General features: G+C 38.7%; 3 protein-coding genes across 3 annotated transcripts; 2 read left to right on the top strand and 1 right to left on the bottom strand.

The window, feature by feature from the left end:
* Positions 1–1,234: 1,234 nt before the first annotated feature.
* On the top strand, positions 1,235–29,644 carry NOL11 (nucleolar protein 11). Its single transcript, XM_070934750.1, has 18 exons — positions 1,235–1,369; positions 3,885–3,998; positions 4,924–4,980; positions 6,640–6,785; positions 7,060–7,117; positions 8,484–8,625; positions 9,276–9,473; positions 10,187–10,263; positions 14,120–14,243; positions 15,525–15,622; positions 20,413–20,478; positions 20,942–21,126; positions 21,608–21,733; positions 23,447–23,674; positions 25,083–25,161; positions 25,668–25,760; positions 26,677–26,784; positions 29,497–29,644. Exons 1-18 carry the CDS (start codon positions 1,235–1,237, stop codon positions 29,608–29,610), a joined length of 2,148 nt encoding a protein of 715 aa, XP_070790851.1. The 3' UTR covers positions 29,611–29,644.
* Positions 29,645–36,262: 6,618 nt separating this feature from the next.
* BPTF (bromodomain PHD finger transcription factor) lies at positions 36,263–117,823 on the top strand. The gene is made up of 32 exons (XM_070937735.1): positions 36,263–37,153; positions 47,040–47,862; positions 56,548–56,771; positions 61,856–62,056; positions 62,371–62,556; positions 63,706–63,879; positions 64,000–64,175; positions 64,919–65,274; positions 65,745–65,876; positions 65,988–66,117; positions 71,035–71,170; positions 72,457–72,708; positions 73,434–75,756; positions 77,344–77,468; positions 80,251–80,379; positions 80,484–80,634; positions 81,918–82,041; positions 85,447–85,699; positions 87,987–88,148; positions 90,456–90,607; positions 91,147–91,270; positions 91,973–92,193; positions 92,851–93,073; positions 94,805–95,694; positions 97,348–97,430; positions 100,275–100,500; positions 103,877–104,217; positions 109,156–109,329; positions 110,040–110,232; positions 110,814–110,898; positions 113,475–113,661; positions 115,760–117,823. The coding sequence occupies exons 1-32, from the start codon at positions 36,466–36,468 to the stop codon at positions 115,794–115,796; spliced, it is 9,681 nt and encodes a 3,226-aa protein (XP_070793836.1). The 5' UTR covers positions 36,263–36,465; the 3' UTR covers positions 115,797–117,823.
* A 4,779-nt stretch (positions 117,824–122,602) lies between these two features.
* On the bottom strand, positions 122,603–132,897 carry CUNH17orf58 (chromosome unknown C17orf58 homolog). Its single transcript, XM_070934751.1, has 6 exons — positions 132,813–132,897; positions 130,077–130,217; positions 127,250–127,888; positions 125,016–125,096; positions 123,983–124,174; positions 122,603–122,793 (listed from the first exon to the last, which is right to left on the bottom strand). The coding sequence occupies exons 1-6, from the start codon at positions 132,895–132,897 to the stop codon at positions 122,603–122,605; spliced, it is 1,329 nt and encodes a 442-aa protein (XP_070790852.1).
* Positions 132,898–144,179: the final 11,282 nt, after the last annotated feature.

Consider the following 144,179-nt stretch of genomic DNA (forward strand, 5'->3'; position numbering starts at 1 on the left):
TGTATTTTAATATGCGTTTAATATGTATTTTAACATGTTTCTTATTTGGATTGAGATTGTATATCTTAATTGTTGTGAGCCACCCTGAGTTCTATGGAGATAGGGCGGCATATAAATCTAATTAAAATAAATAAAATAAAATAAATAAATTACCTTTTGCGACCTTCTAACAAGCAAATCAATGGGGAAGCTAGATTCACTTAACCGTGTTACTAACTTAACTGCAGTGATTCACTGAACATCTGTGGCAAGAAAAGTCGTAGAATGGGGCAAAAGTCACAAACTGTCTTGTCTAGCAACAGAAATTGTGGTCATAATTCAGAGGTCTTCAAACTTGGCAGCTTTAAGACTTGTGGACTTCAACTTCCAGAATTCTCCAGCCAGCATAGTTTATGCTATGCTGGCTCCAGCATAGGTGGCTGGAGAATTCTAGGAGTTGAAGTCCACAAGTCTTAAAGCTGCCAAGTTTGAAGACCTCTGTCGTAATTCAAGGGCTACCTGTATGCCTATCTAGTGTTTTTTGTCCTAAAGGCTGTAATGAAGGTTCTGTCTGTTAATACAACGCAGCTCAAATCTTATTAAATTGATTCACACTGGCATCATGACTGTCAGTGTTTATTTATTTTATCTACGTTGTACATAGCATCATAGCAAAAAAAAAAAAAGTTAGCAATAAGAATACATAAAATACTGAAAACACACAATAGCTACCATACACTACAGTAAACCAGGATCACAAATTTCCATCGCCAGCTTCAGACAATGAGTAGATTCTTTAAAGACTGCACCACACACACATTGGGTTTGCACACCACACAACGATCAGTGGCTAGTTTACTGTTGCGTAAAACCAACCTGTATGTCTAGTTTACGGTTCAGTTTTTCGGGGAAAACCGGGTTATAGGAATAGGCAGGTCAATACATCTTTCTCCGAAAGAAATAAAGCAATCCCAGGCACTAACCTTCATCCAACGTTAAAGCTCCCTAGACCTATCTGGCCCATGTCATACTCTAACGCTTGCGTCGCGTTCGCTTTCCAACAGGGAGCGCTGCAGGTTTTCCTGAACCGCAGAAGGCACAACCGCGCTTGCGTACCGCTGGGAGTACGGCGCATTGGAGAGGAGGGGGGGGGAGAGAGAGAGAGGGCAGGGGGGGGGGGAGAATCGTAACGCAGGCGCATTGCGGTCTTCCCTCTCGCGATGCTTGACCTCCAAGTTCTCGCGCGCTTTGCAAGATGGCGGCTTTCCGAGAATGGTTCACGTTGTGCAGCTTGCCCGGGACTCTCCCTCAGGCGCCGCTGGGACTGGAGCCGCCGGACGAGGACCGGGTGCTGGTCACGGATCGAGGTCGGACGGTGACGCTGTATAAGGTAAAGGCAAGACCACTGGAGCTAGGCGAGAGGGCCGATGCCCGCGGTCCTGGGGCTCTGCGGCGAGGTAAGGACGGGGTCGCACAAGGGCTGCTGAAAAGGGCGAGCGGGGCGCGAAAATCCACAGGCTGCAGCAGCAGCAGCAGCAGCAACAGAGAGAGAGGATTTTCGGTGTCTCTTTGCGGCCCGGATGCGGCGTCTGCGCCCCTTTTAACGCGGCTAAGGGAGCCCGGGTTCTTAGTGCGCAGCCTCGTGCTTGGGAAGCAGAGTCCCAGTGATGTGACGACCCTGGCAGGGGCGATGCGGGTTTGGTGTCCATGGAACCGAATCTGTGGCGACCCTTTGAAATCTGTACTTATCACCTCACCACGTAGAGGGTATTTCTCCTCTCTGCTTTGAAGATTTCTCCGGGTGCCTCTTTAACCCACGTGAAATGACAACTTGCAGCCACTTCTGTTGGACTGGGGGATTCTGGGCACCGAAGTCCTGGCCTTGTGGAAGGCGCAGGTTGGGGGGGTCTATGACAATTCGCCACGGCCAACTCACCATGGCTAACTCGCCACAGTCAACTTGCCATGGGCAACTCGCTGCAAGACAACTGGCCATGGCCATCTTGCCTCAGGACAACTCGGTGCGGGACAAGAGTTCCACTAATATCAAAGAAATGGTGGAATAGAATCATTAAAGAAAGGATGCAAAAGGAAGGACAGAATGAAATGTGAATGAGAAACATTAAAATAATTTTTAATATATAAATATAATGTAAATATTTATATTTATAATATAAATTTTATATATTATTTATATATTAAAATAATTTTAATATATAAATATAATGTAAATATTTATATAATATAAATATTATTTTAATATATAATATATATTATAAATTATAAATATAATATATATTATTTTTAATATATAAATTTATATAAAATTATTTTAAATCATTAAATAGAATTGTTAAATTGTCCCACAGCCAGTTGTCCCACGGGCGAGTTGGCTGTGGTGAGTTGACCATGGCGAGTTGGCCATGGTGAATTGCCTGTGGCAAGTTGTCCCATTCCCACTACAGGTAGTCCTCAATTTACAACAGTTCATTTAGTGGCCATTCAAAGTTACCACAGCACTGACAAAAGTGACTTATGACCATTGCAGCATCCCCGTAGTCACGTGATTTACATTTGGATGCTTCATAACTGGTTCATATTTATGACGGTTGCCATGTCATGTGATCCTCTTTTGCGATCTTCTGACAAGCAAAGTCAATGCGAAAGCCAGATTCACTTCACAACCGTGTTACTGATTTAACAACGGCAGTGATTCACTTAACAAGGAAAAGGAAAGTTGTAAAATGGGGCAAAACTCACTTAACAAGTTTCTCACTTAGCAACATAAATCTGGGCTCAATTGTGATCGTAAGTTGAGAACTACTTGTATCCTGCATACAGGCACACACATGCATACCATTTATTCTAATTTTTAAAAGTTTTAAAGGACATTTTAGCATTGTTTTTGACTAATATTATAAGGCTTTGCAGCTTCAAATGATCAAAATTTGGACACTTGGCACCTGGCAATGTATTTATGATGGTTGCAGTGTCCCAGGGTGATCATCATTTGCGACTTCCTGACAAGCAAAGTCAACGGGGAAGCCAGATTTGCTTAACAACTGGTTTACTAATTTAACAACTGCCATGATTCACTTAACAGTTGTGATGAGAAAAATTGTAAAATGGGGCAAAATTCACTTAATTGTCTTTCTTAGAAATTGAAATTTGGGGCTCAATTGTGGTTGTAAATTGAGGAGTACCTGTATGGCCTTTGCTTTCTTTAATCTTTAATCTGCTTCTTGAAACATTGTTTTCTTCAATTAGACCAGAGATTCATGCAATGGGCCCTTTTTAAGAGTAGTGTCCCTTGTCAGAAAAATGTACTGAAATATATAAAATAAAATACACAGGCAAAGACTGTAATGTAAAGAAAACCACTTATCAAATATAATTCAAATAATTTTAGATAGTGGGATTTACCGAGGTTCATATTTTGGGACTTACATTGCCTATATTCATGCAAACTAAAGTTGTCAATGTATGCGACTGGACATGTACTAACCAAACAGTCTAGCCTGGATACTAGAAGTCTCCAAGATACCTGCAAATTGATATCCTTAAAGAGATACAGCTCTTAAATAGATTAACAATTAAATTGTATAAGGAATTAAAAAGTAAAATGAAAGTTAGTATTATGTATCTGAATTGAATAATTTTGAAATACCAATTTTGAACACAGTTGGGTCCAGATATTATGTAAAATAATATATCTTATGATTTAAAAATTAATCCATATTTCATGTTTATTAAATGTTTCAAAGAATGCTTAAAGGATTTTTTTTTTTCCTAGTGGCATCAAATCATGTATTTGAACTCAGAATCGTGATATTTTATTCTGATTTCCTTAATTACTGATTAATTACTGAGCAGCCCATTTTATTTGGAACTTTCTTTTTTCCAAGGTATCTGATCAAAAACCACTGGGTTCCTGGTCAGTCAAACAAGGGCAAACAATTTCATGTCCAGCCATATGGAACAGTCAAACAGAAGAATTCATTCTTGTTCATGATGACAAGGTATGATATCTAATCCATATGATTACGGGCGTGTACCAATTTTCTCAGTGTTTTATTGAACCTTATTAGAAATTAATGCTAGGTTTTAGTTAAAGTTTGTTTCCATTTTCTCTTTCTAGGGAAGGAGGAAAGGGAACTGCCTATGTAAATAAATATGTTGTGACATTGCATACTGTAGGAATGCTAAATGTGTTGTCTATGTTTCCATTAAGTTGATCTTTTATTCCTTAGTAAAGTGAAGTTGAAATCCTAGATAAGAAACAAAACGTTAATAGGAATAAGTTCTCTTGCCAGGAAGTCAGTACAAGAAGGAAAAGCAAAACTGCATCCTTATCTCTTTGCCTGTCTTTCATGCATCTAATTGATGTATGTATTGGATGCTGCTCCAGAATATATAGGCAGCGTGGTGGCTCAGTGGTTAAAGACACTGGACTTGTCGGCTGTAAAACCAGGAGCCCAGGTTTGAGACCCAAGCACCATGCAATGGGGTGAGCTTCCATCCTCATCCCAGCTCCTGCTGACCTAGCAGTTAGAAAGCATGCAAATGTGAGTAGATAAATAGGTACCCCTTTGGTGGGAAGGTAACAGTGCTTCGTGATGTCATTCTGGCCATGTGACTGCAGAAATGACTGCAGGCAACTCTGGCTCAATGGCCTTGAAACGGAAATGAGCACCGCCCTCTATAGTTGGCAATAACTGGCAGGGTAAAATCCACAGGGACTCCTTTATTTTTACCAGAGTATATGCAGATATATTTCAGTACTTCAGCCAAGTACTTTTGTGTGCCATTAAAACCAAATACTGTAAGATTGATCATCTTAAATATATCTCAAAAGTATTTGATTTTCTCCAAGCTTCAAGAGGAATAGTTAGCAAACACTTTATTGTGATCTTTCTAAAATGGTAATTCTGTAAATTTTAAAAGGTTTTACAGATCTGGAAAGAAGATGATACTGACTTGGATCAAGTTTTTAAAGCCACAGTAAGTACTGATAATATATTTTAAAGTAATTATTTCGTGCAGCTGAACCCTGAATTCAACAAAAGATTCTCTTGAAGGAAGTTGTGGATTTTATGCTTGCAATGATTATTATTTAGTTATATTTTTCCTTCAGTTCAAAACCTGCTGTGGAGAAAGGCTGCTCAGATTATGCAGAATGGTGTAGAGAATTGCAGAGTTATCAGGAATCAGTAAAAATGTCAATTTTTCTTCTCTTCCTCCCTATGCTGGTCCATGACCATAAGACTCTACTCTTTTACACATCACAGTGGGATGTCCTTGAGCAAAACAGGGACCAAAAGACCAGATTATCTCCAGAAATAAAGAAGTGGATCAGCTCAATTGAGTAGTATAGTATAGTTTATTGAATAGCCCGAAGGCCTTTTCAAACAAAACAGAAAAGAAAAAGGGAAAAAGATAAAACAGTTACAAAAATAGCAATCTAAAAATATATGATAGATGACATTAAAATTTTACAATATCAAATTTCAATAGCTAAATTGCCAACACTAGATAACCCAAATAGGATAGCTCCTCTCTAACTGAGCTCATCTTCCTTACAATCGATAAAATGTTTTTTGATATAACTGGCTCGTATTGCCGTCATTCTTTTAAGGTATTGAGTGATCGCTCTTACCAGGGGAGGAGAGTCAGCCCTCAACAGAAATGCTAATTTTTGGCTTATATTCCAGTGGGGAAATTTATTTATAATTGGGGACAGATATTGTTTTCTTACTTCTTGATAGAGACTACATTCGAATATTATATGCGCCGTGTCCTCCACGACGTTTACCCCACATATGCATATTCTTTTGTCATACGGGATTTTTCGATAGCGGCCGAATCTAACGTTGGTATCTAGAAGTTCGAATCTAAACTTAACAAATAACTGTCTCTCCACTGATGGCATTTCTAAATGTAAATACTTTTCCAGAGTGAAAGTTGTTTTAACTGCTGTCAGCAGTTTAAGGGAATGATTAGTTGAAAGGGTTGCCATGTCCATTTGCCCATGTATATCTTTAATCCGTTGTTTAACTTGGTTCAGTGTGTCACACAACGGGAACCCTACGCCATATCGGTTCAATATTTCTGACAGGAATACCTTTGAGGATTTGAAATCTGCTGTTCCTCTAGACATATTTTAGGGAGTCGGCTGGCATCCATCTGGGTCATTTTTAGCCAGTAGGCTACCGCCCTAGTGATTGTATAGGTGTACAGTGAGAAATGTCCCAATTCAGCTCTGACGGCTGCAGCTGAAGTGGAATTGTTTACCCCAAGCATCCTCCTTAACAAATTATTTTGAGTTCTCTCTAATATGGGGGCCTCAATTGAGTAAAATCCTTTTGCCAGTGAAGATTCTTTCTTTCAAATCATAATCAGATTTGTTTTGCTGAAACAAGAAAATATTTCCATTTTGGAGAAGTGAATGAATAGCCAGTGACATGAATCTTGTGTAGGTTCACTTATCTAGAGAATTGGAATGAAACTTATTCCCCTGCTTATTAGGAACATAAGGTTATTGAAGCTGGAGGAATAAAAATTATCATTTAGAATAAATATTTATTTTGACAAATATTTCATTTGTTGCCATATGTATATATGAGTATATGTCTCATTTCATTTTTTAAAATTATCTTGCAGCTGTCATCAGATGTATATCGGATACATTCATTACCACACACTGAGCCCTTAGTCCTGTTCAAGGGTGGAGCTGTTAAAAATTTGGATGCTTTGCTAGCTGATCCAAAACAAGAAGTTGAAAACATTATTTCCAACGAAGTTATTAGGTGAGTGCCATTCCCTGTAGTAGTTTTAAAATTCAAAATTTAAATTGTGATCTTGGTATTTCATCATTTTGAATCCCTCAAATGAAAGAACTGAGATTCTTTCCTCACTTGAACTAATCACAGAAGATTCCCTCTTCTTTCTGCTACATCTCCATGATATTACCTTATCTTTACCCCAATCCATAACACACAATGCTAGGTAGCTGCAATAATGTCCGATATTTTATTTGATTGCATTTTCCCCTATAGCAATAACCATGTATTTTATTTTTAGGTGGAGCAATGCTTTAATTGGAGTTGAAAAGAGTGTTCTTATATTTATTACTGAGCAGGTGAGTGTTATATTTTAGGTAGTTGTAAAGTAGCCAAATGGTAGATACTTTCTGAATGTGGCAAGGCTGCTGTTTCTGGTAAGATAATAGCTATATGTTCCATTCTTATTTATTTATTTATTTATTTATTTATTTATTTATTTATTTATTTGTCGCCTTTTTATGCTGCCCAACTCCCGAGGGACTCTTGATGTATTGTTGATGTATCTTTGCACTGTTTTATTGTTGATGTGTCTTTCATTTATATCAGTGCAGTAAGTGTTGTGACAGAGTTCCCATCCTTGGATATTGGTATAAAAATGTTCAGCTCTATTTCTCAGTATCGATAGATACTGACTTTCTGAAGGCTGAATAGTATTAATTAGCACTTTAAACACCAGAGACTTATTTGAGAACTTTGTTTTATTTCTTTATTTTTATTGCATTTATATCCTACTGCAGTCATATGACTCTTGGCAGTTTTATGAGGACTAAAGATTTGATCAAATGTTCAGATGATCTATAAAAATCAAGTGTTTCTCTTTATTTTTAAAAAATTTAATGTCAGTGTTATGGATCTGATCAACTGATCTCTGAAAATATTTGTGTGCACTAGATAATTAATAGAATATTTTTAAACAATATAGTGAAGCAGTCTTCAAATGTAGAAAAGCTATTTTAATTTCAGTAATTGAGCATCATAATTTACCAAATTGAATTTTTAAGAAATTCTTCTGCTAAAATACCATATTTATGAACCAGGCCTTGCATTGGGTGGAAGAGTTTTTCTGTTTGGTTCATCTTCCTGATTCTTACAGATACAAAGATAAAAGAAACTCTGCAGCCAGTGCTTGACTTATGTCCATTTGTTTGGCAATCATTCAGAATTATGATGATACTGAAAAAAAGTGACTTACAACCAGTTGGTCATTTAACAACCATTGCAGTTATCTGCAGTCACATGATCACTATTTGTAAACTCCCCAGCTGGCTTCCGACAAACAAAGTCGATGGGGGGAGCCAGATTTGGTCACATGGTTGCTTAACTACCATGGTGATTCCCTTAACAACTGTGGCAAAAAAAGATAATAGGATCAGGCATGACTTATTTAACAATTACTTTGCTAGCAGTGGAAGTTCCAATCCCAATTATAGTCATTAGTCAAGGACTACCTATACATTGTTTAGACTGCCTTCCTTTGACACTGCTTTTTTCACAATGACTATATTGGCATGTGTTTCATATTGGATTGTCATTTAATTAGGGTTTCAGTTACTTTGAGTAACTGAACTGAACTGGTAACTGTGATGTAAACTATTATTATCTTGCTTTTGTGATATTTTATTAAGATAGATGTGGATATTTTAAAAAGCCTTTATTTTTCAGGATGGGGATTACTTCATATATGTGCAGCATTGCAATCCATACACCCTTCGGAAATTTAAATTTGAACAAGGAGTTGGGTCATCTACTCCACTGAGTTTTGCGGCATATTTGAAAAATAAAGTTATCACACTCTTTTGTTTATGTAAGTATAACTGTATTTTCCAATTCTATTTAATTTTAAAGCAGAGCCCCAGTTTAATATACCATAGACAATGTTACTTTAGATACCGAAAAAAAAAACCCTGAGTGTGTGCTTTGTAAATAGTATGCTTTCTGTTTCATTAGTCAGTAGTTACAAATGGTCTTATTTTCTTTTACAGTCACATAAGCATATAAAATGCATTTAGTTCTGGACACTATGATTATATTTACACATGATGCTAAACATTGTTTTAGTAGTCTTGGGCCTTTGGAGAAGTCATAATGGTCTGGTTCACACATAACATTAAACATAAACTATGGTTTACATATTACACCAACAAAATTCCCATATGTCAAGCAAGAATGAACTAAAAGCACATCATAGTTCATGGCAAGGAAATAAATTTTCTTCAGTTCATGGAAGTAATCTGGCAAGTGGCATACTTACATTATTTTTAATTATTTTATTATAATTTCTTAGTTTAGGCTTGTGTTTGTGTGGGTACATGAACTACATACTGTAGGTTACTCATAGCAGAGGGAAGAAAAGGGATGGCTATATCAGTGGACGAAGTTCATTGATCTGTATTAACTGTCAATTCTAGTTTTCATATTATTGTAAATCAAGATGTGACTTGATTTTGTACACAGATTCCAATGGCTGTGTGTATAAGATTCTGGTGCCGCTACAAGAGAGTAAAACAGCAGAAACACAGATTTTACCAAAATCGGTTCTACTCAGACTCAATGTGGGTGGAAATATTCTTAAAGGAACTTCAATTGTGATTCTTGATAAAGACCATATTGCTGTAACAGGATGCCTGGATTCCTCAGAAAGTAATGTCAAAGGTAAACCATTGAGCAATTGGACTAAAATAACTTAGTTTAACAATTGGATCAAAACAAAAGGAAAACATCAAAGAGACATTTGGAAAAGCATTAACAGGAAGGACCTCAAGTTACTATACATTGTTTGCAACACAAAATGTAGAATTAAAAAATAATGGAAACTGATTGGAACTTACTGATAATCATCAACAATGAGGGAAGTCAGGAAAGATTCTATAAACTGATAGAAAAAGAGACACAGATTATTTTGATCTGATAACTCATGTTTAATGAGACACTGATTTCAGAAAACATTATTTTGATATTGTTTTATTTCCGATGCTCTAGTGTAGACCTGGGCGTTTTACAGCCCATGGGTCACATCTGGCCTGTGGACAGTCCGAGTTGCCCACACCGGGGAGGGGGCATAGTGGCAGCAGCAGCAGGGATGGTAATGCAGCATCAGTGGTGGGGGGACGGCATCAGCCATCCACACCAGTCTCAGTTTCTCATGTGGCCTCTTGGGAAATTGATTGCCCGCTTCTGCCCTATTGAAATGGGACACTTGATTATTAATACCATTCAACAAAAATGATCTGATGTGTTAATTACTTTGGGGACACAGTTTATTGCCAGAATACTTGTAATTAGTTTCCAAGTGATATTTTATAAATGAGAACTATGCATATATAAATCACACACAGTTTGATAAATTTTGTCCTTCCTCTTGGTAGACTGCTTTTCAATATGGAATACTAAGTTTCAAACTCTGGAAGCATCAAAAGATTTGCCACAAGGAACAACAGGACAAGTAAGCTGAGACCAGTTACTTGATTTTAATATATCTATAGCAATTCAGTCATAATAGAAATTCATACTTGTCTAAGAAGAAATGGTTTCAGTCAGGGCTTTAAAATTTTTCCCTTTTGTTGATGAATATATTAAGCCATTAGCATAAGTGAATCTCAAGCCTAGGTGTTCCCTTTTCTTATCTTGCTAATAGAGAATAGAACAGCATAGCATACTTTATTGGCTAAGTATGGTTAGGCACAGAAAGAATTTAACTCCAGCGCAGAAGCTCTCAGTGTACAACAAAGTAATAATAATAAAAATGATACCAATAAGAGAAGATAGTAGAAAAGATGAGAAGGATAATAGTAATACAGCCATATTGCATGGGTAAATATACATAAGACAGTACTGTGGGAATTAGGTGTTCAGTAGAGTGATGCCATAAGGGGAAAAAAAACTCTCTCTGTATCTAGTTGTTTTGGCATGCAATGCCCTGTAGTAGTGAAGTAGTGTTTCACGGGGAGGAATTGAAACAGTTTACATCCGTATATTTGGAAGCACTTATTTCTGCATTCTATTTTCTTTGTCATTTGGATTCAGAATTGTTATTAAGTTTTGACTTCGAATGCACTGGTTTATAAAACATTTAAATTTGGCTCACTTAGAAAAAATTTGTATCCATTTGCTGCACTAAATCAGATGTTATATATATAAAACTCAAAGTGTGTTAATCCATAACAATGCTTCTAAAGTCATCCAGTCACCCAGAAGAGAGAGGGAAATGCATTATACATTAGTTTTGCCAAGGGTTGTACTGTCAGAAACTTCATGTTTCATGTGGGTCACAAAATCATAGCTGTGACCTTTCAAATGTTTTAGCAAAATACAATTTTTAATTTGATTGATGAGGGAAATAGTTTAATACATGGGGAATTAGCACATTAAATATATTTAATTCAGTAACAATTAATTGAAAATAAATCAGCTTTCACTTTGCTCTGGCTTCATCTTTTTTTAGAGAGTGCTACCATCAGCATTCCATTCAAAATCAAATACAGCTTGATAAAGGTTGTGTATCCCATGTGAATATAGCTGTTACGTAATGAAACAAAGCAGTGAATTTCACTATTTTATAAAGTGAAATTTGACAGGGGTTAGACCAAGCCTCAGAGAAGGTGGCGTGCTGAGCGAATTATTCTTCTCCCAACTCAGCTTTTCAGATTATTTTTGCTGGTTTTCTTTGACTAATATCCAACTAATTGGCAAAATGAGCAATAAATCTATGAAGGGTAATTCCCTGAACAGACAAAGAATTAAGCCTTGGATGTGTCAAGGATGGCTGAGACACTTGCCATTGAAGAAAGACATGGGTGGCGGAGGAAAACATTAAAAAAATAATTAAAAATAAATTAAAATTAATATAAGGACAATGTGAACGGAAAAGCAAGGAGCTGGGTTTCGTTCAGCATAATTTAATGCTCTTAAATTAGATCTGTTAAACTATTCACATACAATCTATGTGTGTTGGGGATTAAGATGGAGAAGGGAACTCAACCAGCGGTCTTTACAGGAATCATATACCTCAGATAAGATTTTGAACAGATTATTTTTGGTAGGAGGGCCTAACAAGTCAAAAGGGGTAACCATTTTATTTAAAACCAATACAGATTTTATAGTAGAAAAATATTCAAGAAGATAGGACTTATTTTAATTAAAGGAAAGTTTGATAATAAAAAAGTGTAACATTGCCCTCCCCCTCCCCCGGTCTAATATATAAAAAACAGATGAGACTCAGTCAGGATTTACATAAAAATTTAGCTAGCAGAATTTTGTTCTAGAAGTCAGTTGAAATATTTTTTACACTTCTGACTGTGCAGCAGCCACATGGTCACGTGATTTACATTCGGATGCTTGACATCTGACTCACATTTATGACAGTTGCAGTGTCCCGGAGTCATGTGATCCTCCTTTGCAAATTTCTGACAAGCAGAGTCAATGGGGAAGTCAGATTCACTTAACCACCGTGTTACTCATTTAAGAATTGCAGTTACTCACTTAACAAATGTGAGAAAAGTCGTAAAATGGGGCAAAACTCACTTTTCTCGCTTAGCCATATAAATTCTGGGCTCAATTGTGGCCATTCTAACTTCGAATCATCATTAAACAAACAGTTTATAAATTAAGGACTATCTGTATAGTTTATTGATATTTGGAGTATTATGCATCAAGTAACAAAAAGCCTATTTTATTTACTTGCTTCAATAATTTTGGGCTTTAATTTGAATGTCAAAATCCAATTTATTTAATTCTAATTTGCTATATAATTGCAAATAAAATGTTTTGCTCCAGAATGTGGGCAATTCCCCCCCCCCAAAAATGGCAGCTTTATTATTGTTGACCATAAAATGGGGCACCATGAAGGCAATAATAAGATGAATGTTTTTAAGTCAAGTAAGCAGAGTTTATCAGAAATCTACAATGATGAATGTATTGCATTCCAAAATTATTTGTGGATAGGTTATAATAAAGCCTACTTTATTAGTATCTACAGATATTTTGGAAAGTGATAAGAACAGCTACTATATAATATTAGCCAAAAGGTTTTGTAGAATAAAATCCCAGAACAGCAGAACACCAATATTGGAAGGAGCTGGCCTAACTAATGTGTTCCATAGATGTTTCTGGTACAGGAACAGTAATGTCAGGTACAAGCAACCAGAGCCGCCCATAAAGAACTATAATAAGTAATGTTATTGTTCTCTATCTAAATTACAAGAATTTCCCCTGGGAAGGACCAAATAAGGCTTCATGGATCTTATGGGAGATCAAACTTATGCCATTTGCAACTGTGCAAAGATTCCAAGCTGGGTCCCTGCTTGACTCCTCCATCCAGTTTTGCTGGCAGTTTTCCAACACAAAACAGGATAAAAACCTAAAAGGGTAGATTATAAGATAAAGATTGATAAAAGTATGCAACTCTATAAGGAAAATAGTAAGTCCAAAAATATCACCATTAGCTTCTCACCTAAATGCTTTTCATGTTGGAAATAATTACAGTAAGAAAAGTGTAAATTGCATATCCAAATATGGTCCACTCAGACTCTATGAATAAATCAAAGACACAGTAAAAATTACTCGCCAAAGGCTGGAATGTACCATGGCTGACATATCTGCAAATTGTTGGAAGAATGAAATCTGGCATCAAAAAGGAAAATATTTTTGTTCAGTACTAAAAAAATTAAAAGGAGCATATCTAACCCTCAGAAACAAGGAAAATGGGCATCTTCCTCCTAAGCCTTTTATTGTTACTGTATATCCAGGATCCTGTCATTAGGACAATTGAAGCCTTAAATCCCAGTTTCAATAGAGTAAGATACTTCTACATTAATAAGAGACCAGGTAATAATGAAGAGATTGAATTGCAGATAGCGTTCCCTCTCTCCTGGCTAACATAGCTCCATCCATGTATGATGGCATGCATTAAACAAACAAACATAGCTCCAATGTAAATCCTTTCTGAATAGAACCCTTTTAAAATAAAATTAAGTTAACGCATTTAGATGATACACAAAAAACATTTTTTATTTGCTCCTCTATCCACAGTAGAGATTAAACAAATAATGTTAAAATTGGCAAGTGGCAAAACACCAGGGCTAGATGGGTTCCTTTTCTAGTGTATAAAATATAAAGGAGGTAGCATCTTGTTATTTAATTTCTTCTGAAAAATTAATCATTAATTACTCTTTCCAGCCCAAAAGCACCATTTGAATTATAATAAAAAAGATAAAAGTTGAAAGTGTGTATGTTCACTAACTATTTCTGCCTAATATATTCTAACCTAATATATAAAAACTACGTGTATTTGTTTATTTCAGTGTTGGGCTTACAATGATAAACTATTCATAATACACGGCAGAGAATTAGAAGTAATCCTATACAAGTGTGAAACATCCTCTTTGGCTGCTGCAGTTGGAAAAAGCAAGGATACATATATTTCTGGTAGGAACTTGACTGCAATGTTTTTCAATTATAGTAATAGCAGTAGCACTTATGTATAGCACCCTCTGAGTAATTTGCAGAGTCAGCATTATTCTATATTAAATATATTATAAATATATTAGAGTGCTTTTGGAAAATTACATGTTAAAAACAGTTAAAATCAAAAGAATTTATATTATGCTTTGTTTATTAGTAGAACGCATAGTTGAGTAGTGTGGTGGCCTAGAGGTGAAGACCTCTACTCCCCCACTCAGAAGGTTTGAGAGTTTAATCCTAGATAGCAACAAATGTTCCTTTGGGTACAACAAAAAAATATTTGAAAAAATATCTGCTGCAAATCCTTATAGGCCCGTAAACCTCAGCTCCATTTAGTCTCCCTGACTTCACCCCGATAAAAGGGATTACAGGGTCATAAAGATATGGGGAATTAGAAGGCATAGTTCTCAAGCTTTTTAGTACAAAAGCTGTAATGACTTCCTCCAAGTTCTAAGAATGCAATTAATAAAGCTGGTGACAATTCTCTTCCTGCTTATTTCTTAAGTATAACCAACTGTAATATTTATTAGTCAATTAATTGAAAGTTCTGAATTGATTTTAAAATGCCCCAATAAAACAGTTTCTTAATGATTGAAGTTCATCTGTGTTTATGATTCTTTAAATGATAAGGAAAGGGAGCTACTGACCAGCTTACAACTTAAAGGGGAGGAGAAATTTGCACTGTGGAAGAAGAGTACAGGCAAATATGAGGAAGTTCATGCAGGACTTTGATTTATGTGGGAGGCCAACATTAAAAAAAAAAACAACCAAAGGACTGGGCAAGTTTTTAAAATGTTTAAGAAGAGGTATTCTAGAATATGTGGGAGTGCAGCACCTTTTTAAAAGCACCCACATCTTTTTTTAAAGGACACACAGAAGCCTGAAGAAAATTGCATATTTAGTTTTTAGGACCAAGGTCTACTTCTTATTATTATAGTATTATTTCTATTAAGAAATCAAGGGAAAGAATCCAATGAAATAATCCAGGTAATGTTCTATAAAGTGAAAGAATATCTAATTAGATGTTTTCTGAATGACAAAATGCAGGCTCTTTAGACCTGGATGAAAGAAATTTTGTCATCACAGGATCCTAAATAAAATCTTTTTGAAACATATGATCAAAATGTACATTTTTTAATACATTTTTTAGTCAGAAGATGAAAAAATTGTCAGGAACTTGGGGGGTGGGGGGGAACATAACAAGAAATATTTTGCATCCTTTAAAATAAAATTATACTTTTCCAGAAATGAAATCTATGCTTGTTGATTGGAATAGGCTTCAGGAAGATGGCATAATCTGTGCCGAACCTGATAAAGCTGCTAAAGATGAACCTAAGAGGCCGGTATGTTTATTTTGATGTGATTATTTTAAATTTCCTTTCCTATGTGTATAATATAATTTCTGATATAAAACATATTCAGCACGGTATAGATTATTAATATCCTGATTGTTCTGAGTAATAGCAAGGGTCTCATGAAGTTGTGTGACCCCTAAATTGAATGGTTGAATTAATACTAAAGAAATATGGCAATATGAAATTGCTTTTCTTCAACTATTTTGGTTTCTGAAAGGTTTTTCTTCAGATGACTTGAAACAAAATTAATCATCTATGCTCCCTAAACTTGATGTGAAAATTTATGACCAGGCAAATCTTAATTGATTTCCATGCAGGCTAAACCAGATAATTAACTTCTTGGTACAGTAGAACCTCTGGTCACGACCATAATTTGTTTCATAACTTTGATCACAACCAGATTTGGTCATGACCCAAACCTAATTTTGGAAATTTGGCGTTTACAAAAAACATGGCCCGGAAGGGGAAATCAGCTGCAAAAAAAAAAATATTGTGAATTTTTTGGTCGGAACCCGATTTGGTCGTGGTCAGAAGCATTCATGATCAGAGGTTCTATTGTATAATGTAGATACTCATTAACTCTATATTTTCAGGCCAAAATACTTTATAGTACTACCTTAATACTATTTTATTAATCACTGGATTGTAGTTGATACTGCATAGTGGAATCCACAATTAGTAGCCATATGTTTAACCCTAAAAATTCTCAACTGTTTTTGTTAATTGTCCAGATTTGTATGAACAGTGCTGGATGATGTGATTGTGTTTTCCCCAAAGGGCCAGTGTGTCACCTTGTGGATGGACAGGAAAGCATAAATGTTAATGGAATTAAGTGAGCTAGCATATTTCCATCTGTGTGTTTTTATCAATATTAAGGAACATGAGCGTTCAGGCATGGCTAACTGTTGCTTGGGGTGGTGATTATGGAGAATTAGCTTGAAAATGGAAGAAAAGAAAAATCTTGAGTTGGGTTTTTCTTCCCTGTGGTATTCTGAGATACAAAACTGATGAGAGCAGAGCACTCTCTTTCTCTTACCTAAATGCAACTTCTTTCTCTAGAAATGTGCCCTTGATCTTATATTGCATATGTTGAGTATACTAGCATGTAAAAGATTCAAAATTTGTGCATGTATATATCATTTGCCTTTATATTAACATGTATTTCAACATTTTAAAAATATATACAGTAGAAAATGGAATGCAATTAACCAGTGAATTATATCTCATAGCATTGTTTCTGAGGCTATTTATTTCCAACCTAGAGCATGAGTGTGTGTTATATGTGTGTTTGTATTGTTATAGGAGAGGCATGTGACAACTACCAGGTAAACTAAGGAACATATGACATTGTTATGGTTGGTTGCATAATTAGCTAGCTGTTTAAATTGGAGCTCATCTATTGAGTCCTCCCTAAGGATCTGGGATGGGCAGATGTTGTTGGGTTGATGTTAAAAGTTTCATTGCATTGATGTAAGCTGTTCCAAGTAAACTATCTTTTGCAATTTACTGATGGTGATTTTGTCAAAGCTGATCTTGTGCAAGTGGTGCTCCAGATGTTTGGAATTGCACCCGAGGCAAACCCACTATAAGTATTATCTTCATTTTCTTTTGCCGTAGTCTGTTTGCAAGTTTTGTATTTTGTGATTCTCTAGTTTTTTCTCTTCTGCTGTGCTGTCACTTCCACTATCTAGACTTTTTTGTCTTTCTTACCAACAGTTGTTAAGTCTGAGGTGTTACGCAGCAGGTGCCAGTCTGTTTGAATTCTAAGGTCTCAGGGCACTTTAGCCTCTTCATTTTCTATTACTTTCTCTATTTTGTGGTCCCACCAATTCTTGCTTGCAAGCCAATTATATTTCTTGAAGATATTCCAACGCACTGTTTTATTATTGTTGTTATGTGATAAGGCTTTTGGCTCATCTAAGTATTTCTTGAGCCTTTTCTTGCCTTTTTTTCAACCTCCATTCATCATATGATTCTGACAGTGGGGGGAGGGCACCTATTTCAGAAGCTGCAGAGAAAAATTCATGTTGCCAGCATGTTTGTATTTAAAGGACTATTAGTCACCCAACTTTCAAAGTGTCCCCAGCACGTTTTTTAGGAAAAGCCTTCCATAAACTTTGATGGAAGTTTATTTTCCCCTTCTTTAATGCCAGTTAAAGGTGTCATTTTGGAACCGATCAGCAGATGGCAGTTCTAAAATGGGGTCACTAGGGGGCTCCCATCAGTAGAAAGAAATAACTGGATCATCTTTGAACAAGTGGAAACGCTGTTCTCTCTGAATGCACCTCTCAAGCAGTTGCCATCAGCTCTCACACAAGTCTCTAATGTGGCTGCTAACCCAGGCTTTCTAGCCTTGATTCTCAGAGCACCATTTCTTTTTTCAAAACATAAAATGTATTAACTGAGTTGAGATATTCACATAAGATTCATAATCTTATAATATAATTTTAATATGGTTCGTCATACCGTCAGCCAGATGGTCAGACTAGATTTGGCATTTTTGTCTGCCTAGTGCAGGGGTCAGCAACCTGCGGCTCTGGAGCCACATGTGGCTCTTTCATCCCTCTGTTGTGGCTCCCTGTTACTCAGAATATGAGTCACAACCGCCAATGTGCAACACCCGCCGGCATGCGATTTATTGAGCTTTTCAACCCCCGGTAGACCAACCATGGATAAATCCAAGAAAAGTTAAGTTTCAGAAGAAAACAGAACATTTAATTCAACTACATATGCTAGTTTTGTGGCTGCTCAAGAAATAGTCAGGCACGGGAAGGGTTTTGTGGCTCCCGGTGTTTTCTTTTCTGTGGGAAACGGGTCCAGATGGCTCTTTGAGTGTTTAAGGTTGCAGAACCCTGGTCTAGTGAGTCCTTCCCAAGGATCTGGGATAACCAGGTGTGGATGTTTGATGATGTTACGGATACATCACTGCAGGATGTAAGCTGTTCCGAGTAAAGCTGCCTGTGGCAATTGACGGATGGTGAATTTGCCAGTGCCAATGGTGTTCTTTTGGGATTGCACCCAAGGCACCTATTACTACTGCTTTTGCCACAGTTATTCTATTTCTATAATATTTATAATATTATTTAGTTCATCGCAGTCAGCCAGATGTTCATATTGAATTTGGTATTTTTATCCACCTATCAAGTCCTTCCCAAGGACCTGGGATAGGCAGATGTTGATTGATTGATTGATTGATTGATTGATTGATTATAGTATAATAATACATAATATTCACATAATGTTGAAGTTTTCTTCAGATTCTAACTCGCCTCCCCCAAACAATCCAGTAAGCAACATTTACTGGTCTAATCCTAACTAGGAAGTTGTGAGGGGAGGGATGTTTTGGTTTTTTGTGATTTTGACTCATTTTATAGTTCATGTACATTATTTTCTTAGCATGATTTTTGGAAGTGGTTTGCTATGGCTGTCTCCCTAGGGCTGAGAGAGAGAGACTATCTCTAAGTCACCTAGGTAGCTTTATTCCTAAGGCAGCACTTAAACTCATATAGGTAGTCCCCAAATTATGACCAATTGTCAGCAACTGTTTAGAGTTATGACAGTACTTAACGAGGGATTTATGATTGGTCCTCAAAGTTCCCGCTGTTGCAGGGCCTCCACAGTTACATAACTGCCAACCAGCTCTCATTTAAGTGTTCTGTTATCATAAAATTGCCATTTGCAATCTTTCCGGCCAGTTTCCCACTAGCCAAGTCATTTGGGAAGCCGGAGGGTGAGGTTATATGTCACTCAGGTAAATTTCCCCCTCCCCAGTCTGTCTTTGTACACATAACACCCTCCTTTCCTCCTTCGCTCACATACACAGAGCACCCTCCTTTCCCCTTCATTCACACACACAAACAAACAAACACATCCTTTCTAAGCCTCTCTGCTTTCTCATGCACTCGCACCCTCTTTCCCTGGCCTTCCTGCATTGGCACCACACCCCAGCACCTCACTTCCTTAACTCGTGCATGACTTGCTCTGCACTTCTCAGGGCCTAATTTTGGTTTGATGAAACAGGCATCCAAACCACACCCCGTTCTATTAACAATTTCAGCATAATCTAACATATTTCTTCCTATTACACAGTTTGTTTTGGATCCATTCTGGAGCGTGAGTTTTTGTGGTATAGAAAAGACACTTTTAAATGTATTTGTTACATTTGTAGTGGGTAAAATCACTGCTGACATATGTGTTAAGAATGCCTGTATCAACCCTGAAGTGAGCCTGGCTGAAGCCATCTTGGAGGCTTCAGGGTTGCCACACAACGGTGGGAGGGAAAGAAATAGTTACATGGGATTTTTTAGCCAAAACAATAAAGTTTTCCTGTGGGAACTAAGGACATTCTCACAGGTGGCTGGCCAGAGGAGGAGCAAGTAACCAAGCAACCGGCCAGCACTTGGATTGACAGCTGACCAGTGACTTGGGAAGAAAGGGGAAACTTTTACTTTTAATCAGGTGAAAACCGTGGAAAATGTCAGAGTCGGCTTTCACCAGTTGTGCCAATATGATGTAGCCAATAAACTGTTCTTTGAGGAGCTCATTTGCCTTGGAGTTCTGTTTTCTTTGGATGCATTACTTGGAAGGCTGACAGCCTGGGTCACATGATTTTTTTCATCTGATGATGTCTTTCTTACCCAGATGGTACCTTCATAATAAATGAATAAATGAAATGTTAGAATGGAGATCTCATTGAAGACATAATCTTGATTCCTAGTTTTGAAGGAATATTATCTACTTGTTTCAGAGAATCTTAATTTTTTTGTCAAATATTGCAGTTGAGATCAAGAAAGAATGCTCAAGAAGGGACCCTGACAGTGGAACAGCTTCTTAACATTATTAAGGTAATTATGAACACTCCCTATTGAAAACAAAGGGTGATGTGGCAATCTTGAGTGGCATTTTCTCTATGTACGAATGCGTAGTGAAATACTGTATGTACCTAAATGAGTAGTTAATTTGCAATTCTCTTTTAAGTATCAGCAAAGCAAATTAAAGATGAATATCATGATTATATTAATTAGCATTTTTAAGTGTAATTAATAAATCTGGTCAGTGTGATTCTTTTTAAAAAAAGGTGTTCTGTAAACTGCAAAAATAGAGCCAGAGATAAAATATTTCTTAATCTATGATACATGTAAATATTTAAAAACGTTTCTCTTTGCAGATTTGGTCTCATGAAGAATTAATGGACCAAACTTTTAACAATAACCATGGTGGGCAACTAGTCCAGTAATTAATAATTTTAATTAGCAAAGAAGAAAATAATTAAGTTGGAACCAATAAGTAAAATATTTCTTTTTTTAGGGTGCTTCTCAGAATACTGTAGAAGAAAAACTACTGACATTTTTGTCTAGCACTCCGGTGACAGTCTTTCAAGCATCAATCGGATATATAGTATCTGCTCTAGTGAACAGATGTAAAGCAGAATCTTCATTCTATCCTCGCAGATGCTTGGTACAACTGATTCAAACACAAGGCCTCTCTTATAGGTAATAAATATTTAATCTTTTCTAACAAACAGCCTACTTCACATTTTTATAGCAATAGCTCTTGGGAATTGGTTATGTTATAAACCAGAAACTTTTAAAAGGTGTATGGAAATATGTACAGAAAAAATAATAAAACACTAACACAGTAGAGTGCTATTTTGGTGTTGTGGGTAAGATGCTGGCTTAAAAACCAGGAGATTGAGTTCTAGGCCTCCAGCTGGGTAACTTTGGACCTGTCGCTATCTCTCAACCCCAACCCACCTCACAGGGTTATTATTGTGAGGGAAATAGGAAGCCAGAAGTATTAAATATGTATGTCATCTTGAGTTTTATAGATAAACAAGGGCAGGATAAAATAATAGTAATAATGGGGACTCAGTGGGTGACACAAATGCCAAATCCAGTCTAAACATGTGGCTGACTGTGCAATCAATCATAATAATGTTAAATATATTGAGAACTTCACTATTTTATCTTCCAGCATGTGTCCAGAACTGATGGCAATTGCAGTGGAGAAAACAGATATACATCTCTTGCAACTCTGTCTGCAACAATTTCCTGATATCCCTGAAGCAGTTATTTGTACTTGCCTGAAGATTTTTCTGAGGTAAATATACATACTTCTGTTTATATTTAAATTTATTAATAGTTCTTGCAAAAGTTTGTTTTGAAATAGTGGGGTTTTCCCCAGTTTAATTTGTGTTTATAAAAAGGCTTTGAAAAGATGACACTAGTCTTAGATCTGCATGTGGACAATCTGAAGAAATGACAGCTACTATAAATCATCTCTTTTTCTTTGGATAACTCTTCATTTTACAAGCTTATTTATTCAGGTCTGCTTAATACTGCACAAACCTAAATAATTCCCCTTTTAGGTCGGGGGGCAGAGGTCGACCTCGAGGCCTCTCATCTGTGGAGTGCTGCAGGGATCGGTCCTCTCGCCCCTTCTGTTCAACATTTATGTGAAGCCGCTGGGCGAGATCATCCGTGGCTTCGGGGTGAGATACCATCAGTACGCTGATGACACCCAGCTGTACATCTCCACCCCAGGCCACCCCAACGATGCCCTTGAAGTGATGTCCCAGTGCCTGGAGGCTGTGCGGATCTGGATGGGGAGGAACAGGCTCAAGCTCAACCCTTCCAAAACAGAGTGGCTGTGGCTCCCGGCATCCCGATATAGTCAGTTGACTCCATCACTGACTATTGGGGGCGAGTCTTTGGCCCCCACTGAAAGGGCTCGCAATCTGGGAGTCCTCCTGGATATGCAGCTGTCCTTGGAGGAACATCTGACAGCTGTAACCAGGGGGACCTTTTGTCAGGTTCGCTTGATTCGCCAGTTGCGGCCCTTTCTTGATCGGGATTCCTTGTGCACAGTCATTCATGCCCTCGTCACCTCTCGCTTTGACTACTGCAACGCTCTCTACATGGGGCTCCCCTTGAAGATCACCGGAGGCTCCAGCTGGTCCAGAATGCAGCAGCGCGGGTAGTGATGGGAGCAACATGGCGCTTCCATGTAACACCGCTCCTGCGCGAGTTGCACTGGCTCCCGGTGGTCTTCCGGGTGCGCTTCAAGGTGTTGGTTATCACCTTTAAAGCACTCCATGGCATAGGGCCTAGCTATCTGCGAGACCTCCTGCTGCTACCGACGACCTCCCATCGACCCGTGCGCTCCCACAGAGAGGGCCTCCTCAGGGTGCCATCAGCCAAACAATGTAGGCTGGTGGCCCCCAGGGGGAGGGCCTTTTCTGTGGGGGCACCTACCCTCTGGAATCAGTTGCCCCCAGAGATAAGGAGAATCCATGACCTCAGTGCCTTCCGTTGTGCCCTTAAAACCCATTTTTTCCAGCAAGCCGGGCTGGCTTGAGAAGAAATTTTTTAAATTGTTTTAATCGGTTTGTGATTTCTTAACTTCTGGGCCAAATTTATATATATTTTAACTGTTTTTTAATATTTGTATTTTATGTTCTTATTCTGGCTGTACACCGCCCTGAGTCCTCAGGGAGAAGGGCGGTATATAAATTGGAAATAAATTAAATAAATTAAATTTTATAAAATCCAGATTGTGGATTCTTTTTTCTTTTAACTGATTCAGATTGGGAAAAATTCAACTTCAAGCAATTAACCAATAATGGCTTTTAGCATCCTTGATGTACTATTATCCCTATCAATTTTGCCTGCCAAAAACAATTTTTCCCCTATATTCTTCTATTTTAACAGCAAACAGTCTGTCTTAGATTTATTATGGTTTCAACTTCAATATTAGTTTTAAATAACATTTTAAACAAATTTGAGTATCTCTGAACATTTTGTTTCTTTGTAGCATTGGTGATGACCATCTTGAAAAAATGAATATAAATTCAGATTTTGTACCAGATCATGTTCATACTGTTGAAAACAATAAAGTGGATGAACTGTCTAAAGTTGTACAGAATGGCTGCACTTTTGAACTTATAGAGGAAGATAGCTGTGATATGCAGACAATACAGAAATCCCAAGACATAGAACTAAGTGAAACATGTCCAGTTGGGCCACACAAAGCAACATTACTGTATCCTTTGGAATATATTTTTGATGTGAATGATTAAAAGAAACTATTATTATTCCTCCTATTCAGAATAATCTGAATTGAAAATGATAACCCTCAGATACAGTCTTTGGCCTCTGAATTGATTGTGGTATACAATGGGGATGTTAAAAAAAAGTATTAATTGGAAGCAAAATGTAGCAATGCACCAAAAAGCAGTGAACAGATTCTAGCAACTTCTTTCACTCTCTGCTCCAAAATTTACATAAAAGTATACATTTGGGAAACCACTGCATAAAATAACAGTTGTTGGAATAGCTATGTCTAAAAAATATATTAAGATTTTTTTTTAAGTCTGAATGAAACATTGAAACACCGATCAATGTAGATTGTTTTTAATCGAACTAATTGATTGACCTAAATAATATGTGAGAGTAGACTTTGATATGGATTGTATTTAGATTGTTTATCATATCCTTAACAAATTTTACCAGTATTGTTACAAAATATGTATGCAGCTGAAGCAAAGTTGCGTATGAGATTTATTTACTAAAGTCTGAAAATGTCTTAATGGCTAACCTCATTTGTCTTGTGGCTATTTTTCAAGAAAGTGCCATAAGATTAGACTTTTTGCTAGCACACCACACTAGAATATTAACAATTTCGCTTGAGCCACACCTTAGGCAATGTGACTACTCAGGAATGATATGTTTTGGAAATTACCTGTAGAGTCACAAGTATCCCACTATTGTCCTAGAATCAATTGGATACAGTGAGAAGTAAATCTTATAATTCCTTTGAAAAGTAAAGGATTACATGTATTGTTCTCTGCTGCACTACTACAATATCTGATTGCAAAGATAAAGACCAAACAAGTCTTTGCATTCCTTAATTGCATTCCTTCTTTGAGAAGCCACTGCTCAATATATGTTTATTTTTAACTCATGATCCTCAGTCCCAACTTTATCTCTCTACATTAAACTGCCTGCAGAAAGGAATTATTATCTCTTGAATCAAGAAGTAGCAATACTGCTATTTGGTTCTGCTAAATCTTCATTGAAAAATTGATGTTGGTGTTCATGATGTATGCATAGAAATATCAACATGCATAATCACTGTTAACCCTTTCTAATCTATGTAGGTAAACTACTGGTCACATTTTTTTCTCTTTCTGGTAGATTGAAAGACTTAGTAGAATTGTTGCTACGACCAGCAGCCTTAATTTGCAAAGTGCCCAGGTTTTGATTCTTGTTGTTCTGTAATTTGGATCACTCAGTTCTTTGTTTGACAAACAAAGGCTGCTTTAACTTGTTAATTTTTTAAAAAATATTTTAGTTTTAAAAGTACTGCTTTTAAAAAAATGGGGGGATAAAATAAGACACAAATTTGAATAAAAGTAGATCCTTGACTCAGGTATCTCTACCTTATGCAGAAATACAATTATTTGTTCAGCTTACAGTGAAACATTTCTTTTACCTCATTTGAAAGACCTCTCTGCAAAGGAAGTCATAGTAAGTATTGGTTTGTGCCTTCAGAATTCAGTAACTGTGTCAAATTAATTTTACACTTTATTATGACATCACTGAAGTTGTCCCTTTTATATCCGATAGTTTAATGTTAAAATACAAAATATATTAAGATACACAATTGTAAGTGTAAAAAATGGTCACTAAATGAACTATTGTAAGATGAGAACTATCTGTATTCTCTTCTTGCAGAAGAGATGCCTCTTACTTATGAATGTCTGTTAAATTTCAATTGTGTCAATATAAATGATGCGCAAACTATCCCCCGCCCCCCCCTCCACTCATCCCCCTGGGCCGGACTGCAAAGCTGGAAAGGTTGGGGAACTCTGCTGTAGGTCTTTGTTTGGAAAATATTTATTTTGCTTATTGATATATGGGGTGTCTCAGTTACACGACCAAATAAAACAAGTCATTCTTTTTTATAGGACTGAAGGGTTCTTTGCATATACAGTTGTATTCAGTGACATCTAATTTTATTGTTTTCTTTTTAGTTATTCCTCCAGTATCTTCAGTACTTATATGTGCAATGTAGTAAAGAGTCTTCCACACACTTCCCTGGAATATTTCACCTGACCATACAACAGGTATAGAGAATTTTTCAAGTTATTCTTAAATATGCCCAAAGAAATCTTTTTAGAGCAGCATACTCAGATTTAATGTCTCTGGAAAAATGAGTTAATTCTTCCAGCTCTCACTGGAATAATAGACTATAAGAAAATGATTAATTGAATCTGTTTGCCACCTATTACAAAATTCAAGACAGGTAAATTCAGATTTGGCCTGTTTATTCTAATGGATCTAATACGGGATGGCTAAATTTGGTTCCAATGTATTGTTAAGTGAAAAAGTGAAGAAACCATTAATACAGAAAATCTAGTCTTGCTTGTTAGCTCACGAGTGGCAATATAAGCACATTGATGACTGTAGTGATTGCATTAGAACTTCATCTATAATGCTTTTGTTTGTTTTTATTTTATTTACCACATGTGCTGGGAACATCCTGTAATGTGATGTCCCTTTAAACTAGTTTTCAGTAGCCCAAATTGTACTTCCTATATTAAAAACTAATGCATAACAAAAATTTTCTAGTTAAGTGTGTGGCAATGAACTGATCAGCTAGCTGTGATTATGAGTGACATTGCATTGATGGGAAGCCTGTAATGTTTCTATATTTCATGGGGGAAAAGGCATTGGAAATTGTGGTAGAAATGTATTCGTGCTGATGGGAATGAAGGTCACTCTTGCCTGGGATTAAAATTATAGAAACATCTAATTTGGTAAATTCTTCACAGATGTACCATGATTGCAAACAAATAAAAGTAATAATTATGCTGCCTTCTTCAAAATGTTTAGTTTCAATACTGAAATTAAAAGGCTGAACTGTAAGTAGGTACGCAACAAAATTCTGTATAGGTAGCGGGCTGGCTTGCATTTTAATGGCTAAATACTAAAATGTTCATTCATGGTGATTGTGTTTGTGTATTTTGACTTTATTTTCAGATTATGGACTGGTTGTGCCTCCTACTAGATGCTCACTTCACAGTTGTTGTTATGCTGCCAGAAGCAAGAGGGTTGCTTTCAAAGCTACACAAGTTTGTTAGAGCCCAAGTAAGTTTTCCTCCATGTTAATATCATAATCACAAGCAGAAATTGATCATAGTTATTGTAGACAATAGTGATACTAGATATCTTCCCACTCCTACAAAAAACATAAATCTCTGCTGTTTTACTCATTCTACGTACACAGTTATTACATGCTTCTCATAGCCCTACTCACACGGGAGGACACACTCTGGACCTGGTTTTTGTCTCTGGTCAGTGGTTGAATGGCCAGGATATAGGGGATATAGCTATTGAGCCCCTGTCGTGGTCTGATCATTCTCTCCTGAGGCTGGACTTTCTGACCGCTGAACCCCATCGCAGGGAGGTGGAACCGATTAGGTGGTTCCGCCTCAGGCGCCTGATGGATCTGGAGAGATTCCAGGGGGAGCTTGGGCCATTTCCTGAGGCTTTGGCTCATGACTTGACTGAAGATCTGGTGGCTGCCTGGGATAGGATGGCTGCCGGGGCTTTGGATCATGTCGTGCCTTTGCGGCCTCTGACCCAGCGTCGCACCTGCCCAGCTCCTTGGTTCACCAAGGAGCTGAGGGGGATGAAATGCCGGAAAAGACGCCTAGAGAGTGGTTGGAGGGCCAGTCGCTCCAAATCCGATCAAACACTAATTAAGTCTCATATTAAGACTTATTTAGTGGCGATAAAAGCGGCAAAGTGTGATTACTTTTCCGCTCTTATTGCATCGGCAGATAATCGCCCAGCTGCCTTGTTTAGAATGACCCGCTCCCTCCTACATCAGGGAGCGCGGGAGGACCCCTTGCAAGGGCAGGCTGAGGATTTTGCACAGTATCTGCACGATAAAATCACTCAGATTCGGGAAGGCTTGGATTCTGACTGGGTAGATTCCGGCGGCGTGGCTGAGACGGGTCTTGAGAATGTTATCTGGGATGAGTTCGATCCTGTGACTCCTGAGGACGTGGACAGGATTCTGGGGAGGTTAAATGCAACCACATGTTTATTGGACCCGTGTCCCTCCTGGCTGGTACTGGCTACCCGGGAGGTTACGCGAGGCTGGCTCCAGAGGATTATAAATGCTTCTTTGGGGGACGGTTTCCTGCCGCCTGCTTTGAAAGAGGCGGTGGTGAGGCCCCTCCTTAAGAAGCCTTCTCTGGATCCGGCTGTTATGGCTAACTACCGTCCTGTCTCCAACCTTCGCTTTATTGCGAAGGTTGTTGAGAGTGTGGTTGCGCAACAGCTCCTGCAGTACCTGGATGAAACCATCTATCTAGACCCGTGCCAGTCCGGCTTCAGGCCTGGGTACAGCACGGAAACGGCATTGGTCGCGTTGGTTGATGATCTCTGTAGGGCTCGGGACAGGGGTTGCTCCTCTGTTCTGGTCCTCAGCGGCTTTTGATACCATCGACCATGGTATCATGCTGCACCGGCTGAAGGGATTGGGGGTGGGAGGCACCATGTTGCGGTGGTTCTCCTATCTCTCCGACCGGTCGCAGTCTGTGTTGACAGGGGGGCAGAAGTCATCCTCCAGGCGCCTTGTTTGTGGGGTGCCACAGGGGTCGGTCCTCTCGCCACTCCTGTTCAACATTTATCTGAAGCCGCTGGGTGAGATCATCCGTGAATTTGGGGTGCGATGCCATCTGTACGCTGATGACACTCAGCTGTACATCTCCACCCCAAACCACCCCAACGATGCCCTTGAAGTGATGTCCCAGTGTCTGGAGGCCGTGCAGGTCTGGATGGGGAGGAACAGGCTTCGTCTCAACTCTTCCAAGACCGAGTGGCTGTGGATGCCGGCATCCCGATATAGCCAGCTGGCGCCATCACTGGCTATTGGGGGCGAGTCATTGACCCCCACAGAGGGGGCTCGCAACTTGGGCGTCCTCCTGGACACACGGCTGTCTTTAGAAGAGCATATGACGGCCGTGGCCAGGGGGGCTTTTTATCAGGTTCGCCTGATACGTCAGTTGCGCCCCTTTCTGAGTCGGGATTCCTTATGCACAGTCACTCATGCTCTTGTCACTTCTCACCTGGACTACACTAACGCTCTCTACATGGGGCTCCCCTTGAGGAGCACCCGGAGGCTCCAGCTGGTCCAGAATGCGGCCGCACGGGTGATCACGGGAACGACATGGCGCTCCCATATAACACCTCTCCTACGCGAGCTGCTCTGGCTCCCGGTGGTCTTCCGGGTGCGCTTCAAGGTGTTGGTTCTCACCTTTAAAGTGCTCCATGGTTTAGGGCCAGGGTATCTACGAGACCGCCTTCTGCTACCGATAACCTCCCACCGGCCAATATGCTCTCACAGAGAGGGCCTCCTCAGGGTGCCGTCGGTCAAGCAATGTTGGCTGGCGGCCCCCAGGGGGAGAGCCTTCTCTGTGGGAGCACCTGCCCTCTGGAACGAGCTTCCTCCTGGAATACGGCTGATTCCGGATCTCCGCACTTTCCGTAAGGCTCTGAAGACGTTTTTATTTCAACAAGCCGGCCTGGCCTGATTAGGTTTTATGGGTTAGTTTTTTAATTGTATTGCTAGGGGTTTTAAATTGGGGCGGCCGTTTAATTTAATTTATTTTTAATTATTTTAACTTTTATATTGTATGTTATTTTAATTCTTGGCTGTTCACCGCCCTGAGTCCCTTCGGGGAGAAGGGCGGGATATAAATTTAATAAATAAATAAAATAAATAAATGAAGAATAATACGTTAAAATGCAGGTTTACTTGTTGACTAAATCTTTACTTTTACTTTTTAGGTACGTTTTTACTCAGAATTGAACAAGATTGAAGGAAGTCTAAAACATTTACAGAGAATAAACCACCCAGAAGACAAGGGTTTATATTCCATAGAAGTTATAAAGCTTACTTGAAATTTGCACAATTTCATTAAATTATTATTATGAATCACTTGTAAAGTGCCTTTTATTCTATTTCAGAGAAATACTTGTGCATTTCTCACTGATGAACATTTATCCTGTCCCTATTAAGTCATATTAATCATCTTATCTGAAGACTACAGATATAAATGTAATTTGGTCTTTCTTAAACTAAATATACCTAAATATACCAAAGGTTACAGGGGAAATATACTGTCTCTAGAAAGATGTTCTACAACTTACATTTATAGTTTCCCATGGCATAAATTTGAGCAGTTTATAAACAAAACTACTTCACAATTCTACAGCAGTATAATGAAACTAATTAAATTGATACTAACTAACAGGAATGTGCTAGGCTTTGGATCCCAAACCAAAAAGGGATTTATGAGCAGATATGGAATGCACAGTTGGTACTTCCATAAATCAGATGCATATTTTCCTGGATCATGGGCTGGCAAGCAACTCCAGGATAAGATGAAGTTTCTTAAGGAGAGTCTCGTGAATATGGAGTGTGCACCTGGGCCTGCTCTAAGACAACCTTTTAGCTTTATATCTGAAATGCACTAAGAACTTGTGGCAGGAGTTCAAAGTTCTACAGTTATCCTCATCTTTAAAGCCTTTAAAATTCTACAAAAATCTAAAAAAGATGGCTTTTATAAACTAACTTGCACCTAAGCTGGACCTGGAAAGAAGCAGCATAATAACTCAAGCTTAATTATGTAAATTGCTCTCCTGACATCTTGAGGAACATAAGAGACATAAAAGAAGAACCCTCAGAGCAAGTCAAAAGAAGTCATAATTTAATTTGACAAGATAGAGACTGGAATGCTTTACCTCCAACTGATAGTTGGGGAAGTCTAAAGGGAAATAATGTATTACCAAGATCAAAACAGTCTTTTGTCTATTAGTGGGCAGTCATTATTAGACTGGTTTGGGTGGCATAGCCTCCCCTAAGTTTCAGAGAAAAATGTGACAAATAGTTCTAAAGATATAACTGCTTTTCCCAATAGACAAAAGGAACAGATTTAGTCATTCATTCAATAAACTAATTGGTTTCAAGATGGGCGATCATATTCACAAATCTCATCAAAACTACAATTTGTCCAAATCCAACCCAAAATCCAGAACAGAGACTCTCAAAGGTGCTTCTTCAAGAGGCAACTGGACTTTTTTTTTTTTTTTGAAGATGTTTAGCTTCTCATCCAAGAAGCTTCTTCAGTTCTTCAGAGGCTTCTTGGATAAGAAGCGAAACGTCTTCAAAGAAAAAAAGTCCAGCTGTCTCTTGAAAAAGTACCTTTGGGGCAACCATGACCTGGGTGACTGAGAATCTCCATTAACAGAATGACTCAATATTAATTTCGGTGGAAACTAGATGACCCTCATAGCGCCTTCAGTTTTTCTATCTGATAAAGCCTGAAAAAATTTCTGCCATTGAAGAGTCTGAAATTTACCCAGAATTATTTATCTCCTATTATTATTTAAATTTACATGCTGCCTGACTTCCAGTGATTATTAGAATAACAAGTGGTGCTGTTCTAGAGGCCTAGGAAGGTTCATAAATAATTGCACAAGTTTGCAGATGGGACTGGCATGGAGTGCTATTTTATCTATGCAAGAGCTCTTTCTCCAGTACTGTATTAGGGACTCCAGTAAGTAAAGTAAGTAACCAGGAGTAAGATCCCATGGTATGAACGTTCTACTCTGCAATTTCCTCAAATTGGAAAATGAATTGGATCATTTTCCAATTTGGAAAATGATCGGTGTCAACATTAAGTTGGTAATGGCTGAACTAGTAGGATTGCTTGAATTAAAACTTGAGAGCCACTTTTGTCTAATGGTTAAGGCGCTACCTAGAAACCAGGAGACTGAGTGTTCCAGTCCAACTTTAGATACAAAAGCCAGCCAAGTGACTTTGGACCAAATTCTCAGCCCAACTTGTCTCACAGGGTTCTTGTTGGGAAAATAGGAAGAAGGAGTATTAGGTATGTTTGCTGCCTTGAAATTTATAAAAACAATATAGATGGGATATACATGTAAATAAATATAGTAAGGCTCTTGCACATTTCCCAAGAAGAAATGAAGAAAAAGATTCTAGATTTTTTTAACCACTCAAATGACTGGAAATCTTAGTTTTTCAATTTATAAAGCAAAAACAATTCTGTGTATAGCCTTTTTGTCTTTATGACAATGTTCTACAAAACCAAGTGTAACTAGTCAAAACTTTAATGTTGACCACCCAAACTTTTGAAATTTTATTAGTCAAGTTTTTCAAAATTCCAATCACACTTTTCTTGAAATGGATGTGATTTTTCTGAAATATAGATATATTCTCTTGAATTACCATTCTTCTGACTCTATTCATCAAATAACTAAACTATCCATAAAAAAACTCTTTAGTAAATTACCAAACTTTAATTTTAATTAAATAATTGTAATATTTTTCACAGAAGTCCTGACCATTTGAGGGGAAACCATTCCAATGCCACCAGACCATTCCAATACCACCAGACACCAGTTATAGGAAAAAATCCAGTCTGGAGAGTCGACCTGGAAGTATTTTTAAAAAAATCAATTAGTCTCTTCATAAGTTGTTTATAAAAAGTCGCTTTATCTTCATTTGGGGCATAAACTTCCCAGCCAGAGGTTTAATTTAATAAAGTGTTACCTCTGTTTAATTTTTGTCAATTAAAACAAGTTCTGGGTTAGTTGAGGATTAATATAGAAAAAAACTATTTCTGTACCTAATATCTCCTGAGTATCTCATCCAAAGTTTTATAAATCAAATGTTTCACATCTTTTTTCCTAATTGATTTGCTTATAGGCAAACAACATATTGTTTTTGAGAACACTTTGTTTTAGCCTTAAGAATTATATAAAATGATGTATCATTAGTATTTGTCACTAGAGAAATTGCCTAGAATATATAAAGGTACTTTGAATCATGGCTGAGTGAACACGAAGGAGCATTTTACCATAATTGTTAAGCACACAAAAAAGTTAAAATATGGACTTCCGGTGGCTCCGCCAGCGCCGAAAGACACTCCTTTGTGAGTGCCAGCCCTGGGATTCCGTTAGAGCCGCTAGAACAGCGAAAATCAGCTGTCTAGCGGCTTGAAAACTTTGCCCCTGGGAGAAGGGGGGAAAGAGAGCCGACGGGTGTGGGTAGAGCTCCCCAAGAGCCCCAGGTTTCTTTTTAAATCTGGGGCTTAAAGGGTGAGAGCTCCCCGGAAAGCCCGTCATTGCTCCGGACCCGGGATGTTTCTGCTTCAAGCAAAACTAGAAGCCGCAACCACCCCAGCAACTCAATTTTAAAAAAGATTTTGGACTTGAAAGCTGGCAGAGCAAATACAGGAGAAACTAAAATTGCAAGTACTAAACTTTTAACTCCGAAAAGTCTATCACTTCTCTCTGAATTTCTATGGGAGAAAGGGAAAGATGGCATTTGACTTAAATGGGGCGTGAAGAAGTGAAAGTTAGATACAAAGTATTATGTTGTGTTGAAAGCCCCTGTTTAAAAGAAGAGGATTTTATCTTAAAAGGAGAAGGATTTAAAAATTATTTCTAAAAAAAAAGACTTGTACCACTTAAGGATTGGAATAATTGATTTAGTTGCTGGAAAAGTATAAAGTGAAAGTTTTATTGGGAAGAAAAAAAATGGCTGGCTTTTTTGAAAGTGATGAAGGCTTACCATTATATACATCAGTAAATACACAAATACTGACTGTGGATCTCTTTAAAGAAACTTTAGAATCATTTACTTCCGCGTTAGTGGAAAGAATGGAAGGGTTTTTCAAGAAGGATTTTACTCAAGTTTGCAACAAAGATACAAGTGAAGATACTGTATCGGTATTTCAGCTGCCAAATAATAGTGAGCTGCTGAATGAAGAGGTGGGAGAAACAATCCAGTTTAATGTGCCTTTGGAAAATGGAATGGGTGTTTTTCAAATTAAGAACGAAAGGCTAAGAGAGGTTTGAAGGAGCGTAACCAGGAAATACTGAGAGAGATTTTTCCAGAGGCTTTGATACAGTAAACTGGAAAATTGTCAGGAGGCGTTGGGATTTCTAATATAAGAAGGAGGATTCAAAGTGGAACTTTACAACTTTTTTACAAAAATGGACTTTCAATTGCAGTTAAAGAGGTGTGTTTAATGAAAGGAACTACTTTGCGAAGAGAACAAGATTGTAAGGTACAGCAACTTCAGTTGAAAATTCAAGAATTTATAAAAATAAAAAAAGGCGGAGGAATAAGACTGAAGAAGGTTTGCAAAAAAGTCAGGAAAAAATGGAGATGGAAAAATTACAATCCTCTTTGTTGGGGGAGGATAGTAATAGTGAAAATGAATGACTACACCTGTATTTAGGGATATGATTTGTTTTGAAAAGTTATATTATAGTGAAAATGAATGATTTACTTATATTTAGGGTTATGATTTGTTCTGAAAAGTTATATTAAGTAATGTTATGAATTGTTACGGGCCACTGACTAAACTTTCACTTTTGTCTTGAAGTATATTAACATGAGGGAAGGTTTTTACAATATTTTTTATAGATATTAAATAGTGAAGATGGTATTTGATTATACGTAGTGGATTTGTAGAGAACAAGATGAATAAGTTTATGCAAAGTTATTAAGTAAGGAATGTTTCCAGGAAGAATCAATATAAGTTTATGGGGTAAAAAGTAAAAATAAGGTTTTTACAATATATTTTATTTGAGATTGGTTAAAATATTTTATTAATGTGTTAATATATGTAAGGGATGGAGATGTGATGGTTAATTGTAACTGGGCTCTGATTGTCTAATATTGGAAGAAAGAAGACTTGCATATTATTGAAGAATTGACAAGAACGAAGTTGGATTGATTACTTTCAAGCAATAATTGGTTTAAATAGTTATATTTAGATATGAACAAGGGGAGTTAAAGTGCAAGAGGAAGATAAATCTATAGATAGTTAGCGTATGGTTTTTTTTATGTTTGTTAAATGCTACACCCTGTATTTGCTCTGGGAAGTCCGGGGGTGGGGGGAGGGTTGGGGAAAATATGTGTAAATTTTTTTAAAACTTTTCAATAAAAAAAAAAAGTTAAAATATGTTGGATATACATATAACCATATATCCAGGAGATTTTAAAGGTTGAAGTACAGTTGAAATCAGAGACTTGTCTTTGGGATTAATGGATAGAAAACTAAAAGTCACAGAATGTGCTTTTAATATATGATAATCACAGTGAGACTATTATATGCTCAAAAGTGGAAAGGTTTAACATTACCCATAACTAAGGAATGGCTGGTGATGATGGTGGAACTGGCAAAGGTAGCTAAATTAGCATCTTTGATAATAGGAAAAAAACCAATATTTATGACTGACTGGAATACCTTAAAGACTATTTGCATGAAACAGAAAGCATGAATTTATGTTGTGGTTTGGATGATTAGAAAAAATTGGGTAATAGAAAAAAGGGAGCTTTTTTATAATCATGGAATAAGACAATATTGTAATTGTGTTTATATTTACTGAAGGAGAAATTGAACACTTTCTGTTCCTTTTGGTTTTGTTTTTTTTCCTTCCTTCCTTTGCTTTTTTATTGTTTAATAATTTGTGTCAGTTTTTATTTTCTTTGTAAAATCCTTAATTTTAAAAATTCTCAAAATTGGTTCTATCCAGTGTGCAAGTATAGAAAGACAAGCTAAGTAACTATACTATACAACAAATAGTTTGATAGCTACAGGAAGTAGCTACCAGGATGAAGGTTGGTCTTCTAAATTTGGAATATGTAAAACATTTCAGAGTGCATTATCACTTTGTTTGAGGTTTGGACTTTTCTACTTCATCTCATCCCTTTCTTCTTGTATTCTTTCCTTCCCTTCTTTTTTCCCTTTCTCTTCTTCCTCCTCCCCATGACAAAAGTAATGGGCCAGGAAGGCATAGCATAGTTTTATCATTGCATTTCCATGCCACTTCTTTTGAAACCAGCCTGACGCTTTCTCGTACCTCCTACAAACTTTCCTTCGCGTGCACATAACACAACCTTGCTCGAAGAAACCAATCCATCACTCAGAATAGAGCGGGAAGGGACCTTGGAGGTCTTCTAGCCCAACCGCCTGCTCAAGCAGGAGACCCTGGCCTATACCATTTCTGACAAATGGCTGTCCAGCCTCTTCTTAAAAACCTCCAGGGATGAAGCACCCAAAACTTCTGAAGGCAAAGCTGTTCCACTTGTAATCGGAACTGCTCTGAATTTGAAACATTTTCAGGAAGTAAATACGGAGCAACCGGGGCTTGAAAAACCTCTTCGGCGTTATCAGAAACGACGGTGCCCGCTGAGGGCGTGAGCGACATACGGGCGGGGGGGGGGGAAGAAAGGGCCTCTCCCTTACGGAGGGCTAACAGGTGTCTGGGGTGATTTGTGAGGCGGGATGATTCCTGAGAGGATGGAAGCGAAGCTGCAACCGGTGCTCGCTCCGCATCGAAAATGGCTGGGAAGCCGAGCGAGGGTAGCCGCCGCCGTCGTCGTAGATAGCTCTCGGGCGCCCCTCGGCGGCGAAGGCCGGCCTAGAAAGCCGGTCACGTGAGGCGCTCTGGGCCTGCCGCCGCCGCCGCTTCCCCCAGTCAGAGCGGAGCGATCCGAGGCAGAGACGAAGAAACAAGATGGCGGCCGGTGACGATCCGGAGCGGGACGCCGGCGATTCGAATTGAGCCTTCGGCCCTCGCAAGTCGGTGGCGCCCCCTCCCTCCCCCCCAGAGCTCCGACCGCGGGGAGGAGGCTCCCGGCAGCCTCCCGCCGGACCCGAGTGCCCTCGCCCCCTCGCTTCTTCTCCCCCCCCTCCCCTCGGCTAGCGCCCAGCGATGCGGGGCCGGCGAGGCAGGCCGCCCAAACATCAGCAACCTCCGGCGGCCCCCGCTCGGGTGAGCACCCCGGCTCCTCCCGCCCCGCCGGGCCCCATTGGAGGTCTGAGGTCCCGATTGCGGGGCAGCAGCCGGGGCAGGTGGGCGGCTTCGGCCCAGGCGGCTGGGGCTGCGGGGCCCAGGTCGAGGGGGTCCGGAGCTGGCCAGGCCTCCGCCGCCGCCGCCTCCTCCTCCTCCTCCTCCAGGGGGGGCGGCAGGAGGAAGGGAGGCGGCGGCAGCAGCAGCACCCCTGGTGGGGGAGGCAGTAGCGGTAGGGGCCGGGGTAGGGCTGGAGCGGCGGCGGCGGCGGCGGCGGGGGGAGGAGGAGGCGGAGGCAGCCGGAGCAGCAGCAGCAGCCAAAGCAGGGCGGCCGCCTCGTCCAGGAGGAGCGGCGGTGGCGGCGGCGGCGGCAAAGTAGTGTACGACGATCATGAGAGTGACGAGGAGGAGGAAGAGGAGAGCGTGGGGTCCGACGAGGAGGAGGAGGAAGACGGCGAGGCGGAGGAGAAGCCAGACTCCGAGGAAGAGGAGGCGGTCATGGACGACGACGACGATTCCGATTACCCCGAAGAGATGGAGGACGAGGATGATGCCAGCTATTGCACTGAGAGCAGCTTCAGGAGCCACAGCACCTACAGCAGTACCCCAGGTAGAGAGAGAGGGGGGGGGTCGGCAAGGGAGGGCGGGTGTTGGGGGGGGTCGGTCCTTTGCGGGGGAGAGGGGCGTCGCTCCGCTGGTCCGGCACCGGGCTTGGGGCGAGGGGCTGGTTGGGGCGCCCGAAGTGAGTGAGCGCGGCGGGGGTAAAAGGGGGGCGACTGCATGCAGACCAACAAGAGACGGCGGAGAAAGAGAGACTCGGAAGGGACTTTTTCGAGGAGGGGAAAAAAAAAAAAAAGAACAGGGCGGCGGATGCCTGAAATGCAACAATGCCAGAGCTGCAAAGGAAACAGAGGAAAGGGGTGGGGGAGCTCATCCTGTTGTACTTGGGGAAAGGTGGCGTTTGTAAGTAAATATTGGCGTAGGAGGATTTCTCTACGTTGGTTTGGAAAGGGACGAAGGGGCTCTGCTTTCGGCAGACAGTCCAGGTGAGTTGTAGAGTCTCCTACAACAAGGCAGATGCGTTGTATCCTGAATGTTAATTGGGCGGGGAGTGTGTGATGTAAATGTAGTGTGCAAGCCTGTTTCTGTGCTTCAAATTAAAATGGGCATCTTCTTTTTGGATGTCAGCTACTATTTTTAATTTTAATGGCTTTGTGCTGTAAAACTGGTTAAGGGCACTGAAACTGTTGCTTGTTTGGCCTTTTCTGTGGTTTTGCTAAACTGATAATTGTTAGAGCTCACTTTCCGCTCTTAATATAACCATATTATATGCTTACATAATTTAAATTATAATATTGGTTATATTTTATTTCCAATAAGTATTAATAGAGTGCGCATTATATAAAGCATTGTTTGACACAGTGCTACACTTTAAGTGTGTCTTAAATTAAGTTCCATTGAACTTAAACTTCTGAGTAAATATTGTGTTCAAGCAAAATGTTATTAGGTGAGATTGCATGGACTTAATTTGTTCGGTAATTTTTGTTTCTGCTTCTAAATTAACATAACTAGATAAATTGAAAGTAAAAACTTTTAGTTCAAGGGAAGCAATATGTGATTTGCCAAAATACAGTTTATTGGGGTTGTGATTAAATGGACATTTATACCATATCATGTCAAGGATTTTTTAATAGTTCTAGGTATTAATGTATAGGTACAATGATAAGGTACAGTAGATACATTTGGGGTCTTCTGAATGACTAAAAGACTAAACGAGTCTTTTCCAGCCTAACATCCTTCATTTAGATTAGATTACAATTCTTATAAATCACAAGTAGAATTTTGCTGATTGGGGAGTAAGTGAATTATGTACATTTGAAGAGTACCATATTGCCCTCCCTCCAAATAAATTAAGCTAATTTTTCCAATTTTTATAAAGCAAACTTTCTTCGCTTCACAGGTCAGAATAGATTGCATAGAAAAGTATAAAGCTTTGTTTATCCATATAATGTTTTTACCAGCTCAGTGTTTATTGATCTCTCTTTGTTTTGATTCCTCGGTGCCACAGGAAATATTTTATACAATTCAGTGTTTAACTAGGATGTTTGAATTAAATTTGTCCAAGGAGACATTGATAATTATGCTTCTCCAGGAAAGCAAATAACAAAGCTGTTTACCCATGCTCACAACATGGAATGCATTTTTAATTATATGCACTTATGATTTTGAATGAACTTTAGCATGTATAACACTAATTTTGTGACTATAGACATTATTGTATGTAAGATTATTTTTAAAGATTAAAAAGTAAAGATTCTTGTCAATATAATAATGTATCAAGCTTGTATACTGGCTGATTCTCAGTGACTAATATCAGATAGAGTAGCCAATTTTATTTTATAGATATATTTTACCATGTTTTCTTATTGTTTTACTTAACTATCAGTGATAATAAAGTTTGGTACTTTATAATGAATGTGCCTGACCAAAGTCTCATTGACCACAGCAGTGTGCTAGTTTGCAAATTTTATTTCTACCTGTTGTCCTGTATTGTTCACATTTATGCAGTATTACTGTAGCTTTATATGCAGTTTTTTTTTAAAGTTTTCTTAAAATGCTAAAGAACAAAATATTTCTAGAAAATACTTTTATTTTGAGCCGTATATTTTTTTTACTTAATATATTTTTGTTCTGCCTTTGTTTTTGGTCAAATCTAGTTAATGTATAATTTAGCATAGAAATGTGCAATTTTTTGCAATCCAGACATAGAACATCATGGCCATCATATCTCACAACTTCTAGTTCAAGGAATTTACTTCCCGATATAGTCCCGAAACTGGCATATTTCACACAGCAGAGATTTAGCATTGTCTGGATAGGGTTCAAAATTCTCAAGAGTACTCTGGAATGTTTGCTTCCTGAATTGCTGAATTTTGCATATCCCTAATTTAAAGCAATAAGCATATGATAATTATTCATATCTCTTCCTCAGTTTCCTAATTGTGCCATATCTTGTGGGTCAGTATTTTTCTTTCAATTATCATTTGTACAAAAGTGTCCTTCCCACTGCTCTTTGGAAGTAAATGTAAAGCATGAATGGTGAAATCCCATGCCTTGGTTCCATCAGCAGTAGCCATTTTCACTGATGGAATAGGGGTAGGGAGCTTCCCTTCTCTTCATCTAGATGTTGATGTACAGCCTAACAATCCACTGTGAAGGAGTGTAAAAAGCTTAATAAAGGCTTAGCAGATTTCTAAGGAAAGGAGTTTGATAATTTGAAGCCATTGATGTAGAAAATTAATAAAAGATGTCATTTTTGGGATGGTGCACAAGAAGCAACAATTCCCTATCAGTTTTATTGAAAAGTCATCTTTGGACCAAACTAATTTTAATAATCACAGATTTGTATCCTTTATTTCGTATTTAGAGAAGTAATACTGTAATTCCAGAGGACCTTTTAGAAGAAACAAGTATTATGGCCCATATTTTGGTTTCTCTTCAGATCATACCAATCTTTCGTCTTAAAAGTATTATAACCCATATGTGATATGGAGTAGCTCTTGAGTGTCCTAATAAACTTTATCTTTTACCAAGAGAGACATATCTATGGTTGTGGTAGTACTCTCAATTCAATGACTTTTGATATCATTGACCATAGTATTCTTCGTTAGCATTTGAGATAGTTGTGGATTAGAGGTGCTGTTCTGCTCTTGGTCATGATCATAAAGAAACATCTCAAACCTTTTAGGAATTTTAGGTTGTGAAAGAGGAAAAAAGAAAACTCAGAAGACTATTTAATATGAATCATATTAAAAATAGCACAGAGCAAAAGTGTAGGATAGATTAAGTGCCTGCTCTGTGACCATCTAGAAAAGGATGTGTTGACTACTAAAAACCATCATACACTCAATAGCTCCTCTTACACTTCCCTTTTTATATACTGGATGTTTGGTGTTTTAATCACAGGAGATCTAATCTAGACTTTGTTTAGTCTTCAGCATGCCTTGATTTTACCCATTGCCTCTAATTTTGTGTGGATTCCCAAACAGGAGCAATAAAAATAAGAATTGTGACCTTCTATGTACATCAGAGGTTAGCCTGCCATATAAAACCATCAGCCCAGAGTCCCTAAAAGAATGTGGGCCACAGTTGTCCTAAAAAAGTTCGTAAGTAGAAACAGGACCCTCTCAGAATTTAGTTTGCTTGGATTAAGACATTAGTGAGATCAGTTTTGACAGGATTTGGTTATCGAGGGGAGGAATAGGTGAAGGCAAGGGTGGGCCACTATGGCCCTTTTACAATCTGTGGACTTGGCTCACAAATTCTGGGAGTTGAAGTCCACAGGTCATAAAGGGCCATAGTTGCTCACCCCTGAGTTAAGTAATCTCTTTGATATGAAACTAATTGCTGGTGTTATAAGTTTTGTTAGGAAGGAAGTCATACAGTCATTTTAGGGAGTCAAGGTATCACAGAATTTTGAGAATCTCTTAATTAAACCTAATCTGTAAATTGTGCTTGAGAAAGGCCAGGAAGACATGGCTTTTTACTCTGACACTGAGGCAGAGTGAGGGTATTTTGGGTTGGGGAAACCCAAGGGGATGACTGAGGTACCAGGTGTTGGTTAGTTATGGGTTTTTATCGTGAGTCGCCCACACTTGTATTTTACAAAGGGGAACTATAAAAAATGTTTAAATAAAAATAATGGGAAAGATGTGAAAGTCTTCAGGAAAGCATTGAATAAAGCTTATGATATCCTTGAGGCATATGGTAAAATAGAGGCTGAATAATATTACTTTGTATGGTATATCAAGGAAGTTTATTTCTAGAGGAAGTTTTAGTTGTGGTAAACTGAAAGGTGAAGAACCACTTATTTGCAGCACTAACATGTTTGCAAGGGCTCAAGATAATACAGAAGCTTCTGCTTACTCTAAATATAGAAGCTTCCCACCCCAACTCCTGATGGGGTTCTCCTTGTATTTTTCGGAGTATAAGACTCACCGGAGTATAAGACTCACCGGAGTATAAGATGCAGCTTAGTTTTTGGGGAGGAAAATGGGGGAGGGGGAAATACCAGGTATTCATCTGGCTAGTGTCCTTAGTCTGGTCAGCTTCCGCACATTAGTCTGCTGGGTTTTTATCCCCTGCTTGGGGATAAAAAACAGCTTCTAAAGCACAACTGATCTTTGGAGAGAGAAGCAATGAGAAAAGCAGGCAAACCAGATCGCTTCGCTTTACTCACTAGTGCCTTGTTAGGGCTGAAAAAAAGCTACAAAAAAGCTACAAAAAAAATACATTCTGGGTATAAGATGCACCCAAATTTTCACCCTCTTTTAAGAGGGAAAAAAGTGTGTCTTATAGTCTGAAAAATATGGTACTTTAGATTTGTTGATTTTTAAAAAATTTCTAACTTTGACCTCCTTTTTGCTAGAGATAGCTAATATTCTTTTCTATACTTCCAGTAGCTCTCATATCCAGACTTAATATTTTTTTAGTCTTTAGTCCATTTAGGCTTTATAATACATCTAATTTCCAGAATATAAGAAACAGTCTTTTCTCCATATGTACATGTCTCAAAGTTAATGAGCGAATAAAAGAAGTTTTCTCATCTCTTCCTTTTCTTAGCACCACCAGTTAAAAAAATAGTTTTGCATTTTAAAAAAATTCTAAAGGTTACAATTCTAGTCTATCTCAAAGTAATTAACATAAGTAACTGTTTTTTGCTATTTATTATTTAGGTTACTTATTCTATTTTTACATTGTACATCTACACTTGTACCCATTATGCTGTTTTCTACTGAGGTGAGCAGCATTATGTGGCCAGTAGAAAAGGAGTAAGAAATAATTGCTCAAAGAAATTAAAGGCATGAGATCAGGCAAAGAAAAGAAAACAGCTAAAACTAATTTACGCCTCCATATCTTTCTATTCTTACAAACCATCCTTGCTTCCTCTGCGCCTAACAACTGCTTCATAGGTTGCCTTTTGTTCTTCAGAGTTCTTGCCTCTTTCATTTGGTGATTTTCAGCTCCATCTCTTTGCAGCTTTCTGTGTCTTCACCTTCCTCTTGATTCTTTCATTTAATATATTTACAGTATTTTGCAATTTGAGCCTTTTTCTCTCTATATGACCAAATCACTTTAAATAAACTTTTTTCATACCAGTCACATTTTTAACATCCAGTTTGCATCCATTCACATGTCATCTCCTTGAAAAAGTGAGCAACAATCACTTCTTAAGTACCCAAAATATCCCATTTAGACTGTAGTTAATTTTGGTTTCTCCTAATATACCCAGCTCTCACTTAGCCGAAGTACAGTCTTATATATAGCCGTTTTCTTTCTTTGGACAGACAGCTATTCCTTGTGCATTTATCCGTAGTTACCATAAATAATCAAGTGGACACCACACTGCCTTGTCTTACTTATAGTTTAACATTGAACTATTTACTAAGCAATGTATTGTTTTCGCACATACATGGCGTTCTATGAGAGATCATAATTAAAGTTTGTTCTTTTGTTTGTACACCTTGCAGTGCTAATGCTTGCAGTTGTGAGGATTTTTATATACTGTTTCTTAAGTGCTGGCATGCTGCTTTGCTGTTAAGTGCCATTGTAAAACAAGGATTGCGTAACTTAAAAGTGAATTGTATTGTGTTTGTAGGGTTTTTTTTTGTGTGTGTGTGTGTGTTTTTGTTTTTTTGCCGTTTTTATGTAGGCGTTCCTGAGACCTGAAAATTATGTCAAGGGTTCCTCCAGGATAAAAAGATTGAGAAACATCAATGCATTCTCTAAATCAATATGTTTAACATAATCTTTCTCAATGCATGCACATATTTTTAAATCACCTGCTGAAGAGCAAAAACTTGGTACATAACCTCTTGTTCTGCAGAAAACTACCTTGTACAGCTCAATTTTTTTTCAGTCTCATATTTCATACCTTTTCATTCAACATTTTGACACCTTCCGAAACTAAACCACCTTAATATTTATTTTTACTCTTGCTACCTTTTGTTTTATATCAGGTATTTTCCAATTGTCAAGCAACTGCCACTCTAAGCAAACTACATATGCATTTAATCATTTCTTCACTTATAGTCTACACTTGCAGCCATGCAGTTTGTTGATATTCTCACAGCATTTATGACTATTTACCCACTTTCCATTTATTACTTTTTATCTAACATCCACTTAAAACTAAATTAATTAGGAGATTAATTTATGTCCCAGTATCTTTTCATATAGGATTGTACTTTTTCTTTCTGCAGTTATTCTGTTTTCATTCTCATTTCTTTAACATTTTTCTTTCCATGTCAGTTTTTCCCAAGAGCACCCCTTGACACTACCAAAAATTGGCCTGTTCAACATTCAAAACCTGTCATCACATTTTAGTCTTTCATATTTCTCTTTGTCTTTCAACATAATCAAATGGGTCATGGTTTTAGACTTGAGTTCCATTGGATATACAGGAAGTCCTTGCTTAACAACAAATTTGTTCAACAACTCACAGTTAAGACTGTGCTGAATGAATGGTATTTACGCTCAGTCGTCAAAGTTATGACTGTTGCAGCACACACACACACCCCAGTCGCATGATCAAAATTTGGGCACTTGGCAGCCTACCCATATTTGCAACCACAGGGACACTTCAGCTTCCCCCAACCACCTTCCTCCTCCTACCTTTGCCTTTCTAGCCACCCTGCAAGCCAGCATTCGTCAGTAGTAGTGGCAACACAGGGGCTGAAGTAGAGGCCTCAAGGATAGTAGACCCCAGACGGTCTACTTCAGCTCCAGCACTGCCACTGAAGAGTGCCATTGTACGGGGCAGCCAGAAGTACAGAGATTGGGGGGGGGGGGCAGGTTGAAGAGGAAGCCATCCCTTATTGAGGCTCAGGCTGGGAGCAACCAAGTTAGGAATGGTTTGGGTCAGCATGGGCCTTTGCCTAACAATTCGGCTAACAACGGTAATGAGGATTGACTATGCTAAAAGTGATGTGGTTGCACTTTACAACTGCATCATTGACAGAAATTCCAGTCCCAATTATTGTCTTGTCTTGAGGACTATCCATATGTACATACATACATATGAGTAGACTTGAACTTAAACCTTGCAAATGAAACATAATTTTTTTTAAGAGCTATATCACTAGTCTCATCCGTTCTTATTCCTTGAATGGTCCTGTCATTTATTTATTTTTTGTACTCATTTGTCTTGTTCCCACCAATTCATTCATGTTACCTAGAAAAATACATTTTTCTTCTGGATTGTATTCATTCAGAACGTTGCATAATTTTTCTCCAAACTCACCTCTGGTTCAGATCAACATTTACTGGAGCATAATATGTAGTTATCACGAGCCTGTGGATTCTCCCTTTAATGCGCACTTACAACAGCCTAGATGACAACCATAAATATATTTAGACGTGCAGTTTAGCCGTTGCATTCATTATGAAACCCACACTCCCTTTCCTAAAGGCTTCCAAGCACTATTATGGTGTTCTATGTTAGGATTTTTTACGGGGGGTGGTGGGGAGAGAATGTGATTGCAGTAAATATCTTTATTGGGGATGGAGATTTGAGTGCAAATTGCAGTAATCCCAACAGATTAATTTTCTTATTTGTCAAGCAATTTAGAAAGGGTTAACTGTGCTATTAATGTTTTGCTGTGAAGAGTAGCAAAATAAATAATGTAGCCAGTTTTCTTATTTAGAAGAGTAGGCTCCCTCATCCTGAATCATGATTTGTTTAACCATTATTGGTTGAATTGGCTAACGTTGAACTAGAAAATTTATTCAACCTTAGATAGTGATTTACCAACTACAACAATCATCTCCAGAGTTGGAATGAGCGCACCGTTCAGGTGAGACAAAGGGAAGTAGCAATCTTTGTCCATTTTCCCTTTGTTATGCAACTATTTAGGTTTCCCAAACTTGGCCACTTCTAGGTCTGTGGACTTCAACTCCTCAGAGTCCACAAACTAAGGTTTAATATAGAATTCGACATTCCACTGGGATTTGAAACCTCTACGCCTGTAAATTGTCACGGTTGTGAAACAACAGTAGACCAGCAAAAAGTTCCTCCATTCTCCAATCTCACATGAAAGAGAAGAAGTGGCAAGTACCTTCGTCCCCAAATCCAACAGGCAATTACTGGTAAAAGAGCAGGCAGCAGCTTGAGGCTGTCCTCTGCCGAACCATTGTTTATTTCACCCTTTCTCCCTTCATTTGAACTACTGTGCAACCTTAAGAGAAGGATCTGCAAAAAATAAAAACAGTCTAGCTCAGTCCTACCTTTATTTGTATGTGGGGATCACTTATACAGGATTGTATATCTGTTCATATGCTTTGGGAATAGAATGAAGATTGAGATGTCTAAATCTCATTAGTCTTAACTAGCATTTTTGAACACGGAGATTACATTTTTTTTCTTCTCTGAAGGAGCCTTCAAAAGGGAGAACGAATGTTGCATGACAATTCTCTGATTTTGAATGAGAATCCCTAAATCCAGCTGTGGATCAGTAATTTGCAAATTATAGGGCAAACTTCCTTGTATATAGTGCATAGGTAAATGTCTATGGAGATTCTCAATCATTCAGGTCATGGTTGTCCCAAAGGTGCTTTTTCAAAAGGAAACTGGACGTTGTTTTTCCTGGAAGAGGTTTTGCTTCTCATCCAAGAAGTTTCTTTACTTCTGAAAAAGATCAAATTAGCAAGAGCAGAGGTATCAATAAAAATACTGTTTGCATGCTTTTATTAATATATTTGATTTTACATAGTAAGCTTTGTCTAGTCTGAAGATGTTCCCCTTAGAATATGAACATTTCATATTTGTCTGGTTCCTGAATTAATTAATTGATTAATTGAATTGCATTATTTTCCAGATAGGTTTTTTTAGAATTCTAGAATGAAGCAGCTATTTCTTAACTAATTATATCATGAAACTTTTTTGCAGAGAGTAAACCACCAAAAGCAGAAATGTTTTGCCTGCTCATAAAGTTTGATTAAATAGCTGTTGATTTAGATACAGGTAGTCCGCGACCTACGACCATAATTGAGCTCAAAATTTCTGTTGTAAAGTGAGGCGTTTATTAAATGATTTTTGCCCCATTTTACGACCTTCCTTGCCACAGTGGTTAAGTGAATCACTGCAGTTGATAAATTAGTAACCTGGTTGTTAACTGAATCTAGCTTCTCTGCTTGTCAGAAGGTTGCAAAAGGGGATCGCATGACCTTGGAACACGAACCAGTTGCTAAGCATCTGAAGCTTGATCACATGGGGATGCTTCAAAGGTCGTAACTGTGAAAAACAGTTGTGAGTCACTTTTTTCAGCACTGTTGTAACTTTGAACAGTCACTAAATGAACTGCTGTAAGTCGAAGTCGAAGTGCTATTGCTACAGATACCATTGTAACAAGTGAAAATTCAGTCAGGATTGTCACTGGCGATATTTCTGCTTTTGCTCACTATTCTCACGTTCTTACTTCTTTACTGTTCATTTATAGGTAGAAGGCGACAGAGAGTACATCGACCCCGTTCTCCAATCCTGGAAGAAAAAGACATCCCTTCTCTTGACTTGCCCAAATCCTCAGAGGACTTAATGGTGCCTAATGAGCATATCATGAATGTTATTGCCATATATGAGGTACTGCGGAACTTTGGCACTGTTTTACGCTTGTCCCCTTTTCGTTTTGAAGACTTCTGTGCTGCTCTCGTAAGCCAAGAACAGTGTACCCTGATGGCTGAGATGCACATAGTGCTTTTAAAAGCAGTTTTACGTGAAGAGGACACTTCCAATACTACCTTTGGACCTGCTGACCTCAAAGATAGCGTTAATTCCACATTATATTTTATAGATGGGATGACTTGGCCAGAGGTTTTGCGGGTATACTGTGAGAGTGACAAGGAGTATCATCATGTTCTTCCTTTTCAAGAGGCAGAGGACTACCCTTACGGACCAGTTAAAAATAAAATTCAAGTTCTGCAATTTTTAGTGGATCAGTTTCTGACAACAAACATTGCACGGGAGGAATTAATGTCAGAAGGTGTGATACAGTATGACGACCATTGTAGAGTTTGTCACAAACTGGGGGACTTGCTTTGCTGTGAAACTTGCTCAGCTGTCTACCACTTAGAGTGTGTGAAACCGCCTCTTGAAGAGGTCCCAGAGGATGAATGGCAGTGTGAAGTTTGTGTAGCGCACAAGGTGCCTGGTGTAACAGACTGTATTGCTGAAATCCAAAAAAACAAACCATACATTCGACATGAACCTATTGGATATGATAGAAACAGGCGGAAATACTGGTTCCTGAATAGGAGGATTGTTGTGTAAGTACATATTATAGCCATATCAATATTATACACCTTTTTAATAAAAGGCATTTGATTGATATATTTTAATTTTTTTAACTTTGGGTCCAGGCTTCATATATTATATGATCTTATAAGATTAAACAAAATCCCCATATTATTTGGGGGGGAGGGGGATTGTGGTAATTGTAGCTGAAAAATGCCAGATGCTTATTTTTCAGTTTTAAAACTTGATATCTGAGCTTAGAAAAATTGGTTGCTTTTTCCTTTTTGTGTTAGTGGTGCTCTTTTTTTTAATTTAAGTTTTTTTTAAATTTAAGAAAGCAATTTATAGTATTATTTATACCCCGTGTCTCTGAAATGGCTATTTTACTTGTTTCTTCAAAGTGGCAGTTTAACGTTTCTCATTTTACTTGCAGTTTTTATATGAAAACGCAGATAACAAATTCATATAATTTAAAATGCAGCAAGCAGTTACAAAATGATAACAAGGATGACAACGATGATGATGAACCTGGAGTTCAGTTTTATTTTTTGTGGAGGTCTGGTAGAAGCTTGAAATGAGGGCTTTGAATAACCACAGACACATCTTTCTATTTGACAGCCAGCATGGTATAGTGGTTGACGTGTTGGAATCAGAACAAGGAGACCCCTCATTCATCCATGGAAACACACTGGATTATTCTGGGCCACCTATTTTCTCTCAGCCCAGTCTACTTCACAGGGCTGTTGTGACAAAAAGAAATAGGTTTTGTGCTGCATTAGGCAGAAGGATGTTCCAGATTAAAAAATAGTAAGATATAATTTGCTTCCAAAGACTCCAAAGAACAGGCCATTGCAGAAGAATCAACTGTTGACATTACAGTGAATCATTGGTCTAATCATACATAATACTATATTATGATTTATTAGACAAACCAAAGTGATCTGCTTTAGACATATTGCAAAGCCGTAATAGGTGATGTTATCATTTTGCTTGTCCAAAAACAAACTACATTATATTTTAGTATTGTCTGCCAACCTTCACAGAAGTCAAACAAAGCACTGATACAAATCTAAAGTAAATCTTGAGAAGATATGGGGATCTTTAACAGCCTGATATACTTAATTATGATTCTGGTGGCTCTGGGTTCTTAACAGAATTGAAATGATCAAGTTCAGTATTAATGTGTTTAATTTCTTTTAATCAGTGATTAATTTCATAACATATTGTCGATATTTTAGTTTCTATTTTTTATTATGTTTTATTTGTAACTAAAATGGTGGTCAAAGGAGTGTATTTAAACCAAATGAACTAATATCAAACATGGTGTTATTTGTGAAGAGAGAAAGCCATATACCTTGGTATTTTTTGTCTGCAATTTACACTTTCATCACTGATTATGTTCATGTAGAATGCTAAACCAAATTGATCGAAATAAGAAAACCCCTATTGAATATATTCTTCTTAAACTGAAGTTTTTTCAACTATTGTCAGTTCTTGCTTCCGAGTGTTCACTAGTTTGGCATGAAGAAGTTAAGTTCCTTAGACTGATCTGATATTCTTGACAAACCATACCTTTAACTGTAACAGAGTTGGAAGGGATCTTGGAAGTCATCTAGTTCAACCCACTGCTCACGCAGGAGACCTGTATTAGGGATTCGAACTGCCGACCTTTCTGAGCAACAAGCTCAGTGTCTGAGCCACTGAGCCACCTAGTCACCTCTTCTTCTTGTGAAAAGTTTTGCTTGGAAAATCTATTAAGCATTAGCAGTTGTGTGATAACAGAGCAGAAAAAGCGTGCAGGCTGTTGGATTAGTTAAGAGGCAGCCTCCTCATAAAAAAACAGGTTTCTTTCTTCACAAATACTGCAGGTATGTCTGCCTGGTCTTCCTTCATCTTCTGGAGAGAAGAGCTTAGCCAGTCTAGCGGTTTCTTAGTCTAATGCAATGTTTCTTAAACTTTTTGCTGCCAGGCCTCTTCTTTTAGAAATTATGCAGGACCCTGAAAGTGGGTGTGTTTGTGTGTGTGCTTCATATATATATCAATATTTAACACATTAATAATTAACATTGATGCATTTTTAGAATATTTAATTTATTGAGTCATGTAACAATAATATTGAACCCCTTAGATATTAACATAAATGAAAAACTATATTTTTTAACAATCAGAAAATGAGAAGAGTGACGCTGTTTTATATTTTTGAAAATATCTTCAATATCGAGCAACTAATTTTGGTTTGGCAAAACCCTCATAGAGTTTGTTAGACCCTCAGGGGACCTCAGAATATACTTTAAGTGCTACCATTTTTGTCTCACTGCTACTTCCTTACCATATTTAGAAGATTGTAGCCAGCACTCCACCTATTTTTGTAGAAATCGTTATCATTGTCAGAAAATTTCTCCTTAGTTCTAGCTGGCTTCTCCCCTTGATTAATTTCCATCCATTGTTTCTTGTCTTACCTTCAGGAGCTTTGGAGAATAGGTTGACTCACTCTCCTTTGTGGCAGCCCCTCAAATATTGGAACATTGCTTTCATGTCACCCTTGTTGGAAGACAATTTAATATATTTTATTATTATTTTATTGTTGGAGTACATTAATTGAATTGGGTGGTTAAATAAAATTTTAAATGAATATTAAAATGGATGTTTCCAAAAGTTTGGTTTGGTACAAAATGTAACTCACAAAAAACAAAGTAAATTGATGTAACTTTAAAATAGTTACATGTGTGCATTTCATGTGATGGTATCATTCATCTTCAGAACTGTAATTTACAGAGCTGGATGCATGCCTAAAATAATATCTGTCTTTATGTGTATGTTCAGTGAAAGCTAATGTGTAAGGTTGACGTGCTGACTTGAAGGCCATACTAGGCTTAAAGGATAAAAATGGATGTTTTACACCATGAAAGACTTAAAGCTATTTTCCTCTTAACAAAGTGTCAACAAAAGAAGGTTGATAAGCTCTATGCATCCCCAAGCCACCTTTTTTGCATCACTATTTTAAGGAGATTTTATAAACTAAACCAACCTTATTCAGTCCCCTTCTAAACTGTTTAAATTGGTGGCTATCACATCTTCTAATAGCATATTCATTGTGTAAACTACATGTTGTGTAAACAACACCCTTTATTCAATCCTGAAAATAACTTAATTCAAATATTATAAAGAGAAAAACCTCTATCGCCTTTTTCCATATTGTGAAGGAAATTTCTCAGTATGCCTTAACTTTAAAAGATACAAACATTAGGCTTAAATATCAGGATCATTTTTTGTTTCCTGTAGAACTTCATTGCAAAAGCAGCAGGTATATTAGTTAAAACTCAATGTCTGCATGTTGATATAAGAATTCACATAATAAAAAGGGATTAAAGGTGGTATAACAGAAAATTGAACAGTATTCAGGTACAGATTAGCATGATACCTATATTAATGGCAGTGACATTAATAATCCTAGATGACAAAAATGAGCCAGCAGTATGCCACAGCGGCCAAAAACACCCAATGCAGTCCTATGCTGCATTAACAGAGGCATAATATCAAGATCATGTGACGTGTTAGTACTACTTTATGCTGTACTGGTAGCACCATACTTGGAATACATGTCCAGTTTTGATCACCACGGTATAAAAAAGATGTTGAGACTCTAGAAAGAGTGAAGAGAAAAGCAACAAAGATGATTAGAGAATTAAACTATACTGGATATACGATATACTGGAGACCATATACTGGAGGCTAAACTATACAATAAACAGTTGTGGGAACTCTGTATGTGTGGTCTAATGAAAAAAAGGACTAAGGATGACATAACAGTTTTTCAATATTTGAGGGGTTGTCACAGAGAGGAGGGGGTCAACCTATTCTCCAAAGCATCTGAGGGCTAGATAAGAGACAACAGATGGAAGCTTAAGAGGGATCCAACCTAGAACCTAAAGAACTTGTTTCCTGTCAGTGAGAACAATTAATCAGTGGAATGAACCCTTGAACTAGGGTTGCCTCCAGAAGTTGTGGGTGCTCCATCACCGGAGGTTTTTAAGAAGAGATTGGACAGTTATTTGTCCAGAATGTTATAGGATCTTCTGCTTGAGCAGGGGGTTGGACTAGAACAGGTATCCTGGACCCGTGGGCTGTGAGGGGTTTGTAACCGGGCCGCAGAAATGGCCATTGAGCACCCATGTGCACACGCATCCTTACTTGCGTGAACAGCGGGCCCACATACGCACACTCTCCATTTAAGTAGGCACACGTGCACATCACTCATACAAATGGAGTTGCGTGCACACTTGCCGGCCACTCACGCAGAACAATCCCCCCCCCGCCCCCCGCTGGTCCACAGAGCTGGAAACATGGGGAACACTAAACTAGAAGTCCTCCCTTTCAACTCTGTTGTTTTTTATTCTGTATAAATATCAACTAATGTGCAATTGCTGTTAAAAAGTAAATTCCATGCTGGGACGTATGTTATGAACTGGAATTAAAACAGCCAAAATAGTTAAAATTTTATATAAATCAATGGTAAGACAAGACTGTTATGGACACCTGTTAAAAACCACCTTGTTCAACAGTTCCAATCAAAGACAATTCATTATCTGTGACCAGTCAGGCTAAATGTCTTGATGCCTGCCTAGTTTGTCCATATGATAGAGTTCTTAGTCTTTCTATTCAAGACTATTCCCTTTAGTTCAGCTCTGTCAAAATAGAAAATAAGATATTTTTTTTTATTTTATTGTTTTATTCAAAACAAAGTTAAAATAAAATTTTATTTCATGTATTTATCAAATTTATATGGCCACCCATCTCACAAAAATTAACTCTGGGCAGTGATACATTGAAAGATACATTGGAGAAAAATACATTAGGCTGTCTGCTCAACAGCCAGGGTGATAGATCGTAAAAACTTTATATTGATCTTGAAATAAGCAAGCTCTTTAACTATATGGTCTTAAATGCAGGCATTGGTTTAGCGAGAAATTCCTTTATAAAATCAACCATTGAAAATGTATAGACACATAATTGAGTTTATTGGGGAAAGGAAAATCGGAGGAAAATAAGAAAACATCATCATTAGGGTACTATGGCACTAAGGAAGCACACTTTTTAACATTTGACACTGAATATTACAGCCCCTCTGTTAAAGAAGTAAAGAGCTGCAACAGATAATATTAAAAAGCATTCCCCTTCCTTCTTTCTGCTATAGCCTACAACTGTCACTATGCTGAACCAAATCTGGTGCAGAGATTTAAGTAAAAGAAGTTGTAGTCCCATTTCAGAGACTCTCTTATTTATTGATAAAAATGAAAATCGAGTAGAGGAAAAGCCTAAAATTGCATGCCACTTTTTTTCTACTGTATTCTCTTTCAATCCTGATGAGCTGTAAGTCACTGAACTAGACTCCCAGAATTCTCAGCTATATGTTTGCTGGATTGCTCTGAGAATTGAAACACATACATCTGGAGGGCACAAAGGTTGGGAAATGTTGTCCTATCCTGTTTTCCCCAAAATAAGACATCCCCTGATAATAAGCCCAATTGGGCTTTTGAGTGCATGACGATAAGGCCAAGCGTTTATTTCAGGGTTAAAAAAATATAAGACAGGGTCTTATTTTCAGGCAAACATGGTAGTATAAGTATTGTGCCTGTATGTATGGAGCTTTATTCACAAGAACCTTGGGCAAAAGTCCCTGGGATAATTTTATCGTATCTGACATATTGTTGCAAAGGGACTGCATACATTTTGCTTTGTTTCTTAAAGTAGAATCCCTGTTAAAATTTCCTTCTCATAAACTACCTAATTTTTCGCACTATAAGACGCACCTAGGAAAACGGGCAATGGCAAAGACAGAAGAGGCAGGGTTCAGCACTGTAAAAGGACCCCGCTGCCATGGCCCATATTTTTTGCTCCATAAGATGCAGATATTTTCACCCACTTTTGGGGCTGGGGGGAGTGCGTTCTTTAGAGCGAAAAATACGGTAAATTGGAAATTTGAGTCTCTGTTAAAAGATCAGATTTGGAGAAAAAAAATTAGTATTTTTTTTTTTAAAAAAAATCACCCATAGTATCATGTCAGATTAATTGTATAGGCCTCTTGCTTAAAAAAAATAACTTCCCTTTGCAGATTATAAAATTAGACTTAATGCATTGTTTATTTTAATGATATGAATTTATACAAATCAGATCTATTGAGAAGAGGGGAAAAGATTTCCTATACAACCAGTATATCACATTTACTTAAGTTTGCACTGCTCATATCTACAAAAAAATCAGAAATAAATAAAGCTAAACAGATTATTCAAACGTATATATTGTGCATACATACGTTGTACATTCTTATAAGAGGAAGTAAAAGGAATTCGGTAATTTTGAAAGCTTCCACATTTCATAGCAGGAGAAAGTCAGTGAAGAAATACTGAAACTCATTTTTTTCCACAAAACTGGGAAGTAAGCAGGACCACAGTTTTACCACCACATTATTTTTAGTTTATCTTGCATTTTTGTGGCTAAACTAATTGATATGACATATATCAAGCCATGTCCTTATTATGTTCATAGTACCTTTCCCAGCACAGATTGAGAGAGTTTCTTATTGTTTCAGAGTGCTTCCAAAGTTAGCATGACATTAGAGATAAGGACCTATCCTTTCCCAAGTTAGAGAAGGGACTGGATCAGTTATTGTGGCCGCCAGCTGGCGGCAGATTTGGACAGTGAAGAGGTTGGGGAGGAAAATGGGCCAGTCCTGGAGTCTGGGGAAGGCTGTGATGAGGGCTCTGCGTTGGAGGCAGAGAGGGGGCCAGGGCCAGATACCAGTTATCAGCTGCATTCAGAGTCAGACATCAGTGAGGCAGATGAACAGCTGGAGCCTATTCCCAGTATGCGCATGCGCAGAGTTGCCAGAAGAAGGAAACAGCTAAAGAAAAAGGGTTGACTTGGGAGTAAGGCCACAGGTGGACGATGAATGGCCCCTCCCAGAGGGAATAAAAGAGGAGCGAAAGGGTAGTGGAGTTTGCAGGAGACAATTAGTTCACCGAATTGGTTTGTGACTCTGAGACTCTGCCAAGTTTTGAAGATATCAGCCTGGCAGCTCTCCAAGCCAGATAAGGTCTGTGACTGTAAATTCTCCCTTGAAAGACTTTGCTGAAGATGAATGAGAGGAATTCACTGTTTGTTTAATAAAAGAGGTTTTGTCAGGACCAGGATTCTGCTTCGTGCTTTTTGGGGAAGCCTAGGTCAGAACAGTTATACTATTTTTCTCCCAATTAAAGTTTGAGTATGCATGGTGTAAGTAATTTTACCACCACTCAACAGAATGAATTTGGTATTTATCTTTATATAAGAGGTCCTTGCCACTAGCTTTGATGATATTACCTAGTTTGGGTAATGAAATGTCCATGGGAAAACAACAAAGCTCAGAGAAAACCAAGAACCCTCATCTCAACCCTGAAATATACAGATATACTCCTTTATTCACATCTATCTATATAAAACCTCAGTTCCGTAACTTTAACTGGGCAAAACAGTGCATCACAGGGCAAAACTTTTTCAATCAAGGTATTTTTAAATGGGCTAACTTACAGAACGCATCCAAAACTGACTCTGATGGAATTGAAATGTGGCAAATTTTATAAAACATTTTAGGGCATAAACATTATCAGAAAACATTTTATGACATATTACTGTGGTTAACTCTTGATATTTGAAACTGTTATACTGTTCAACATGAACTATTTCATGGCAAATACATTTCTGAATATCTCCTTGAATTTTGGGGAACTTTTCCAGTGAAGGAAGTATATGAAGGAAGCTCTGCCATAGTTGAAGGCATTGAGGAATCTGGTAAGGAAATACCTCTGAAACAATAACTCAAGGGATCAGAGGTTGCCTAGTTTTACATAAGAGTGATGGTTCCATTTCATTTGATTCTAAGAATCTTCTTTGCCCTTTTGCTCTTATTCTCTGCACAATGTTATTAGGTATATTTTGAAAATGTCTGTAAAAGAACAGAATACAGATAATCCGTGACTTACAACCACAGTTGAGCTCAGAATTTATGTCGCTAAGTGAGAAATTTGTTAAGTGAGTTATGTCCCATTTTACAACTTTTCTTGCCACATTTGTTAAGTAAATCACTGCAGTTGTTAAATTAGTAACACCGTTGTTAAAGGAATCTGGCTTCCCCATTGACTTTGCTTGTCAGAAGGTCACAAAAGTGGATCACATGACCCAGGACACTGCAACCGTTGTAAATATGAACCAGTTGTCAAGTATCTGAATGTAACTCACGTGACCATGTGGATGCTGCAACTGTCACAAGCATGAAAAATTATTATAAGTCACTTTTTTCAGGGCCATTGTAACTTTGAACGGTCACTAAACAAACTGTTGTAAGTCAAGGAATACTGTATTACACTGTAATTAAAGTGACCTCATCTATACCCAGATACTAATTTGTACATAATGCTGTTTGGAATACCTTTATTATTTTTGTTCATTGCTATGTTGACATGAATAGGGAAACACAATTCTTAGCAATTGGATAATTTTTAATGTTTTCCTTCTCTCTCTCTCTCTCCCTCCCTCCCTCCCTCCCTCTATACATACATACACATACACACACACACACACACACACACACATATATCTGTCTCTGTCTGTGTGTCTGTATTTCATTCATTTCTTCATTCATTCCTCATATCTCATAAACAATTATTCTCATACTGTCACAGAGAAGAAGATTCAGAATGTGAAAAGCATAAGAGAATCTGGTACTATAGCACAAAAGTCCAGCTGGCAGAATTAACTGAATGCCTAGACAAAGATTACTGGGAAGCTGATATCTGCAAAACTCTAGAAGAAATGCATGAAGAAATTCATCGGCACATGGATATAACAGAAGACCTTACTAATAAAGCACGGGGCAGCAACAAGTCTTTTCTCTCAGCAGCAAATGGTAAGAACCAATTAATCTTACCTTTTTAATTACTGATAAACACATTTTGATCGTGTGACTCATATTCCAAAAAAATGGAATTGTGAGAAAGGTATTAATGCAAAAGGGTAGGATAAAAAGGCACAGCCAATTGGAAATATTCGAGAAAGCAGTATTTATTTGCAAAGCCTAATAATTGTTGGATCCCAGAATACTCAAAAAAGTGTGCAAATACACCTAAGATAAGAAACTTGCAGTGAACTAGCTAAAGCAAAGGATTTCATCTGCAGAATGAATTAGACATGCAATAAATGTTGCTTAAGTATTTGGTGACTATTAGTCCATTTGTTTGAGAGAGAAAGAAAAGGGACATTATTTGTTAAAATGAAGGCCAAATTCTGTTTGGTTTATATTTGGAAAAGATAGTTTTCTAATAGCAGCTTTTAATGACAATGGAATCAATTTGAGAAGATTCCATTAAATCTAATTGCCATTGTAGAATTTTTGAGGGACGACAAGAATAGACTTGTATATGATGAAATCACCTGTAGCTCACAAAAGGATTGTTCCTTTAATAGAATGTTCCTTTAATAATCATTCTGTTACCAGAGTCCTGACTTGGGGCTATCATATCTCTCCTTCAAATAGGGATTCATGTTTTCTTGATTCCAAAACCCCCAATTTTTTGAAAACCAAGACAGATAATTAAGATGTAATTCATTGCATCTCTGCTGAATATATATTACAGGTTAATGATTATTTTAAACAATCGGATCCTAATAAGATGTGATACACTAGAAAGGCATTTGTCTGAGTATACTCCTTTTTCTGCTTTTTTTCCCCCTTATACTCTATAGATGAAAAACCAAAAAGCCACAGTTAATCATAGTTTTCCATTATGCACAAACAGGAAATATAGTTAAAACTTTTAAGCAAGCCAGGTCTATTTGCAATTTGTTGAACCGTTGTTTTAGAGATAAAACATAGGAAACTGGTTTATTGTGTCTCTCTAGCTCAGGGGTGTCAAACTGGATTTCTTCGAGGCCCGGATCAGCATTGTAGTTCTCTGCAGACGGGGGGGGGGGGGGGGAGGAGGATGGGACAGATGCCTCCTGCAGCAACATGCGGGGGGCCATGCACAGTCCCCCCGCACCCCATTTTTGGCCTGGACTGCCTCCTCTGCCAGCTTCTCCATTTTGGCCAGCAGAGTGCTGCAGGAGGCCATCCAGGCTGAAAATGGGGCGTGGGGTGGGCACCCCATTTTGGCTGCCAGAGGCACCATGGGCCAGTCCTTTGCTATTTCCAGGCCGGCTCTGCAGGCCATATTTAAGCACCCCTGCTCTTAGCTTATTTCCACATTCATGGAATGAAGTGAACAAAATGACAGCTAATTGCATCTTGCTGAATACAACCAAAGTGAATAGTAATGTTTTGGTTTTGTAAATGCAGAATACTCTGAATGAAAATAGTTGGGAGAAAAAAATCTTCCTGTGGCATAGGCATGATATACAAGTTGGCATTATTATTCAATGGAGAATGTATGCAACCTCATATTAATAATGGCCATTATCTCTCTGGGGAAGCTGGCAGGGAAAGATTGCAGATGGCGATCACATGATTGCAAGGCACTTGGCAACCAGCTGTACATGCAAATAGATTGCCATATGTCCGGATTGCAATCATATGACTGTGGTAATGGAGAGGAAACACTGCAGTGGTCATAACTTCAGGGAATGGTCATAAGTCCATTCAGCATTGTTGTTACTCTGAACAGTCACTGAACGAATGATCATAAGTCGAGGACCACCTATAACTTTTTTAGGTGATCTTGGTGATGGGGTTCTTCAAAGCATCTTTTGGTTGGTCTTCCTTTCGCATTTGGATACTGTGTATTGTAATGTGCCATTTAAAGAATGACTCTGGAGTCATATTTCTAGCCATTGGTTAACTTAGTTTTTCAAACTAATATATTGTTTTATTTTTTAAAATGTTAGTGAGTTAGAATGGTGAACATTTGTATTTCCTACCGTGTTTCCCCGAAAAAAAGACGAATCCCGAAAGTAAGCCCTAAGTTGATTTTTACACATGCACCCAATATAAGCCCTACCCCCCAAAATAAGGGGTAATTAAGACCCCACCCTCTCTGGGGTGCACGGGGTGGGGCAAGGCGCATGGGTAAAAATTAAGCTAGGGTGGGAATGGGGCTGGAGCTGCTGTACTACTTACCTTCAGACAGTTGCAGCCAGGCCTCGGACACACCGACAACCACCTTGCCGGCCCACTTCTTCTGCGGCTGGCAAGGCTTTCCTGAATGCCTCTGCAGCTGATAACAGAGCTCCGGATCGATACGGAGATCTGTTATCAGCTGCAGAGGCTTTCAGGAAAGCCTTGCCAGCCGCAGAAGTTCCTGAAGGCCTCTGACAGCGAAAAGGAGGCCGGGGTGACATGCACAAGTGAAATGAGTCAGTGGAAGACATCACCCCGAAAAGAAGACCTAGTGCCTTTTTTGGTGGCAAAAAAAATTATAAGACCGGCTCTTATTTTCGGGGAAACACAGTAATAATAATTACCTTCGACTGTGTGAAGTCTTATTAGAGTGGATTTTTCTGCAGATTGTTAGGTTACTAGCTGTATATAGCCTAACAACCATAACAGGTATCTGTCTGGGTTCTGCTTTGCAATTACCAATCTATTTCTTTTGACCTGACAGTGTATTTCTTTAATAGATTTGTTTTTATTCATTTGAACCAGATTTTTTTGTAGTTCAGGTGCCCTTATTTAGTTCTGATGTTTTTCAAATATTACAGTGAATAAACACACTGGGAATGGAGTGGATTAAATTAATTATCTTCCCTCTTGGGGAAACTCTTAGCTGAAGGTTCAGTTAACCCAGTGGTTCCCAACCTTTTTTTGGCCATGCCCCACCTGAACATCTCTAAAATCCTGATGTCCCCCCCCCCCCGTGACATATAATTCTTACTATTGAAAAAGTGAACTCACGCAGAGGAAGCCTAAAAGGCCATTAACTGGGTTTAAATAAGGTTTCAAATTGCCCCCATTAAAAATCAAATTGCTTTCCCCCCCTCCCCCCAGTGGGGCATAGGCCCCACGTTGGGAACCATTGATTTAACCCCACCGTCCCATCTAATTTTCAGTTAGGGTAGAGATTTCCTTATATATATTAGAGAGGATACCCAGGTTTTAGGGCCCTATGAAAGGCTAACAAGGTTGGCAGGGTTATGCTGCCAATTGATATTCCAGTTTCTGATTTGTTTATGTTCCTTAAAATCATTTCTATATATAAATTGCATAAGAAATAGCAATTGAACATACTGCACACTTTTTCCAGTCTACAACCAGTTTACAGAATATCTCTACATTCGATACCATCAAAGGCTTTACAGTAGTTGATTAACTACAGATATGCTTCCTTTTAAAATATCCATGTACTATTGAACATTTGCAGTGTGATCTCAAATGCCTCTAAATCACCGGAATCCCTTTTTGCATGATGGGACCCTGTTATATGATTTTCCACAACATTTAATATCAGGACTTTTATGCATTGCTTGGAGCAGGCTCATATGTCACCCATTTTTGGGATTGGGATGAACACTGACATTTTCCAGTCTTTCAGCCATTTACTGATATTCTACTTTTTTGACATAGTTTTGTAGTTGCTGCTGTGGACATGATAATACCAATGCCATCAATTCCAGGCATTTTCATTTTTGACAGACGTTTCAGTGTCTATATTATCCTCATCTTCCAGTACACTGGGCTCTGCTTCAAAGTTCTGTTTGTTAAAGAACATTAGTAGTCATATACAATTCCTCAGTCTGTTCCTTCCATCTATTTTTCATTTGATTCCGATTTTTCACTTCCTTCCCATCTCTGCCTCTTTGTTCCTCTATGTAGAGTGAATAGTGTCTGGATTTTCTTTATTAAGACATAAAGATCTCTGGTATGTCCTTTTTCATTTCTATCGTCCATTTCTATGGAAAGCTCATTCCGGTAATTTTCTTCGGTTTCTTTTTCTAGCTTTATATTAAAATAGTTTATTTAGCTATCTTGCTTTATCTCTTTTACCAATGGTTTTAGCTTTCCTACTCTGTTCGGCAATTTAAATTATTTTCCTCTGAAAACAATTTGCCTTCATGTTGCAGGGGGAGGTTGGATTGGATATGCTCCTGGGGTGTTTCATTGATGAAGTTTTTTTCTTTCTTCCTTCCCATAATCTCTGTAGTGGTTTTTCCACAAAGTTAAGTCAAATTTGTTTCTTACTTCAACCTTAATTGCTTATAGAAATGAAACGAAATCATATTTCCTGAGTGTTCATGTATAGTTTCAAGATGAATTTGAGACCAATTTTGATACAAGTCATCCAAGATTAAAGGCACGGTTTGCAGCAGCCTAAGTTTTATGAGAGAGATTTCTGTTTCTCTCTTTGGCTGCATAAGATGTGATACTTTTGGCTGCAGTATCATCTACTTGGAGGTGTCCATTTTGACTAAATAAACCATATAGTGGTGATCCTCAGCTGGTTTTCTTGACAAAAGTGCATCAAGTGGTCACCTGCCTCATTCTTTCCTCCTAAAATAAATCGGCTGACAGTTTCCACTTCTTCGTCTCCAGTGTTCCAGTTGAAATCTCCCACATTATATTTTTTTTGTATTTGCATTAGTTATTTTTTGAATGTTAGCATACAACTCTTATTTCTTCTTCAGATATTCTGTATCTGTTATTGATGCATAAATATATAAAATTACAGGTATTCCTTGAGTTAGGACCATAATTGGGATCAGAATTTCGCTTGTAAACTATTGCAATTATAAATTTGAGACACCATGTGACTGGAACTGACATTTCTGAAAAAGCCACCCCATTAAAAAAAAAGGTAGAAAAAATTAATGATGTGCACAATGCTGCATAATTACCAACTGTCAGTTGTACTCAGCTCATTTTCATGTATAGATCTGCCATATATATACTTCCCTGTCTTGAAAGGGTGTCATGGTGCATTACAAAACTAGAACATATCGACGGTACTCTTATACTTGAAAAAGTTGGCCTTGATTCATCTTCTACCCCCATGTTTGCTTTAGAAGAAATTATGGAAGCAGTCAGAATCAGAAAAGGGGAACTATTAGAGGACAGAAGCTCAGTTGCTGATGAAGAAAAAGCTACGGTTGAAAATAAAGAGTGCACAGATACTGAGAATGGAAAAGAAGAACTTTCAAACCAACAGATGGAGGTCAACAAGGAAATAGTAGCAGAAGAAAGTTCTGAAAAAGGAGGAAAGGAAGGTAATAGTGATATACCTGCTTAGTCAATGTATTTCTTTCAGTAGAAATGCTGATACATTTTAAACATTTTAAATTTTATAATCGATAAAGCTATTTTTTCACTGAAGAATCAGGTGTAATTTTCCAGTGATGCTATTCAGGACAGGTAATACTAGCAGATTTTTATGAATTTATTTTCAGTTCAAGTTCAATTAACATTGTTCACCACCCTTGACTTATTTAGAAAAATAATAAAAATGGGATATAAATAAAAAAAATGATTGGTAAATCAATATTAAAAATGCTTATGAACTTTTATCATGTGTTTCCTATAGAATCATCAGATGCATGTGATGAAAACAATTCTGGACTATCACTTCCTGGAAGCAGCATCACAAATGTTTCTGCAGAAGAGGCTGATGCTTCTGAAGGGAAGAACACAGTAGGATGTGATTCAGAAATTTCTGATGATAATAAGGCAGACAAAAACATAGCATCAGAAGTTCTTAAGGATATTTCAGGTACATAGATAGTTTTGTTTTTTGTGTCTTTAGTTGAATGAGTAGTTTCCTAAAGTTAAATGCTGTTTGCTTTTCTTTATCACTGTATAGTTACTAAGTTCAGAGTTTATTGGTGGCGCAGTGGTTAGAATGCAGTATTGCAGGCTAATTCTGCCGACTGCCAGCAGTTTGATTCTCACCGGCTCCAGATTGACTCCACCTGCCATCCTTCTGAGGTCGGTAAAATGAGGACCCAGATTGTTGGGGGCAATATGCTGACTCTGTAAACTGCTTAGAGAGAGGTGTAAAGCACTATGGAGCAGTATATAAGTTTAAATGCTGTTGCAATTGTTGGAGTTATGGTTGGTATATGTCTGATTTTTTTTACAGTTTTACTTTCCATAAGATACACAGTTTGATTTAGTGGTTAAAGGAACCAGGTTAGAAAGTTCTAGATCTGCCTTAGGTATTTTGGATCAGTCATTCTCTTTCTGTTCTACGAAGAAAGCAGTGCAGGCCACTTCCAAAAATATTAGCTAAAAACCTATAAGAACCTATCCAGGCAGTTACCAAGAATCAAGACTGACTCAACAGCACAAATTTAGTTTATATAAACGCTGGTGCAAAATTAATAAACATTGGTTAAATATGTTTAATGAACATCTTTCACATTACTATATTTGCTAGTTATACTAATTGATAGCTTAGTGATACTGATTGTTTAATGCTGGTATTTATAATAAAATATAAATGTCATGCTTTGGATTATAAAATCCAAAATCTTGCTATCTTGTGCTAATAAGCATTGTGGATTAAAACTTCATAGTGGGAAAGATTATTAATCACAAAGTGCCCAAATTCCTCCAGTTTCATAACCACCTCTTAGCTATATTTAATATTATGACAGATGGTGGTTTGTCAACATGGTTTCTTGAAATAAACCCTAATTAATATTAAGTACATTATGAGAGGGCAGTTTTCTTCCCTTATAATTTATTCATCCACCCCTCCCCCCCAGTTCCAGTCTAAAATAATATAGATATTTATCTATCACGTATAATTACGAGAATTGTGTAGCTTTCTGATTTCACATGTTAATGTTCTGTATTGGAAGTGTTCTTCAGGTGAATACTATGTACCTAAATTGACTTTTTTTTTTTTTTTTGGTAGATGAAACAACTAAAACAATTCCTAATCTGAACATTGATTTATCTGCTGAAGCACTTTTGTCAGACCCAGAAAACAGCAGTAGCAATGAACCAAATTCTCTGCAGAGTGAATCTGTAAAGAATTCTGATGAAGTGGAAACCACTGAAGGAGGTTCTCAGAACTCAGAGGATCTAGGTACAAATAATGCTTAATAATCACAAGAATGTACTGGGTGCTAATTTTTAGTGTAAACTGGCTATGCTCATTTGCCTTACTTGTATATTCCTATTTAAGCTTTTTTTTCCCCCCTGATAGGCGATAAATCTAATGGTGAGAGAAGTGACTCTCCAAACAGTGGAATAGGCACTCCAGGTTCAACGCGAATGGTCACTAGGTTACGAAATCCAGATAGCAAACTCAGTCAGCTGAAAAGTCAGCAGGTTGCTGCTGCAGCACATGAAGCAAATAAGCTTTTTAAAGAAGGCAAAGAGGTTTGTGTTAGTGTTGAAAAATTAAAAGTGTTCTGATTCATTGAAGTGGCAAAATAAGAGTTACAGACAAAACCAGAAACAAATATGCATGGAAATGCCAGCAATGAAGGCATCAATAGCTATGCACATATGTATATACATGTGTATTATTATTATAATTATTATTATATTTCTATGCTTCTGAATCTCGAATGGTACTTATTTTCCTAAACATGTGCTTTCAGTTTCTTTGTTCTGAAATTCAAAAATTCTGTCCTGCTATCAGAGATCGTGAATCATGCTAATGTTCTTTTGATCAAAAATGTTAATGGAAAGCAAGCCTAGCTTATTATTGAGGTTTGTTCATGTGTTTATTTATTACCGCTATACTTGCATTGTTGAATCCCAGAAAGACTTTTAAGTGTTACAAATAATAGAGAAATAAAAGAAAAAGAAAAACAGAACATCCCTTTCAAAAGAGATAATGGTAAATCTGGCAATAGAGTTAAGTGTATAGAAACTAATTTTTGGTTTAAAAGCAATATCTACCATGGTATGTAGGAGACTTAACTATTATATGAGGCAAACCCTATATAGTCAAATACATGCCATAGTAAACATTATTGCTTATTCTTAACATAGTAGTTTCTAAAGGTTGTAGAATTTTGCTTCTTGTTTAAAATTTTGAGATTTAAGGTTTTTTTTTTAAAAAAAACGTTCTTAAGTTTTGTTGTTTTTGTTTGTTTTGTTTTGACTTCAATAAGGTGCTTGTGGTTAATTCTCAAGGGGAAATTTCCCGAATGAATACCAAGAAGGAAATAGTAATGAAAGCAGGCATCAGCAATTATTTTAAACTGGGTCAAGAAGGGAAGTATCGTGTCTATCATAATCAATATGCTACCAATTCTTTTGCTCTGAATAAACATCAACACCGAGAAGACCATGACAAAAGACGTCACCTTTCTCACAAGTTTTGTCTAAGTCCTGCCGGAGAGTTCAAATGGAATGGTTCTGTCCATGGGTCAAAAGTTCTCACAATATCTACACTGAGATTAACAATAATTCAGCTAGAGAATAACATCCCCTCCTCATTCCTCCATCCCAACTGGGCTTCACACAGGTAAAGACACCTATGATTTTCATCGGTATATTGGGCATAGGAGCATTAAATTATGGGAAAACACCCCAGAATTGAGGAGCTTTCGATTGAACATTCAACACTAGAGAAATAAAAAAAAAACAAAGGAGTAAAAATAAGATAAACATAAAAATAATAGGTAGTTGCTTCTATTGTAAACACGAGAACAGATATAGAAAAGACATTGCAAAGGGGAAGTGGGGGGGACATTAAGAAGGGAATTGAATGAAAATAACATCAGATTTTATATTTTATCATACTATAGATATACGCCAATAGACCCAGGATTGAGGTTGAAGATAGGGTTAAATTATACCATCACTTCAAGGTTGTTGGCTTTTTTTGCATCAGTGTGGCTGTTGCTTTCTATTTTATTGTTTTTGTTTTGCTGTTGAAGATAGCCTAGTGAACACAACCTACTTACTGTGTTTCATATTTTTGTCCAATCACAGATCGAATTGGATCAAAGCTGTCCAGATGTGCAGCAAACCTAGAGAATTTGCATTGGCTCTGGCTATATTGGAATGCGCAATTAAACCAGTTGTTATGCTGCCCATTTGGAGGGAATCCTTGGGTCACACCAGGTAACATATTTGAGTGTGTATAAAAGCAGTTCCGATGATCTCTCCCAGAGTATTTGACAATGCTAGGCTAGCTTCATACCTTAAATGCTCTTATGTGTATCTTACGATTAGGTTACGCAGAATGACAGCGATTGAAAGGGAAGAAAAAGAGAAGGCGAAAAAAAAGGAGAGAAAACAAGAGGAAGAAGAAACCATGCAACAAGCAACTTGGGTGAAATATACCTTTCCCATCAAACACCAGGTATTATTTATACATAACATTATTCTCTCTTTTTTTTTAACTAACTTATTTTAGCAGATTGCTACTTTTTGAGTAAATTTAAAAGGCTGTGAATATTAATGGAATGAGAGTTGAAATAATTGCAATAATACAATAAAAAAAGAAGGGACCTGAATGAATTTGGAGTGCAGCTGTAATCAGATCTCACTCCATTAGGGATGTAATCTTGCTCATTTGATCACCAAACATATTTGATATTGAATGTGGTTAGAGTTAATTAAGGGAAATTCTTAGATGGACCCTTTTTCTTCTCCCCCAGTGAATTCTGAGTGGAGGTCAATTTCTTAAGGAGTCCAGCTGGGAATGGCAAACCTATATCCCCAAAAGAGTGTGTGTGATCTTTTTCTCTCTTACTCTGGTAAGCATGGTACGTAGATGGTTGTTAAATAGTTATCTGAGAAGATCACAGAATTAAAACGCGCTGACTTTTGACTTAGCACGTGGAAATTCTAACAACCAGAATCTGAGCAAGAGGGAAAAGTAAATTATGGAATAAAATTGCTCCCCTTTTACTTTCAAGAACCCTTTTGCAAAGCTTGTGAAAACAGGTACACTCTGAGTTTTGTGGGAATAGGGAAAAACAGGCAGTTCTGACAGACTGTGCATTCATGTGTGATGAAAAGGATCATATCCCAAACCACTGGTATTTGCAAGGTGTGTGACCTGAAAGCTGATTGTTAACCATCGTGGATGACTTTTACATCAAAAGGTAGAACTCTACCGTTGTGACCCCCTAAGGCAGGGGTCCTCAAACTTTTTAAACGGGGCCAATTCAGAGTCCCTCAAACTGTTGGGGGGCTGGATCGGCTGGGAGGGCGTGGCTAGGTGGTCATGTGACTAGGTGGGCCAATTTAACAGTCCATTGAACAATGCACACAAATTAAACTTTAATTTGTTTTGCTCCTGGGGGTGTTTTATTTGCTTTTGTTTGCATGTTGCTCTTTTGGTTGCCTTTTCTTTTTACTAGATCGTTTTTTCAGTTGTTTAGAAGTCTAGTGGTCCACTTCAGGAAACTCAGTTTTGCTGCAATTCCTCTCAGCCCCAAGGAGCTTGAGAAATATGTATATCTTATATGTATATGTGTGTGTGTGTATATGTATATTATATATATATATCTTTTTTTTTTCCCTTTTTCGTAGGCTTTTATGTGCATATTCTTTCTAGCCAGGTTTTACCTATGTAAACTTAGTTGTTCTACAGCCCTAGGTTCTGTGAACTCTCATTCACAAGTTTCTGGGCCTTTTTTCTGCTGACAAACTGCAACTCTGTGTTGCTCTCTGGGAGACTCAGATAGCTATTTCTGCCTCTTAAGGCGTCTTCGGTGAGCCACACCCACTTCTCAAATGAATGAGATTTCACAGAACCTAGGGCTGTAGAACAACTAAGTTTACGTAGGTAAAACCTGGCTAGAAAGAATATGCATATATATGTGTGTGTGTGTGTGTGTGTGTGTGTGTGTGTGTGTGTGTGTGTGTGTATGTATATATATATATATATATATATTATATATATATATATATATCTTTGTCTCTCTCTCTCTTTCCTTCTTTCTCTCCCTCTCTTTTTCTTTTTTCCTCTCTTTTTCTCCTGTCTGTCTCTCTCTTTCTTTGTCTCTCTCCCACTCTCTCCCTTTCTCTCTCTGTCTGTCTCTCTGTCTGTCTCTCTCTCATTCTCTCTCCCTCTCTCTTTCTGTCTCTTTGTCTCTCTCTCCTTCTCTCCCTTTCTCTTTCCCTCTCTCTTTCTGTCTCCCTGTCTGTCTCTTCCTTTCTTTCTCTCTCCCTCTCTCTCTCCCCCCTCTCTTTCTCTCCCCCTCATTTTCTCTTTCATTCTTTCTCTCTCTCTTTCTCGTTCCCTCTCTTTCTTTCTCTTTCCCTATCTCTTTCCTTCTCTCCCTCCCTCCTTCTCTTTCTGTCTCTCTCTCCCTCTCTTTTCTCTCTCTCTCTCTCTCTCTCTCTCTCTCTCTCTCTCTCTCTCTCTCGTGGAGGTGGTGAAGGTGAAAAATGGGCCGTTTTTGCCTGTTTTTTTGCCTTTTCGCACCCCCCCCCCCATCTCCATAAGCATTCTGCAGCCTAAAACCAGGCAAAAATGGCTCATTTTTGCCTGTTTGTTTGCCTCTTCTAAACAGCCCCCCCCCCCCACCTCCACAAGCATTCTGCAGGCTAAAACCAGGCTAAAATGCCTCATTTTTTGGCCAAAAACGGGCCATTTTTGCCTTTTTTTTTGCCTCTTCTAACCCCCCCTCCCCCACACCCACCACCTCCACAAGCATTCCGCAGGCTAAAATTGTTGAGCTTACCTTTTGGTTCCAGCCTGCAGGTCTCCCGAAGGCAAGTCCTGCGCTCTGCTGAAGGGTGGGTGAGGTGATGTGGGCGGGGCAACCTCGTGGTGCTCTGCGGGCTGGATTAATTGGTTCCGTGGGCCACATGCGGCCCGCGGGCCGTAGTTTGAGGACCCATGCCTTAAGGCTTGTCTGAATTTCTGCCTGAGATGTGCAGAATCTCAGATTTGCAACCCTAAATTTTAAAAATTGGAAAATGGGTGCAATGAGTCAGCATACCCAGTTGAAAAGAGAGGGCATAGGTTTCTCAGATCAAAGAAAGGTGACACCACAACAAGAGTTGACAAATGATGCAGCTGTTTATAACGAAGTGAATCAAACAAACAAAAAATAAGGCCCAGTGGACAAAACTGACAACCGAAAACAAATGTGAAGTGACTACCCGAGAGGCAAATGTTGCATCAATAAAATGTTGCATCTATATTCTATTGCCGTTCCCTTGGTTTGTATAATTGTAAACATTCCAAATCATGTGAAGTAATATTTATACCGCATACTCAGACATTTTCCTTAACTATTTTATCTAGTCCTGGAAATCAAACAGTAATAAAAAAATTCAGGTAAACTGAAGCAAATTCAAAGAAGGACAATAAAAATGATCCAAGATAAAGAAAAATCTTGTGAAGAGAGATTGAAGAAATTAGATTTTTTCTTCTTGAGAAAGAAGAAAGGCGATATGATAGTAGCAGATGCCTGAAATAGTTTCTAAAGAACATCAAGATCTGTCCTTCTACAGGTCTGTATATGTAGAAGAATGGATTTCAATGACAGATTCCATTTGAATGTTAAAAAATAGTGTCTAAAGGGTATGGGCAGATTGACAGTAGAGCCTATTACTGAAAAACTGAAAGATAACATAGAGGTAGATAACTAAATCTCCAGACTTTGCTGTATTTTAGCAACACTGTCAATATTGAGGAATACTGGAAATTATAATTCCAGAATAGCCAGAGAGCCACACATTTTCCTACTCCGTATGAGTTCAAAAGAATGAAAATAATGGAAAAAGTACCCAATTCACTATCGTTAACAGGCCTGCTCACAGTTCCTCTTCCAGATCAATGAGTCCGGAACAGGAGTTCCTATCCTAGCAGTATAGTCTACTGATATATACTATATTCTATTGCCATTTCCTTGGTTTGTATAATTGTAAATTTGATTTTTTAAGCCATGTATATGTGTGATTTGTGACTTATTAATTAAGACTTACATTGTTGTGATTAGCCCCTGTAATATACCAGACCCCAACATGGTGGCATGTTTTTCTTAAATCCTCTTTATATATTGGTTATTAATTTTCCCTACCATATATAATGCTGCTTTTAATGGGTTGTTTTTGTTCCAGCTTTTATTTTAGTTTAATTCCAGACCTAGGATTTGTAAACTGCCTCAGATTTCTTTGTAATAAATTATTAGCTGATTTTTTATAACTAATACATAGACTGTATTTATTGCCTTCTTGAATGCAGTTCATATAATACCATAGACACACTTCTCGTTTAGTGTCTCTGTTATGTTCCAGAGACAGACGATTAAGCCGAATCATAACTAACGGGACATGTGATAGAGAGAGGGAGGGAAGGACACAGTCAGATAGACAACAGACAGACTACAAAGACCACTGGTTGCTGCAGTCTCATTCAGATAAAATTCTCTTGTGTGGTATGCCAGTCTTACTCAGGCATGCATTGTTGTCAGGCAGATGAAATTTGGTTATAAATGTGTGCATTGGCTGGAAATGAATTTTTAATTACTATTATATGCTGTCATATTTGCAAATGGTTGCTAACCTAGATAATCAAGCTAAACGAGGGATAGATGTATGGTTACCACTGAAACAGTCTTCAGTGCTAACGATCACAGTAATTTAGAAGAAAATATTCTTGGTCAATCCTTTTAGCAAGGTAATAAGGAGAAGACAAACGTTCAGTTTTAAATATCTTGCCAGTTACCGCTTGAATTAATCAGAGTTGAGAACCTAAGCATTGTTTGAACTTCCAAGGAAACTAGAGAAATCAGAATTCAAGATTACTCGTCTGCTTTTTTCAAGTCAGATGGCTGCTCCTGATATACCAACCTCTGGCAGTGAAGAATGGCTGTTAACTAAGGCACATGTATTCGCACCAGACCTTAGATAAACTTTCAGTTTCAGCATTAGCTGAATTCATAAGAGTAGACATAAGACAGTTTTATTAATTTTTTTCTAAACTAGCTGTTTTTTATGCTCTAAAGAAACCTGAATAATAAGTTATATTGTCACCTTTTTCATTCTGATGAAAAGGATTTCTGTTTTAGGCAGAGGCAGTTTGCTTTGGGGAGCATGTGCACTCCTAACCAATTATTTCTAAAGTGCTATGCGACTTTTCATTGTAAAAAATAAATTGCCAAGCAAAAGGTTGTTTAGAACTTGAATGTATAAAGCGTTAACTTCTAAAAAAAAAAAGAAAAGAAAATTTAAGCTTTATTTTAAAGCAATATTTTATGTGTGGTAAGGCTGCAAATTTATATAAAAATTAAAATGTATTTCAACTTTTTCATAGGTCTGGAAACAAAAAGGAGAAGAATATAGAGTAACAGGATATGGTGGATGGATATGGATTAGTAAAACACATGTTCATAGATTTGTACCCAGATTACCTGGAAATACTAATGTCAGTTATAGAAAGTTACTACTTGGTAAGTGCTGGAAATCATCATTATCATTTTTATTATTTCATTAATTTTATTAGAACTGACCAATCCAACAGACTCTGGGTGTCTTTAAAAATATAGCTACCCTGTTTCCCCCAAAATAAGACATCCCCTGATGATAAGCCCAATCGGGCATTTGAGTGCATAGCAATAAGGCCAAGCGCTTATTTTAGGTAAGACAGGGTCTTATTTTTGGGGAAACAGTATGATTTTGAAATATGAAGTGAGGTTTAAAACATCAAACACCAGTTTTCACTGTATTTTCAAGCAACATTGTACTATTTTAATTTCTTTCTAGTTACAGCAAGCATTTCAGGAGAAAAATATACATCTGTAAAATACTCTGTTTCTATCAATTAAATATGGTTTTGTTGTAAAAAAAAGTTGCTAATTATTCACATGTGTCTTAATTTTCTAAATAATGGAAGAAGCAAACTACTGTAATTTGGGTTCATATCAAATTTCTACAGCTAGTCCATTTAACTATATTAAATTTTGTAATTAAAGAGAAAATATGTGGTTTTAGTAATATATCCTAAACCCCAGTGTAATAAATTCAAAGCTATATAGAGCAGACTCTATATAATCATTTTTATTGATTTCCCCCCCTTTTTGATGTGATCAGAAAATCTGTTCTAGAAGGTTAGGGGGCCTTTTGGTATGGTAGGAAAGAAAGTACTGCAGCAGAAGGAAAAGGGACAAAATCACCTCTGTTTTCCTAGTGCAGGGGTGTCAAAGTCGCTGCCCACAGGCCAGATGCATCCTACGTTAGGCACGTCCACCCCCGTTTTAGCAAAGGGGGAAAATCACGAGACGTCACATGACAACACCGTGATGACGCAAGTTTGACACCCCTGTCCTAGTGAGAGCTTCTACAAGATCAGAATCTTTTTGCAAATAAAATTGTTAAGCTTGTTATAACAATGTCATTTTCTAATTGTTATTATTGATACCGAAATAACTATCTGTTTTTATTATGTGGTAATAGACAATTGCTTTTAATACTTTTGGTGGTTGGGTTTAGTCAATTTCCTCTATTAAGATCTTGTTGGATCTTATGATCCTGTACAATTTCATGGTCAGTAACATTTCTATTGAACAAAATTGCATTTCAGGGGGGAAAAATAGTACACTACTGTAATTGCAGTAGTCCTTTTTCTGAATATAGTACTAGGCTTGGAGTAAGTCTTTTGAAAGTATGTGCCTGTGTGAGAGGCTTATAGTGACAAAGTGACCAAAATCATATGAGTATCTGCATATTTCTTTATCAGCCAAGAACAATGCTGCTATCACAGAACAACAGCACGAATTGGATAAAAGGAAAAATCCAGCAAAAGTAAAAGTAGAGCACTGTTCTTTGAAAGATAGAATAAAGAGCTTCCATGAACCACATAAAAAGGACCAAAAAGAAACTCAACATTCTGAGACCACAAAGAAAAGTCAAACCAAGGAAGAAAATGAACTAAATGAAGAAAAAGCTGAAATTGATGGACATTTTGAAAAATCAGATCAAGCGAAGGAAGGTAATAAGCACTTTTATCCATTTTAATAAACATCTAACCTTTCATGGTTGAGCGAAATGTTTATGTGTGCAACGTTTACTTGAAGACAGTCTAAAAATAATTTATTGTGGTAGAAACAGTGCTTTATTAATTCCATATGCCTGAATATATTGTTGCAAAAGAATATGTAATTAGTCACAATTTAGATTAGCTTTCCTCAGTCTGAATTCATTCCAAATGGGGATTTTGGACTTCCAGGATCTCTACATAGTTCAACTATGAGCCGTGGTGGTGCAGTGGTTAGAATGCAGCACTGCAGGCTGACTGCTGGGTGCCTGCAGTTTGGCAGTTCGATTCTCACCAGGCTCAAGGTTGACTCAGCCTCCCATCCTTTTGAGGTTGGTAAAATGAGGACTTGGATTGTTGGAGGCAATATGCTAACTCTGTAAACTGCTTAGAGAGGGCTTTAAAAGCATTGTGAAGCAATTTATAAGTGCTAAATGCTATTGTTATTGATGCTGTACATCAGGGATGAGGAACAATGGCCCCTTTACGACCTGTGGACTTCGACTCCCAGAATTCCTGAGTCAGCCATAGGTCGTAAAGGGGCCATCGTTCCCCACCCCTGCTTTACATAATGATGGGAGTACGTTGTATAATTGGAAGCTGCCCTGGTTGGGGACTTGGGTTTGTCAGTATATGTGTTAATTAATAAAGTGTCCTACTGATTAAACATTTTTTTATAGATGAAAAAGGAGTCTGTGAAAATGATAAAGACATCAAGGAAGAACCTATGGAAGTAGATGAAGTAAAAATGGATACTTCCCCCAAATGTGAAGAAACTCCCATCAGTGCAGATTTAATAAACGTTAGTGAAGGTTTTCACTTAAGGACATGTTACAAAAGGAAAGTGAAAACATCAAAATTAGATGGACTACTTGAAAGAAGAGTAAAACAGTTTACACTAGAGGAAAAGCAGCGGTTGGAAAGAATTAAGCTTAAAGCTGCTTCCAATTCCTCAGATTGTAAATCTCTGAGTCCACAAAGGAATACAGATGACCTACCATTAACTAAGGCAGAAACAGATGAAAAGAGAGCCCATGATTCAGGTACAAAGCAATCTGAAGATCCTGTTAAAGACTGTTTGTCACCTAACAACCTCCACTTCAATAAAACCAGTGAATCAGTCCAATCCTTGTCTTGCTTGGATAGACTTTTAGATGAAGAATCAGATCTCATTTCGGGTCAGTGCTCAGATTCTCAATGTTTGATAGCAGCAAATGCTCATGGAAGTGCTTCTGAACCAGTGGATACGGAAAAAAATAAAGTGCTGAGTAAGGAGGAGGGTAATTCAACCATGGAACATTCTCAAGCAATAGACAATAAAGAATCAACTAAATGCAGTGTGTTAGGGGACAATGAAAAAAGTTCAGAGGAAATCACGGGGCCTAATTCTGAACATCATATGCAGCCAGAGGGAATTGAACAGAACTGTGAAAAAGAGACTGCATCTTTCATTAAGAAAGGAAATGAAACCTTAAAAACTGAAAAACGGGGCTCTGATTCTGTAGAAGCTTGTAATTTAGAGGATCATCATGCAGCAAATAACACAAATGCGAGTCTACCGAAAAGCAATGAAGATGCATCTGAACCAAAGATTGCATTAAATCCCAAACAAGCCCTGGAAGGCCTAAAATCATTACGTACTGAGCTTATTTCAGAGAAGGCATTTGAAGCGCAGATTCCTAACACGATAGGAGAAAACATCATTGATGAAATTACACACTCTAAAATTGCTGAAACAAATGGTGAAAAGCTAGAGCAGGCAAAGTGTGATCCTCCAACTTCCATAAGTAAATGCATTGATCAGATTAAAAGCATTGCTGATAAAAACAACAACAAAAATGGAGAACACGATGTCCAGATGGATGGAGGAAAGTCGGCAACATATCAGATGAATGGAAAAGATGCTGATTTTAAAGACCTACCAAATGAAGAAAGCTTAAAAAGAGAAGCTGAGAGTAACCTTGACTCTAAAGTCAATAATATTAATAAAAACAATCTGCTAGGTAAATCATTTCCCTCTAATGAATCTGTAAAACCATTTATGAATGGAGATATCGCTGTGGAAGAGGTGGATGAGAGAAGACATTCAGACAATGAGTTTTCTGTACGGAGTTCGGTGGATCCCGACTGTGATCCTAGAGGCGGTGTTTTACCTCAGGAGGATACATCTCGGTCTACTCAAGACAGTGGAAGGAAGCCGTGTTCTTCTGAAAGATCTAGTCCGGTTGATGATGCATCCCTCACAGCTGTCCATTCCTGTAACGAGAACAGTATAAGTAGTGAAACAGAAGGCATGGAAATTGAGTCATCGTGTATTAAGAAGGCTGCCCTCTCGCCTGTAATTTCATGCGAAGAATCTAGTTTGAGTAACGACTTTGCTGATCAGAATGGACTGCAGACACACAGAGTTAAAAACATCAATGGAGAGAGTGCAGTGAAAGCGGTTGTGACAGAAGTGACCACCACGTCTACCATTTCTACAGAATCAAAAACCGTTTATAAAGTGTCAGAGCTTTCAGCAGTCAAGGAGGATAAAGAGCGTGTGGTGTCATCAGCTGAAAATTGTTCCGTATCCACTGTAACCACCACCACCACCACCACCACTGTAACAAAGCTTACCGCTCCCACAACCGATGTTATTTCTGTAAAAGAGCATAGTAAAACCGTGGTTACGACAACAGTGACTGATTCCTTGACAACCCCGAGTGGAACATTGGTGACTTCTATGACAGTCAGCAAGGAATATTCCACAAGGGACAAAGTGAAACTAATGAAATTTTCAAGGCCTAAAAAAACTCGCTCTGGAACAGCATTGCCGTCTTATAGAAAGTTTGTTACTAAAAGCAGCAAAAAGAGCATATTTGTTTTACCCAGCGACGACTTGAAGAAACTGGCAAGAAAAGGAGGGATTAGAGAAGTTCCTTGTTTCAACTATACCGCTAAACCTGCTTTGGACATCTGGCCTTATCCATCCCCAAGACCAACTTTTGGTATCACTTGGAGGTACACTGTTATAACAATGTTAAAAAATTATAAATTATAAAATCTCCCACTGAGTGGGAGAAGATTTTGTTGTGCATGTGTTGTGAATATATTATAATCCAGTACTTTAATTGTCATCACTTAAAAATCTTTAATTGCTTATTATTTTGTCCCTAAGATACTGGACCTGTTCTTAACAGGAGGATAATATTCCTTGTAGGTATATTTAGAAAGAAAGATTTATTAGCTGCTTCTCGATCAGGATATGGAACAGTATTGGGGTAGGGAATCTTGTACCTAATGCAAATATCTGATATGTGGAGTGATGACGAAACAGGAGAATTTGCAGAGGGTATGCACTGTAAAGTTTAAATATGCTGAAAAGTACTCACTGAGACCAAAAACTAGAAAGTAGAAATATCCATGAATCCCATTCTTTTTAACTTGAGCCTCTTAAAATGAATGCAGCCTAAAGAACTGAACACTGCAAAAAATAGTCTTATTTTAAGATTATCCAAAAGGATGGGTGAAAAACTCTGATCTCCAGTTCTGAGCTATGGTACAGAATTATTCCTATTCCTTTCATGATTAGTCCTGTGGCTGGGGTATAGTGGAATGAGACCAGGGAGGGCTACAGAATTGTTATGGTTAGACAAATGCTTTTTGTAATAAGTTTGCTTTATGTTATTAAACGGGGTTTTGCTCGATAAACCTCATTTTAACAGCAACCAAGAGCTTGAGAGCTTTCAAAATAATCACAGTTCTAATACATGCCACTAGTATTATTTAGAGCGTACCAATTTGAAATCATGAGAAAATAATTTTCAAATTGCCATTGCAAAATAATGCTTTTTTCATAACTTACCTTCTTTGGTCAGCTTATCAAAGTCATGACAAAAACATCTAATACCATATTAATTTGGTTCCAGTAAATATTTAAGACCGTAAAGCTATAATTAGTTGATCCGACATTCTAGAAATATTCTGTAACTTGGCATTTAAATGAGCAGAATTCAACATGTGATAGCATAGATCTATATACAGCTAGTCTTCAACTTACAACAACAATTGAGCCCAAAATTTATATTACTAAGTGAGACAATTAAGTGAGTTTCACCCTATTTTACAACCTTTCTTGCCACCGTTGTTAAGGAAATCATTGCAGTTGTTAAGTGAGTAACATGGCTGTAAAATGAATCTGGCTTCCCCATTGACTTTGCTTGTCAAAGGGCACAAAAGGTATCACATGACCCCAGGACGCTGCAGCTATTATAAATATGAGCCAGTTGCTGAGCTTCCAAATTTTGATCATGTGACCATGGGGATGCTGCAACTGTCGTAAAAGTGAAAAATGGTCATACGTCACTTTTTGCAGCGCAAATGTAGCATCAAATGGTCTCTAAAACGAATGGTTGTAAGTCAAAGATTGTCTGTAATCACTGCTAGTACTATATGTGAAAGTACACTCCATTTTTAACTATGATCCATTTTTAACTATGATGGAAAGAAAACATTAATTTTATCTCAGAAGATCTATGGCATTTAAGCTGTTTCTTTTAGTATATTGAAGGTGACCAGCCAATGAATTTCTTTTTGGTTTTTTTCCAGGTACCGACTTCAGACTGTAAAATCTTTGGCAGGGGTAAGCCTCATGTTGAGGTTACTCTGGGCATGCCTAAAGTGGGATGACATGGCTGCCAAACCTCCACCAGGAGGAGGAACTACACGGACAGGTAGAGTTGACTTTCAGAAATCTGGATAATTAAAGAGTTTTTCAAAATGCGTAATATATTATGGGAACTAGAACTCTGAAATCAATTATTATTATTATGAAATTCTGTTTTGGGTTTATTCCCACCCAATATGTCACACTTGGATGTATGTGAATGAAACTGAAACTAATTTCAGTCCATGTAACAGGAAACTGGTCACACTACTAAACACAGACTAAAAAAATTGATATAGCAAGAAAATTGGATATTGTTGTTTAAGTAGGAAGATATTTATTAAAAAGAAGATATCCAGAAATGCCGACCACTGACGCACTCTAGTATTGCATCATACCTGGATTCTGTTGAACAGAAAATTCAAAGCATGCTGACATTGGTTTGAGAGAAAACCATTCCCTGGTATTAGAAACCAAACTCAAGCATAAAAGACAACACAGTTCATTTAACCATGGGTTTTCTGTGATATCTAAATTGGGGGAACTGGTTAAAATACTTCCTATAAACTAAAACTGTAAACTGGTTTGCACTGTTGGTTTGTAGAGAGCTGCATCTTGTCTGTTGAATATTATAATACTGGTTTAACAGATTTAAGAGCGGTCTTTGTTGCTGGGCAAACAGAAGGGAAGAATAGCCAAGTTCTTGATACTCATTTCCATAGAACATTGCTTATTAGGACTTTATATCTGAATATAAATATCTGTAAGTTGACTTTTAGCTGGCCAGGCTCATTTTTATTAAGTCTTTCACTCTTTCAGTATTCCATCAATATTAGGAGTTCAGCATAACATCATTTCCTGGAGATTAGACATGTTATGTCCCTACTGGTTTTCTGTAAGGCCCTAAAGACCTGGTTTTGTGGTGAAGCCTGGGGCCCAGGGTATGTGATTGAGCCAGTATCTTGGAACTGAAGGATAACTTTTTGTTAGAGTCAGAAATACCATAAGCATCTTTGTCGATTTCCAGAGTTTCAGTATACACAACCAATTTTAAACAAATCAGTTTAAAAACCGATTCTCAGAATAACTTTTTAAAAAGAAAACAGTGTAAAAAACAGTGCAAAACTAGTTAAAACTCTATTAGTTTTGGTTTTAGTAGAGTTTTAATAATATTTTATTCTGTATAGTTTTTTAATGTTTTAATAATTTAATTATTTTTTACTTATTTTAACTTGTAAGCTGCCCAAGAGTCACCTTGTAGGGGAGATGGGTGGCATAAAGATTTAATTAATTAAGCGTAACATGTATAGACTGCTTGTAAGAGAATACTGCTTAATGTGGATTCATGTCTAATACATTAGACATTTAATTGGTAAACCTGCACTACTTAACATTTGCAAGAAGATACTGAGGGAGAATATCATGGAGTTGGGATTGAGTCTTGATCATTGTCAGTGAACTTTTCCAGATCAGAATTTATTTGGGCATGACAATATTAAAAGGCTTTTCTCTAGTTCTGTGCAGATGTTTTCTTGCCTCCAAATGCAGCAAGCTACTATAGATTCCTTCTGACGCAAATCTCAACTATTTGCTTTACAAAAGTTTTTTAAAGTTGGTTCAAGGGCCATAGAAGGCAGAGTTCTGAATTAGTCAATGAATTACTCATTTTCTGGCCTGGTAGAAAAGACATTTCTGTTTCTCATTCATTTTAATCTTTGGCAGTTAGAAATTGCAGTAGACTTTTCTTTTTTGTCTGTTCTGTTACTCTTTAATTATTATTTTTAAATAATTACTGTGTTTTCCCGAAAATAAGACCCTCTTATATTTTTTTGAACCCCGAAATAAGCACTTGACCTTATTTTTGGGGAGGTCTTATTATTTTAGGGCGCATGGAGCAAGATGGGGCTCTTCTTGCCGTCTTACCTGATTTCCAGCTCTGGGTTTAAATAGTTTCGGGGAGGGTTTATTTTCAGGGGGAGACTTATTTTAACGCATGCACTCAAAAGCCCTATTGGGCTTATTATCAGGGGAAGTCTTAGTTTTGGGAAAACAGGATAATATTATTAAAATTATAGCTATTCTGCATATTATCTTAAAGATGCTCAAAATATGCAACTATTTTCATCAAATAAATGTAATACTTACAACCACAATTGACCCAAAATTTCTCTTGCTAAGGCATTTGTTAAATGATTTGTGTCTCATTTTATGACCCTTTTGCCACAGTTAAGTGATTCACTGTAATTCATTAACGAGTTAACAAATCATTCGGTCGTTAAGCGAATCTGGTTTCCCCCATTGACTTTGCTTGTTGGAAGCCTGCTGGGAAGGTTGCAAATGGTGATCACATGATCCCAGGACAGTACAACTCTCATAAATACATTGCCAAGGGCCCAAATTTTGATCATGTGATCATGGGGAAGCTGTAACAGTTGTAAGTGTGAAAAACGGTCATAAATCACTTTTTTCAGTGCTGTTGCAACTTTGATCACTAAACGAATGGTTGTAAATTGCGGACTACACGTAAAATCCAGTAATATTAGTCACATTTCTGTACTTCATTTCACTTTCATTACGGGTTCACCTAATCAGTAACTTAAGCTTGAAGTTACAAAATTTTAAAGAGCATCCTGATATACTGCACAATTGATTTAAACTTTTTCAAATCAATAATGGAGGTTAAATATGAAGTACTAGTAGAGGGGTTTTTTTGGAGGGAGGGCAGGGTTCTGCATATATGTTAAAACAAACTATATGTGCAGTTTTTAAACCAAAACTCCAGAATTTCAGCTAACATTTGTGGTAATGTCTTTTTACATGGGTGAATGAATGTTCAAATATATTTCTAGAAACATCAGAAATGGAAATTACAACAACTGAAATAATCAAACGGAGAGATGTTGGACCATATGGGATTCGATCAGAGTACTGCATACGGAAAATTATTTGTCCTATTGGTGTTCCAGAGGCCCCCAAAGGTAAACATGTGAATAAAATACACCAATAACCTAGCTGGACGAACATGACCTATCTTCATATTGATATTTAACTGAGAATTGATTGATGTCTCTTTTTTTGTCAGAAACGCCAACCCCTCAGAGGAAGGGTCTTAGATCGAGTGCTTTGAGGCCCAAAAGGCCAGAAACACCAAAACAAACAGGACCAGTCATCATTGAAACCTGGGTGGCAGAGGAGGAGTTGGAATTATGGGAGATAAAAGCATTTTCTGAAAGGTAAGGTGATAACTGAAACCTGTTCTAGCTATACTGAGGTAAATATTTGAATGCATTTGAATTATGCCAGTTGGTTTAACAAAGTGAAACTTCAGAAAAATCACAGAACTGTAAGTGCAGTTCAGGAAATACAAACAGGAAAAAAGTACACTTCACTTGATAACCATTGTTTCTTCATTTCCATGAATGTAATGTTAAAAAAAATAGCTGTTGAGGCAATAAACTGATTCTAGTTAATAAAAGTCTACAGTCACGTTTGTTTCCTATTTCTTCATTTCTATTCATTCTTTTGCATAGTTAATTTCTTTTGTATATGTTTTCTTTCCCCAGCTTTGTGGTAATTCTACTCGGGTCCAAAATCTTGTTTAGTTTTTCCAGGTTTTCTTTTTTTAAAACTTGATTGTACTCAAGAAAATCAAATTTTGAAAGTGGAAACTTGCCAAATTTCAGTATCCCTACCCTTTCATTTATCTCATCATTAGATCAAAATTTGCCTTATTAATGGAATGGACAGCATTATAAATATAATAAATAAGTAACAATAGCATTTTGTAGCTTTATATCCTGTTACTTTCTTTGCCTTCATTTCCTTGTGCTTCTCTTAGGAGTTGCCGGGCTTATTTTAACATAAGGCAATAAAGTCCTTTCATATTTGTCGTACAATGAGTTACATAAGTCCTACCACAATAACAGTATTATCTGGTGCTAATCAGAATTGATGCATTGGGTTACCTTCCCCGTCTCAGTTTGGGCACCTTTCTTCCGAGCTAGTTTTTAAGCTTTAAACCCTACTTCACTTACTAAAGATATATCATCCATTGTTTCATCTAGGTAAACTTCGTCATCTGGACATTAAGATAGTTCAACCAATGCAGCAGGCAAATCAGATATTGCAGGCAATGTCTTGAATTAGATTCAGAGGTGGTCAACAGTTGGTTATAAAGGATATGAATGGAATTCTCCAATTTTCTTGTCATGGGAATGGCATAGGAAGAGCAACCCGGAGCTACATAAGGAAAATGTAATGAGACATTCCCTTTTTTCTCCCAGCAGGAAATTTTCATTAGATCCAAGTTTCCTCTAGACTTGCAGAGGACCAGGTTTAAGGGCATTCATAAAATATTTCAAAAGGAAGAATAATTTATAAGATAAGATCATGTTGACATTTGAAAATTTCAGAAACTTAAGATGCACTGTACTAATAGCTTGGAAATTAGTTCTCTTGATATAAAAATTGTAATTCCTTGATAATACTCGGTATTTTCTATACTTCTCTTTTGCAGGGTGGAGAAGGAAAAGGCCCAGGCAGTTGAACAACAGGCTAAGGTTAGTGAACAGAAGAAGGCAGAGGAGTTCAAGGCTCAAATGGAGGCTCAACTCAAACAGCAACGATTGGCTGCCCAACAGGTGGGGTAGCCTTTTAGAAGTCCCACCTGTAAAAAGTTTGCATTTATGTACAATTAGCAAATTAGCATGGAAGTGTGTCTTCCTTGAACATTTTCTTATGTTCTTATGAGTAAAACTATATGAAACGCCATAGTGGGAATATAAATTGGTTCTTCAGATTTTTGAGATTTGTTGTACTTGCTTACATTACACTTTATGTGGAAGCTTTTCTGCAGGGTTGTATGCCTCTCCAAATTTTTGTTTCAAAGCTATTAAGGTAGATGTTGACAGAATATCTAATTTGGCAGGGTCTGGTGAATGTAACTTTTGGCGTTCTACCAAGTATGCAATCAGAAACACTTCCATGTTGGAATGGAAATGGGGTTCTTAGATATATTTATATAACCTTTGATACAGAATTAATCTGTGAATGAAACATGCACCCAAGGCTGACATCTGGTAATTAACTCTTGTCATTTTCCTAAATTTCTTTTTAACAGTTGCTTTTCCTCTTACATGTCATTGGTTCTTTGTGTTATGTCCATTTTGCTTTTCCAAGTGAAACGCTCACCCAAATCAGGCTATGTATTAATATAAAATGAAACAGAACACTTGTTGCTGGATTTGGCATTCGTGAACAAAATAAGCAATAATAGCAAAAGCAAAATGGGAGGAAAAAAAAGGATTAATTAGAACACCCTCTTTTCGTATGCTTTATTGGCAAGGACATAAAAAACCAGTTCTTTTAAACACTCTAGGAAAGTGTTCAGTCCTTACTTCTCTAGCAGACATGCTATTTCATACCAATTTTTAGTTAAATATTACAGTATAGCAACGCAAATTAGAACTATATTCGTATTAATAAAAGATTTCAGCTGTCAGAAACCACTCAATAGTATGGGTATCCTTGCATACATATACACACAGAAAAATATATATCAGATTTTCAGAAGCCTTTATTTACAAAATTGATTCATAATCTTCCTATAACTTGTATGCCACTTAATTCCCTTGGAGAAGAGACTTTAGGAGCCTTCTCTTCCAGATCATACTGGATGGACAGGTGGGCAACCTATCTAGGAATCTTTGCAATAATCTAGGTAGATGATGACAAGGGCAGGACTGAATAGGCACTATGCCTCCTTATTCAAGAACGACCAGAGTTGATGCATCAAATACAATTGTGCAAAAGTCCTGGCTATTACCTACTACCGGGGTGGGATCTCGAAAACCCCTCAGACTGCAAGTTAACTCTGTCTGGGGTAGCACAACCTCCATTGAGAACTAATTTCTGTATTGTTAGCTTCCTAATACACAGCCACTACATTTTGCTAGGGTGGAGTCTAAAACCGTTTTTTCCTATCCATATCTACGTAGTCACCAGGTCACGAGCTTTGCTACTTCTCTTGTCCAGTTAGGATCAGGGCTATTGTTTGTTTATTGATGCAACTTCATCCCATACGACAGGGATGAGCTTTGCTGTTTCTGCTCCATATCTGGGCCTGAATCCTGTCTGAAAGAGATTCAGAGAACCATTTCATTTCAGAAGTCACTGCAGCTGTACGCATATTCTCAGAAATGTTCTATAAAGATCAAGTGATGGCTTCTTTAAGTGGAAGCGTACCATGTTTTTCCTACCGAGAAGGGAATGCCTTTCCCTCCTGGAGGTGTTCACCATTTACTAAACTCTCCTTTCTGTAATCTCTGTGGCAGTTTTCTCTAGCCTGATAGTGAAGGGGGTCCAATCCACTAGATTAATAGCACAGAGGATTGTGTTAACTTCTTCCAGATCCATATGTTTATTTAGAAAATTTATATAGCCAACTACTCGCTCACAGCGATTCTAGGCGACTTACAAATAGTTGTTCAAGATAAAGTCTCTGTCATTTAGAATTGCAGCTTTATCCAAAGTGCCTGCAGTATGCTGTAAAATAATATTGCCCAATTAAAATCTTACATAATAACTGCAGGCCCTGTTGTCTTTAAAAAATGTAGTATCAAATAAGAGGATTTTTTAAAGAATTGGACTTGTGTTACTTAAGAAAAACATCCCTGATTGAATACTTAAAAAATTTATTTTCATCGTCATAATAAAAGACTTCACAGAGTGTTCCAAGTACTGCATATTACAATGGGTTGGATCCAAGCTGCCATGTTGTGGAATCTGGTGAATTGGATGTTCTGTGGAGGAATTCTCTCAAGTAAAAAGTGCCAATTGAGCTGGAAGCAGGAATTGTATGAAAAGCTTCTCAAATATTGGCCAGGGACTCCCAACTTGAACAACTCTTGACTGCTGCTGAACATTTGCTTTAAAGGTTTGGGGATCCTTTGACAGAAACCACGACTCTATGATCTCAGGCAGGCCAGAATTAATTAACTTACAGAAATATGTATTGCTTTTCATGAATGCCATCCTAAAGCAGTGCTACAAAAATTAGAGTTTCAAAGTGCCAAGTTACAGAAATGCTACCAATCTAAGGAGGAGCCTAGGGATATTATTTGTATGTCAGTTTCTTAGTTGCTATATTACAATATAGCAGGTTTCATATGCTCAGGACTTTGGTGGATAACAGTTTTTGTATTCCAATAGTAGTTTGAAAATTTGTAATGGCAATGTGTCCATTAAAGCTGGCTTTACTTTATAAAATATTTTTTCTCAAATTAGTGGCATGTCCTGAAGAATGATGTGAGTGAGCTTATCTTTTGCACATTTATTACACAGTTGTATTTGCATATTTACATAATTGTCCAGTTGTTTTTGATAACCTTTATTGTCACTTTTTTTGTGTGAACACACTGGTACACATTAAAAAATGAAATTCTAATGCCTACTCTGGAAAGAAAATAAATATACAGCCATACATGCACGAGCACGCACACACATTTCTCCATAGTGGTGGAGACAGCAGCCAGGCATGGTAGTACTCGTCTGTTCAGATTGGAGGACTGAGTCTGTCAAATTTGTTATCTATCCACATCCACATCCACATCCATGCACACACACATACATACATCACAGTCCATTTTGAAAACATAGCAGAAAAGAGGGTCTTGAGAGTTAACAATGTTGATAATAGTGCTTGGTTCCAAAAAATATAAATGAAATTAAGCCTTAGTTTTCCTGGTCTATATAAGGGATGGGCAACTTCTAGGCCAGATCTCAAATCTACTTTTTCTTATTCTTGGGACTATGTCTGGTATGATTGCCGAAATAGAAAAATACACCCCCTCCCCTCCAAAAAAACAAAACCCACTACATTTTGCCCACATGCATGATATGATCTTGCTTTTTTTTGTCCCTCTTCCCTGTACATCTCTTAATTACAAATGTTATCCACCTTTGTATTTTGGGATAAGAATTATAAAACAGTTGCATGGATGAATGGAAGCTGTTCTTTGTGATATCATGATGTTTAACTCTCTTAGAAGCGTCTGGAACAACAGAAGCAGGTGCCTGTCGTGTGTGGAGCTGCTACAGCTACTACAACTAGCAGTGCTGTGACAACAGTCTCCACTCCTCAGAAAGTTGTAGTAGGCCCATTACCACGCTCCATGCCCAGTGGAGCCAAAGTAGTGCTGGCCACCAAAATGGGATCTCCAGCTACAGTAACATTCCAGCAAAACAAGAATTTCCACCAGACTTTTGCTACCTGGGTTAAACAAGGCCAGCCTTCAACAGGTAAATGATTAGTTAAAATATACTCTCCATGGGTTGTCTTAACTTGGATCTGTAGTAACAAGTTTTTATTTACAATATTGGAGCTTACTTATACCAGGGGTGCCAGCAATGGTTTTTGGAATTACAGGGAGCTACTGAGGGGGCTACACCTAAGAGATAGTTTTACGGAGTTGCTGTTTGCATAACCTGGCATTGCCATCACCTGAACAGTGCAGCTCAGAAAGTTCCTTACGGACAGCTTCTCCTGGAGATGTCAGCTGAAAAGCAGAACCATCACGCTAACTGCCTTGAAGACGATTGTGTGACTGGTGCAGGCTGCGTCCTGGGATTATTAAGCCTAATTAGAGTGTTCTTCCAAAAACAGATTCCGCAATCGTGTATGATGGCAGTGCATTTTGTCAGCATAATATATTTGTATACTGCTTACAAGATATTAGAAATTGCCTTTGTTGGATCAAGCGGAGACTCACTTGTTAAATCAGTCATGTGGTCATTAAGTGAATGTGGCTTCTCCCACTGATTTTGCTTGTCGGAAGCCAACTGGCAAGATTACATGACTCCAGGACAGTGCAATTGTCATAAATGCATGCCAGTTGCCAAGTGCCTGAATTCACGTGGTCACGGGCCTACTGCAACAGTCATAAGTGTAAAAACAGGACATAAGTCACTTTTTTTCAGTGCCGTTGTAACTTTGAATGGCCATTAAATGAATGATTGTTGAGGACTACCTGTACACATTCTTAAAAGGAAGGAGATTCTTAGTAGAATTCTGAACTCAGCAAACGTAACTATGAATGCTATCTGTGTGATGGTTTTAATTCAAGGTAGGGATGCTGAGAGTGTTTGTGATCAGCCTAGTAGTTTCTTCCATTAAATTGGGATATAAACTATGGAAACAAATCCTTGGGATATTGAGGATTTTCCCCCTTCTTTTTTCCAACAAGGAAATATATTCTTTGTGCTGGGCAACAAGCCCCAAGGAATGTTGTGTATGCTGATTCTGTGTTGTAAGCCCCACTGACTTCAGTGGGTCCTGTTACAAGGCATCGGGCATCACATTCTCTCCTTCTTCCAACCTGTGTTAAGGGTGAAAGTCTGTAATGGAGATTCTATAGGGATAGAGAAAGGATAGAGACACCCGCCTTGCAGACTCATCTTCTGCATATGGCAGAGAACAAAAGGATGGTAGGGATGATGCGCGTGTGTCATTCCCTTGAAGTAAGGTGACACTTTCACCTTTTCTCATGCTTTACCTTCCTTTATTACCTCCCTATGTTGCCAAGCTGGCAAACATAGTTAATACTCCTTCCTCCTCCTAAATTCCCCAAATAACCACCCAATTAGATGGGTTGGGTCTGAGAGAGAGAGTGACTGGCCTAAAGTCGCCCAGCCAGCTTTCGTGACTAAACTGGGACTAGAACTCACAGTCTCCTGATTTCTAGGCCAGTACCTTAACCACTACACACATCAAAATGGCTGTCAACAGTTCAGTTATTTTCTCCTCCTGCAATAGTTGCCTGCTTTCAATTATATCATCATCTTTTAACGACCCCATAATCCCTTTGTGGGATGGAGTCTGGGCAACTGAATGGCGCTGAGTGTTTACTGGCCGGATGCCCTTCCTGTCGTCAATGCAGAGTTTTTTTTCAGCAGATATATTCTCAGTGTGCCCGGAGACAGAAATATCTGTCTCTACCCAGGATCGAACTCACAGCCTCCTGATTGTGAGGCAAGAGCTCCAACTCTAAGCCATCATATCACTCCCTGCTTTCAATTATATCTTCCTCTGTTATTGAATTCTGGAAAAATACAGGATGACCCTCCATTCGTGGAGAAAATTATTTGAGGGAAAGCTGTCTTCTTTTGAGTTCGTAAGTGGCAACTAGCTGTTAATTTATATATCAGTTTTGACTTGCCACAAGGTCTTAGAGCAAGGAGCTTGTTCCAATGACTTCCACACCCCGAAGAATTGGTATTTAAATAAACTTAAATGTTGTAATAAATATTGAAAATGTTTTTATGCATTACCATATCCATAGTTTTATAAAACTTAGTCTTGCCCTCCAACTCTAATTAAAAAAAGATTATTTAGCCTTTCTTTAATGAAGGCTGTGTGTTTAAAAGTCCAGGTGAATGCAGAATGATGTCATCTGGGCAGAAGAGTAAAATAGAAATATTGTTGCTATTGATTGATTTATTGATGTGGGTTAAGTGTCAAAAGAAATCTACACATATACATTGGGATTTTTTGTTTGTTTGTTTTTGGCCCCAATTTCTGGTTTATTAGCCACCAGCACGGCTGCTACATCAGCAACCACCATATCTAGCAGTGGTCAGACTTTCCAGATTGCCAGCAGTCCAGTAACCATGGCGGGCAAAGTGATTACAAAGCTGCCTCTTCCTGCAAATAGCAAAATAGTTGCTGTTAATGTGCCAGCTACTCAAGGAGGTAGGAAAATGTCATGAAAAACTAATTTTTTTTTTTAATTGGGGGTTTCCTAGTAAATTATCTATGACCTTCTTTAGAGAAGGTTACTTGGGATTTGTTCATAATCTCTTCTTTAATTTCTCTGACTGGCATTTGTTCACATTGGCATCTATAAATTCCCATGCAGTTGTCTTTCACAGTCTGAAGTGAGAAACATAGTGTTTAAAATCAGTGCCAGTATCCATGATAGACATTAAAGGAAGCCAGTAACAGAATAAAGGCCCAAATTGTAATTTTTTTAATCTGACAAGGGGTTTATTATTACATGTACTACTGGAAAATAATCATGTTCACTATATTTAATTTTTATTATCTTTAAACATGAATGAAATCAAGTTTAACTATTGTCTATTATTTATTTATTTGTTTGTAACATTATTTATTTGTAACATTTATGTCATGTCAAACTGTGCCTCCCCATCACAATTAAAACAGCATCAATAATAAAACAACGTAATACACATATTTCTAATACCATAAAATTTAAAAACCTGGTACTAAAGCAGAACTTCCAAAATACAGTCTCTCGGTTAAATCCTCTCATCCATCTCACCCTGTCCTACCACTTGAGGTTAAGACCAGGTCTTCAATGCTTTTTGGAAAGCTAGGAGGTAGAGGCCTGCTGAACTTCAAGGAGAAGGCAATTCATAGGGCAGGGGTTATGAAAAGGCACACTTCCTGATCCCACAAGATGGCAATGTTTAAGGGAAGAGACTAGGAGTGTGCCCACCCTATCTGAATTGGTAGGATGGGTAGTTGCCCTTAGGAAGAGGGCTCCTGCAGGTAACTGCAGAAGTTGTGGTTGCTCCATCACTGGAGGTTTTTAAGAAGAGATTGGACAGCCACCTGTCTGGAATGGTATAGGGTCACCTGCTTGAGCACAGGGTTGACTAGAAGACCTCCAAGATCCCTTCCAACTCCATTATTATGTTATTTGTTGTAACTTGACCCTGTGCCATTTAGAGCCTTAACATTGAATTGTATCTGGAAGGAAACTGGAAGCCAGTGCAGTTTGCACAACAGAGGTATTAAAAGGATAAACCTAGAGACATCCATCACTGTGCTACCGCTGCATTCTGGACTAGTTGTGTAGTCTTCAAGGGTAGTCAGCTCCATATAAAGGGTGTTTCAGTAATCCAAAGCAGAAAGTGACCAAGACATGAGAGTCAGCTCTCTCAGGAAAATCAGGCAGGAAACACGACTAGGTGAGCTAAATCTACTTTATTGTAAGGCTGCATTAACAGAATCTTGCAAGGAAAAATTCCTACCACCACTTTTAAATGTCTGATCAGTTAAGTCAGGTCCTTCCTGAGTATCTTTTTATGACTGTTAAGTGACTATGGGCTCCTCCCCCATTTGTCTGATTGTTCCCTAGGCAACCTTTCTCCCTCATCCTCATGGTCCATTACAATGAGTGACCTGTCTGTGAGGAAAGGCTCCCAGGCCAGGGAAGGGCACAGTTAGCACAGCAGATGCAAATGACACCACCCCTCCAATGGCTGCCACCTGATCCTCAAGTAGGAGCCATGAGTCTAAGAGATACAAATTGCATAACCAACTCAGTCCGGCGGGCGGGGGGTAGGCCACCTCATATAGAATCAGAGATTAAATGTCATCTGGGCCTAGAGAGCCAAAAACCCAAAAGTCGTTCCGTCTTGCTAGGTTTGAGTCAAAGCTGGTTCCTCCCCATCCAGACTCTTGCAGCCTCCAAGCACTTGATCAGCAGGGATGCTTTGCGAGTTGATACCATTGTAGCATTTCTTGTCCAGCTAGGGGTCGAGATATATAACTGGGTATCATCAGCATACTGATGACACCACACACCACACTGATGACCTCCCTTAGCAGTTTAATATAGATGTTAAAAAAGAGAGATGAGGACCCTGGGGCATCCCACGTTGCAGGGACCTTCAGTCCCGACCTCTCATCTTCTGCAACACAGACTAGAACTGGCCACAGAGGCTGTAACACAGTGCCTCCCACTCCCAAACCTCTAAAGCCTGTCCAGAAGGACACTGTGGTTGATGGCATAAAAAAACAACAACCCAGAAGTATTAAATGTTTGTATTCACTGTATTCAACATTCAACTGTTCAGCCAAAATGTTATTTAATTCACAAGTCTAATCTTTGTCATTTGTGATATGATTGTTTTTAAAGTTGGAATATTTTTTTAAAAAAATCATCAGAGTAACATTTTAAATAATATGTGTGTTATCTTGTGACTTGGCAGCGCTTTTAAATTAATAAATACATTGCTCTCCCAATAGGTGTAGTTCAGGTGCAGCAAAAAGTGTTGGGCATCATTCCATCAACTACTGGAGCAAACCAACAAACATTTACTTCATTCCAGCCAAGGACAGCAACTGTAACTATTAGGCCAAATAATACAGGGACTGTTTGTACAACAAGTGCTTCACAAGTAAGTTTCACTCTTTCTTCTATTAGGATAATACAGGACCTGTTTGAGTGACTTTGGAATGATTTTCAGTTTTTATCTTTTAATTAGTACTGTAATACATTGAAATCCTGTCTTTTTGGTTGCTTCAGTTGACCAGGGGCAATACTGACTGGCAGTTCTGGGTGACATATGATTCAGATGTTACTGTGTCAGGATATCTGGGCTAGATTGCTTTATTCAGATATGAAATGTCTTGAGAATATGTCATTTGCATTTTTTTAATCATAAACTGGCTGTCATTTTGGGAACAGATGCTGCAGTTACTGCTGCTGTTGAATGAAGCTATATGCAAAAAAAACGTGTTGGGGTATTAACAAGAAGAGAGGTTTAAATACAAAAAAAAATGTAATTTGATTTTTAAAAAGCTTTCTTGTGGCTTCTGTGAGGAGTATTTTATTTTCATAGCTTTGTTTTTTAAATCTATATAAGTTACTTTTGGCATATCTGCTGTTCTTTGCAGGATAAGAAAAAGTTGAACAGTTTGTTTGTAACTTGTACAGGTAATGCCTGGGACACCTCTTCGGCCTGGAATGACGGTCATAAGAGCACCTCTTCAGCAGTCAACTCTAGGAAAGACCATCATCCGAACACCTGTAGTAGTACAGCAAGGTGTTATTCCAACCAGTAGGTTATTTTTTTTTAATAATTTCCAGTGTGTGCAGGTTGTGGTTTGTTTCTCCATTTTGAATTTTCTTCTGTATCATTCCCACTTATTCAAACGTGTCCAGGTTGAAGATTTGTATTTAAATAATTGATAACACTTAAGAGCTTTAGATTCAATCACTCTTACCAGAACTAAAAGTTAAATGGCCGCTTGCATTTTGTAATACATAGTTCCTTTTTCCCATTTGAACCAAACGGGATCAAAACTGATGCTTAGGCTCAAGCAAAGAACTCATGCTAGTACAATCTTTGTTCTTTTTTGAATAGTTAACATCAATCACAAAAGGTTATTAAAAGTCTCTACTGTTTCAAAAACATTTGCCTTGCAGCATTGGAAGATCTGTTTGAGATACACAATTCCCAACTCCCCTCAGAGCGTCAGAATAAATTGAACATTTCTGTACATTCTGTACTATAAACAATTGCATTCAGTACATTAAAAAAATCATCAGAATATTATTAACTGTGTGACAATATAAACTATTTTCAGCCCTTTGAAGAAACCAACTCTGATTCTGTTAAACAGTGTACTGTTGATTTTTCTGGTTAATGGATCTTACTATTGAAGAAAAAAATGCTGTTTTTTAAATGATTGGGTGGGTTAATTTTTTAATAAGAGTTACTGGCCAAAGGATTGTAAAATCCTGTGATATGTTAATACAGGCCAAACACAACAAGTGGTCACCCAGATCATCAGAGGTCAGCCTGTGTCAACAGCTGTGTCTAGTCCTACTACAGTTTCTGCCAGCCAAAAGGTGTCAACAACTGCAGGAATACCTTCACAGCACCTGCAGCCACAAGCCACGCCACCACATCCTCCTCGGCCTCAACAGGGACAGGTGAAGCTTACCATGGCGCAGCTCACACAGCTCACACAAGGACAGGTAACCAGCCATGATTTGAGAGAATGGGACTCCTGTAGTGAGCAAAAGATCACAATAAGTACATCAAAAAAGATATCTTTATCAGGGAGTGCCTCAGGCAGAGAGAACTCAGCATTCAGTGATAGACCACTGAATTTCAGCAGCATGGTTTCAGAATCTCCGGAAGCTGCAAAATGGGGTTTGGGGAATTGTTGTTGCCCAGCTCTTTAGAATGAACCATGTATTCAGAAAAAAAGACTATAGCTCTTTTCAAGTGGTAAATTTTATTATAAAGTGAAACTACAGAGTGCTTATAAATGTTATCCTCATTTTAGAGATATTTTTCATCATCTTTAGTTTCAGTTCTCTGCTTTTTGAATACTGTATGCATTTCTTCAGTGTATTTGGGTGCTTGAAACGTAAGTTGTGAGATGTCATAAAGAGATTCACATCATGATATCAAAGTTTCTCCTTTCGGTTTTAAATTTTCACGGGTTTATGCTATGACTATTGGTAGGAAATTTTCTTCTTTTAGAAAACATCTATATTGGAGAGTGCAGATTGCAGTGTCCATATTGACTCTTATGGGGTTGCAGTTCAGAACATAAAGCAGCCTTGGCTTTTTTACTGACATTAATAACTTTTATTTTGTCATTTTTTGTCTTATCTTCCTCTTAGGGTGGCAGTCAGGGATTAACTGTAGTAATTCAGGGTCAGGGTCAGACAACTGGGCAATTGCAGTTGATCCCACAAGGTGTGACGGTAATCCCAGGTCCAGGTCAACAACTGATGCAAGCCGCTATGCCAAATGGTACCATTCAGCGCTTTCTGTTCACCCCATTAGCTACAGTAGCTACAGCAGCCAGCACCACTTCCACAACAGTTTCCACTTCAATATCAGGTATACTTTTTATGCATAACACTTACCCCCAAAAAAGGAAAATTCAGCATTTTGATACAAGCTTTAAAATGTTTAGGGATTTTGTTCCCCAAGGTGATGATTGGGAGAAAGTTGGATAACTGTTGGGCAGAAGTATAATTAACTTTTGCTGCTGTTGCTGTTTTTGTTTTGGAAGCACTTGGGTGGACTTTGGGTTGCAGTGCTAGATTGCATTCTGGTTGGGGGAGTGAAGGTTTCAGATATGAGTAGAAGAAGAATGGGACGTTGCCCTGTGGAGGAGTGGGAGAAACGATTTGACCACTTTCTAGTGGAAGCGGAACAGGCCTTTGTGTATGCGATCTTGGCTTCATTCAGTGCAGTTCCCCCTGAGTTCAAGAGGTGAGTCTCAGCTCATAGCAGTAAGTTTTGAGGGCCTACCCAGAAGAGTGTGGCACAACTGAATGGGAGATATTGTGTGACATGAAGGCTTGCAGATGAAGCAGACTGGTCTCTTAACAAGCAGATGGCTTGTGGTGTCATGGTGAGAATTGGAGTGGCAGAAGCTTGGTTGGATTCACCGGATCCTTGCAGTTGACCTGCTAAGTGTGTGAGAACCTGGCCGCCCTGAACCTGCTGAGAAGCAGCAGGGGAGGTGGCTGTGATGAATGATGTCTGAAGGAGGTTGATAGATTGCTAAAGATTTTCTGGGGTCTTTAGAGGACAAAAGATAGAGACTGGGAAGGACAACTGACATAGGGCAGATATTATTACCCAAGAAGTGAGAAGCATAGGGAAATATGTTGAGAAACTAAGACCAGGCTGTATATGGTGCAGGAAGAGTTCGTGGTTTTCTTCCTTTCTCCAGGGCTGGTTCCAGTTGATGTTAATAGCTCTGGAAAAGTCTGACCCAAGGCCCCTGATTTGTGGACTGCCTTAGGATTCAGTGATCTCACCTCTCCTGTTTATTAATATGACAGGAACCTTATGGTTGTTGATCTGGCCACTTGTTTGTTAGATCCATGTCCCTCGTGGCTGGTTAAAGCCTCTTGGGGGTGGGGTGGTAATACATGGATGAATCTATATGGTGCTAATTTATCCTCAGAGACCAGGAGGTTCTGCCTGCTGTCCTTGAAGATCACTTGCAAGCTGTAACTGATCCAGAATGCAGTGGTGCAAGCAGCTATCGGCACACTTTGATACACCCAACTAATACCCATGCAAACTGTGCTAGTTACCAGTAAGCTCCTGGATGCAATTTAAGGTGTTGGTTATTAGCTATAATGTCATTCATAGCCTAGGGTTTGACTATCTGGGAGACTGCCTGCCTTCACCATTTTTGGCTGTCCAAGTTCAACACAGTAGGCATCTTTCATGTCCTCTCTAAGGTTATCTGATGAAATCTAAAAAGGATCCTTTCCCTCTTGTGGTGCCTGTTTAATCTTTAGACACTTGGCTTCTGTCTCTTCTGGGATAGACTGGTGTTGTGCCGTTTGGTGTGTGGTGTCCCTTGGTTTTTGTACATTGTTTCCACTGTGACTTTATGTCATGTTATTTTCTCTGTTTTTAGGGATTTTAATAGTACACAACCCAGAATGTCTGCTAAGTCGGGAGGTTTTTATAAAACTAAATTATAATTTTTAAAAAACCACAAGGTTCAGGCTTCAGATCACTGGGTATTGGGTAATGAATGCTTTTAGGGCAGAGGAGCTGTTCTTTGCAGCTGTGAATATGAGTCTTGCTTTTATCTTCCAGCTGCAGGAGAACAGAAGCAAACATCTCTTGCACAGACTCAAACACAGCCAACGCCAGCGCTTCCACCTGCAGAGCCCAAGCCTGCCCCTACTCCACTCTCAGCTCAGCCTCCAAGCAGTTCAGTTCAGACTGTGACGCCGGCTCAGACCCAGACCGGGCAGGCGCCAGGTCCAGTTGAAACCCACCCCTCCCCTGAAGCTCAGGTTCCACCTTCACTTCCAAGTCCAGCAGTCACCTCTGAAGCACAGCCACCCAGAACACAGTCGACCATAACTCCAGCTGTGGCTCAGCCCCCACCCCAGAGCCTTGCACAAGGGCCGCCTTTAGCTCCAGTACAGAACCAAGCCCAGCCAGTTATGCATCTGCAGACCCCACCCAAAGGACAGACGATCCAGCCAACTCAGGTACAGACTGTGGCCCCACAGCAGGTTCAGATCCAACCACATCCATCCGTACAGATTCAGACCCAGCAATCCCAGGTCCCAACTCTGTCACCTGCTTCGACTGTCAACCAAGTCATGGTACCGCCTCCACGCCCTCAGCTGCAGATTCAGCCCCCCCAGACCAAGGTCATTACTGTGCCGCAGCTTCAGCAGCAAGTCCAAGTGTTTTCCCAGCTCCCGTCCCATATGGTGGCCCAGATTCAAGCTCAGCAGAGTGGCCTGCCTCAGCAGATTAAGCTCCAGTTACCAATTCAGATTCAGCAGGCCAGCGCGGTGCAAACCCACCAGATCCAGAATGTAGTAACTGTTCAAGCCAGCGTCCAAGAGCAACTGCAGAGGGTACAGCAGCTCAGAGAGCAACAGCAGAAGAAAAAACAGCACCATATTGAAATAAAACGGGAACACTCCCTTCAGGCTTCTAATCAGAGCGATATTATCCAAAAACAGGTAAAGTGTTTTAAAGGGAAAGCAAAACTTTATTTCTCAGTTGGCATATCGCTACATTTACTAGAACCAAAGTGAATCCTTCCTTCACCCCTGAAATTAACTTTTAAAAATGGGAGAATTAGCTTTGATTGACTGAGAATGTTATAAAAGAAACGAAGGGGGGGGTTGTTGTTGTGGTTTTTTTGGGGGGGGGTTTGTTATTCTAAATTTAGCTTCATCTTTGGTTTAAGTATGATAAGGAGAAATCATTGAGCTTTTGAGGATTAAATCCTTGGTGACCTTTTATTTTCTCCTTGTCAAAGTAAGAGATGTTCAATCTAAATCTCTTTAACATAACTTTTTCAAAATATTGAATAATAACAGCAACAGAAAGCTCTCCTCAGTTCTAAATTAAACAGCAGAATTGAAAAAAAGCTTCAATTAACCAAGAGTGTTCAGAATTCATCTGTGATTAGCCTTTAGAATTTTGGACTTGCAGATTGCAGTAAGAGTCATCTTTTGTACTTTTTTTTTTTTTGTACTTTTTTTTTGTATTTTTTTGTACTTTTGTACTGTAGAATATTAAGGATATATTTCAAGAAAAAGAATCCTAGGTATGATAAGACTGTTACCAAATATCTAAAATATTTTCGGGTACAAAATATATCACACAAATGATCTAACTTCTCCTACTGTAGAAGGAAGAGTCCTTGCATAGGTTGTTTCCCACCTTTGCTCCAGGAAGCAGGGAACAGTCCATCAAACATCTATGGCAGGGGTGTCCAATGTTGACAACTTTAAGATTTATGGACTTCAATTGCCAGAATTCCCCAGCCAGCATGGAATTCTGGGAATTGAAGTCCATAAGTATTAAAGTTGCCAAAGTTGAATGTCCCAGTCTGTAGTCTTCTGTGGGAGAAATTCTTCTCCCATCTCATCCCATGCTCTAGGTCTAGGACATCAATGTTACCTCACTTCTGAACCCCTTCCTGTTTTTTCTTCATTTTCTTTGGGATATTCTTGAAATTTGAAAAATCTATGTAAGGAAAGGAATATGACAAGTATCTAATAAGGAGCAGAAATTTTAATGATAATTATCTTACAGGGCATGGTCAATTTCTGATTATTATATTGGAAAGTAGAGAAAGGACATTTTGGAGGAAGGTAAATACTGAGAGAGATCTGAAACATTAAACATGATGGTGGACTAGGTCCTAGGTCCAATGTTTCTCCTAAACTCTTAATGCTAGACTGATTTTTTTCCCGACTTTAAGATAGTGTTCCTTATAGAAGTCTTCTCATTTCTGTCTATTTAGATTCCTTTCTTTGATAGGTTTTTTTTTTTAATTGTTTCACTTCCCAAGCAAGGATATGTATATGTGAGGGGTATTATACTCCCAGCTTGGTCCTCCTTTCCCTACGTTTTCTCTGCAGCTGGTATTTCCACCTTTCCTGTTTCTTCCTCCTTTTGGGAACTCTTTAGGTTTGCTTCAGAGAAAGGCAAGTGAATACCTTTTGTCCAAATTGCAATGGCAATTAAGGTGGCAATTAAAGGCCACCTTCAATTTAATCTCTTCAGTGCTTAGATTTTGAGTTACTTGTAGGTGGTAAGAGTTATTTCTTGCTCTCTGAAGTTTTCATCTGTTGACTTTCCCCCCCCCCCCTGTCTTCAAGGTGGTAATGAAACACAATGCTGTGATAGAGCACTTAAAACAGAAAAAGACATTAACTCCTGCTGAGCGTGAAGAGAATCAACGGTAAGGCAAATTGTAATTAATCAGGTATTAATTGTAAAGGTCTTCCAGTGTTTCCTACTGCACTGCAATATGTGATAGTGCAACACCAATTATAATAACTCCCACAATAACTGGAATCCTCATACACTAAATGGAAATGGAAGGGGCTCTTCTGATACGAGCAGAAACATTTCCTAAAAGAAGAACAATGTCGTTATTGTTTGCATTTATTTTTCCCTCCAGCTCTGTATGACTGAAGGACTGACTCTCTCTCACTCAATAACCTTCATATTGCAGACATTCCTCCCTATTATTTGGAGACGTTTTTAGAGTGCAAGCTACTGCCATAGGGAATAGTAACGTTTCCTTCTCATCCTTTTCCATTAAATGTGTCGTCATATAGTTTCAAAGATTGCTTAGCGCATTGTAAGCCGCCCTGAGTCTCCGGAGAAGGGCAGCATATAAATCAAATTTAAAAAAAAAAAAAAAAGATCTAAACCTATATTTTTAAGAGATAAATGAAAAGGAGAAACGTTTTTCTGTGTCTCCCAATGTCAGAATTCTATTCCATAAAGCAGATGTGTTACCCAAAATTAAGCAATACAAATTCTACTTATTACCTGTCATGACTCCCAACCAGCCACATGATTGTGAGATTGCTAATATAAGAATGCACAGATATAGATGCACGTAAGATGTAAAAAGTGGCACAGGAGATACCACATTTGGACTATCTGGATAGGTGTGCGGGTTCATCACTGAGACCCAGCTTGGCAGCTCTGTAAATGAACTAAGTCATATCTAAGGCTCCTTCCTATCAAAGGCTCCTGGGTACCAAGGCTTATGGGACAGGCTAAGAACTGACAGCTCCTTATGTGTTCTGACCTAAGCTTCCTAAGAGCATGAAGCAGACTCCTTGTCCCGACAAAAAACCCTTTTTATTAAGTTACTGTGAATTCCTCTCATTCACATCCAGCAAAGTCTTCCAAGGGAGAATTTACAGTCACAGACCTTATCTGGCTTGGAGAGCTGCCAGGCCGATATCTTCAAAACTTGGCAAGAAGTCTCTGAGAGTCACGAACCAATTAAGTGAACTAATTGTCTCCTGCAAACTCCACTCCCCTTTCGCTCCTCTTATTCCCTCTGGGAAGGGTCATTCACCATCCACCTGTGGCTTTACTCCTGAGTCGGCCCTTGTTCCTTAGCTGTTCCCTTCTCCTGGCAGCTGTGCATGCGCACAGTGGGAACAGGCTCCAGCTGTTCTTCTGCCCCACTGATGTCCAACTCCAAAGGCAGCTGACAACTGTCAGACGGCCCTGGCCCCATCTCTGCTTCTGACACAGAGCACTCAGACTGGCCCATGTTCCTCCCCAATCTCCTCACTGTCTGAGTCTGCCACCGCTCCCCTGGCCGCTGACGGGCCACAACACTATGCTACTTAAGCATTGTTCTTGTGGTGGACCTGCCTACAGCAACTTTCTGTATTCTCACCTGGGATGAGGCAGTCTTGTCTATTTGCAAATTTCCATGATCCATCTCTATGATGGGCAGAGACTGTAACTGCTTCTTCTTGAAAAATAACTAGGTCTTCTGGAATGATATCAGTAGAAAGATTGAAGACCATATCCCAAGGAAGAAGTTTGCCCTTTCCAATTCCAGCTGCCTTTGAACTACATTTCCCAGAATGCCAGATGAGGTTATTACAAAATGGGTGCTTATTGCAATAGTTAAATCACATTTGCGTGTTTGGTGCAGGCTTGGATATTAGGCTTATTTTGTTCCAATCCATGGCTCCTTTGTGTTACATCAGGTGTGTCAAACTGGATTTCTTCAAGGATCAGATCAGCATTGTAGTTCTCTGTGGACTGGCGGAGGGGAGTGCAGGGAGCAGGGGGGGAGACGGGACAGACAACTCCTGCAGACCCTGCCCGCCAAAACGGGGCGCGGTGTGGGGAAGCCATGCATTTTTCCCCTCAATGGCCTCCAGCAGCACTCTGCTGGCCGAAAACAGGTGGCGTGGAGGCTTCCCAAGGCTCCCGCGCAAACCATTTTCGGCCTCCCTGGCCTCCAGCAGCACTTGTGGGGCCTGCACACAGCCCGTTTTTGGCCAGCACAGTGCTGCTGGGGGCTGAAAACAGGCTGCAGAGGTGCCACACGCAGTCTATTTTGGCCGGCAGAGGCACCGCAGGCCGGTCCTTTGATATTTCCAGGCAGGCCCTGCGGGCCGGATTTAAGCACCCCGCAGGCCGGATCCAGCCCGCGAGCCTTGAGTTTGACACCCCTGTGTTACATGGTGAAGTAATAACTGAATTGAATTGCAATTAAATTGCTATTTGCTGAAGTAGGAGGAGCAGGAGCAGCAAAAGTCAGCAACTATACAATATGCAAATATAAAACTAAGAAAGGGAGAATGAGCAGTTATCTAACTGGTAAGGCAACCACTGATAAATCAGGAATAGTACATACGTCTGATGTATCTTTTTCCCATTCTCTGCTTCTCCAAACAAAATGTAATTGGTTTACAAGAACTAGATCAAACTTGCTAGTTGATGCTTCTGACTTGGTCATCCACAGAGTCCGTAATAAAATGTGTGTTATCAGGTGCAACGGATCTAACCATTGACTTGATCCAGCAATAAAAATATTTCTTTACCTTCTTAATATTGTAGGATGTACAGGTTGGCATGTAATGATGTACTGTGGGCAAGCTCAGAAGCACTACCTTTTAGTAAAAAAAGCTACTATTCCCAGTTGAGAATTACTCAGTTTGGGGTATAATTATTATGGTGCATAACATTTAGTTGACAGTTTCCCCCCCCCCCTTATTATTACTATTTAATTATATTCTTTGTATTTCTTCATCAGAATGATCGTGTGCAACCAAGTCATGAAATATATTCTGGATAAAATAGATAAAGAAGAAAAGCAGGCAGCTAAGAAACGAAAACGGGAAGAGAGTGTGGAACAAAAGCGCAGTAAACAGAATGCTTCAAAACTCTCTGCTCTACTCTTCAAACATAAGGAACAGCTGAAAGCTGAAATATTGAAGAAAAGAGCACTTTTGGACAAAGATCTGCAAATTGAAGTGCAGGTAAAATCGTCATTCTTAATCATGCTTGGAGACGTGACACAATATTTTGATTTAATATTTTGCGTCCACAGGCAAAAAGTAAGAGTTAGCCGTTTTCAACTTACGTCCATTTCCACAAAACAGCATATTTAGGCCCTCCCCTCCCCATCCCATACGCCTAAGTGTGTAGTTTACTAAATTTTCCTGGGCTTCAATTTGAAGGTGACTGGTGAGACAGATGGTTTACCTGATTTTGATGGTTATTGGTCATCTTTGAAGTTATTTTTATTCTAGGTTGCTAATGGGTTGTTAATATTAAACTGTGCAGTGTTTTGGATTCAAAGGGGAGGGGTGGGCTTCAGAATGCCTAGGTTTCATGGAATTGTGGGAGGGGCCACGATGCTCTGCACGAACAGTTATGTGTGCCAAGTTGCCAGCAGCCCAAAGAGCAAGAGTCAGGCAAGCATTGTGTGTATGCCTGCATTTGGACTTATCAGCGTGGACAGAGAACAGGAGATAAAGGATATGTTTTGTGTGTTTGTGTTACCAGCACAGAGTGAGAGGTGAGATACAGCTGTCAGGCAGCCCAGTGTTGGGCAGGAGGGAACCACTAATAGTGTGTGCAAATCTTTCTTTCAAAGGCATGGGTGGAACATGGAGTGCAAGAAGCAGTATTCTTTCTAACGCTATTAGAAACAAAATTGTCATTAATTATGTGCTAGCTCATGTTGTAAAATAATACAGTATTAAAATCGCATCAAAACAGTTGTGAGAAGCAGTAGAGACAGCAAGCGTGTCCGTTTAATGTAAATATTGATAAATACGGTATAACCCATACAAACAATCTTTTTGACTGTTCTCTATAATTTTTAAAAAGTGGAAAGGGGTCCTGAGAGAGAAAAAAAGTTTAAGAAATGCTTGGTGGCCCAGGGTAGAAATCAGATGTTGTTGCTTCCAGCGACTGGGGAATTAATGTATTAGCAACAGTGCTGATATCCTATGATGTTATTTTCTTCCTTTTTAGTAGTTATTGAATGGCAGTGGGACAAATGCTCGGATTTGGGATAATGTCTTTTCAAAGCTTCCTTTGTCTTGTAGTTAAAATCTTTTGTAGTTACTGTTCCTTTAAGGTACAGAAACAAAAGCTGGATTCATACAAAATCGTCTACTTGAATTTGGCATGCAGTATTAATAAATTTGCCTCTAATATTTTTTTGAACGGCATAAATATTTATTGTGCACACAATTAAGCCAGAATCGGTTTATTGCTAATGATGTAGATGTTTTTGATAGCTTGTTCTCCTGTAACGAGCTCAGTGCCAAGGTTGTCTTGGGTGGAAGAAATCTGAGAAGCTCACAGCAAGAAAGCTTATGTGTTTTGCAGAAATGACTAGTTGCTAACCCTACACAAATACTTGCTTTTCTGTAGAAGTTTATCAAACATTTTTAATTAAGTTATAAAATATTATAAAATGCAAAATACAAAAGTAAATAAAAGAGCAATGAGAGGGGAAGGGAAAGGGGAAAGAGAAGCGAGGAAAGGTAGAGAAAAGAAAAAGAATTGACTTCCAACTCTCTCTATTGCAGTAAAATAGGGCATTAACATCAAATCATAGCTTTTTGTTTTTCCATAATAATATGAACAAGTCATTTCTATAAAGATCCATCAATCTAATGTATTAAAACCCAAAGTCAAAGTTACATTCTTTTCCACATCAAGCACAAAATTCAGAAGCGGTTTCCATGTGGAAACAAAGGTACTTAATGTTCTTTTCTTTAATCAGAGTAGCCAGTTTTGCCATTTCAGCCAACTCCATCAACTTCTGCATCCATTCTTCCAAACGGCTTTCCATTTTTGCACATACAATAGTCTTGCTGCTGTCAACATATATATATATATAGTAACAAAATTCCAATTTTTTTCTCCAGTTCTTTTTCCATTAGTCCCAAAAGGAAAAGTTCTCGTTTCATTTCTATCTCCATTTTCAGGATTTTCTGTATTAGTGTGTGAATCACACTCCAAAATGTTTTTGCTTTATCACATGTCCACCATAGATGGTAAAAAGTTCCTTCTTTATTTTTACACCTCCAACATTAATTTGACATACCTTTATACATCTTAGCTTATCTGGTGTTAAATACCAACGATACATCATCTTATAAAAATTCTCTTTTAAATTATAATTTTGTGTAAATTTTAAACCCTTCGTCCACATATTTTCCCATTGTTCAAGCATCACATTATATCCAAAATTCCTTGCCCACTGGATCATATAATGTTTTGCATGTTCATTTTCTAAGTTCAGTTTCAATTACATTTTATAAATCTTAGCAATAATATGGTCATCATTGCCACATATTGAAAGTTCCAATTCATTTTTAATAAAACCAAATCCATAGCATTTTTTATCCAATTTAAACCTTTTCAATGCCAACTTTAGGATCTTACACAACAACTTGTTTTTGATCTTGGTCAGTCACTAACTTCTTTTCTGTACCTGTTTTTCCACATGTGTCAGGGATTAGCTTATATCTGATTAAAAAGTCCTTAGCTTTCTCTATGGAATTCAGCCTAAATCTTTGCTCATGGTAGGTAAGTATCACCCCTTCTAGTCTATCCCAGTGAAATAAGATTTTTCTCTGCTTCAGGATATCAGTAAGAAAAGCATAAGCTTTCCATTTTCTCAAAATTCTAACAGGAATTTCCTTCGAAACAATAATATCTGTATTATCCATTTTCAACCTATATCGCAATCCAGAACCTGATCCCTTGTTATTTTTCTTGTGAAGTGAACTAGAACATCCCTTAGTAACTTTCTCGTGGTAGCAAATCTGGAGTTTATTCTATATGTCTTATCCATATCCAAATCTAACTCTTCTTCCCCTTATTAGTTTAACTGAGCCAAGGCCTTTACATCTTTGATCTGATATCTTCTCCTGGTTGTTCAGGTATTCCATGAAATCTTAATTGAAATTCTTTAATCTGAGCTTCCAAATCAGTGACCTCCACTAGCTCCACCTTACACATAGTATTAGTCTTCTCCAGCCCATGCTCCATAGTATCTACTCTGGCTTTTACCTGTTTCAGATCTCCTTTCAGATCTTTAATTTCTTTCTGGCGCTCCCTTACAAGCGCATCAATTTTGTTTTCCAGCTTTGACCCGACATTTTGAATCTGTTCTTGCAATTTTAATAAATACTCCTGAGAGTGTCTGAGTCTTCTTTCTTGTCAACATATTTCACGGAGTTTAATAGAACTAAAAGTATTCTTAAGCAGAGTCAGCAATATCACGGACTTATGGCTCCCTCTTGTGGCTTTTCTGTAAACTTTGATAGCCCTTGACATTGTAAGGTAAGTATCTATGTGGGTTACTTTTGTGCTTCTGTTTTTCTTTAGGAAGAACTAAAGAAGGATCTAAGTAAAATTAAGAGAGAAAAAGAAAAGGCCCAGGCTGCTGCAGCGGCTGCGGCAGCTGCTGCAGCACTGTCTCCCCCACCACCTCCACCGCCGCCTCCACCCCCGCCACCTCCACCACCTCTACCACCTCCCAGTTCCAGTGTTCCCTCCACTGCTTCAGGCACATCCTATATTTCATCCCACAAAAGAAAGCGAGAGGAAGAGAAGGAGTCTGCCTCTTCAAAATCCAAGAAAAAGAAAATGATTTCTACTACCTCAAAGGAAACCAAGAAGGATACGAAGCTTTACTGCATCTGCAAGACGCCTTACGACGAGTCCAAGTGAGTAAGGAATCTTAAGCGCTCGAAGGGTTTTTAGTTTAGCTTTAGCCTTTAGTTGTTAGTAGCTGGGCTGGAGGGATGGAAATGGAGCGAAACGTTAGATACCGTTTTGTTGGGTAATTCGCTGAGAAAGGACTAAAAATATTAGTTCTCGATTGTATTTTTTTTTTTTCAAAGCAGGCTTTTGTGATTCATATCTTACTTGCATGTTTCCATTGTATGATCTTGTCTCACATTGCACATTCTTTACTTTGTCTCAACCCCCTTCTCGTTCAGAAGCCATGGATTATAGATTAGTTTTCTTGGGCAGGCTCCAGAACATTTCTAAATATATTTATGGGGTATATATGTATTGTCTAGTGGGGAGGGGACTTTTTAAATGCCAGGATACATATTTTATATTCTGAATTTGCCAGATAGGTAGATTATAGAGTAACTGGAGGATGAATGTGTTAAAGTACAGTTTCTGTAGAGCTCCCAAGTACTGATATCCTAGATCAATGATGGCTAACCTTTTTGCCATCACGTGCCAGGAGAGGGGGGGTTGGGGGAGGTTCGGACGTGTGTGTGCCCACACTAATAATTCTATGTGCCCTGCCCTGCGCATGCCATCCCCCCACCCCCCACCACCCCGCTCGTGGCATGCGATGGCCTGGTAGGCCCATTTTTCTTTCTTACCTGGCTCCAGATCCTCTCTATGCATCTGGGAAGGGCAAAAACAGCCTTTCCCACTCCCTCAGAGGCCCTCCACAGGCCTGAAAGAGCCCATTTCCCAACTCCCAGTGGGACAGGAAGTGATTTTTTTGCTGTCCCCAGCCTCCAGAGCCTCTCTAGGAGTCGCTGGAGGCTGGGGACAGCAAAAAACATCCTGTCCCACCGGGAGTTGGGAAATGGGCCCTTTCAGGCCTCCGGAGGGCCTCCGAGGGAGTGGGAAAGGCTGTTTTCACCCTCCACAGATGCATAGAGAGGATCTGGAGCCAGGTAAGAAAGAAAAATGGGCCTTCCCCATCCCACCCCAGGCCCTCCGGATGCAGGAAACAGCCTATTTCCCTACTTCTGATGGGCCCAGAAGGCCCCAAAATCAGCTGGCTGGTGCACACATGCGCGCCAGAGCTGAGATGGTGTGCCCACTGATATGGCTACGTGTGCCACCTGTGGCACGCATGCCATAGGTTCGCCATCGCGGTCCTAGATGAATTTTATTTTATTTTATTTTATTTTATTTTATTTTATTTTATTTTATTTTATTTTATTTTATTTTATTATTTTATGGGAAATGGAAAGGTCAGGTCTTTAAAATATTATTTAGTAATAAAAATGAAGAATACATTTATGTACCGTATTTTTCGGTGTCTAAGACGCACTTCTCCCCTCCCCCCCAAAAAAAGTGGGTGGAAATGTCTGTGCATCTTATACAGCAAATGCTGCCGAAGCCCCGTCCATCCGCCAGCCCCCACCCTTCGGCCTCTGCCTTCCAACAATTTGCCGCCTTGCAGCAAACAGCCTGGTCAGCTTCAGCACAGCCTGATTTAGCATGAGCAGCTGATTGGTGGTTGGATCTGCTTTCCGGAATACTGCCTATCAGCTGTTCCAGGCTGCAGGGATCACCACCACCCATCACCACCGTTGTCACCCATTGCTACTACCACCTATCGCCACCTCTGTGTGCCCCATTTTTGGCCTCCGCGAGCCCCATTTTCAGCCCATTCTAGGTGGCAGGGATCACCACCACCACACCTATCCCCACCACCTGGTACAGGCCAAAAATAGGGCCCGCGGAGGCTAAAAATGGGCCCACGTAGGTGGCAATAGGCAGCAGCAGCGATCCCTGCAGCCTGGAACAGCTGATAGGTGGTATTCTGGGAGGCAGATCCAACCGCCAATCAGCTGCTCTTGCTAAATCAAGCTGTGCTGAAGCTAACCAGGCTGTTTGCTGCAAGGAGGCAAATTGCACAGAGGCAGAGGAATATTTTTTTTTCTTGTTTTCCTCCCCAAAAGCTAGGTACGTCTTATAGTCCGAAAAATATGGTAATTAAAACATCAAGATGCCATAACTAATATAATTTAATAGGTCAGAAATAAGCTTTTGATCTGGATATCTGGATAATTTAAAAAGGGCAAGTAATATTTGAGAAATCCAGCAAGAGACCTAATTGTTCCACTCACAGAATTGATTTGACTAAAAAGTTGGCATCTTAACCATAATGGTATAGCAGAAGTTTTTATAAACATGTCCTGGATTTCTTCTTGTTTATCTAGAGTTCTTTGTCAAATCAATACTAGAACTTCAAATTTTTAAACTTACATGGTTAAGTGCAATATTAATAGGAGGCCTGAGCAGTGGTGGGTTGCTACCGGTTCGCCCCGAATCGGTGAACCAGTAGCGGCAGCGGCGGGAGGCTCCGCCCACCCACCCAGACGTCTCTGCTCATGCGCAGAAGCGTCGCAAGCGCGTGCACACCCATGAGCAAATCGGTAGCGGCCAAAATTGAAACCCACTAGTCGGCCTGAGTCTCAAGTCTGCCTATTGTATAAAAGTAACATTTTCTGAGAGAATGTGAATAAACCTAAAAACACCTCTCTTTCAAAATGTCTGTATTTACTACAGTCATTGCTTGAACTCTATACTGTAGTATCTAAAGGAAACAAATTATCTAAGTGCATTGAGCAGAATGAGTGAGTCAGTACTTTTTTCCTAGAAGTTAAGCCCTAATAGTATTAGTGTGCATGAATGTGTGTGCGCGCACATGTTGATTACAGTAATTTTTAAATAATACATATATAAAAATTATTGTAATCAATAATAGTTGCTTTTCAATTCAGAAAGATTTTTTTTCCCATGCTGAATCTATTGTGGGAGCTTATTGGAAGATCGGATAATTTATAGATTAAAAATAGTTAAGATTCAATAAGGCCATTGCTTTCCTTCTGTTGAACTATGCTCATCATTGATTCAGACTGCCTTCTGTACATATTTTTATGCTGCATTGTCTCTACCCTTAAAATCCTGGGTAAAGATAACATCTAAGAGTGAATCTGGTTGACTTTTAAGCCTAGGAGAAGGGTCTTGATTATGGAGCACCCAGGTATTAATAGAAATAAAGTAGGCAGTTTAAGCAGAACTGCACTCCCCACAGTGTGACTTTCCCACACAGTGGTCCTGAGAAGGAGGGGATCCTGGAGAAAGACAGGAAGGAGTTTAGGGGGACAGTGCTATCAACTGGATTTACTCACGGTAGTTTAGGTCCCAGCCATAATATGCTGTATGTTTCTTTGGCATACTTATATGAAAGCTATTTGCTTAGATTTAGTAAACAATCGTTAGGACTGCAGTGGAAGATAGGCAGAAGATAGGCAGAAGAAAAGGGATGGTTGGGGTAATTTTTGGATCGGTTTCTAAGAAAAAGTTATTTCATTCTTAATTTAGAGCAGAAGCCATCGCAAATACGTTTGCTGGCATATTGCAGGAAAGTTTTCTGTTTTCTCAGGAGTGGAGATCAGGGTGGTAGGCCCACAGAGTACTATGTAGCAGCCTGATGCTTAAATAGCAGGATAACATAATGTAGTATGCAAAGGGAGATTATGCAGTAGGGGTGGTGTTAAGGATATTCCAACTGAACTTACAAGTGGACACTTAGCGACCAAAGTTATGACAGACAAAAATAAGATACTTATGACCCGAATTCAAAGTTATGATGGTGAGGGAGTGGGGGCTGTCCCACAGTCATGTCACATTTTGGGCGCTTAGCAATGGGTCTGCAATTACGGCCATTTCGGCTTCCTATGGTCCTGTGATCACAATTTATAATGCTTTTTTTTTTTTTTTTTGCTGGAATTTACTGTGGGTTTCACTTAATGACTGTAGTGTTTGTTTTATGACTGCCGCAAAAAACTGAATAAATGTAAAATCGGGCACATTCACGTGGTTCTGGACTCAATTACATCTGTAAATTGAGGACTGCCTGCATAGAGATACACAAATGAAACTGGTATGACGGAACTTTCTTCCATACTGTTCCCTCCCCAGAAGTTTGAGGCAAACAATATATCTGAGCCAGCAAATATGGTAGGCAGCACTAGCATCACACTTGAATCACTGAAAGAAGAAAAGAAGGAAGTGAGGAAGGGGCAATAAACAAAAGGAAGGATCCCTTTAGAGTTAGAGCTCATTTGCATGACATAAAACCATTTCCCCTCTGTTTCAAGCCAGAGGTTCTTATAAACAATGGCCATTTTCCTTGTTCTGTTATAATATTTTGAGCGTGAATACTGTCAAGTGGAGGTTTGTAAGTACACAAGGATGAGGTTGCCTACTTGTTTTTTTTTTTTTTTACCTGACACAAAGTTTTCTAAAAATAGTTATTTTTGAATAAATGCCCTGCCCTAATTTTCTTTTTTAATTTGAGAGAAATTTCAGGTAGTTTTGAAGAAAACATACATTTACATGTCCCATTTTCCTTCATGTCATGTTATACCAATATGTGTTTTACATATGGCTGGTATGCATGCTGCTTTTTTTAAAGTGTATCTGTAACTTCTAGTTGTATCTGTACTTTGCTTATTATTTTTTTTTTACATTGAGACCTATGTTTTCAAAATTTAAGAATGATCAATGTGCTTCATGTTTTTTTAGCAAGAGTTTTGAAAATATAGATCTTTTTCTTTGGCCACGTCGTTCTGCATTCATAGTTGAGACATTCACATTTTTCAGATTTCAGTACTTTTTGTTGTTGCTGTTGTTGTTGTTGTTGTTGTTTTGCAAAAATATGAAGAACTGTATTAAAGTAGGACCCGGCAAGTTTTCATTCTATGTTAGGTTGGGAAGAGTAGATTAATGTGGTTAGGGAAATTTAATTCAGAAAAAGAGAGTCAGGTTAGCAAGTGCCTTGCCATTTGAAATGACAATTACATTGTCATTTTCATTGTAAATACTTTTAGGTTCTATATTGGCTGTGATCTTTGTACTAACTGGTATCATGGAGAATGTGTTGGCATCACAGAAAAGGAGGCTAAGAAAATGGATGTGTACATCTGTAATGAGTGTAAACGGGCACAAGAGGGCAGCAGTGAGGAATTGTACTGTATCTGCAGAACACCTTATGATGAGTCACAGTGAGTTCTGACAAGAACCTCTTATTTAATATTTAGGTAGCAAACTGCTCTGAGTTTGGTAATGTGTTTCTTGAACAAAAAAGATATATTGTTCAACATCTGTTGTATCTAGTGACATGATTTTAAACATCTCTAAAATGACAGTAAATTGTAATATGTGACACTCAGGGGAAAGGGAGGTTTCTAGTATTGTCAGTAATACTTGTATTCTTCAAAGCAGACTATTTTTTATTGATTTATTGAGCAAGTTTCCATAAAATGCCTTCCTTACCTGCTAGGAATTTGTAATTTATTTAAATTCATATTAATTTTGGTTTAGGCTGAAGTTATGATTATAATTTCAAAATCGGTATATAAGCGCTATTAGTGCCCCAGTCATATTATGCTGCAGGACTCTGAATGTCAGTTTTCTACAGATAGTCTACCAATGTATTAATGGTACCTTTTACAAAACGTTGATCCAAAAGAAATGAGAATATCTCATAATCTTGTTTGTAGAACACAGTTTATGACTTTTGTTCCTTTCAGCACTAAAAAGTTTCAGTTGTTTGAGATACTAAGCATGGTTGATAAAGCTGTGCTTCCAATTGGGTTTCAAAATTTTAAGTGTGAACGTGAGGCAAGAATCCTCATCTTTTTAGATTTGTTAACCAAGGAAAAGTTATAATGTGGAATTAAAGGTGTTAACCATTTTCTTTGGGATCTTGCAGATTTTACATTGGCTGTGACCGATGTCAGAATTGGTATCATGGGCGCTGCGTTGGTATTTTACAAAGTGAGGCAGATCTTATTGATGAGTATGTCTGTCCACAGTGTCAGTCAACTGAAGATGCCATGACAGTTCTTAGTCCTTTGACTGACAAAGATTATGAAGGGCTAAGGAGAGTGCTACGTTCATTACAGGTAAGGCTGAAACTTACGTTAGAGAATATTGTTTAATTAATGCAGCAATAGACTCTAGGCCAGGGACGGGCAATTATGGTCCCTTTATGATCTATGGATTTCAATTCCCAGAATTCCTGAGCCAGCCATGCGGGCTCAGGAATTCTGGGAGTTGAAGTCCACAGGTCATAAAGGGCCATAGTTGCCCACCCTGCTCTAAGCCCCAGTTTCACAGGAATATGTGTCCACTAGATTCAAAGTCCATTCATTGCAAATGGAATTTTGTCCATTGCATCTGAGGTCTGTTGAATTGCGGTCTAGTAAATCAAAGGGATTCACTGCATTACAAAAAGCATTACGATACATCTTTGGAAAGGTGGAGCTGACTTAATTCAGCCAGTGAAATGAAAACTGCTGAGCAAGACCTTTGTAAATTGAACCTCAATTGAAATCAACAGCTCTGTCTGTTCAGTTTGCATGGAGCAGTAGGACAGATTTCTACAAGCGATTCCCTCCCCGCTTTTCCCAGTGTATTGCAGCAATAGAGTTGATGTGAAAGCAAGCTTCTCATATTAATGGATGATGTATCTTTTTCCTGATAGGCTCACAAGATGGCTTGGCCATTCTTAGAACCAGTAGATCCTAATGATGCTCCAGATTATTATGGTGTTATCAAAGAACCTATGGGTGAGTGAATTCCAGGGCATCCTGTATGTATGTGATTTTCATATGCTTTATTTCTTCCATAAGTTAGTTGGCCACGGTATGTTTAACCTACAGTGGATTAAATCCAAAACAAGATTCAGCTGAATGCTTAGAAGTTCACTAGAATTTAGAAATAAACATGCATTGGATTGAAGCTATAATTTTTTACTTTACTTTATTCTGAATTTATATACCGCCCTACTCCCGAAGGACTCAGGGCGGTGAATAGCCAAAAGATAAAACGCACATAATACAAAATTTAAAAACAATGTAAAAGCACATTAAATAATTTGGCCCAAACAATTTAAAACACCCCTATTGTTTTAAAACAAATTTAAAATTAACAATTAAAAAGGAGGTTAGGCCAGGCCAGCCTAATAATTTCCTTATGATTAGGGCAGGATATTATTTGCACATTTTTTAATTCCTGTGGTCCTTCCTGGTTACAAGCTGCCACATCACATTATAATATACATAAAAACAAATAAAATTGTGCGTGATATATACTATAATGATACTTACAAAATAAGCACAAAAGAATCAGAAAATGTAATAAACAAGCCTGCAAAAATATTCTTTGATTTTTGAGTGACACGCAAGACTGGAACATTTGATAACTGTTCTCCATAAGTAACTGATTCTTGTGATGTTGATGAATGAGAATGCCCAGAAAATGTTCACAGGGCTAAGGACCTTGCAGTGGAAGGGTGCATTCAGTTTTGTTGCTATTTAAGAGACCCTTTTTCACCTAAACTTGGGTTTTCTGAATAAATTTGCTGTTGGTTAATTTCAGTGAGATTCATTTAACAGTACACTGTGTGGCTATATTCTGCTTTCCTGCTTGTTCTGCTGTTCACTGTAACCCCATTGCTTATCTTTTTCTTTAAAATCCTTTTTTGTTGTTGTTGTTCCTATTACTCTAATCTATTTCCTCTTCTTTTCTCTCTCTGTTTTTCTTTTTCTTTTCCTTCTTCCTGACTTAAAAGGTTTTAAGCCTTGTATTTAGCTTGTTCTCAGCCCTCCCACTTTTGCCTATCTTACCATTGGATTGTGAATCTGTTTACAGATCTGACAATAATACTTCTTTTTGAAGTTGTAGACACCACTTGAAATTATATATCATGAGATGTTTCTTTTAATAAGGTAGTTCATAGTTCTTCACTGATAGAAAGTACTAGAAGCAATTTTCTTATTCAGTGGAATAGGATACTCCTTTTAGGATGGGTGAGGGGCTAAATGAACAATAAAGCAATTAGTTTGTAAATTGATGGCTTGACAGTTTCTGGGAATCTAGATTGCTGTTGAAGATCTAGAATTCTTGCTTCCACTGCCTAGAAATGCATCTTCTAGATTCTCAGTTAAGCCAAAGATGAGAATTCCTGTTTTTGCCTCTATTTTAAGTTGTGGTGAGAAGAGTATTGCTCCCCAGCTGCAGCCAAAATAAATTTTTGTATTTCTCCATTATTTCCCGTAAATAGCTTCAATTATGGGTATCAACAGTCTAAAAAAATAGAATTTAGCAAACTGAGTTATTTGGTTATATCCAGAGCGAAAGCTGAAACAATTAAATGTCAGTCAGGGTCAGTCAGCGAGAAGGTTGCAGTGCATAAAGACAGAATTTAAATGCTCAAGTGCACAATAAATCTTTGCAATGAGGGAATCTCATAGTGATAATCCAGGGAGATTTTTTATTGTCCATTTCCCCTTCTCCTACAGATAAAGTCAATGTAAACAAAATGTGTGGCCCACTTCCAGCCTTTTCTTTCTTGGGTTACAGTATTTTAATCTGTGCCCTGTATTCCTATGTAAACCATTATGAGGGCTTTCTAACTAGATTACTAAATCTGCTTGTCCTTATTTTTAGCAGCGCTATAACATCTGGAGTTTAAATACATTTGTGAGTATAAAGGGTGTGTTAGTGCTACTAACGCCTTACATTTTTAGTTACTGTTCTATTTTGCCACTGTTTAATGAGAAGTGCACAAAATGTTTCAGAGTCAAGGAACAGTAACTCAGACACTTCCTGTACAAGCCCGCCTATTACTGTGACCGGCAGTTACCAACTGGGGTCCTTGATTACACTGCATTCTTTGTGCTGCAACTAATTGAAAGGTTCAGACAAGGTTCTGAATTGAAATAATGAGTGCTCAAGAGAAATTAAGCATGTTTACATGCACTAATTACTCGGGGTAATTAAACAACAAGGAAACCCCGAACCAGAGAGTTCAGAGTATAAAAGCCAACCGGTCTCCAGTGGAGATGCATCTGTATAAGTTTCAAGCGTGCCCTCTTCAAACAGCATTTTCAAAAGTGCATCTTTGTAACTAGGGATTAATGCCCAGTAACCTGTCTTGCCTTTGATCTAGTAATCTTCGATAAGGAGCATTTCTTGCTGCCTACTCAATGATTTCACATAATGCCCTAAATACATATTCTGTATACGTGACTGGCATTCTAGTCAAACGTCAGTTTCTTTTCTGACATATTTCTGCAGGTTTGGACTGTTATGCTGCAAGTTTTTGAGCTTTGTTTTTGAATAACCTTTGTTTGTTTTGAAGATCTTTCCACCATGGAGGAAAGAATACTGAAGCGTTACTACAAAAAGGTGACGGAATTTGTGGCCGACATGACCAAAATATTTGATAATTGTCGTTACTACAATCCTAGTGATTCTCCTTTTTATCAGTGTGCAGAGGTTCTTGAGTCATTCTTTGTACAGAAACTAAAAGGATTCAAAGCAAGCAGGTAAGTAGCTTTTCCATGTAATGTGATTTTTGTGGGTATGAAATACACTCTATCGCTAGGACGTACCTTTCTATTTTTTGCAGTATGTCTGATTCTCTCCGTATACTAGAATGAGGCAAATGACTACTAATTAGTCCAATAAAAATACAATTTTGTGAAATAATCAAGGTCTTTTTGTTTAAATAACAAACTGGGTAAAGTATAAAGTATAAAGAAAATAAAGCACATAGAATAAAACTGAGTTTTGAAATAGTCAGCATCTAAATATGTATAATGCCTTAGTCCCTAAAGATTTCTAGCAGATCTGAGGAATGCAGCCCTAAGCTTGTTAACTCAATAATATTCTTGCCCTAGTAAAAGAATTGCAGTCTAAATTAGAAGTGAGGCAGATGAACATTTAAAGATTGGTATAGGGTTTTTTTTTTTAATCCATTCATGTTGGTGCTATACCTAAGTATTTGTTTAAATATTATCATAAGCGGAGTTCAAATATTTGGTTTGAACTTAATCCTGTCCTTCGGTTCTTCTGAGTGATCAAATTGTAGATCGGGGTAGGCAATTCATTCCCCCAAGGGGTCACATGAGAAACTCAGACTGTTGTGGAGGGCTGAATCAACTATTCATGTAAAGGTGCATAGGCCCGCATGTACATATGGAAATGTATTGGCGGAGGTGGGGGGGACGACAGCAGTCACCTTCAAAACAAAAGCAATGACGTTGTATTCCATGCCTGGCATACACTTATTTACATTTGATTTCTAATTTCCAATTAATTTCACACGGGCCAGACATGGACAGCCAAAAGATCAGATGTGACCGTAAAATGCCCAGGGCTGTTTGAGACACATTCCTAGTGAAGGAAAGTCAGTTTCAGTGACATTTATATCTCTCTTCTCCCTTACAGTGGTTATATGGGATTGGAGGCAGAGTTGTTTTGTTTAAAGATTAGGAACATCTGCTAGCAAAGCAGCACGCACGCGCGCGCACACACACACTCACACACACACACACACACACACACACACACACACACACACACACACCAAGTGTTGCTGTAAGATCTGACCATGCTTCTTAACATTTCCTCTGTGGAAATAAACGATTCCAGTGAGAACCAGAGTAGGAATCATACAAAGAGAAGATTGCAGCTGAACTGACAGTAGATTATCATTTATTCTTTTCTCATCTTTGCTTTCTCATCGACATTAGATTGCTTGGCTGCAACTTCCACTACATGATGGTCCCTGCATTCTTCATTTGCAGATAACTGATAGCTTTAGATGAACTTTTAGCGAGACTCAGAATGGAATGACTATAACCTGTCATACCTTACCTTTTCTTAAAAAAAAAAAATTTAGACTATTAATGCAGAAGCAATACTTACTAAAGCCATGGTAGAAGATGATCAGTCATTTGAAGATGGTCAGACATTTGAAAGTCCAATAATAGTAATAAAGCCAAGGTGTTACCAATTATATCCTTAAAGCAAACTTTTCTGAAGGAGAATGATTGATTACCATAAATTTATTTATTTTTTTATTTTTATTTTTATTTGATTTATATGCCGCCCTTCTCCGGAGACTCAGGGCGGCTTACAATGCGTTAAGCAATAGCCTTCATTCTTTTGTATATTTTATACAAAGTCAGCTTATTGCCCCCACAAACTGGGTCCTCATTTCACCTACCTTAGAAAGGATGGAAGGCTGAGTCAACCTTGAGCCTTGGAGAGATTCGAACCAGTAGAAATTGCAGGCAGCTGTGTTAATAACAGGGTGCACTAAACCCCTGTACTATAAATGCTCTTCCACCAACAATAAACATTATCCTCTTCCCCAAACAAAGTTACTTGCATGCCTGCTCTTTATCTGTGCATCCCTCGGAGCATTACAGGATGTTTTCAGATGTTAGAGCTGCATATCGTGTGAGTTCAGATCTGCCTCTGTGAAGGTGGAAAAAGCCTTGCTTTGTAACTGTTGTTGGTTTATAAAAGTTGGAAAAGGGAGCAGCAAATTGGGTGCATTCCCCACTGAGTAGTTGGATTTGAGTGCCTGCTACGATGAAGATTTTGCTTACTTGTTCCCTTTTCTGCATCCTGCAGGTCTCATAACAACAAACTACAGTCGACAGCTTCTTAAAGTTCTACGTGTTATTGTACCACAAACCGCAAGAATCTGGTTGCCTGAATTTTTTTTTTTTTTTTAATTGGGAGCCAGAGGTTTTTAGTCAGGGTATCCTGACAAGTCTTGATGTAAACTGTGTTTTTATCAGTCACATCAGATTTATATTCTTGGCTAATTTTGTCCAAAGGACGAAAAAATGAAAATCAGCAGCATCGTTTTCTTGTCAAGATTGAATTGTGCTGTTATGGCAGAAATAGGGAAACATTTTGCTGAAGGACAGGAAAGAAAACAAGCAAGAGAAAACAAGATAACCGTAAAATGGGGTGACGTTCTGACTCCATGGAAATGCCACATCTGTTCTTCAGTGAAGAAGCTGGTTTATAAATTCCACACAGAGAACTTTAGACTGTATTTATTTATTGTTGCAAAAGGACGCTTTTTTATTGCTGCCCTCATTTGTCAGCTGATTATTTCTCCCCATCCCCCCACCCCCCACCCCTTATAAATCCAGCCCTGGTTGTATGTTACCCATTCTGTATCTTACCATGATTCCTGTAGGTAAAAGTACAAGATGACCTCTAGATGTCTTTTCTTTCTATGAAAGGAGCTGCTATGTACACATGTGCACAAACCAACTGGGAATCAACATTGAGTTTATCGTTCGCGGTAGAGGAAACCAATTAAGCTTGCATTAAAGTTGGGCGAAGTGGTCATGGACTACAGACTTTGTTGCCTTGAATATAAACAATAGAATATCATTTACTCTGCAACGGACTGATCTGAGTAAAATCTATTTGAAGGTATCTTGTTTGTAAACATTTGTCAGATTCTAACTTTTTTTTTCTTTTTGTATTAAAAAAAAATTCAAAACATGGATGTATATGAAACAAATAAATGGAGATCATTGTTCTCTCCACATATGTAGGTGTTGTTTGAATGTTCACTAACATGTTTGTGAGGTTTGTTCTTATGTGTAAGATCCTCAGAGTACAGAAGGGAAATGTGGGAAAGGGAAAGGAGGGACAAAGCGGCCCCAAAAGTGTGATTCTATTTGTTTTTAATCGACTATAATAAAAGTCTTCTTCAGCAGCAGTTGGTTTCTGACTATTACACCTATTTTAACTAGATTTTGCACTAATTCAGAATTTTTGCCCTTCAATGATCTGGAATTTATCTGATTATGGATAAGCTTCCCTTGGGTTTAACCTCACCCTGCTATGCAAAAATCTTTTCTGTTAATTTTATTAGACATTGCTGTCGTTCACACTTTTCTTATAAGTACAGGCTCAGGTGTACAGATAATATAAGGTTAATTTTCTCTAAGAAAGCTTCTGCTTTTGTACATAGATGCTATCATTTAACCCATATGAATTCGAAAGGAAGTTAATGTTCATTGTGAGACCATCCATTTATGTTTCTTAGACAGTAGGAAGAAGAGTATTTGTGTGTTAGGGTATATTGTTTTAGGACTTTTTTCAAAGAGATGCTACATATTGTATGCATTATGTTTATAAAAAAAGGACTTTTCCAAATTTAATCCTACAAATACTGTCTCTTCATCGTATTTCTTTATTACTCATACTTATGGCTAACCTTGAAAAACCATGATGAGAACTTTCCTACTTATAGGCAATAGATCATTGTTTTTAACAGATTGTGACAAATTGAAAAGTGACTCTTTTTGTACATAATAGGACATTTCATCTTAGACAAATAAAATAATGTTGGACCTCAGATTTGGTGGAGTTCCTAATGAAACATCATTTGTTTAGAATAAAATATGTAGCGCTTGGCATTGCCATACTGTGCAGAAATTCTTTGAAGTTTTTCATATTAATTATGAATGAGGAAAATGCTACTTTCATACACTTTTTACCAAGCCTCATCATTTTTCCTACTGCTTTGTAATATATGAAGACAATTCTTAGCTGTACCAACTATGGTAATTTTTAGTTTTTTGAAAAACTTTATTTATGAGCCAGTGTAATGTGTGTACATTTTAAATACCACTTCTGTAAAAGGAATAAAGAAATTATACTTTACTCAGTTTTTAAATGAAACAATGTGCAGAATACTTTTTTTCTGATCACTTCATGCCTCATTAAAATCACTCACTGGGTATCAAGTGTCAAGAACCAAATGAGCTCAATTTTTATTCACAGTTCCTCAGTCAAATGGAAATATTTGGTGTTACAGCTACAAACTTCCAAATACTCATTTACTGCTTTGTTTTTGTAATAAGACGTAAGTTGGAATTGTACTGTCTTGAACAGCTGCAAAATATTTGTACCGCTATTGGCAAAATGTTCAGTTTAAACTGGATAAGGTAAGAAAGCTTTCTGAATTGCTGTACTGTGGATGCTTGAACTGGACATATAAATAATCCCTTTATTTTAATTTTTGGATTAAATTAAAACCATTAAATTGGAAAGCATTTTATCCAGCGAATTATTTAATGTGTGACATGCTTTTAGATACACAATAGTTTAAAGTTTTATGTCACTAAAGTTTTCTCTCTTAGAAATACACAAACACAAAGCTTTGTTGAAATTTTTCCAATGTTTTATTAATGATTGCTACTCATTTTAACAGAAAATAATATTCTCTGAGTTTCTAGAATCCTTTTACACTGTAAACAAACCACATGATAGTGTATGCAATCTATTTGCTCTCATTTTCCTTCTATTTAAATCAGGGATGGATTCTTTCACACAATGACTAAAATCGCAGTCTTGGCTTATCACATCCTTTAAAGTGTCGTTTTTCTACAAACCTGCTTTTGGAAATAACCAGCCTAGATAATAAGCTAAATAATTCCTAGTTTCCATATTTAGCTGGCTACACTAGCAGAAGCAGCCAAGGCAAGAAGCAAACTCTTTGGACTGGGAGATTTTACAAATTATTGTACTTCTATTGGCAAAAGTGGGTGAAGCAAACCACCTTGGAGAAAATTAGTGACCTAGATCAGTGGCCCCCAACCTTTTGGGCACCAGGGATCAGTTCCACGGAGAAAGATTTTTCCATGGACCGGAAGGTGGTTTTGCATGCTACCTGCATCCCACAAATGGGGCTTCGCTTGTGTGTGCAGACCTGTAATTGGCATGCCACAGACTGGTGCTGGTCCACGGACTGGGGGTTGGGGACCCCTGACCTACGTGATCCATTTTCTGGATTCAGGTCTGAACATGGAACAGAATTGGCCTCCACTGCTTTTATGCAAATTTGTTACACTTGCTGGAATGTGGCTTTTGATACCACTGAGTCAGTTATCCTGAAATATCTAGGCTAGAGATGAGCATTTTTATACAATAGCTTAGTATGGGGAGATTATAAATCAGCAGTTGCCTTGAGGTAGAATCATTGCTGTTTTTTATAAAGTTTTTTATGACTTAAGGCAACAGTCCCCAACCTTTATGGCTTGGCAATCTGGCCGAGGGGGAAGGGAACCGGCCTGCCACTTGCCCAAGTCAAGCTGCGCATATGCGCACCAGCCAGCCATTCATGCAAGTTGAGTTGCGTGCACACACATGCCAGCCAGCTACTCAAGATGGCCCAGTAAGGGGTCACGGCCCAGGGGTTGGGGATCCCTACAATATAGTATCCACCCAGCCATTTGTAGGGACTGCTGGTGAAAAAACATAATGCAAAGCTGCACCCAAAGTGAACTAGTTTCAGCTACTGAAAACTGAATTGAAAACTATTTCCAAATTTTTAAATACTCAGAAGAGATCCAACCCATGTTAATATACAAATTTGTATACTCCAATACAGCATTTGTGAATACACAAATGCTGTAGACTTCAATGCCATGAAACATGGAATTACATCGCCAAAGAAAACAGTAGCTCTTGTTATATACAAAATCGTCATTTCCTTTTAAAAACATTTAACAGGATTCAAAAGGTAGAGAAAACAAAGAAATGTGTTTATACCACAGTGTAAAAGACTTGAGGCAACTTTTTACATTTCTGATGCTTTAAAAGTATGCAAAACAGTACCGTATTATATTAAGGAATCCACTGCTTGTAACTTGAGAAAAAGAACAGCATTTCCTTAGACCAGAGGTGATATTCAGCAGGTTCTGACTAGTTCTGGAGAACTGGTAGCAAAAATTTTGAGTAGTTCGGAGAACTGGTAAATACCACCTCTGACAGGCCCCGCCCCCATCTATTCTCTGCCTCCTGAATCCCAGCTGATTGGGAGGAAATGGGGATTTTGCAGGAACCTTTCCCTGGAGTGGGGTGGGAATGGAGATTTTACAGTACCCTTCCCCTGCCATGCCCACCAAGCCACGCCCTCAGAACCGGTAGTAAAAAATGTTGAATCCCACCACTGCCCTAGACCTAAAAGAATTCCTTGCTAAGCCTTAACTTTTCTTCTCCTCAGATAGAAAGGTTGCTTTTGCCAGTCTTTTATTAATAAACTAAGTCTCAATCTATGATTCTGGAACAGTGAGAAATTATCTACCTCTTACAGCCCAGTATTAAACAGATTTTTTTCAAACATAAATTTTGTAAAATTCATTGAGAGGACTGTGTGGAGACACTGAGGAAATTGATGTAAGGAAGTCACTGTCAGTCTCAAGCATATACACAATCTGCAGTAGGAGAATAATATTGATAAATTGCGCAGAGTTCTCACTTTGTAAACTAGAGTTGATATATACTTAGGACTTGGGTTGCAGCAAAGCTTAAACAAATTTTCCGTTGTGAGAGATTAGACGCTTTTACAAGTAATTGCCTGTATTTGTAGGTGATTCAGGTATGCAACAGGAAACTGATTGCTCCATTTGAATTAGATCATTATTGTGAAGTACTTTTAAAACATTCTTAAGCACTACAGTACATAAATGTTACTAATTGTCTTAAAGCCCATGAGCTGAGATCCCTAATTTCTATGGATTCTGACTTCCTTTTTGCTAGAAATTCAGCATCACATGGCTGGCATGGCATAGATTTTGGGAAATAGAAAATTAGATTCTGGACCTTTGTTATCTATGGAACATATTTATGAATCCATGGGAAAGCTTTACAGTTATGTAATAAACACACTGTGCTTCATCACATTTAACAGAGGCGATTTTAATTCTGGACAACAAAGTGACATGCAAGTGAAACCGGTGAATCAAAGCTTTCATGTGATTGATATCCAATAGTTTTAAAAACTTCATACATTGGTTGTTAGCATAATTTAATACAGGTACCATATTGTTACAACTATGCTATTTTCAAAACTGATGCTGTACATTTCCTGCTTCAAAGAAAACCTTATAATGAAAGACTCTGGCATCACAGACACATGCCTACGGTAAATGTATCTGTTAAATACAGAAAGCAAAATAAGGAAATGAATGCGAAGATAAATTGAACACAAGCTACTTCCCTTCTTCCTCCCACTTACAGGCTGCTGCCAGGAAATCTTATTTTGTGATAATAAAGAGCTTTCACTGAAGACACGTTGGGAAAGTTTCAGCACTGACATAATACCTCATGGATTTAATATTTCCTGCTTCTGTTAGAAATATATGAACCTGTTTGAAATCCTGATATCTGAAGTGAAGAAGCATTTATTAAAGTTTTGCTTATACTGTGTTAAAAGCTCCTAAATTATTCCAGTCACAGCTGGCTGGGTAAAAAATGTTATAATAACAGAGAATGCTAATGACTGTACCTTTAGATTATTAAACCAAGTACTTTCATGCTAAATTATTCCAGCCCAAAATTCACTTGCTCATTATCATTGGTGTCTGCATTTTTCCAGCCCATTCACTTTTCCTCCTCCTAGATTTTACAATTCTGATACAATATTGTAATTATTTCTAGAAGTATTAACACTTATTACATCACTGACATATTCCTGTCATATAGCATTTACATTTGAATTCACATCACTTATATAAATATCTCTCAAAATGTTTGAATATTTTATTTCTATATTAGCAGTAGCATTTATGAACTCATTAATAAAACTGACCAACCATTTGATAACACTTTACATATTTAGTTTATATCACTTTTTTTTTTTACAGTTGTAAGAGCCACAATTTAAACTTTAGAAATGAATGCAGAACTATAGATAATATTGGCTTAGTGGCCATTTGAAGTGAGAATGCACCGGTGAACAGGGACTTGCAACCTGGTTTCAAAGTTCCAACATCAGCTCCCCCCTCACAATCACATGTCTGTGTTTTGTGTGCTCAGCAACCGGCCCACATTTACAGCTATGTGTAGTGCCCTGCGGTCATGTGACCATGATTTATGATAGTTTTGCCAGAAATCGGCATTTACTTCTGGTTTCCAACACAAAAGTCCCAAAGTAGACAATCCGTTCGCTTAAGGACTGTGGCATTTGCTTAATAACCGTTCCAAAAAAAGGTAAAAATGAGTCACCTGATGACTCATGACTGTCATGACGTACAACTGTAATTCCTAAGGTCAATTACAGTCGTATGACGAGAACCACCTGTATTGATGATGTGGAATAGAATTATTAGCTAGGAGCTAATAATCATGATGTATATAGAAGAGAATCCCTAAAGGTACCTGGAAAAGCATTTGATGAATGGCTGGTTGACTTCGATCTGACCAAGCAGATCAGTTAATAGAGATTAATTACAGGGAGTAAATATCATGCCTTGATAATTGGGTGACAAAATTAAGAGGCTGAAGCAGGCTCCAGTTCCTTCTTTTAATAGCAAAGGCAAGTGATTTTTCAGACCAAACGTGTTTTCGGCCTGTAGCAAAACCAGAGAACATTTTTTATCCACCTGTTACTCTAAAACTCCTTTCAGAGCCAAAGAAAGTGATGGCTGAGTTGCCTTCTCATCCACACTTGGACCGAGCTGCCCCTTGAACCTTTTGATCCCGCCTTCTGTTAAACCTCTTCATGTAGCTGTTGCCTCTGCAAAGCAGCCCATCTCCGGGCCGCAGACGGCCTCTCACATGCTCTTGCAGAACCGTAGGCAGTTGCCTTCTTCGGTGATAGAGGTGACCCATCACAATGTACCTGCCACCTGCAAAATAAGGAAAGCTACATCTCAGAAGCATCTCTGGAACATGATTATCTCCAAGGAGAATAAAGTCACCCATTTCCAATTTAAGGCTCTTGCCCGTAGGAAGTAATATCCTCCAATCTCTCTCTCTGCAACATTTTCCCCCTTCAATCCTAACGGTAGGAACTAAGGTAAACAGCACAACTCTTCATTCTGAACTTCTCGGGGCCATATTATAAAACCAGGCTGCATAATCTGCATAATCACTGAGGACAATGGGACATTTCCATAAGGGACTTCATCTCCATACTAGGCCTGTCATTTCCCATTAATTACACGGCTTGTTAGTATACTCCGAATGCAGCAGATTCCATTGGATGAAGGAGAGTTGGCTATCTTGATTGTAGCCCTTTTTTGGACAGTTTCTAGAAAGATTTATTGTACCTCCCTGCCACTGAGTCTAGTTTGGTTTCGGTGCATCTCTGAGAGTCCCTTTCCCTTACTTGCTACCAATTAAAGATGTTAAGGCTTGCAGTAGAACAGAAAGAGATGAGCAGTTTATTTGTTCTTCTTTGACCCAGATTCATGAATAACAAGGATGTTTTTCCCCCTCAACCTCCATCCTCTTTTCCTTTTGCATTGTTTCTTACATGGCAAGCCTACAAGAAAAGAAGGATTTGTCTGTTTACTGACCAGTTGCATGTAGACACTGCATATTCTAATGATCCATCCTTCCTCCCTCCCTCCCTCCCTCCCTCCCTCCCTCCCTTTCTTTCTTCCTTCCTTCCTTCCTTTCTTCCTTCCTCCTGCCCTCCCATTCTTCCTGATGGGCCCTGAGCTAGGTTGTATCAGATTTGGGAAGGTTGTTTGGCTGGGGAGTTTGAGCAATTGAAGTCCATATATCCTTAAATTGTGAAGATTGAGAAACACTGATCTAGAGAACAAGTGCTTAAGTTCCCAATTCAATGTGATTCGAGGGGGATGAGAATTACAGAAAAGGCCTTCCCAGTTATGGTACTTACTATGTGGAATATTATACATTGCCCTTGGTGATATGCTTGGCCTCTTGTACTTGAGAGAGAGAGAGAGAGAAAAGAGAGAGAGTGGAGATGGATGGATAGATGATAGATGTAGAGATAGGAAAGAGAGAGGAAGGGAGAGGGAGGGGGGCAAATGATAGAGATTAGGAGAAAAGGCTTTCTTTATTTACCGAGTTGAAAGTCTGGACAGTGTTTGCTACAATTCAGGGCATCCACAACAAGCATTTGAGCTCGAAAGAAGTAGCCATCAGGGTTCAGGAACAGCCGATTTGTCTTGTAGAGTCCATTGTTGTTCACTAGCATGGTCACCAAATACGTTCCTTTGTATATCATGGCAATATCATGAACAATTCCATTCACCACTTTTTATAAAGAAAAGAGTGGAAAATTAAGTGGGATGCTGCCCTTAATTTTACAATGAAGGAAGGCTGTTTCTAAAAAAGCATTGCAGTATATAAACTGCTTTCAGTGTGCATGCAATATTGTTAAAATGCCATTAAGTCAGTGGTGGGCTGCTGCCAGTTTGGACCCGTTCTAGCAAACCGATAGTTCCGACCATCAACTGGCCCCACCCACTGGCCCCCGTCCTATCCTATATTTCCTTCTTTCTGGCTCAGCTGATTCACATGGCACAGCTGATTTCCACACCTCCGCTGTTCTACTTACCACGGCTGCCTTAGAAGGTAAGCAGCTGAGCTTCAAATTGCTGTATTTTGAATGCTGCGCACAAGCGCATTAGGTGCGTGCAGGCGCAAAAAGCGTGGTCACAGAACCGGTTGCACCCCACCACTGCATTAAGTACTGTGAGAATGTGGAAAAGGAAATGTCCTCAGTATTTGGTTAAGAGCATGCTCCAACAGACAAGATATTTTAAGCACTGTAAGATGTATTGTTGCTTCTTCCTAGTTTTCTCATGCACATTTTGATTCTGGTTCACAATAAAGCTACGCTAGTAATAGGAAGCCTGAAGCGTTTAATCCAACTGAATTTAATAGCAGTCTAAAACACTAGTACAGTTAAATTGGATGTTATCTCTATCCCCGATTTTGAAGGGAAGGGAAGAAATGCTTCTCTCTGGCCTACTGAGATAATTTTATTTGGTAGTTCTATGAAACAATTGCGGAAAGCGCTTGGAAAAGAAATTATATTTACAAGTAACGTGAGTGCATAAACTATGCCCACCAGTTAACAGGATGTTCTTACCAAATTCACTGCTACAGTAAGCCTCTAGTTCCTCACGTTCCCTCTTGCAACCAGTCAAACATACTTCTAGATTGTCAACATCTATAATAAAATCAAAATGAACAGAAATGAGTATGGAGGAATGAGAACAGAGAAGGATCCATCTTAATAATTACAATAATCAAGCAATGAAATACATGGATAAACTGATCTTTGACGACTCTTAATTACTTCTAATATGTTTCAGAGATCATCAAGCTTCTAGTATAAAATAACTATACTTTACTCCGTGATGGCAAATCTATGGCACGTGTGCCAAAGGTGGTAAGCAGAGCCCTCTCTGCTGGCACGCACTCCATCGCCGCAGGTCAGATCTCCATGGCGTTTCTTTCATGAGTTTCTGTTTCCCTGCAAACTACAAAACAGAAGCTCATGAAAGAAAGAGATCTTACCTCTTGCTGCGCTGCCGGTGTTGGGATGCCCTGCCTCCCGTCGGACAGCTGGTCTTTGGGTCTCTGCTGCACATGCACCTTTCAGTTTGGACATACGCAGTTTGGCACTCAGTGTCTAAAAGGTTCGCCATCACTGTGTTAGCTTATCAGAGAGCTGCAACTTACAAAAGTAATCCTTAGTTATTGACCAGTCGCTTAGCAATCAAATTTACGATGGAATCCCCCCTAAAAGTATTTACAATCTGGTTCTGGAATTCCCATGGCTGTATGCCCACCCCCGTGGTCACATGACCACATTTCATGCTCTTGGCAGCTGGCTCACCTTTATGGTCTGTTGCAATGTTCCATGATCACATGACTATGATTTACCTTTTCTGTTGATTTCTGGCCTTTTTAACCAGTTGTCTCCAGAAAAATGTCCATAAGAATATATTGATTACTGACCACTACAAAAAAAGTCATAAAATTGGATCTGATCATGTGGGTGCCTTAACTTAAAACCATCATGGCTTACAATGGAAATTCCAAGATCGGTTATGTTTGCAAGTCAAAGACTATTGTATGCCTCTTATTTCTGAGTCAAAAGTCCCTAAAATCAAGTATTTTAGGGAAACTCTGATAGGAGGTTGACAGATGATTAAAATTTGCAATTGGTTTTCAGATCAGAAAACATTCAAATAGTAACAGAGTTGGAAGGGACCTTTGGAGGTCATCTAGTCCAACCCCCTGCTCAAGCAGGAGACCTGTACTAGGGATTTGAACTGTTGACCTTTCTGATTGACAAGATCAGTGTCTTAGCCACTGAGCCACCTAGTCAGTTTGATCTAAAACCTCTGTGATTGGTACTGTCTCAATGCTAATGATCAAATAATTGCCTACAAGTATTCCTCTTGCCCAATTACCATAGTGAGCAAAGCTGAGTTCTTGGATGGTAGGTGAAGATCTCAAGAGTCCTCTCCCAAAAACCTTCAGGATCTTCACAATTTAATCTTGCTTTCTGTCCTGGGATAGCAGCTCCATAATTCCTGGCACTACTCCTATCTTCCATGGGAATGCTTAACGTGTCAGCTTCCCAGCAGGTTCCCTCCTAACATCCAGTATGTAGAGGGTACTCAAACTGTGCTGATTTTCTAATGATTTAAAAGGGTACAAATTAAATAGTTTTGCTACAGCACTGCTTCTTGGCTGTATATCATCTGAGTTTGTGACCAGAACTATCCCGGCCTCTCCCCTTCCCTCCAGGAGGTAACCCAATCTCACAGGTGATAAAGAGGGGGAAAAAACATTATTTTTAAAGAATAGAAAAAATATAAAAGTAATTTGTTGAGTGCAAAAGTTTAAAATTATAAATATATAAATATGCAGTGCTGAAGGATCTGGAATACTGGTGGTCCTCATCCTACAACCACAATTGAGCCCAAAATTTCTGTTGTCAAGTGAGACATTTGTTAAGTGAGTTTTGTCCCATTTTACAACCTTCCTTGCCACAGTTGTTAAGTGAATCACTGAAGTAATTAAGTTAGTAACCTGTTTGTTAAGTGAATCTGGCTTCCCCATTGACTTTGCTTGTCAGAAGGTCACAAACAGTGATCACTTGACCCCCATCATAAATATGAATCAGTTGCCAAGCATCCGAATGTTGAGCACATGACCACGGATGCTGCAAAGGTCGTAACTGAGAAAAATAGTCATAAGTCACTTTATTCAGTGACATTGTAACTTTGAACAGTCACTAAAGGAACTGTTGTAAATTGAGGACTACCTATGCATTTTTGATTGATTACGTGCCATCAAATTGCTTACCAATCTTAAAGGTGCTGAAGTCTTTCAGTAAGCTCGGAGTCTGTCGGTTTGTGAACCAATAGGGTTTAGTGATATTTCGGAAAAAACCATGGAATTTGTGGTAAGGGTTTTTCTTCCCAGGCCGGTTGAAGTGATTCAAGTCACCAGAGTGTTGACCAACATTTGACCCCGTGTTTTTCAACATAGATGCTTCCGCTAGAAGTCTGCCTTGGCAGTGGGGATATCCAGGTGGATGGAAGTAAGTAGAAATGCTGTTGGCAGAGTCCAAGAGGAGCCGGTTTCTGCTGATTTGGTTCCTTTGACTCAAGTAAGTGGTAGAGAGAGATGCCTCCTCACGACTAAGGGAAGAAAGGCCTTTGACATCCTGAAAGGACTGCTTCCTTAAGCCTGTCTGATTCTCCACTGATTTTTTCACATTTTTCCTTCTATCCAAGAGTAGCTGGAGTGTGTTTAATGCTTTCACTTCCAAAGGATTCCACTCATCTCGAGGTAAGAACTGGTCCTTCGTGTGCTCAGCTGTCTCAATGTAGCTAATGCTGCTACCTCGGAGAGACTTGTTCTGGGAAGGAGTGGCACCCCCAGACCCATAAACATCTTTGTTGAATGTCTTCATTGATTTTCCAGCATGGAGTAGTATCCCTGTATTCCAAAACACACACACACACACATACACACACACACACACACATAAGAGCAAAAGAGAGATTTTTAAAGGATGGGAACACTGAGGGGTCCTTGGTGCTCTCTGAGATGAGATGAGATGTGATGAGAACAATGGTCTGTCACGTGAGTTCTGAAAGCACACCAAAATTATGGGCCTTCCCCAATGAACTCTTCCTTGGAAAGACAATCTTAGTAAGAAACTTTGGAAGTAAAGGCTATGTTTGTGGGAAGTGGGTTGGACAAGGGAACAATGGGTGCAGGATTTTAAATGTGAGAATCACTTGTCCTTTTATTTACTAATTGCAAAGCCTTTGGCAATATATTTACACAAAGTAAGTATTCTGTGGCTTTTGTGCTTCTGAACTATCTGGATGGTCCGGTATTTGCCAGAATTGGCCCTTTCCTATCCTGCCTCTCCTTTGTCTTCCTTGCACAGCACATTGAGATACTTGAAATAGCCGTTCTGAGCGGTCACGCACCGTAGCAACCTCTCAGCAAGGGCTGGGGCTGGCTTGACTTTGTGACATTGCTACATTTCCAAATTCCATTCTTAGTCTTAGCCATTAATGTCAGAGTGAAATCTCAGAACCAAAGAACTGCAAAAGACAATACTCTAGTAAACAACATACAGTCTTATCGGCCACCTTGATCATTCCTGTCTGGGAGGATTGAGAGTTGTGCAGCAAATATGGAGGGCAGATTTCCTTGAGGAAGACTGTAGATGTAGAGCAGGGGTGTCAAACTCAATTACATTGAGGGCCGCATCAGGGTTGTGTTTGGCCTTGGGGGCCAGATGGGCGTGGCCATCTTGACGTCACTTGTGTCGGGGGTGCCTGTGGTGGCCCAAGCACTCTGCCAGCGAAAACGGAGCTCAGGAGGCTGCGATGGCCTCCTGCAACCCTCTGCCAGCAAAAACAGGGCCCACCCGAGCTCCGTTTTCGCTGGCAGAGGGTTGCAGGAGGCCATCACAGCCTCCCGAGCTCCGTTTTGGCTGGCAGAGGCACCACAGGCCGGTCATTTGCTGTTTCCAGGGTGGCCCTGTGGGCCAGATCTAAGCAGCCCGCTGGCTGGATCTGGCCCGCGGGCCTTGAGTTTGACACCCCTGATGTAGAGCAAGCACAGATCTGGGAGTTGCCCTCCTAGATATGCCAAACGTTAAAGGTATACCACAAGGAATGTTCTGGCATCTTTCAGCTGAGGCTTCATTTGCACAAAGTTTATTTAAAAGAGGGAGGGAGGCAGCCCTGCAGTGGTCACACAGGAGCATGAAGATCTAACATTTTTTCCCTGTTTGTGTTACAAATTAAAAACACAATTTATAAACAAAATTGTTTCTAAAAAAAGAAAACTGGATGTCCAGGGAGCATCCGGGGAGCAAGGTTCACATCATATCCTGGTCTCATTGTTTAAATGTATCTGACAAACATGATGTTTAATTTTCCCATCCATGGGAAGCTTTGTGGAGGTTTGTTGACAATGTCATTTGCGTTATTTAAGGCCTGTCACCAGCTTTGCATGGGTGATGGATAATTATTTAGACTTAAAGGCAAAAACAGTTGTTCAAATACTCTCCAAAAGACCTTGGATCTACCTTGGATCATGTTTATTCAGATGGCATATTTATGGGTCTGACATCTAAAGCAAGAATGTTTAAGACTGCACCGCTAATGAACTTGAATTTATGGAATATGCAGCAAGATTCTCAGTTTCTAAAACTACCATCCATAGGTTTATTTTTTCCTATTTAATTTGTAAATAAAATTTAAATTAATGTCTTGAAATTTGTCTACTTTCACATAGCTATCCTAAGCAAATTAGATGACTTACAAACTTCTTCAACTTGGGATTTAAAAAAAAAAAATCCTTGTTGTAGCAAACTACCTTATTTATTTGCAACAAGCATGGGAAAGAGGGTAATCATAAAATATGGTTGACAAAGCAAAAAATTATTATTATGATTACCAGTTTCATTTTGTACACATCAATTTATTTAACCAAGTGGTTCAGTACATTGAAGCTGAGATTTTCCCAGGCAGAAGAACAAATGGTGGTTGCCTCACTGTAGTCATTCCAACTTTTCTTTCCCACCTGGGATGCTGTTTGTCAGCAAATAGAATTTTTGATTCTAAAAATATATATAAACATATACACAAACAAACCTTACATGGTTGGTTCGGGGTTCCTATGGCTGATTCTGATGGTTGGTTCAAGTCCACTTCCCAAGTCTCCTGTCTGTTGACTTCATCGTGTATTTGTCTCTTTCCCATGAGAACAGCTGGTGCGAACAAAGATTGCCCGGTCTCGCCTGTGAAAGCAGAACATTGCCATGAAGTGAAAGAAGATTAATGTGAAGATGTGGAAAGTTCAGTGCTGCAGGCAGCTTTTCCACCTCAACATGTTCCTTTCTGTTCATCTCTCCACCCCATCAACATTATTCTGCTTTGATCAACTAAGCCCTTCATTTCTGCTGTGCCTGAGATGATCGCTGTGATCACCAAATTTGAAGGGAGAGATGAAAGATTAGGTTTTCATCAAATACTGATTTATTTATGTTAATATTGTGTAAGAGAAGGTTCTTATGTATGCACTATCCGTTGCCCCATTTATAGCACAAGATGTATTAGTTTATATTTTATGTCTGCAAAGCGTGTTGTGGTGTATGAATCAGAAACAATCAGAAGAGCATGAGTTTCTCTCACAGGGTTGGTTGACTTTCATGAAATACACAGCTGGACTGAAAAAAAATCAAGCAATGTTCTGTAAGATTTAGGACATAGAAATTAGGAGATTTCTGGATTTAAGGTACAGTTCAGCCACCAGACACAAACCTTCAACTTAATTTAGATCGCTGGATGGTTGACAAAGAAAAAAATGAGTCATGTAATGAAATGGTTGGGAAAAAGCCAGAATAAAGGAGTACAATAATAAAAATACCCCCAGATATTTCATGGATAATTAATTACCTACTCACTGCCTAATTTGTTTTAGTTAATTACTTCTGGGCAAGAGAGAAAAAAAATATAACCTGATTTACACTGTTTTAGATTAACCAGGGTTGCTTAAATCATTGGTTTTGGTTTTTGGTTTTATTTGATTTATATACCGCCCTACTCCCGAAGGACTCAGGGCGGTGAACAGCCACAAGATAAAACACATAAATACAAAATTTAAAAGCAAAATAAAACCGAATTAAACAATTTGGCCCAAGGCAGATTTAAAACACCCCAATAATTAAGAACGGATTAAAATTTACATTTTAAAAGGGAAAAAGGGAAAGTTAGGCCAGGCCAGCCTGATGGAATAAAAAGGTCTTGAGAGCGCAGCGGAAGGTGCGCAGATCCGGGATCCTCCATATCTCCGGGGGGAGCTCATTCCAGATAGTAGGTGCCCCCACAGAGAAGGCTCTCCCCCTGGGGGCCGCCAGTTGACATTGTTTGGCCAATGGCACCCAGAGGAGCCCCTCTCTATGAGAGCGTATCGGCCGGTGGGAGGCTACCGGTGGCAGCAGGCGGTCCCGTAGATAACCAGGTCCTGAGCCATGGAGCGCTCTAAAGGTGGTAACCAAAACCTTGAAGCGCACCCGGAAGACCACCGGGAGCCAGTGCAGCTCGCGCAGGATTGCTTAGTTTATTATTAAATGGAGGGGGTCAGGAATCTGGGTGGTTAAGAATAATGTCACAAAATGAATTTAAGTGACTGGCATCTGAGTTCAGGGCATGTTTATTCAGAAACAGGCCTAGTCAAATTTCACAGAGTTCAGTCTGGCATTGCCCAGGATTGCAACTTTCATCAAACGCAGGAGAGATTAACATTACCCTCCACCCTCTTTCACAACAGAACATCACCATTTTTTTTTTTTCAAAAGCCACATCAATTTACACAGCAGTAATGTAATGTAGAATTTGTTTATTCAGGGTTTTTTTTATTCATTATCATATTTAAGAACCACCGGTCTCCCTCGCAGAGGGATGTGACCTGCCTCTTCCACTCACTTCCCTTCTACAGAACAACTAAAAGGAAAAAATGTTCCTTTTGACAGCAGTTAAGACACCAGACTAGAAACCAGGGGGGACAGTGAGTTCTAGTCCCCCTTTAGGCAGTAAAACAGCTGGGTGACTTTGGGCCAGCCACTTTCTCTCAGCCCTAGGAAGGAGGCAATGGCAAACTGCTACCGAAAAACCTCACTAAAGAAACTTCAGGGACTTGTCCAGGCAGTCTCCAAAAGAAAAAAAATTTTTTTTTTGAATTTCCTTCTTTTTCTCCCATTTACTGCAGGGAGAATCAAGTTCTGTCGTCGTCGTCGTCCCCCCCCCCCCTCCCACCGGTTCCCAATCCAGGTCCTCCTTCTCATCCGAAGGGACTCCCGTCCCAGGGAACGGAAGAAGGGGCGCCTAACTTCATCCTGCCCGTCTTTTTCTCGTCCCCACCTGCCGCCTCCCGACCTCTTGCAACCCACCCGGGTTTCCCGAGGGTCAGCCCTCCGCTAGCCGAGCGCAGCCCGAAAACGCGCTCGTGGGGGTGTGTGTGCAGGAACAGCTCCGGGAAAGACGGGGAACCCTTCACCCCACCCTCACCCTCCAAGGAAAATACGAGGTTTCGAAGCTGCATGAGGCAAGGACGGGAAGCAGCTTTTGGGGAGAGGGTGGAAGCGACGAGGGGGAAAAAAAGAAAGAAACCCGCGTTCGCCCGCCCGTCAACCCGCCGCTCTTTCGTCCTCGGGCAAAGCGTCCAGAGGGCGGAGGAGCCCAGCAGCCCTTCTCGGGGGCTCTGAAGAGAAGCGCTGCCCCAGCCCGGAGAAAAGGCGGCGGCGCCTCTGAGGGCAAATTTGACGGCGGGGCGGGAGGGGAGGGGCTGCCTCGGCTCGACCTCTCCGTCCCACCTGAGCCTGGGGCAGACTTACCTGCTACCCCGGAGGAGAGGAGCGAGGAGGAGGAAGAGGAGGAGGCCATGGCGAAGCACAGGAGCCAGGCAGCTTCGGGTGTCATTGCAAAGGAGAGGCAGTTAACCAATCTCTCTCTCTGTCTCTCTCTTTCCCTTCCTCTATCTCTCCTTAATTTCTCCCCGTTTCTTTTTTTTTCTCTCTCCACCTCTCTCTTGCCCTCCTTCTCCTCTGTGTGTGCGTGTCTCTCCCTGTCCCGCCCTCTCTCTCTGTCTCCCTCTCTTTCCCTTTCTTCCACTCTCTCTCTCTCCTTTCCCTCTTTCCCTCTTTTCTTTCTCCCTTTCTCTCTTTTTCTCCCTCTCCCCCTCCCCCCCCCCTCTCTCTCTCAGTTTTGGCCCTCTCCGCCAGCCGCCCCCGGCCCCATGCTAATGAGAGGCGTCCTTTGGGAAAACGGGACTCGGTCCTTGACGAGAGCCCAGGAACCAGAGACCAAATTGGGCTGCAAGTCCCGGCCAACCTCGCTGTCACCTTTCAACTCTTCCCCAAGCTATTTCTTAGCTTTCGGCTAGCCCGGAGAGGGACGCTACCCCCGATTTCAGTGGCTCCGGTTTAAATGCCTCCCTGCCCCCCACCCGCAATCGCACCGCCTAAAAATCAAGCAGGTTGTTCCGACCGGGTGGACGTCGGACCGCTCGGCTGCAAAGCGCTCAGCCTCAGCGCCGCCTTTCTTCCAGAGTTTGATTGCACAAAGGATACGTGCTTTTTTGATTAAAACGTCCTATTTTGTGGCAGTCTACCTTGGGGAAAAATGGGTACTGGGAACATACCCATGAGTTTGCTCCAGTTCTCTGCCATTGTGTCAAAATGCTATATGGTATGAAAATACCACTTTCACTACGATTATCTCTAGCCCACAGGAAATATTTCCAAAACAAATACTTAGCACCACAATTGAGCCCAAAATTTCTGTTGCTAAGCAAGACATTCGTTAAGTGAGTTTTGCCCCATTTTATGACCTTTTTTTTGCCATGGTTGTTAAGTGAATCACTGCAGTTGTTATGTTAGTCACAAATTTAGTCACAAATCTGCCATCCACCTTGACTTTGATCACATAACCCGGGACACTGTAAGTGTCATAAATATGAGTCAATTGCCCTAGTGCCCACATTCTTGTCTTCTGACAATGGAAATGCTACAATGGTTGTAAGTGTGAAAAATGGTCATAAGTCACTTTTTTTCAATGTTCACTACAAGAATTGTAAGTCGAGGGCTAACTTTATTTCAGTGGACAGTCAGCAATTGTGTATTTTTTGCACGCTCAGAATATAAGCCCAGCAGCTATTTGTATTATTATTCAACCATCTCCACAAGGTGTCTTTCCAACACTTTGCTCATTATTGCTAAACCAAGATGATCAAAATAAACATCTCAGCACTAAACAGTATTTAGAAAAAGATTGAGAACTAGAAGAACTTGCTGAACTGCTTCCCTATATCCTTTTCAAGGTTCCTCTTTTGGATGAGATATTCCTATCCTTCTCCCCACCCCCCCAATATTTTTTTATACTCTAGAGAAATATGGAGAGAAAATTAAGTGGTGAATGTTTATTACTGTTCTGCAGAAAGCATTTAAAACTAAAATGTTAAGTGTTAAACCTACTTAAGCTTTACCCAAACAACTAGGGATATGCAATATGCGATTATTAGATTCAGTTTGTACTAAAGGTGCTTTTTCAAAAGGCAACTGGACTTTGTTTTCCCTTGAAGATGTTTTGATTCTCATCCAAGAAGCTTCTTCAGTTCTGACAGAATGGTGGAGAATAGCAATAGCACTTAGACTTATATACCACTTCACAGTGCTTTACAGCCCTCTCTACGCGGTTTACAGAGTCAGCATATTGCCCCCAACAATATGGGTCCATATTTTACCAACCTCAGAAAGATGGAAGGCTGAATCAACCTTGAGTGAGACTCGAACTGCCAAACTGTAGGCAGAATGGAATGGAATGGAATGGAATGGAATGGAATAGAATAGAATAGAATAGAATAGAATAGAATAGAATAGAATAGAATAGAATAGAATAGAATAGAATAGAATAGGATTTATTCTGCCAAATGTGATTAGACATACAACAAATTTGTCTCTGGTGCGGAAGTTCTCAGTATACATGCAAAGTGACAATAAATAAAATTTAATGAATTAAAATTAAAGTAAGTAAAAAGGACAGTAAATAAAGTAAATAAATAAACACATAAATTTCTGCTTTTGCAAGAGAGGTTGGTACAGATTGTTTTGCTCCAATTTCATACTTTTAGGTTATTAAAAAATATTTTCTTAATCCCTGCAATTACATGATAGACAATTAATATGAAACTATCAAACTTTGGATTTTGCTGCTTAGTAAGAAGCCTGCTATATTAAGGATGACTTCAAACCAAGGCTTTCCTCCAAACTACATATGAAATCAGTTTACTTCCTGATGAGCAGTTAATAAAATGCAGTGAATGAGATACTCAAGGAACTGTAGAATGTAAAAGCAAAAAATAATTTATTAAAGGACTGGGATATTGGACTTTAAAGAGAAAAGGCTTAGAAGGAAAATTTCCAGAATAATTCAAGTCTAAAAAGACATGCTGATGGATTTTAGACCTTGGAAATAATTTTGACTTTATTTGATAAAAGGTTAAGAGAAACAACAACTCTGAACTCTGCTTAATAAAGATTAATTTAATATTATTGGACACTTGGGGTGGGAGATGGTCAAAGAAGATAAAGAAGAAAAAGACAAACTTCTCTAAAGAAGGAAGTGTATAAAGATGAGTTCAGACTGAACATACTTTGTTTTAATTTGTATGGGAAGGAGAGAGATGAAAGGAAAGCCCCAGGAGCTCCAGGCTTTAAAAGATGATCAAATTAATGGAGGAAGTTAAGTTATATTATAAACTACGAGAAGATGTGACAGTAAAATGGGTCTCCATGTTTAGAGGTAGTCTATAACTGGGAACCAATACTTTGCAGGAACCAAACAAAATGAAACAAAACAAAAAAACTACAGTAGCTGACAGTGATGCATAACAGATCAATTACCTTGATAATCTAGGTAATCATGAGAAACAACAGTTTATTTACTGAAGGACCTACAGTGAATGTAGACTTGGAATTTAAGGAGGATGTCTTGAGACAGACTAGAGACAGAACTTGAGCTGGGGAGGATTTTGACCCTTTCCCCGCTATTCAACAATGTTTATAAAAATCCCTGTAACTAGAGTTATTGAATAAACCTGAGAAGTCAACTCAACTAGAGTAACAACCATCAAACTCTGCTACTTCATCCTGAGGAAATTCTTGATCTTAGTTACTTGATGCTAAGTTGACACTGGTTGCCAAACAAGAAAATATTTCCTGCTTGCCTCAGACTTAATCTCTCCTTATGAAATAAGACTTGTTCAAATTCCAGGTAACCATGATAGAGATTTGGGGATATAACTCTGTAATCGATTCAGTAGTTGTTTCTTCTTGGTTTAGTTTGATGCCAACTGGCCACCTTTGCCTTTGCTTCTCAGTGTTTTTACTTTCTTGCTACTATAAAAGATCATAATTTTTAACTGTGAGGTTTAGTCTATATCTGTTTTCTGTTCCTTTGTTTGATCTTACTTTAATTTAGATTTAAGGAGCTATAGGAGTTCTGTTTTGCATTGTCCTCACAGTTGGCAACTCTCAGGCCTAACAATTAAGGCACAGAGGCCCTTGTGATCTGTGGCAAAGAGTCATATTGGAACCAATCATAACTGCCTTCTATGGTCTACTTGAGTTGTGATGAGGTTAGGTTTCTAGTTTTATATATATATTGTCATTGCGCAGTGTGTGTGTGTGTGTGTAAGAGAGAGGGGGAGGAGGGAGAGAGAGGGGGAGAGGGAGCTTTCAAAGTAGTCTTGATTTTTTATGACTGCCTGGACAACTCCCTGCAGTTGATTAGGGGACTGCAGGCTTAAACATATAAAGAACATATAAAGAACAGTTGCTGGAATTGGGTATGTCTAGTTTAATGAAAAGAAGGACTAGGGGAGAGATAGCATTGTTCCAATATCTCAGGGGCTGCCACAAAGAAGAGAGAGTCTATGGAGAAGAGCTATTCTCCAAAGCACCTGAGGGTAGCACAAGAAGCAATGGGTGGAAACTAATCAAGGAGAGAAGCAACCTAGAACTAAGGAGGAACTTTCTGACTGCTAGAACAATCAGTGGAACAATTTGCCTCCAGAAATTGTGAATGCCCCAACACTGGAAGTTTTAAAGAAGAAATTGGACAACATTTGTCTGAAATGGTATATAGTTTCCTACCTGAGCAGGGGGTTGGACTAGGTCCCTTCCAGTTCTGTTATTCAGTTTTCTTGGCAAAGTCACCAAGATAGCTTCATGCCAAAGATGGACCTTAGGGTCTCCAAGTTTCCAGTCAATACCTTAACCACTACACTGGTTCCCAACTAATGAGTAATGATTTTAAAATTTGTGCAAATAGGTGATAGCACTTGAGTAAGCTACGTTTTAGGTTTCTGAATTCTCTCTGCCCACATTTCCCAAGTCTTTGAGTGGCCTTCCCCAATGCAGTAGATGAACTGCAGCAACCTGGAAAGAGGCTGCAGCTCTTCTTCATTTTTGGTCTTTTCCTTGGAATCAAAAAGAGAATTTTTTACAATCAGATACATTCTTCCTCTACCTGAAATCCCCTATCTATGTTTTGGTTCATATGTTTCCGAAAACATAGAGTAAGTCTGAGAATGATTGTTGGAAGGGACCTTTATAACAATCAGAATCCTGTGTATCAGAGCCTTTTTAGAGTTTTTCCTGGAACTCACAGTCTCCCAATTTTCAGCCTTATGCCCTAATCACTACACTGATTCTCTTTTATCATCATGCATGTTATCCTAAATATTATTCACATACAGGTGATCTTAGTGTCTGATGCTTTTTTATACTATGTACCTGGGTTTTTGTCTATTTGCTGCTAACAAGCTTGAAGTAATTTGTGTGAGAAGTAAAACTTTGGGGGGGGGATATGTTCTATGATTTGAAAAGAATTGATTTCTCTTGTGTTTATACCTAGTGTACTTACAAATGCCAACCCATAGCCTCCAGTTACACCCCTGAAGCAGATAACTTGATAGGTAACTTTAATTTAATTAACCATTTTTTTATGGATAATGGGCCCCTATATCAAAACGGGACAAATATAAATCCTCTAATTGCAAACCAATTTGTGCAATAGATGTTATAGCAAAATTATATACTGAACTTCTGCTCAAAGTAGATGATTGGACTTCAGAAAATAACATCTGGAATAGCTACCTGGCTTTAAGCATGGCTACTTTACAGTAGATTAAGCCTTTGTGTTAAATACAGGTTTGAAAATGTGATTTTCCCAGTCAACTGTTGCTATATACGATGATCTGATCCTCATCTCATAAGCTATGGTTGGGAAAAACATTTATCATCTCTAGGAGATAATTTTAATTTTGTGTTTAATTTAGAGTTTAATTTACTGTTTAGTGTCTGACCCAGTACAATGCCCCTCCAGCTTTGATCTTCCAAGGAAAAACTGGACAGCGCTTTCTATAGTCCAGAGGTGTCCAACCTTGGCAACTTTATGATTTGTAGGCTTCAACTCCCAGAATGGCTGGCTGGGGAATTCTGGGAGTTGAAGTCCACAGGTCTTAAAGTGGCTAAGGTTAGACACTCCTGCTATTAGTCAATCACTGAGGCTAAAGGCAGATCATATTTTGGCAGCAAGAGAGTGGCTTTGAGGTACAATCTGGTGATAACCAAGTGGCTTTGAGGTACAACTTGGATAATAATGTTAAAATGGAAACCACACCCTGAATGGTAATCACCCAGATGATTACTTTGCCTCTCTATCTACATCAACATCACAGGCCCCAACAAGCAAACACAGAAGTTTAGAGTTGTTTTAATATGTTCTTCCTCTAATATGATTCATGCCGTCATCTTCCAGAAAAGACTCTTTGGAATCTGTTGGACAAATGTTGCACAAAAGAATGAACACAAATTTGGCATTAGGACTCATAACAAGGACAGAGTAATATTAAAGCATTTCATCCTTCTAGGACACCCCTCAGGCTTCAAAGTTAGTGGTTTGTGGGGGGGGACACATTAATTCCAAAATCGAGTAAGAGGTTGCTGAACTCACATTAAAAGGTTTCAGGAAATCACAAAGGGTCTTAACAATACTACAGTTTGAAACACAATTATTAATTGATAAGGGGTTGATCCTTTGACTTCACATGTAAATTACAACTGCATAATCAATCTGTCATCCACTCTCTTCCATCCCCACCCTCAATTTAAATCCTCAATCAGTCTCGCCATTCTGGCACCAAGTAAATAAGCAAAGAGAGAAGCAGGTGTGATTGTAATGCAATGAGGAAATTGTAAACAATAATTTGTATATACTCCATTGGCTAGAGATGCCAAACTGGGGAATGTATTTAGGAAAATGGGAGTTCCGGAACATCTTACTGCTCTCATCCTCATAAAAAAAGTACACACAGAACAGAAAACCTAGGCCAGATGAAATCGGCTGAAACTGACTAGATCTAGGTCAGCAGATGAATGAGACAAGGCTGCATGTTCTCCTCATTTGTTCAACCTTAATGCTGAATATTATTATTGAAGAAGATTGTGCTTGGAAATGATCTGTGTGGTTTTAAAACTGGAGAAAGATTAATAACCTGTGCTATACTGATAATACTACTCAGATAACTGAAAATGCAAATGATTTGCAAGTGTAATTATGGAAGACCAGCAGTCCCAAAAATGCTTTTCAAAGGCAACTGGACTTTCTTGTTTTTTTTCCTTGAAAATACTTTGCTTCTCATCCAAGAAACTTCTTCAGTTTTGACTGAATGATGGGGAATACAAGGATTTACATTCTTTGAATCCGGTCATTAGCACTCTAAAGGCGTTTGTTTGTTTGTGTTTAATTTATAAGCTGCTCATCTTACCTCAAGATAAGACAGGATGGTTTGCCTTCTGCAACAATTTCTGATTAACAACTGAAGTTATATAATAACCTTCAGAGTTCAAAATGTTTTGGTCAATTACAAAAATAAAGTTTCTTAAATAAACAAGAAATAATGGATGGAAACTAATCAAGGAGACAAGCAACCTGGAATTAAGGAGAAACTTCCTGATAGTGAGAACAATTAACCAGTGAAACAGCTTGCCTTCAGACTTTGTGGGTGCTTCATCACTGGAGGTTTTTAAGAAGAGACCGCTCAGCCATTTGTCTGAAATTGTATAGGGTCTTCTGCTTGAGCAGGGGGCTGGTCTAGATCTCCAAGGTCCCTTCCAGCTCTATTTTGACTCTAATTCTGATTCTGATTCTGATTCAGACAATTTCTTTTCCCTAGGATGTTTGATCTAGGATCTTGTCCAATACTTGATCGGTCACCAATACTTTTGTTTAGTTTCATTTTTGCTTCTCTAACTCTTCTTAGGTTTAATCTCATCATATAATTTGCTCTTTAAAAAAGGCTAAAGGTTTCCCTTGTCCAGTCATGTCTGGCTCTAGGTACTTGCTTTTTAAACGTTTCTTACTACAGTATATCTCCTTTCTAAAAGATCCCCTTTAGCAGCATATTCCAAGAGTTGTTGATTAATTGACTGTAATATTACCAACAAGTCAGAGTTTGCAATGTCTCTTGCAGTAATGATGAAAGACTCCCTGGAGATACAATCACTCAGTATATCTTCCATTCAAACTAAAACTCCAGCCAAAGTACTCCGATCTGGGGTGGGTGTATGTATGTAATTTCTTAGGTGAAGTCACACTCCTCATAAGTGAGAGGTAAATGGAGGGTGATATGACAGAAGGCAGCTGTTCCATAGGGAAGAAAAGAATGTGGAGAAGGAAAAGGCTGCAAATATTTGTTTATGTAGCAAATGATCTTCCTAAAATTCCAAGGGGAGAAACAATATAAATAACAGTTTTATTAGTTCTTGTTTCTAGCAATCCAAAACATGTTCATGATTTGCAGGAGAGAGAGAGAGAGAGAAAACCTGTGTCTTGATAAATCACAACTTTGCTGAAAGCAGAGATGGGATTCAGCCGGTTCGATCTGCCACTTTCCTCTAAGTCCCATCCATTCAAGATGGCTGCTGCTTCTCTGTGCTGCGCGCTTTCCAGATGGGACTTAGAGGAAAGCGGCAGCTCACAGCTGCTAAATTGCATGAGACGCTCTCTCTCCCAGCAAGAGCAACAGCAGAGAGAAGCAGCCGCTGCCCCGGAGAGCAGACATGGAGCGGAGCAGGCCCCAAAAGACTGCTCGGTCGACTCTCGCCATATGGCGGAAGCTGTGCATGCGCGGAAGCTGTGCACGCACGCATGCGCGCACACTCACATTTTCAGCAAACCGGTTAAGTGGGTTGAATCCCACCACTGGCTGAAAGTCACATTATTGAATCCTACACTGATTGGATCACTGACATATTCAACATAGTGCAGGCTTGTAAGTATACATGATTAAAAATGGCACGTTTAATGTGTAACTCTTTTGACTTTGAGATACAGTGATAGGTTGGTATTCAACTGCTTTGAAACTCAAATTTGGTACTCAACACATTTTGATGTGAAAATTTTGTCTCAGTACTCATTGTTTGTTTGGTACTGAATGGACAAGCTAGATGTCAGTGTCAGCTGCCTTGTGACTCCCTATATTATTCCTTATGGGGAAAATTTGTTTGGGACTTATCATTTTTAGTACTCATTGTGCCTCACGGAGCTAATTAATGATGAGTACCAAGGTACCATTATATATTAATAAAAGCTAATGCAACAGCAAAAAGATAAACTGTGGCATTGGTTCAGCTCTGCAACCCACCAATCTTTTTAAATTTGGATCTGAGAAAGGAAAGTGTTAGAGCTGTGGAATAATAGCAAACGTAACATGAATAATGAGCAAATGATAAAAATAAGTAAAAATAAAAATAGCTGAGTTACTAGAACAAGACTGAATGGGGGAAAATGATGGAAACAGAATGAGTTCTAACTAAATAAAAATCACAATGAAAAGAAAAAAAGCATCAGGAAGTAAATTTAAAGTAAATCAATATAGTATCAGAAATATAGGAGCAATCAGAAAGGCTATTAAACAACTATAAAATGGATCAAATCAAAATGAATATTTAAACAAATCTTACAGTATATTAAATGCCAGTAATAATAAAAGAAAATTAGAGCCAAGATTTTTTGGGGGAGGGTGGGAATTAAAAAACACCAGCTAAGAATGAAAAATGATAGGAGATAAAAAATATTTGAAAAGAGGTGGGGGGAAAATAAAACCAAAAAAAGAAAATAATGCAAGAATAAAAATCACTCTCACTTCATAGAATTATGGGAAGCATATGAAAAAGAGCGGTGTCATAGGAATAGATTGTGTTATTTGGGGGGAACCTTGGTAAGAGTTGAAGTCCATAGGTTGTAAAGCGGCCATAATTGCCCACCCCTGAAATAGACTCTAAAAAGCCAATCGTAATGGTTTAATTTGGACTCTTGCAGAAAGTATAGGGTGGATTTAATGTCCTAAATTGCACTTCTCAATTTTATAATACTAATAGACAACCTGTGACACCTTCGATTATCTTTTCAGAGATATCTCCTACCAGATTCTTCAATGCCTTCAACAATGACAGAGCTTTTAATGTACTGTCTTCACTGGAAACATTGGGATACATTCTGAGATGTATTTTCCTTGAAAATAGCATGTGTTGAACTGTATACAGGAAGTCCTTGATTTACAGCCATCTGTTTAGTGACCGTTCAAAGTTACAACTGCACTGAAAAAAGTGACTTACAACCAGTTCTCCCACTTATGACCATTGCAGCATACCCATGGTTATGTTATCAAAATCTGGATGGTTGATTATCAGCATGTATTTACAACAATTAGGACAATTCTTATGAAAGTAGATAGTTCTTTGTCTGCCACATTTAAGGCAAAGATAAATTATACACAACTTCAATATACTTTTTGACTCTGACTTCAGTCATCCCTCACTATTGGTCCTGTTTACTAAAATTGGCAAGAGTTGGTGTCCAACGTCATTTGGAAGATCTCAGATGTTATACATAAAGTCAACTTCTAGTATAGTTACATATCTCCCTCAGCACCAATTATTAACTGTGAATGGGAAGATGGAATCTTTAAACATGCCTAAGAATGAAGAGATTGTCTTAATGCAACTGCGTATTTTACTCCTGGCTCAGAAATATCTTGGTAACATTTCTTTCTAGCACCTTTATAAGTAAAGGGGAATTTATTTATTGGTTTTGTATCTTTTTACCAATCAGTGATCCTCAAGACACAAGTATAAGCACAGAAACAAATGAACCAAAAGCACCTTTTAAACAATTATGAATGAAATAAGGAGCATTGGCAGGAGAAAAGAGTTGTGCTTTGATACATATTTTCCAAAGCACCAAAAGGCAAGACAAGAAACAATGGATGGAAACTAACCAAGGAGAGAAGCAACGTAGAACTAAGGAGAGATTTCCTAATGGTGAGAGCAATCAACCAATGGAATAGCTTGCCTTCAGAAGTTGTGGGTGCTCCATCACCGGACAAGCTTTTGTCTGAAATGATATAGGATCGCGATGGCGAACCTATGGCACATATTGGTGGGCACGCAAGAGTTGTCCTAGCTCAGCTCCAGCGCACATAGCTGATTTTCAGGCCTTCCTGTCCCACCGGAAGTCAGCAAACAGGCCATTTCCAGCCTCTGGATGGCCTGGGGGGGGGGGGAGGCTGTTTTCGCCCTCCCCAGGCTCCAAGAAAGCCTCTGGAGCCCGGGGAGGGTGAAAAACGGGCCTACCGGGCCCACTGTGCCATTGCGTGCCAAAAGTGGGGGGAGTGCAGGGGGGTCGTGTGCACTTGCGTGGGGGGGGCGAGGCGCATTGTATTATGGGTGTGGGTACGCGCATGCGTGACCCCCTGCACTCCCCCCGCTTTTGGCATGTGACGGCAAAAAGGTTAGCCATCACTGGTATAGGGTCTCCTGCTCAAGCAGGGGATTGGATTAAAAGACCTCTAAGCTCCTTCCCAATTCTATTATTTTATGTTCTGTTTTAAATTGAGGAAACGTTGCCTCAGAATTGAGGAAATTGCAGATTTACAGATCAAAACTGTTAGATTCTAGTCTGCCAGCATGTTCTCTGGAGAACATATCCAGTTCTACATACACACTTTAAAAAATAACCCCCCCCCCCAATAGCTAAGATGTGAATCTCTTAACTTCTAATGATTGGTATTTTTGAAGCCATTTGTGTGCTGTCAGTTGCTTTACAATCAAATCCTACAGGTTTACAAAAAGCTGGCA

This window comes from Pituophis catenifer, unplaced genomic scaffold, assembly GCF_029215685.1.
Source record: "Pituophis catenifer annectens isolate HBS135680 unplaced genomic scaffold, rPitCat1.0.hap2 SCAF_2, whole genome shotgun sequence".
NCBI classification, from domain to species: Eukaryota; Metazoa; Chordata; class Lepidosauria; order Squamata; family Colubridae; genus Pituophis; species Pituophis catenifer.

What these genes read in the sequence shown, in the direction of transcription:
- NOL11 (XM_070934750.1), top strand. Translation starts at nt 1,235, where the DNA reads ATGGCGGCTTTCCGAGAATGGTTCACGTTGTGCAGCTTGCCCGGGACT. An exon ending in CTCAGAAAGTAATGTCAAAG is followed by an intron (nt 9,474 to 10,186) that starts GTAAACCATTGA and finishes TCCTCTTGGTAG; the next exon opens with ACTGCTTTTCAATATGGAAT. An exon ending in AAGATGAACCTAAGAGGCCG is followed by an intron (nt 15,623 to 20,412) that starts GTATGTTTATTT and finishes CAAATATTGCAG; the next exon opens with TTGAGATCAAGAAAGAATGC.
- CUNH17orf58 (XM_070934751.1), bottom strand. Translation starts at nt 132,897, where the DNA reads ATGACACCCGAAGCTGCCTGGCTCCTGTGCTTCGCCATGGCCTCCTCC. An exon ending in CCTCTCCTCCGGGGTAGCAG is followed by an intron (nt 130,218 to 132,812) that starts GTAAGTCTGCCC and finishes CTGCTTTCACAG; the next exon opens with GCGAGACCGGGCAATCTTTG. An exon ending in CTGTCCAGACTTTCAACTCG is followed by an intron (nt 122,794 to 123,982) that starts GTAAATAAAGAA and finishes CTTATTTTGCAG; the next exon opens with GTGGCAGGTACATTGTGATG.
- BPTF (XM_070937735.1), top strand. Translation starts at nt 36,466, where the DNA reads ATGCGGGGCCGGCGAGGCAGGCCGCCCAAACATCAGCAACCTCCGGCG. An exon ending in CCCAACTGGGCTTCACACAG is followed by an intron (nt 65,275 to 65,744) that starts GTAAAGACACCT and finishes GTCCAATCACAG; the next exon opens with ATCGAATTGGATCAAAGCTG. An exon ending in ATCAGATCAAGCGAAGGAAG is followed by an intron (nt 72,709 to 73,433) that starts GTAATAAGCACT and finishes ATTTTTTTATAG; the next exon opens with ATGAAAAAGGAGTCTGTGAA.